General features: G+C 39.1%; 2 protein-coding genes, 1 long non-coding RNA gene, 1 other non-coding gene and 2 pseudogenes across 4 annotated transcripts; 2 read left to right on the forward strand and 4 right to left on the reverse strand.

Moving 5' to 3' along the window:
- Positions 1-33,429: 33,429 nt before the first annotated feature.
- On the reverse strand, positions 33,430-33,566 carry LOC148347355 (U2 spliceosomal RNA; annotated as a pseudogene).
- Positions 33,567-43,185: 9,619 nt separating this feature from the next.
- Positions 43,186-65,129, reverse strand: hs3st3b1b (heparan sulfate (glucosamine) 3-O-sulfotransferase 3B1b). Its single transcript, XM_088323136.1, has 2 exons — positions 64,468-65,129; positions 43,186-46,027 (listed from the first exon to the last, which is right to left on the reverse strand). Exons 1-2 carry the CDS (start codon positions 64,878-64,880, stop codon positions 45,409-45,411), a joined length of 1,032 nt encoding a protein of 343 aa, XP_088179262.1. The 5' UTR covers positions 64,881-65,129; the 3' UTR covers positions 43,186-45,408.
- A 2,709-nt stretch (positions 65,130-67,838) lies between these two features.
- cox10 (cytochrome c oxidase assembly factor heme A:farnesyltransferase COX10) lies at positions 67,839-89,700 on the reverse strand. The gene is made up of 7 exons (XM_088323135.1): positions 89,589-89,700; positions 88,901-89,043; positions 87,860-88,184; positions 87,670-87,794; positions 71,824-71,894; positions 70,263-70,495; positions 67,839-68,412 (listed from the first exon to the last, which is right to left on the reverse strand). Exons 1-7 carry the CDS (start codon positions 89,617-89,619, stop codon positions 68,018-68,020), a joined length of 1,323 nt encoding a protein of 440 aa, XP_088179261.1. The 5' UTR covers positions 89,620-89,700; the 3' UTR covers positions 67,839-68,017.
- A 2,968-nt stretch (positions 89,701-92,668) lies between these two features.
- Positions 92,669-92,741, reverse strand: trnar-ccu (transfer RNA arginine (anticodon CCU)). The gene has a single exon. It is a non-coding gene; the product is annotated as a tRNA-Arg (tRNA).
- A 12,247-nt stretch (positions 92,742-104,988) lies between these two features.
- LOC148347359 (uncharacterized) lies at positions 104,989-113,669 on the forward strand. Its single transcript, XR_015848150.1, has 6 exons — positions 104,989-105,070; positions 109,404-109,519; positions 110,323-110,409; positions 110,848-110,938; positions 111,033-111,165; positions 113,506-113,669. It is a non-coding gene; the product is annotated as an uncharacterized LOC148347359 (long non-coding RNA).
- A 21,030-nt stretch (positions 113,670-134,699) lies between these two features.
- Positions 134,700-134,835, forward strand: LOC148347360 (U2 spliceosomal RNA; annotated as a pseudogene).
- The last annotated feature ends 9,344 nt before the right edge of the window (positions 134,836-144,179 follow it).

Here is a 144,179-nt window from a genome sequence, read left to right on the forward strand (position 1 = left end):
CTTGGCGTTCGGGGGAAAATTTAGTTGGCGGCAGCAAGTTAGTTGCAAGACTTTGCGAATTAATATTGATCCATAAATAGGGCGCACTGTATTATAAGGCGCATGGTCAGCTTTTGAAAAAAATAAAGGCTTTTAGGTGCGCCTTATAGTGCGGAAAATACGGTAATACTTTTTCCTAAAAAACAAAAGATAAAACATTTTGTATCAATGTAATAATAATTTGAATGATTAGAATGAGTCACTTTACACACTCCCTGCCAATTGTCAGAGAGGAAAACACTTGAAGTTTTTGAATGCTGCACCCGGCAACAAAGTCAATTTACGATTGTGTGTGTGTATGCACAAGAAGCCAATTAAAAGATAAGTGCACAATTAAGGCAGGGTGCTAAAGCTTCTAGAAGTTGTCCTTTATCGCTGTTTGTGTTAATTGTGAGGCTCACTTGTGGATTAAAAGGTCAGGAGATATGCTGGGGGACGATGGAAGGAGGGGTCGGGATACAGTCGAGTGCAAGCCAGTGTCCTCCAGAGATCTCCCATGATGCTTGGTTGGAAGGGAAGCGATAACAATCTCAACCTGATCCAGATTATTATTCGGTGTTTACTTTATCTTTTAGTGATGCATCAAAGAGAAAAAAAGAGTTGTGAGGGTTGAAAGAGAGGCTAAACAACCAAGTTGTGCTGCATCTTTTATAGAAAAAACAATCACAATAGCCTGTACACACTTTGAGACATGGAACTGATTATGGCAGAGCTTTGTGGTGCCTCGTGCTCATTATGAAGAGGTAGAGAGAACACACAACCAAGTTATCGGGAAAAAAAAATCACAACAGCCTGAACGTATCTCGAGCTATGCGGCTGGTGACGGGCGAGTTCTCTAGTACTTCACGCACACTATCAAGAAGTAGAGCCGAGACACGACCAAGTTTTGCTACTTCTGTCGGAAAAAAAAATCACAACAGCCTGTACACCCCCTGAGCATGCTACATTATGAAGAGGTAGAGAGGAGACATGACCAAGTTGTGCTACTAATTGTATATATTAAAACAATAATCCCAAAAGTTTGTATACCTCCTGAGCCATGCTGCTGATTACGGCCAAGCTCTCTGGTGCCTTGTGCACATTATGAAGAGGTAGCAAGGAGACACAACCAAGTTGTGTTCCTTATTCTGTAAAAAAAATCACAACGGCCCATACACCTCCTGAGCCATGCTACCGACTATGGCCAAGTATTTTAGTGCCTCGCGCACATTATCAAGAGGAAGCGAGGAGACACGACCAAGTTGTACTACTAGTTGATTTGAAAAAAAAAGCCCAACAATTGGAAACATCCTGAGCCATGCTACTGATTATGGCCAAGCTCTCCGGTGCCTCACGTACATTATTAAGAGGGAGCGAGGAGAAACGACCAAGTTGTGCTACTAGTTGTATTGAAAAAAAAATCCCAAGTTTGAATACATCCTGAGCCATGATACTGATTGGGCAGAGCTTTCTGGTGCCTCATATACATTATCAAGAGGAAGTGAGGATACACGACCAAGTTGTTGTATTGAACAAAAAATCCCAACAATTGGAAACATTATGGCCAAGTTCTTTGGTGCCTTTCGCACATTGCGAAAAGGTAGCGAGGAGACACGACCAAGTTGTGCTACATTTTCTGTAGAAAAAAAATAATAGCAACAGCCTTAGATGCTCAGATGTTGCGGTAAATTTTACACCCTCATGGTCCTTAAAGGACACCCTAGAATGGCTAAAACTAGCCCAAAATTACATACTCCCTGATTTATATTAAGTGTTTTTGCAAAATTGATGTTACTTAGTAGATTTACCTTGCTCAGATGTTTTGATAAATTTTACACCCTTGTGGTCCTCATAAAAACCTGAAATGGACCAAAAATACCACATTTCCAGATGTTTTTTCCAGGTGATTTTGTCAAATTAATGTTACTATGTAAACTTAACTTGCTCAAAAGTTGTTTTTCTAATTTTTTACACAAAAGACTCATTTAATGGCTGAAGTGAGTCAAAAATATCACAAAATCCTGATATCTTTAGATGTTTTTTTTGCTATGTTCATTAACCAAATCGTTTAATCTCACCATTAGGCAGATGAATGGTTTCAATAATGGTTCAAATTTCAACTAAACGGGCCCGAATCAAACACAGAATCCGCAGTTAAGTATTCAGTATTTAAACATTTGTGGTATCTTGCAATCGACATGGGACCCCACCCCCACCAGACCTCCACCAGCGCCGAGGGGATTCGTCATGTGACTCGTCAGAAAATTATACAATTTAATCAGCGTAACTGTTTAGTAATTGGCTCCTGATTGGTTAGTGCGCTCACTTTGAATAATCCCCTCACTAAATTAAACAACACATGGTAATTCACACGCCCCTTTCACGCCCACCCACACCATCACATGGTGTCCTATTAATACCACACAAAAGAAGAAGAAAAACATGCCATATTTATAGATTATTTTATTATTTTCTTATTTTCTTATTTTATTTAATGAATACACTTTTTGGAATTATGTTCATTTTTACAATATTTAATAAATTGTTTTTTATCATGGTTTTCTCTCTTTTAAAATACTTTTCTAGTAACAGTAAGAGGAAAATAGTAAATATTTTTCCTAATTTACTATATATTATGTATATTTCTCTAATAGAAGAAAATAGACAAAAAATATCATCTTATTTTTTTCTTAAAATATTTTCATGGTATTAAAAAATGTAAACATGAATTTTACTTATTTTACTATATTTTCAAAGTATGTTCAATTAAAACAAATACTTAAAATCTTTATTTTTTAAAGAAAATAATAATGGAAACACATTTCTTTTTTATTATTATTTACTAATTTTATTTATTCATTTTTTTAAATTACAGTATTTTTTTTAAACATAGTTTCCTTTTAGTAGTATTATTTAAAAATATATTTCAAGTAATAAAATCAAAAATATCTTGCTTATTTCATAACATCACTCTATTTCTTTAGGAAAAATACTAAAAAAAAGTATATTGAAATATATACTTTTAAAATGTAAATAAAATGAAAAAATAAATATAGGATAGAAACAAGTAATCAACTTTGATTAACATATTTTAAAAATATTTGTCCCATAAAAAATACTACATTCTCAATATTCTTAAAATGTTTCTCTAATTAGAAAAAAAAAATTACCGAATATATTTTAAAAATATTTCTCTGGTAAATAAATTCTCGAAAATAAATGTATTTTCTTTATTTAACGATACGTTTAAAATGTTTCTCTAGTAAAATAAAACTATTATAAAAATGGATAAAGTGGTCTAATATTTTCTTATTTTACTAAATAAAAATGAATACATTAGAAAATAATCATAATGAAAAAAATCTTACATCAGGAACTTAAATCCAATTTTCGATTCATTAATTGATAAGTAAATAATTAAGGTAGTTAAATTAGTTCACATCCAAAGTCCAACCTTAACCCCGAATCCCTTTTTTGTGAGCTTCGTCCCAAGATTGACCGAGCGACCCGGTCTCGATGACCCCTTAAGCAAACGCAGCTCGGAGGTCAACACGAGGTGAGGCAGGGGGGCGACCCGCCTCACTTCAAACCCGACACCTTTTAAGCAAGTCCCGAGTATCGGGCTTCAAAGGGCATCGGACACGGAACTCCATACTTTAATTGATGGTCATCTTTGAGAGTCGAGCGGGAAGAACGATCGCGTTCGATGTTGACACGGAATCGGGCTGGGGGGAGGGTCCCGGATGCGGCCCCCAAATACCGTCCAAATATGTGACAGTGATGAGTAATAGCGCTTGCTGGCTGACCTGAAACCTTCACCCTTTGGAAATGGCAACCCCGCCTTACGGCGTTTTCACTTTACGGCACGTGTGTCAAACGTGCACCCCCCCCAACACATCATTTTAGAGCTTAAAATGTCCTAACGTCTGAAAATAAACAGGTCAAAGGAGTCCCTGGACCAAAAACTACCTTTCCCACAATGCTCATCGGCTACGATATCAGCAAAGTGACAGCTTAGTGGTACTACACCCCAGTATTTTTGTATCAATGAATAAGATTTTGTGATACTTCCAGATAAGAGAAAGATTTGTTCCCAAATTGTCTAAAATTGCTCGTATCCCGAGCAAATTTTCTTCATAGGAAGTAACTGAAAACCATTTAATTCGTTCCAGGCCTCCCAAAAACCAAGTAACCCCCAAATACAGTATCTATATAAAACAGCTTACTGATAATTAAAAACACAATCAAATAGTAATTGAATTCAGTCATAAAAAATAAGATAATAAAATGAGTTTAAAGCCCTGGTTACTAGTGGTAACGTCTGGAAATCACATAGGTTGGATTTTCTGTCACATGTCGTGCAAGAGTTTAGCTCAAAAGACCTCTTGAAACTCAAAGTTCTCGTAGTTCGAGTAGCTCGTATGTGGAGGTATCTGTCACGACCAGAACGGAGTCAGGACCCAGGTGTGTAACGTTAACCACAAGTTTATTGAGATAAAGAGGAAGGGCAGCGCTGCGATCCGGTGCTCGCTGGACGCAAGAAGTAAGCCGCTCACAGAATTGGATCGTGATCCGAATGCGGAAGTGGATCTTCCGGAGTATGAGATCGTGGTATCGAAGACGAAAAAACAGGTCGATAGCCGGGACAGGAGAGCAAAACGTGGTCGAGGTCAAAAAACATGTCGTAGCTGTAGACAAACAGGGAAATCAGGAACGGACGGGTGAAAAAGGGGTGCAAAAAGCGGGGCCGACGCAAGTCAGAGTCAAAGTGCTTGCCTTGTAGAAACAGAGGTTCGTTGACGGACTGACAACAGGCGAGTGAAAGGAATGGGCTTCAGTAGGACGGGGAACCAATCAGAAAGCCCGCAGCAGCTGGCGTCAAACGAGCAAGCACAGGTGAAACTAATCAGTCATCATGACAGGTATCACTGTATTTAAGTTATAACACAATATACTTTTGTATTGACATTTTTTTCAATTAAACTGTTAAGTTTATGACTGTAAACATTAATAAATTCATTCAGTGTTACATGAAAGAGAGGTTACATTTATTTACATTTATAGGTTAAATCTGGCTCTTTGAGCTGAAGTGGCTCTCGTTGAAGACGAGGTTGACACCCCTGCTTTATGGTGTAGAATAAGAAGTTTTCGGACCCCTCTTTGAGGCAATTTCCCCACTACATGACATCAGCAAATGATTTCACATTGACCAAAACGAATACTAATCATACTTCGCGGTTTTCATGCGTATGACAAGTTATGTCTCTAAGATGCCAGTCTGCTTTTGATCAACATCATCTCTGCTATTGTTTAGCATTGTCATGAAAATGGCGTTATGCTATTCGGTGAACTACCTCCCACAATGCCTTACTCTTGGTTCAGTTCAGATTTACTGTGTTTATTAGCTATGATTCCCCTTCAGTTATTTTTCATCCGTTCTTTTTCATGTAATATTACAAATTTCTATACTAATATTCCTGACTTATTATCTAAAAAGTGGTATTTTATTTTGTAAATGTTCTTGAACCATGGGGATGGAAATGTCTGATATTGTTGTAAATTTCACTTCTTACAATCAGAATAAATTCTATTCTACTCTATTCTACTCTATTCTACTGAAGGCTTGCAGTGATGCTAAAGGGAGAAGGAAAAAGATGATAACTATGGAAACGAAGCTTAGGATTATCAAGAAACAGAAAGAGGGCTTATAGATCGCTACCCTTGTTAAGTCATAAGAAATGACACAATTAAAAAACGTCAATTTTGTGGCACAGTGCCAGTGAATGCTAAATTCTTTCATAATATTGCTCTTTTTTGCTTTATGATATCAGTATGTGGTATTAATAATGTTCTGGAAAAACGGTGGCATTGACAACTAAATATTTTGTGATTTGCGGTCATTTATTTACTATATTCATGAAGAAAAAGGTCTATTTTGCGGCACAGTTCCTCTTTATTCTATACAATATTTAGCCGATGACATCATCATTCTTTTAAAAAAGAAACGAGACAGCCGTCCAAGGCTCAGAGGAGACACCGTGGCCAAAATTCCTGAGATGCTCCGGTTGCACTCACATAATTTTGTGGCGGGGAGCCGGTGCTGACGACAGCTTTATAGGCAATCTTTGGCACTTTCCTGACTCTCCGAGAAGATTCTGGACAGGAATTGGACTGTGAAGGAGAATAGAACAACATAAAACCGCCTGGTTTGTTTTTTTCCCCTGTTAATTTAAAGTCATGAAGCAGTCGGCCTCCAATTTATTACTACTAATAGGGATACTGATAGCCTGCTTCAGGAGACTTCTTTGTGTGATATATATATATATATATATATATATATATGAATATACAGTACATGAGTTCCTTAAGGGACAGTGTTTTATATTTGTCCACTAGATGTCGCTGTAAAGTGTAGTGCAACCAAAAATGAAAATCAACAAACTACCAAGACCGAATCTGATCAAAAAGTACCCTTGAGAGGATGAAATTAAAAAATATGTAGCAAAAAAAGGAAAATGGAATAAAAAGGGAAAGAAGAAAAGAAAGGAGGAGGAAAATACAATTTTCTCTTTCTCATTTGAATTTTCTCTTTTTTTTTCTTTACCTTTTTTTCTTAACTTTTACTTTTTGTCTTTTTTGCCCTTCCTGTCTTTTCTTTTTAATTTCTTATATCTCTTCGTTTTGGTCACCTTGAATCTCCGTATTTGTATTCTTCCATTGTGTTTTTTCAGTGGCATGACAGAATACAGCGACATCTTATGGGAAAATAATAAACGCCTTCCCCAGTGTTCCCTCTAAGCAGCGCGCGTGCGCAATTGCGCACTGCTGGCACATTTTCAGCGCGCAAGAAAATCTAGCCAGCGCACAAAAACGAGGGCTCAAAATTGCTAATTAAGAACCGACTTGAGTCAAAGTTACAGTGCGTGAAGGAAAAATACACGGGTTCCCCTGACGTTGTGTTCTAAATGCGGTATTTTGAAGTCGAGTCGAAGTAGAACGAAGTTGACTAAACCGGCTTCTTTAGCTCGGCTCACCAAAAGGAACCGGCTCTTTTGGGTCCTAAACGGCTCTTCGGGTTGTTTTTGTTTATTTCATCCCAACACGACCAAATATTATGTAAAATTATGCACAAAATGACTTAAAGGAAGGGGGGAGTAGAACAAAAAAGAAAAAAAATACCAAAATGAAAAAGTAGTGAAAAGCTGAGAAAAAAAGAAACAAAGGGAAGAGAAAAAAAAGAAGGAAACATTTAGAAAAAGGCCAGAAAAAAAGAAAAGAAATAAATGTAGGAAAAAAAGTAAATAGAGAACAAAAAGAAAAAAGTAACAGCTTGGAAAAAAATTAACACAATGAGATTTTGTTTGAAGGAATTTAAAAAGAAGTAGAAAAAAAAAACACGGAAAAAAGAAGAAAATGTTTGTGTTGCATTCAAATAATTTCCAATTCTATCAAGTGAATCTTGTTGCCAACATTGTGCTTCCACTAAAAAATGTGATTAAGTACAGTTCTGTATCTTACAACCGACTAAATAAGCCCCCAAAAACGTTAATATTGTGCGACGTTTGTAGGCCGTACAACCTTTGCAATAGTCCATGAGTCAATTCATTCAAAAGAGAAAAATCATTTTGCATTGCCGGAAACTCAGCAAAATGTAACTTGATGTCACGTTTTGGACATGTTTGGTCATTAATTATCTTGCCACACTTGGGATTGCTGTTGCTCACTGTTGTTTCAAGCGCTGCTCACCGACTTTGTGTGAACGCTCTGACCCGTGGAAAATTACAGGGAACATTGGCCTTCCCTTTAACTTCCTCCAGTGCCTTGTGTGCATTATGAAGAGGGGAAAACAAGACACGACCAATATAGCTTTCATTTTATCCAATTTTTTGACTCCCTCCATTCAAAAAGGCATTTTTACCATGTATAAAAATCCAACTTCTAAATAACAGGACTCCGCATTATTTCCCGTTAAGTTGTCAATAAAAGTTTGATGAAGGCGGCGCTGCGGAGAGCATCTTTTATTCATCCGTCCTACTTTGAGAGCTACGTCTCGACGCTCATATTTTTTAACTGGCTGCAGTAATCTCTTAATACGTGCAGGTCGGATGGTCGTGATGTCGAGGTCACCTTGCAATTTATATTTGTAATTTAAAAACCTATATTGGCCCGGTGAGGAATGGGCACCACCAGGCTGTACTTGCCCAAGACACACCACAGGAAATAGTCAAGTCATGCTTGTTTATTTGTATAGCTCTTAATCACAAAGAGTCTCAAAGGGCTGCACAGACTACTTCAAACTACAGACCATTATGACACCATCCCCTGATCTAAAACCTACATGAAGGCAAGGAAAAGCTCAAAACCTCAACTTGAGGAAAATGAAGAAACCTTGAGAAGGGACCAGGCTGCAATGGATGTCGCGTTCAAAAGCAATTGAATTAAAAATAAAATGTGAAATAAAGGGCCCTACAAACCTAGTGGTTAAGGGATCCAACCAACCAACCATAGAATTATATATAGTAGACTTTATGACGTGGAATAAGATGCTCTTTAAGGCATTTTACCCACAACAACTTATTCCGAATGACCAAAAAGCTTTTCCGCTGTGCATATGACAAATTACATCTCCAAGATGCTTGGTTGCTAATGGTCAATGTCATATAAAATGCTGGTCTGCTATTAGTTTACGTCACGGTATCAAGGTGCAGAAAGGTTATCGGCTGAACTACCTCCCACGATGCCCTTTTTTTCATTCAGTTAAGAATCTGGTGTGGTTGAAAAGACTTTGCAAGTCTGCAATACAATGCTGTGTTTTTGGTACTATTATTATTTGCCATGGGTCCCAAGGTTTGCAGTGATGCTAAGGGGCGGAGCAAAAATATGATAACTATGGAAATAAAACGTCTTTAAGAATACGAAGAAGGAACATGAATTACTTCCTTCGATAAGTTATATCAACAATGGGGACTATTATAAAAAATAAGGAGATGATTAACGTAAGTAAATCCATGACAATTCTCGCAAGTAGAAGTTTCAAAACCACTTTCATTTTTAAATCCGCTGTCGCTGTTCCCTCCCTTTCATCCACCCGCTTACACCATTGTACCAGTTCAAGTCACATCACACCAAAATTAACTAAAAATAATTTTTTCCTTTCTAATTTATGTCATTGTTATAAGTAGTACTTGCTATATGAAATTGTTTTAGCTTATCACCATTAATTTCTATCCCCCTCTATACGTCGATTTCACCTTGTGATCCCCTCCTCATAATGGATTAATGTTGTATCCCAGAGAGGGGAGGGGTTGCCGTCTATTAGTGAATTACTCATAAAGTAAATTAAGTTAATGGAATTATTATTATAAAGAATAAATTGAACATTTTTGACTGCATCTGCTAAAGGGGAGATTATGTACCAAGGCCCTTTTGATGTTCACTTGGAGGTCCCATTTACCTTATCGGAGATAATCCTCTGTTGAGATCCAACGTGGAAAAGAAAATTACTTATACAGTGCTTTGCATTTAGTCCAAAATGTAGAGGGTACAAGAAATACTCTCACACACAGATTGTCCCACCTCAGTTGTGTGTACCTGCAGGTTATCCAATGTGATCATGGGTCTCTTGGTCGCTTATCTGATTAGTTTTCTCTTTGTTTGGGTTGAAGGTTTAGAGGGATGACCGGGTCTAGGTAGAGTTGCAGTGGTTTTATGCTCTCTCCGTTTGGATATTATTGATCCGAGAGATTTGTAATTGCTGTGAAATCTACTTATATCGCAGTTCATCTTTGAATTGAACTTTTGCAGAACTTTATCTCGGACCAGCTCGGTGTGTTCTTCGGTACTTTGACCGGGTATTCCGCTCTGAGCCCAACACAAAGCAGGTGCATTTAAACTGAGACGCAATGACACACAGGTCCATTCTTTGTTGTTGTTAGTTATTTAGATTGACATTGGATCATTCAGAAGTCATCGGGAAACTTATGGAGTCAGTTGGATGAGCTGAGGTAAGAGGGGAGGGGGGCAATGTTTTTGCAACATCTACTTTTCAGTTTTTCCATGGTAAATATAACATAAATATTGAAGTAATTTGGTTCCACTTCACAATTCCGTCTTTGAAAATATTTTCAAAGTTTGAAACCTGAAATATAAGTTCTCGGGGGACCAAAACATTTTGCTAGGTACTGAAATCCAGATGAGTTCAGGTGTCTTGGAGTCCTGCTATAAGCAGAATTGCCGTTTTTAAAAGTAGAAACGCTTCCCATCCATTAGCACGGGTGGCGTTGAGATGCTCGTGAACGGGATGGCAGGAACGGAGTACGTTTTGCTGTTTCCACGTCGGAAATATCATGAAAACTTTTGGACTTTAGACCAGATTTTAAAATCGAGCGAAACAGATGCAAGAAGCAGAATAATTGCTTCTAAAAAGAAATTCACTTCTATTTTTTAATATTGGAAGAAGTACGTCTAATATTTAGAATTTTGATCACATTACCCCATTTTAGCTAACCTGCCTGGCTCCCCAGCTTAAATTGTGATTTTAAGGTATTATACAAAATCATGCATGGACTTGCTCCCTCATGTCTTTCAGATTAAATTTCCCCCTATGTTCCAGTCCTGTTAATAAAATAATCTATCTATCTACATTGAAGAATTCCATCTCTACCTTTTTAACCCCACACTATGCAACGTGGTGCTTGGTGGACCTCAGCCACATGTAGGCAGTGTTCCCTCTAAGCTGCGCGCATGCGCAATTGCGCACTGCTCGCATATTCTCGGCGCACAAGAAAATCTAGCCAGCGCACAAAAATGAGGGCTCAAAATTACTAATTAAGAAGCGACTTCAGTCAAAGTTACAGTGCATGACGGTAAAAATACAGGGGTTCCCCTGACATTGTGTCCTGAATGCAGTATTTTGAAGTCGAACGAAGTTGAGTAAAGTTAGTAGAGTATGTCGAGAACCGGCTTCTTCGGCTCGGCTCACTAAAAAGGCTCCTAAACGGCTCTTCAGGTTATTTTTGCTTCTTTAATCCCAACATGACCAAATATTAAGTAAAATTATGCACAAAATGACTTAAAGGAAGGGGGAATAGAAGAAAAACGAAAAAAATACCAAAATAAAAAAGTGATGAAAAGCTGAGAAAAAAAGAAACAAAAGGAAGAGAAAAAAAGAAGGAAATATTTAAAAAAAAAAAAGAAAAGAAAGAAATGTAGGAAAAAAGTAAATAGAGAACAAAAAGAAAAAAGTAACAGCTCGGAGAAAAATAAACACAATGAGATTTTTTTTAAAGGAATTTAAGAAAAAAGTAGAAAAAAAAACACAGAAAAAAGAAGAAAAAGTATGTGTTACATTTCCAATTCTATCAAGTGAATCTTGTTGCCAACATTGTACTTCCACTAAAAAATGTGATTAAGTACAGTTCTGTATCTTGCAAACGACTAAATAAGCCCCCAAAAATGTTAATATTATGCGACAAAATATATCAGGAAATAAAAAGAAATGGATATCTTGTGAAAGAATTGTAAGAACAAACGACGTTTGTAGGCCGTACAACCTTTGCAATCGTACATGAGTCAATTCATTCGAAAGAGAAAAATCATTTTGCATTGCCGGAAACTCAGCAAAATGTAACTTGATGTCACGTTTTGGACTTGTTTGATCATGAATTATCTTGCCACACTTGGGATTACGGTGGCTCACTGTTGTTTCAAGCGTTGCTCACCGACTTTGTGTGAACGCTCAGACTCGTGGAAAATTAGAGGGAACATTGCAGGTAGGTAGAACGTTTAGACTAGGCCATTTGAGCACCCCTTCCCCAGACTCGGTGTAATCTCGGAATAATCAGAAATTTTCCCCCGCATGCGGAACCTCAGGCGAACCAAAACGCTATCGGTTCATCTTCTCCGTGTTTGGGTTTGTCTGCAGGAGCATTTGTAACTTTCGAGTCTCCCGCCGCACTTAGCGCTATCTTGCTAACCGCCCCCCCAAATCGCCCCCCCTCTGCCAGAACCCCCATCCAAGCCTCACGTCTCGATGAAATCCTTCTAGGTATTATTGGAGCGCGGTATCGGTTCATCTCCTGGAAAGAATATTTGTCCGGAGTTTCGCCGTTGGACGCGTTTGCTTGTTTCTGGAGGCCATGCTTATTGTTGAAAGAAGCCCTTCGGGATGTTGTGTTTTGGTTTTATCACGTAAGAATGGAGGCGGCTTTCACGGATGGAGAGAGACAAACTGTCCTCTGCGATCAAAATGTCTCATTGAGGAAAAAAAATTGGCCCAAGAAAAACTGATGAGACCGGATCACTTCCGTTCTGACGTTTAACAAAGCCGATAGATACCGTATTTTCCGCACTATAAGGCGCACCTAAAAGTCTTAATTTTTTTCAAAAGCTGACCATGCGCCTTATAATACAGTGCGCCTTATATATGGATCAATATTAAGTCGCAGAGTCTTGCAACTAAGGCAAGCAGTCGCCGACTAGATTTTCCCCGAAGGCGAAGTAGTCTGAGGTGTATGCTGGAATTTATATACCGGCGTTTCATTGGCTAACCAATGTGTCAATCATCATTTGAATCGATCACTGTTGGCTAAAGTTATTCGAAGGTAAAGGGGGCGGATCCTTTTTATCATTTACAGGCTCGCATAGGCTAAAGGGGCGAAACAAAGCCTGCAATTGGCCGAAAAACATGAATGTGAATAGCATGTTAGGTCGAAATACGGCATAGAGGAAACAGTATTTTCCCATTCTGTATTGTATTTGTAAATATTTTACTCTCCTGGATTTACTACCCTCACGGATATAAGAGGACCATGGTTGCACATTATTATTGAACACAACGACTTCGGTGAAATACTCCGGCTATATATTTTCCCAGTATCTTGTTTCAGACTGAACTCGATGTTTCTGTGATAAGCGGTGCAGATAATGGATGGAATGGAGTGTCTATTTTTAAATTAAACTCAATTCCAAGTGTTTATTGTCATATGCACAGTAAAGTTGCGAGCGAAAAAGAAAATAGAAACTAAGGAATGGTTGGCATTTCTTGAATCCCAAGACTTTAACCTTCCGAATGATATTCTGAACGATGCATTTGAGTGACATCGTACGGACACCTCATCCGCACGTGTCTACGACACGTATTTGCTTCTTTGCAAGCTTTGGGAATGTTAAGGGGGTAATCAGTTTGGCTGAACTATCTGACTGTTTTGTCGACGTTCCCATTGTAGCGTCTTATAATCCTGTGCGCCTTATGTATGGAAGATATAGGACCAAAAACTATTTTTTGGGGGTGCGCCCTATAACCCGGTGCGCCCTATAGTGCGGAAAATATGGTAATAGTTTTTTTCTCTTCATTTCTCTTTCTCACTCTTTCCTTCTTTCTCTGTTTTTCCTTCTCTTTTTTAGCCACTGTTTCTTTCCTCTGGTCGCTTTCGTTCCTTTTATCCCTTTCTCCTTTTGCTTCTCTTTTATAGCCACTATTACTTTCCTCAGGTCACTGTCCTTCTATTTCTCCCCCTATTACGTTACCTTATCTTTGTTTTCCCCATTTCCTTTTCTTTCTTTCTCTTTCACTAGCTTTCTTGCCTTCTTCTTTTTACTCTTTTTTTCCCTTGTCTCTTTCCTCCCGTTTTGCTCCTTTTTTCCCAGTTTACTACTTCCTTTTCTTCGCTTTTTTTCTGACCTTCTCTTTCTCTCTCATTTACTCTATTTCACTTTCCTTCTCTTTTCTTCCTTCACAATTTATTTACCTTCATTTTTCTTTGTCGTTCTTTCCTTTTTCTCCCCTTCTCTCCCTTCCTTCATTACTACATACTTTTTCTTTCTTCCCTCCTCATTTTCCAATTTCTTTCACTTTTTAAAATCATTCATTTCATTCTATTTCTCTCTTTTCTTCCTGCTGTTTCTTTTTCCCATTTATTTTTTTCTCTATCTTGATTTTCATCTCATCTCATCTCATCAGCCGTAACGCTTATCCTCATTAGGGTCGCGGGGGGGCTGGAGCCCATCCCAGCCATCTCCGGGCAGTGGGCAGGGGACACCCCGAACTGGTTGCCAGCCAATCGCAGGGCACACAGGGACAGACAACTCATTCGCTCATTCACACCTAGGGACAATTTTGACCGGCCAATTCACCTGAAATGCATGTTTTTGGAACGTGGGAGGAAAACGGAGAGCCCAGAGGAAACCCACGCAAGCACGGGGAGAACATACAAACTCCGCACAGGAAGTCTGGAGCTGGATTTGAACCCACACAGGAGGTTCCCATGACATGAACTGTGCCGCACAAGCGCTAACCACTGCGCCGCCGTGCTGCCCTATCTTGATTTTACTTTCCTCTTTTCTTCCATTTGTTTTTCTCTATTTTTTCTTGTTCTTTCCTTCTTTCTGTCTCTCCCTTTCTTTCTTCCACATCATCTTTTTTATCTATTTTTCTTGTTTTTCTCTTTTTCTTGCTTTATTTCCTCCTATTATTTTATTTTTCTCTGGCTTTTCTCCTCATCTAGTTCTTTCCTTCTTTCTTCCCTCCTTTCCGTCTTTCTTACCTTCTCTCTCTGTTCCATCATCTCTTCTTTTTTGTTTTGCTTCTCTCTCTTTTTTCTTTCCCTTCCCACCTTTTTTTTTCTTGTCACTTTATTTCCACCTCTCTCTCATGATCTCTCTCCTTTTTCCCCCTTCCTTTTCCCTCTCTGCCTTTGACTGGATGAATAAATGGTCTTTATTGACAATATACAATTACTTCTCTTTTTTCTTCGCTTTCACTCTTTTCTTCTCTTTTTCTTATCTTTTGTTTTCACTCTCCTCTCATTTTTCGTCTAAGTTTTCTCCTATCGTTTTCTTTGTCTCTCTTTCCTTCTCTCTTTCTCTCTGTGCTTCGCTTTAGTTTTTTTTCTTTCAGTTTCTCTATCTCTCCCTCCCCTTCCTTTCTTTCTGATGTGACTTTCTTTGGTCTATAAAATCTTCCTGCTTCGATATAAAAGAGGATGACTTGTTCTCGGAAATCAACATTCTCTTGGGGTTTTACATCAACCCGGGAAAAAACTGACTGGGGTTAAAAAAAACAAACGGGAGAAAACCCAAAATCTCCACTTGAGGCTGACTATGCAAGGTTGCCATCACAAAGTCGAATGGAAGCTTCTAGATCAGGGGTGTCAAACTCAATTCAACTCGGGGGCCACACGATAGAACAAACATTTTCTCGGGGGCCGGACTAGTAGATTAGAGAGAAAGGTAAAAAGAGAAAGAAATTGGAGAAAGAGAGGGAGAGAAAAAGAGACAGGGTGGGGCAAAGAAAGAGAGAAAGGGAGAAAGAGAGAGAGAAAGAAAAAGGGGAAATAGAAAGAAAAGAGAGGGAGAGAAAGGGAAAAAGAGAAAGAGAGAGAACGAGAAAAGAGAGAGAAAGAGAGAGAGTGAATGTGAGAAGCAAAAGAGATAAAAAGAGAAATAGTGAGAAAGAGGGGGAAAGAAAGAGAGAGAAAGAAAAAAATCCAATGAAAAACACAAGGAGAGAAAAGAGAAGAAGATAAAAGAGAAGAAGATAAAGAGAGAAGGAGAGAAAGAGAGAAGGGGAAAGCCATAGAGAGAGAGCTAAAGAGAGAAAAGGAAAAAATAAAGAGAGAAAGCAAAAGAAGGTCAAAAGACACAAAGAGAGAACGAGACAAAGAGGAATAAAGAACGAGAAAAAGAGACATAGAGCGTGAAAGAGAGAAAGACAGAGACTGAGAGGAAAATGGAAGAAAAGAGAGAGAGAGAGAGCGAGAGAGAGAAAGAGAGAAAGAGAGAAGGAGAGAGAGAAATACAACTACAGCGTCTTTGTGAGAAGCACCTGGCTTTGGCAGCATCAAGTGGACATATTTCAACCTGCAGCTCGTTTTTCTCTTGGGCTTCTCTGAGCCTTGTCTCGCGGGCCACGTTCAATCCCTCAACGTGCCTGATCCGGCCCCCGGGCCGCCTGTTTGACACCCCTGTTCTAGATACAAAGTCAAATAAAACTCATCCGGCGTTTGCGTCTGCTCACAATGGGGTCCAAGATTCTGACCCTGGTCCGGTCGCCCGGGAGCCGTTCTCCCCGAGCGCCCGGACCAAATGTCAGTTCTCCGCAATGTTGAGACTGGCTTCCATTAAAGGGGATCTTCCACGCAGTAGACTGGACTCCATCAAAGACTTTTCGAGCCTCGTCATCCCAAAAAGCCTTCTACTGGGTGGCCGTCGGTTAACATGGCGGTTAAAACAGGCGAGAAAAGTGTGACGCTTGATTTATGACGCGGTGCACTCCAGCTGACCCGCCGAGATTTAGAGCGTCTTTCAGATGCCGAGAACTTTGACAAAGCCACCAAAGTTCACTTCTGTTTGAAGAAACGGCTCTGAAAGATCTGCTGCCAGAAATCTTAGTCGATATTTCTTAAAGATAATAACTAACAAATGTTTAAAACGTGGGAAAAAAAAAATATCATATTGTATTGTATATTTATATATTTAGATGGGGGCAGCACGGCGGCGCAGTGGTTGACGCGTGTGCGGCACAGTTCTGAGGTCATGGGTTCAAATCCCCGTGCTTGCTTAAGATGTCAGGTTAATTGGCGGGTCCGAGTTGTCCCTAGGTGTGAATGAGCGGGCGAATTGTCTGTCCCTGTGTGCCCTGCCACTGGCTGGCAACCAGTTCAGGGTGTCCCCTGCCCACCGCCCGAGATAGCTGGGATGGGCTCCAGCACCCCCGCGACCCTACTGTGGATAAGTGGTACAGATAATGGATGGATGGATATATAGATGGTATAATAACAATACCACAGTAGTCAATTGCCTATTTAATTTTTAATCTCTTGTACATTTACTTAAATATTTTTTCTTGTATTTGTTTTCATGTTTTTAATTTATTCAAAAAATATTTTTAAAATCGATTTTTAATTCATTTTTGTTATTTTTTTACGATAGATTTGTATTTTTTATGTCATTTATGTCTATTTATTTGTTTCCATTTGTTCTTGGTGTTTATTTTCAATTTTCTATTCTATTGAAAAATGTTTGTATGTATATATTTATTACCATATATTTGTTATTCCACTTAGTTATTTTTGAATACTTTTTTCTCATGATATGTTAATTAATTAAAAACAATAGGCAAATATTTACGTTTTTTTTATTAATACTTATTTATTTCAGTTTTTGAAATTTATGTGTATTCAATTTAACTACTTTGTGATTCAATTATTTATCATTGTATTGATTTTTTACTATTATTTGTTGTTAATTTTGATTTCATTTCATTTTTTTATTATTTCGGTTTATTTTATTTTATTTATTTCTAATCATATATTTACCCCTTTTCGTTTTATTTTTCTGATTTCTGTTTGTTTTTAAAATATTTTCTTGATTTTTTTTCCTGTATTTAGATATTCGTGATTCAAGTTTTGTTCCTATTATTTTTAGGATAATTTAGTTATTTAACTTGTATTTATTTTTATAATTTTAGTGGTTATTTATTTTGGAAGTTTTTTAAAAAGTATGTATTTTATCGGCATAGGACAAGAGTCAACCCTCGTCTTTCATTTTTCATTTTCTAGCTTTTATCATTGTCAACAAAAGTTGAACATTGTGACGTGATCACACGATTTTGATCACTCGGGGGCCACTACACACTCTCAATCACTTGATAGAGAAAGCAACACAAAGAAGTGGGGGCTCCTCGATGTTTGGACAGAGATCTGATCAAAGACGTTCCTGCCCCTCCAGTGGTGATTTATCATATTGAAATCATTCTCAGAGGCTTGATACTGATTAGCAGCGCCAAAGCCTTTAAAACAACTTTGTATTTTTTGTATTTACATGTTATGGCACTGATTGAGTTCATTATAACCAGGGTTGGGTAGGGTTACTTTAACTTGATTACTTTCAATTACTTTTGGATTACTCCAATACCAAATATGCTCATAAAAGACAAAAGAAACTAAATATGAATAAAATGACTACATTTTGTGCAGGCTTGGGATTAACGGAATACATGGAACGGCAAAAAGCTGTTTGGATTTATTTTCATTTTGTTTCTTTCTCATCTTATGTTAGTGATCAAAGAGATCAAAGCCAGGAGAGAAAGCTTACCACGTGTTGTGAGTCATCATTTTATTCATATTTAGTTTCTTTTGTCTTTTATTAGCATATTTGGTATTGGAGTAATCCAAAAGTAATTGAAAGTAATCAAGTTAAAGTAACCCTATCCAACCCTGATTATAACTATGAATTTCCAATTTCATTCACTGGTGTGTATATATAGAGCACAATTTCTGGCCGATTTGGGGTTTTTAGGTGCACCTTATAGTCCGGAAAATACGGTACTTCATAATGTGGTGTTAAGACAAGTGACGATGCGAAAAAATGGGATTCAGCAGAGAAAGTTTTGCAAACGGGCCCCGGTCACGCTAATAATTGTCAAGGAGTGAAAAAATAACTCGGTGCCTGGTCAAAGCTCCCGATCCTTCTCCGGGACTTACGAGAAGAATGGAGTTCGGACACTTAAAGTAACAAATTCATGCTAATTGCATCCAGAGTCTCTGGGATTCCCGGAGGGGGTCGGTCAAGCCCGCATCAATCATGAGGGCGGCTTTTGGGGCGAGCACACAAATCTCTCTCACAATGGGGAAGGGGGGGTTTGAAGAGTCCTGAATGGGATCGAGAGGTCGTGCTTGTGGGAACCGATTCCGATGACCGTCACGATACGTACGCCATGAGCGATATGGTAGCGTGCTAGCATGTTGGAAAAATACCAGGAAAAAATGAGATGGAACACAGCAAAATAAAAAGACTAAAGAAGTTTTTCATTTGGCAGATAATTTGGTTGATTTCAATATCGTTTTGACTCTTTTTGAACATATTTCTGCACGAGTGTATACAAATCTGGAAACATATTCTAAAAATAAACAAACAAACAAAGTACAGTACACATAGTTAAAAATAAAAATAAAATGGAAAAACGAAATTTATAGTAAAAATATATATAGAGAATAAAAATTAAAACAAACAAAAATAATCTTACAAAATTTAAAACATGAAAACATTGAAAAAAATAAAAATGAAATACAATAAAAGATATAAAAATAATAGGTCAAAAAAAACAAAATTCATAATTAAATACAGAAAAATCAGAAAAACGTGTTAAAAAAAACTAAGAAAAATAAAATTGAAATTTTAAAAAACAATAAAAGTGTAAACAAATACATCTCTAATGTGTTAGAATAAATAAATAAATAATAAAAAAGAAAAAGAGAAAAAAAAAACAGTATTGGAGGAATCTCCCACACTAAACTGTGGAAATTTGGAGGCCTGCCTCATTGAGATAAAAGAGTGGATGTCACTCAATTTCTTGCGTCTTAACTCTGAAAAGACCGAAATGTTAGTCATTGGTCCATCTAAATGCCATGATATATTCTCAAAAACTGCTGTGAACATTGACAAATGTCACATCACACAGAGTGACTCAGTTAAAAATTTAGGTGTCATATTTGACCCTGATCTATCCTATGAAATGCATGTAAAGAAAACTACTAGAACCGCTTTCTTCCATCTTCGTAACATTGCTAAAATCCGTTCAATACTGTCTCAGTCTGATGCGGAAATTATAATTCATGCTGTCATGGTCGCCTTGGCGACCGGTCTGCCCCGCCCCCTGGGCACCAGCTGAAGCAGTTCAACTAATCGCGTGTCTGCTATTTAAGACTGGATTGTGGGCTTTGCGGGTGATGGCTCATCATATACACATTGTGCGTTCTGTTATGCCTTGTCCTGTTTTGTTGAGTTGGAAGAAGCCTGTGTTTGCACGTTTTGTTAAAACCTGTTTGTTCTGTCTTGTCCCTGAGTTATGGACAACTTTTATTTTGGTAAATAAAAGTTTTGGATCGTCACGCAATTGAGTTCTCCCTTCCTGCCTCCTGCCTCCGTTCTGGTCCGGTCACCCCTTCCACTCCACCTCGTGACACATGCGTTTGTTACCTCCCGTCTCGATTACTGTATTGCACTACTCTCTGGTCTCCCGAAGTCTAGAATCAAGTCTCTTCAGCTGGTACAAAATGCCGCAGCGAGGCTTTTAACTAGGACAAAAAAGTCCGATCACATAACACCGATTTTGGCTAACTTGCACTGGCTTCCAGTGAGCCAAAGATGTGACTTCAAGGTTCTCTTAGTATTGTACAAAATCATACATGGACTTGCTCCCTCTTATCTTTCAGATCTGATCTGCCCCTATGTCCCGGTCCGAAGCCTACGATCTGAGAGTGCCGGTCTTCTGGTGATCCCAAGAGCAAAGAAGTGTTCTGCTGGTTCGAGAGCGTTCTCCATCCGGGCACCGGTGCTGTGGAATGCTCTTCCCCCTGAGATTCGATCTGCAACCTCAGTGGAAATGTTTCAATCTAAACTTAAAACTCACTTCTACTCCATTGCATACGAATAACCTACTCTTCTCGTCGGCTGAAAAATAGTCCGTGTAATATAGTGTAATAATCTGTGAAGCCCTTTGAGACTCTTCGTGATTTAGGGCGTCACAAATAAAAATGACTTGACTTGACTATTGAAAAATAAAAATAAATTAAAAAAATAGCATTAAAATACATAAATACCTTTTAAAAACTTCCAAAATAAATAACCACGAAATTTATAAAAATAAATAAATTAAAATACAAGTTAAATAACCAAATGATCCTAAAAATAAAAAAATAATGGATAATAAATTAACTCAAATATCTAAATACAGGAAAAATCAAGAAACTATTTTAAAAATATACACAAAGAAAAAGAATAAAATGAAAGAGTAAATATATGATTAGAAATAAATTGGATAAAATAAAAATAAGTAACAACCAAAAAAAAAAAAAACAATTAAATCAAAATTAACAAAAAACAAAAGTAAAACTCAATAGAATAATAAATAAATCATCGAATAACAAAGTAGTAAAAATGAAAAAGAATGAATTTCAAAAAGTGAAATAAATAGATAAGTATAATATAAAATAAATGAATAAAATCAATAAATTAAATTAATAAGTAAATAATTAAAACAGCACAAAAAGGAGGATTTTAGATTAGAAAATAACCAAGTGGAATAACAAATATATAGTATTAAATGAATATACAAACATTTTTTAATAGAATAGAAAATTGAAAATAAACACCAATAATAAATGGAAATAAATACATAGAAATAATTGAAATAAAAAATAAAAATCTATAGTAAATAATAGCAAAAATCAATTCAAAATCTCTTTAAAAATATTTTTGGAATACATTAGAAATATGAAAATAAAAAAATCTAAAAGAGATTAAAAAAAAATCATGATAAAATAAAAACTAAATATATGTGAAAATAAGAAACTTCATTCAAAGTAAACGTTCTTGTTCTATTAAGAGTTGAAAATGGGGGGGGGGGGGGTGCAGTCCAAATATGCAGGCAAAAAAGAGTTGTTAGCCTAGCCGTAGCAGTCGGCCGGACCTAAAGCCTCTCTATTGCCTTTTCTCCCGACACTGCTTCCCGAACCTGATAACAATCCACGGAGCACTTCTGACTTTCCTCAGAATCCGATTGAATTGTTGAATTTATTTTCAATGTAACAAGTCACGAAAGCTACAAGCTGCCGCCGTGCTTCCAAGTTTGTTTTAAATGAATACATCGACTTTTGCGCCCAACCGCTGTTTCACTTATAACATCAGCCGCCTATCATTTGCTGTGTGCTGTCTGCTCGACACAACGCACGATACGTTGATATCAAAGGCAATTCCATTCAATTCAAAATCCTCAAAGCAGTGAACCAGCGATAACCAAAGCGCGAAGTACCAAGGGGTCTTTGAATTTCTCTGTAATTTTGGCTGAGTTTGACATAACGGCATCTCTGTGGACGACCCCATCCCAGAAGTTGACCGCTTTTGGGGGCGCCTTTGATTGGGACTAATGTAAAACACAGGCCGACGGCACCCGGGGGGGCGGGGGCTCTTGCAAATGAGATTAGAGAGCCCCGCATATGGCTCCTAATCCGCTTGATTTCAAGAGGGGCCCCCACTTCAAGTCTTTCCCATGTTACAGCTTCCTGTCAACACGGGACCGCCGTCATACGGGGACGGATCCTCGGGAATCCACTCGGTGATCTTTCTTCATCTTGGAATTCAAATCAAATCACTCTCCCCTGGTTTAACTTGACGATTTCTCCGTTTTTTTCCTTTCTATTTCTCTTTGCCTCTTTTTCTTACTCCCTCCCTCTCTCTTTCGCCCAATTTCTCTTGTCTAGTCCTCCCTTTTTCCTTTTTCTCTCTCTCACATACTCTCTTTCTCCATTTCCCTGTTTCTCTTGTCTATTTCTGCCTTCTTCCTTTCTATTTCCCTTTTTCTATTTCTCTCTCCTCTCTTTCTCTCACTCTGCTTCCCCGTTTCTCTTGTCTATTTTTCCCTTTTTTCTTTCTCTCTCTCTCTTTCCTTCTTTCACATGTTTTCCTGTTTCATTTTCTTTATTTTTTAAGTATCTTTTTTCTTTGTCATTCTTTACTTTTCTCTCTATCCCATTCCTTCATTCTTACCTTTTTGTTTCTCTTTCTTCCCTCCTCCTTTTTCCATCTCTGTCTAATTATTTAATTATGTATTTCATTCTATTTCTCTTTTCTTCTTTCGCTTTTTTCTTTATTCTCTCTTGATTTTACTTCCTACATTCCTTCCATTTATGTTTTTCTCTCTCGTTGTCTACAATTATTTCTGATCTTGCTTTTTCCTTCTTTCCTTCTTTTCCACCCTCTTTTCTATGCTCTTTATTTTTTTATGTCTCTATTTCTTGCTTTCTTTCCTTCCAATTAATTTTCTCTGGCTTTGCTCATCTCGTTCTTTCCTTCTCCCTTCATCCCTTTCCTTCTTTCTTACATTCCTGTCTCTCTCTTACTCTGCTTCCTTTATTCTCCCTTCCTCTCTCTCTCTCACTCTCTTTTCTTTCTCTGTCTGTCTCTCTTTCACTCGCTTTCTATTTCACTCCCTTTATGTCCCCTTTGTTGCTCTCTCTTTGTCATGCTCACTCTTTTTCTCTCCCTTTCTCTTTCTGACTTTCTCTTCTATTTCTTTTCTTCTTTCGCGTTTTTCTTCTATTTCTTTATTCTCTCTTGATTTTCCTTCCTACATTCCTTCCATTTAATTTTTTCTCATCTCGTTCTTTCCTTCTCCCTTTTCTCCCTTTCCTTCTTTCTTACCTTCCTCTCTCTCTTTCTCTTACTCTGCTTCCTTTATTCTCCCTTCCTCTCTCTCTCACTCTCTTTTCTTTCTCTGTCTGTCTCTCTTTTACTCTCTTTTTTTCCCTTTGTTGCTCTCTCTTTGTCATGCTCACTCTTTTTCTCTCCCTTTCTGTCTTTCTCTTCTCTCACTCTTCTGATTGTTCACTGTCTTTCTTTCTCTCTTTGCCGTCCTTTTTTCTTTCTCTCTCCCTTTTCTCTATTTTTTCTAATGGTCTCTCTCTCTATTCCTCTCAGTTTTTCTCCTTTTTGTCACTCTTACTGTTTACCTTGTTCTCTCTCTCTCTCAATGAACCATTCTTTTTTTGCACAATTACTATAACTACTACTACTTTGTAAATATTCTTTTTTCTTTTTATCTTATTCTTCTCTTTAAAGACCTTATTACACGTTTATCCTGGAGTCCCATGTTTAAGCTTGCTGAATGCAATGTTTTACAATGTTGATGTAAATGACAATAAACACAATTCACTTAAATACAAACCATTTTGGTCTTCGCAGGTATATTTTTTTATACTTGAAAAGGATTTTTTTAATTTCACATAAAAAGTTGTTTTTGGAAATATCGACCGAAAAACAAGCCGATTCTAGACAGGTTGAGACAGAAAATCAGCGAGCATCAAAGGCGGGCTTGGCATAAATGATTGAGCCTTCTCCTCGGGGCATGTGTCGGAATTTCCGAAAGGATGACGCCGGCTTGTCGCCATTAAACGCTCCGGCGCACTTGTCGTCCGATTCCCTGCGACTAGGTAAGAGAAAAGGAAAATGGGAAAAAAAGAAGAAAATGAAAAGAAAGGAAAAAATAAGAGACAAAAGAGAGGCCCAACGTGGGAAGCTCAGGCGGCGTTCCTAATTCCAAGGGAATTCGGCCTTCTTCATTCATTCCACCTGTCAGGCCCCTCTTTTAACTTCTTCTGCTGTTTCTTTTCCTTTCTTTTCATTTTTCTTTCTCTTTCTCTTTCACTCTCCTCCCTTTTTTTCTTCTAGCTCATCTTTTTTATGCTCCCTTTTGTTCTCTTTTTAGTCCTATTTGTTTTCTCTTCCTATTACCTTTTTAATTTTTTTCTCTACCTTTCTCTATTTTTCCTTATAGTTCTTTTATTTCTTTTCTTCTGATCCTGTTCCTTTTCGTTTTGTAGGATTTTTTTCACTGTCTCCTTCTATCTTCTCAATCCTTTTTCTTTTTCCCTCTTCCTTTCTAACTTTTCTTCTCTCTCCCTTCCTATTGCTTTTCCATTTTTTCTCCTCATTTTCTTTCACTTTTCTTCCCTCCCTTTCTCTCTTACTTTCTCGTCCTTCTTTGATTCATTTTCTTCTGATCCTGTTCCTTTTTGTTTTGTAGGATTTTTTTCACTGTCTCTTTCTATCTTCTCAATCCCTTTTCTTTTCCACTCTTTCTTTCTAACTTTTCTTCTCTCTCCCTTCCTATTGCTTTTCCATTTTTTCTCCTCATTTTCTCTCCCTTTCTCTCTTTCTTCCTCGTCCTTCTTTGATTCATTTTCTTCTGATCCCATTCCTTTTCTTTTTGTAAGTTTCTTTTTCTTTCTCTCTCTCTTTACTCCCCTATCCTTTTTTTGTTTTTTGGCTCTCCCTTTCTCATTTTCCTTATCCCTTTCTCTTTTTTTCTTTTCTTCCTTTATCTCTTTTCCATTTTTTGCACTCATTTTTAATCCTTCTCTTTCCTTCTCTCTGACACTTTTTCCCCTCTTTTTTATTATTTCTTTGCTTTTCTCTCGCTGTCTTTTTTCTCTCCCTTTAACTTTTTCCCTTCTTTCATTTCTCTTCTCTTTCTCTGTTTTGTCTTTCCTTCACTCTTTCTCCATCTTTTTCTTTTTCTTCTCATATAACCCTTCTACGCATTCCTTCTTTTTTGTAATGGCCCCTCTCTCCCTGTCTTCTTCTTTTTATTTCTATTCTTCTCTCTCATTTACTCAATCACCCACAAACTCACACTATTTCTTTCAGTTCTTTTCTTTCTGACTTTGCGTCCTTTTGATCTTTCCTCCTTTTTCCCATTTTGCCGTCCGGTTCATCACAGAGTTAATTGGAAGCTTCATGATACGGGAAAAAAAAAACTGCGGAAACATCGCCTTCTTCATTCATCCCACCTGTCGGCCTCAGGACTCTCTTCCCAGTCCGGGATTCCCCGCATTCCAACACTTCCCTTCCCGTCGCTCGTCCCTAGAGTAAAAAAAAACCCTCAAGTGGGCTCTTCCTCCCAGCACACGGATTTCCTTGGGAAATTCTGAACCGGAACATCCAGAACCGGACAAGCCCCCCTTCCCCTGGCCTATAAATCCATAAAACCCCACCATAGAGGTCTAATCACAAACACCAGGAAGGTTGAGGTCAGAGTCCGCGGGACCCCCGGGGGCCAACGGAGACGAGGCCCGACTGGAAAAACGCCGGCCGGCCAGTCGGTCGGACTGGGGACAGCTGGAATGAAGACAGGAAGGGAAACCCGACCCGAGAGGTGGGAATGTTTGGAAAAGGTGAAACGGGAGCGCCAAAATAAGATAGCGTAAGAAAAATAATCCAGATAAACCCACAAAATCAAATGTAGACTCGAGTAGGGATAGGCGGATCCATCAAAATATCAATGATATCGATTCTAAGCAAGTACTTGGACCCAATCGATACTACTGTCCTGGGATTGATACTTCACTCCTCCACCATCGTCCTCAAAGTGCCACTTCTCTACCTAGATAACGCAACCCTTTTGTCTCCCACTTAGCACCCTCGGCGACTCTCTATGTGTGACAGACAGGCATCATTATAGCACCGGTCCCTACCTGGCCTGCTGCTACATATTGCCTGTCAGGCATCCAGACGCTAAAAATGACAGAGGCAAACCGGAAGTGTAACGTGGTGTGGACTTCCTAATCAACTACAGTGGTACCTCTACTTACGAATGTCTACATATAAAAGTTTCAGGTTATGCAGGGCTGTAGTAAATTCAAAATCCCAAAGGGGAGAACAACCAGGAAAAGTATGTGTGTGTCTGTGTGTGGAGTCAAAAAATAGTTCACAGAATAAGATCAAACAATGTCCAGCTATTCATGTGTTCAAATGTAAATACAAAATGTCACGAGGAGACCGGACCAGAACGGCGCCCCCTGGGCAACAGCGGCTGGCTCATTCTGTCAAGAGGAGAGCGGACCAGAACGGAGGCAGGAGGCAGGAAGGGAGAACTCAATTGCGTTGACGATCAAATTTTTATTTACCAAAATAAAAGTCGTCCAAAACTCAGGGACAAGACAGAACAAACAGGCTTTAACTATAAACGTGCAAACACAGGTTTCTTCCGACTCAAACAAAACAGGACAGAGCAAAACAGAACGGGAGATGCAGACAGAAAATGCAATGAGCCAGCACCCGCAAAACCCAAACCCTTAAGAAGCTAACGCGCAAATTAGGCGATCTGCTTCAGCTGTTGCCCAGGGGGGCGGGGCCAGCCGGTTGCCACGGCGACCATGCTGGACATGACACAAAAAAACATTACTGGCGAAATACAGGGATGAAGAAAATGGGATATGAGTGAGATTGGAAATACTGCGTTTAAAACTATGGGTAACTTTGTTGTTATTGTTGCTATTATTATATCATAACTATTATTATAAATATTATTTTTATTGTTGTTATTATCATTGGTGCCGCAGTGGTAATTAGTGGCATTATGACGTTGAGGGATGGGTATTACGAAGATTAGTGTATAATATATGTGATTATTGTAATTATTATAATTATCATTATCATAAGGTTTGTAAAATGTATTTAATAGGGAAGATAAAGGGGTAGGGAAAATAAGCATCTGCTTCTGACTACCCCTTTTCGAACATGTTATGTAACATTATTTTGTTGTTGACTCATTGTTTTTGTCCTGTTTTTATTTTAATGTTCGAAAAAATAAAGTTTTCATTCGTTTATAATAAACACAGTACATGAACGAAAAAATATTGCCTTCAATGACAAAGGCGTTTCAGGACACCAGGTCAAAATACAGTACAGGACGCGCTGCTATTAAATCGCAGAATTTCCCAAACATAAACAAACTGGCTGCATGTGTTCCAGCATACTCTTCGTGTCACCATCAGAGTTCAGGGAAGAGGAGGAGGGGTTAAGGCAAGATGGCGGGGAGGAGCACACAGCTATTATTCAATCAGCCCAAATTAAAGACATAGGTAAAATTCCATGAAGTCTCGCAAATTGTAGAAAGTAATTACTGAATTACTCAAATCAATAATAAGTAACATGTAGAAAATGTACAAAAGGAACTACCACAGAAGAAATAAAGTTATGTTTCATTGGCATCATCCCCATTTACTGCAAATTCTGCAACGGGCGTTTTCTTCCGTTCCATGTCCTCGAAACCAAAAAAGGTCCAAACAAGTGATGTACCGCCCCTTCTTTGGTGCAAGCTTCATTTCCTTCTCGTTTGTTGACTCTGGGACTATGTTTACGGAGCCCGCCATGACATTCAATGAGCTCACCTGGTGGGTGTGGCATAGTGTGGTGCTTGCAAACTTTGAATCGCTTTTATTGGCTTGTGCTATTATGAAAACTTTCCTCTGATTGGTCGGCGCTTTTAGATTTCGAACATTAACAATTCTGGTAGGCCAAAACTCCATCACTCACTACAAAGCCTCGATGAGCGGGTAGTTGCCTTGCATGGCTGACGCAGCTATCGGTTAGTTATTGTGTGTAAAAAGGAAAGTGTGAAGCACATTGTAAAGTGCTTTGGGAGGTCTTTGAAAAGCGCTATATAAATGCAGAACATTATAAAGTACATTAATTACCCGAAACAAGTGTTGACAAGTCAGGCTATCGCTCATTATGATGTCTGTATCGCACATTTCCTACGGATTGTCAAAAGACATGTTTATGGTGCAGTAATCCAAATTTTAACATGGATTTGTTTCATGTTCTAAAGCTCTTTTATGATATATTTAAAAAAATATCATACTGTACTTTTGCAGGGCTTGGTACGGATTAGCGCATTTACATTCCAAATGCGTCTCTACTTATGAAGTTTTCAGGTTGCGAAGCTACTCACAGAACTAATTGAATTTGTACGCAAGGTACCACTGTACAGAAAGAGAGAATGCTAGGTGGAATATGTGTAGAAAGTATTCTGCTACTGTGGCAACACCACAAATTTACAGAACATCCTGAGAAAAGCTCTTCTCATGGAGACTAACGACCTGCAAACAAAAATGCAAACATTTTCCTATACCTTAACTAAAACCTGTAAATCATTTATTACGATGGCAACTAAACCGGCGAGGGACAGTTGACACTTTACTTGCATTTTTGACTTTGTTTTGAAAATATTGTGCAATGGAAGGTATTCTAGTTTTTTAGTTGACATCGTTATACAGAATGTGCATTTTCGTGACATTGCTGCTGTTTTGGTTGGTCTCTCTTGGCTTTGGTTCTGAAACAGTTGGAATAAAAAATGTCCAATATACTTTTATACTGTTAATGTTTGCAATGTAGATATTTAATAAAAATAAAACATTTGTATTACATTGTGTTGTGTTTAAAAACATGTTGCACCATAAATTGTAGAAAAATAATCCAAAAAGGAAGACCCCATTGCCACAATAAGAATCACAAAAATCAAGAATAATAACATTTACTGCAACAAACTGGATATCCACTAGACATCAGTTTGTTATTTTTTTATTTTACTGCAAGAATAGTGCAAACCAAAAGGTGAAATACTAATAAAAAAAATTGCTAAGGTGAGTCTATTTACATTTGTTCTTCTAGAACAGAGGTCCCAAATGCGGTGCACGTAGGGAAAACACCTGAACCACACAACCGTGCACCACTCAAGAACATAGTCACCTCTGAGCCTATGGAGTTGGTCTGTATAGACTTTTGGACCGCCGAGCAAGAGAACAAGTCTGTAGATCTCCTGGTCGTAACTGATCACTTCTCCAAGATGGCGCACGCCTTCCCTTGCAAGAATCAAACTGCCAAACAAGTTGCTCGCCTTTCATTTTCCTCATGTTGAGGTTTTCTGAGTTTTTCCTTGCCCTCATGTTGGTTCCAGATCAGGGGATGGTGTAATAATAGTCTGAAAAAATAGTCTGCGTAATCCTGTGAAGCCCTTTGAGACTCTTTGTGATTAAGGGCTATACAAATAAAAATGACTTGACTTGACTTGGTATGAATATGAACTAATCTAGACTCAGAGACAGTTTCTTCCCCACAGCCATTACCACCCTAAACAGACACCGCACAAAAAAACTGAAAACTGTGGCAAAAAAACTACCTCACACGAATGTAAAATGGTACTCACGTACATGCTGTCTGCACTATGTTTGTTCACTGCTCAAAACAGACACCGCACAAAAAAACTGAAAACTTGTGCCAACACTACCTCATAGGAATATAATGGTACTCATGTCTGTGTTCTTGCACATGTTGACTGCACTACGTTTACTGCTCACCTTGCACAATGTCTGACCATTTCCTTTTCTGCACTATGATGTCTATGTTTGCACCAATGCATATGCTGACTATTTTTTGCACTATGATGACTTTGCACCAAATGCAATATTGCACAACCCTTACGATACCAACGGTATCACGACAAAACTGTATGTAACATCCCACATGCCGACATTTCTTGTGTAAATACCATGTAAATTATAACTATAGCCTTATCCCCCTTGTTTTATAACCTTATCTTCCTTTGTTCCTTTATCTTCTTGGCTCATACCTCACTGTGAATGTGTAAAACTGGAGTGTCATGCCCAATTTCGTTGTCACAATATGTTAACCCATTTTGTAACAATGACAATAAAGGTATATTCTATTCTATTCTATTCTAAAGGGGGGGGGGTGTTCAATTATTCAATGATCATGCCATTTCCAAGCAAAAAGCATTGGATCAGTATTGAATACGATTGTGTATCTAATCGGATCATAGCGATACAAAAACTCCCGGTATCGCAACGCTTGGACTCTTCTGTATCACGACTGGCACCTCTGGCCTCGAGCGTTCCGTAAAAATAATCTTCATTTCCATTTTAAATTCAACTCGAGATCGTAACCAATCAATCACCGCAACATTTGACAACACTTAAAGCAACGCTAACTGCCGTTTTGCTAACGAGCCCCGTAAAGCTGTCATTAGCGAAACTTCAATGCGCCGTTCGTCCTTGCTGATCGCCATTAGGCCCCGCCCAATCCTCGCCAACTTGGCCAGTCGCTCTGTGACGTTGCTTTAAGACCGCCCGAGGGACGAGGGACACCAAGTTACTCGATGACGTTGCTCTAGGACTGGCATGTCTAAGGCCGCCCTCGTGTCATAGAATTTATATTGTGGCCGGTGAAGGATTTCATACATTTGACTATAAAGGATTTTATACGATTAACTCATGATATAATGAAGACTTTCCCTGAGTAGGCTTTAGGTCAATGACAGGTCAGGCTGTTTCAAATGCGAAATATTTTGTCTAGTTCTGTTGATAACAGGACTCTGACGGAGGACGGCAGGCGTTGTTTTGAGAAACGCTCAGCGTTGTTTTGAGTATTCCAGACATCGCGACGCTCTTCGGCAAGATGGTGAAGCCCAGGGGGTCTTCCTTGGCACGCCCAAGGGAGGAGTCGGCACGCCATTGTGCGGAGAGAAGATGGCCAATAGGAGAGAGCTAAAGGACTTCAGAAGAGGGCTTCCCAGAGACTCCAACGACACTAATTCGGCCGTTTTTGATGGAGTATACTTAGTTAAATTGTTAATTAAATTAAATCCTGCCCCGTGTTAAAATGTCGGCTTTCTTGTTCATCTTTTCCCTCAAGAAACGAAAGCGCATATAATGTTGGGTGAATGTAGGTTGTGTTTGGTTAATGGAGTCGGATAACTATTTCGAACAATTTGGTAAACGGTAATAATTTTGTACCAAAAGAAAAAAAAAATCACCATTTCACCCGATGATGGCAGTAGACCTTTTGCCACCTTGCCTTGGCTCCCTGTGAGAAATTTAGCCCATCCCATTTCCAACATGACGACTGTGAATAAAAAAAGGAAAGTTGACTGTGAGGGCAGCCGCTTCCAGGACAAGAGAAATTTTAGTATTTTTTCACCAAAATCCAAAACATCTGCTTCTGCCAAGAGACTGTGGCTGTTTTTAAAGAATATAATATAAAAAAGCACTGTCAGATGAAACATGCCAACGACAAAAAGTTAACAGGTTACGAACGCTGTGAAAAGGTGAAGCACTTTTTCACAAGACCCTTCAAGTCAAATAAAAATGCTACAAAGGCGAGCTAAGAGGTCAAAGCTTGGATCACCAAGCACTGCAAACCATTTACAAAAGGCGAATGTATTAAAAACTGTTTTAATAATTCCGGGCTGAAGAGTTGGCCCTAACACATTTTCAGCTTGTCGTGCTCTAAGACCACCCTGGAGGACGATGGACACCGATTGCCCCGTTACTAGATGCCAAGTTACCCGATGACTTGCTCTAGACCACAGGTGTCTGACAGGCGGCCCGCAGGCCAGATCAGGCCCACTAAGGGATTGAATCCGGCTCGCGAGACAACACTCAAAGAAGAGCAAGAGAAAAACAAGCTGCAGGTTGAAATATGTCAACTTGATGTTGCCAAAGCCAGGTGCCTGTCACAAAGACACTGTACTTGTATTTATTTCTCCGTCTCTCTCTGTCTTTCTCTGTCTCTCTCTCCCTCTCTCTCTCTCTCTCTCTCTCTCTCTCTCTCTCACTTTTTTTCTTCCTTTGCTGCTCTTTGTCTCTTTCTCTCTCTCTCTGTGTTTTAAACCTCTTTTGCTCTAATTTCCTTTTTTCCTTTTCTCTCTTTTCTCCTTCTCTCTTCATACCCTTCGCGCTTTCTTTTCTCTTTTCTCTCCTTCTGTCTTTGTATTTCTCTTTGGATTTCTCTCTTCCTCTCCCTTTCTTTTCCCCCTCTTTCACAACTTTTTATCTTTTGTTTCTCACGCTCTCTCCCTCTCTCTCTTTTTCTTTCTTTGTCCCGCCCTCTCTCTTTTTCCTCCCTCCTTCTCTTATTTCGTTATCTCTTTTTCTTTCTCTTTAATCTACCAGTCCGGCCCCCAACAGAATGTTTGTTCTATCGTGTGGCCCCCGAATTAAAATGAGTTTGACACCGACACCCCTTCTCTAGACCATTCAGGGGGACGAAGAAACCCAATTAGACCATTACCCGATGACTCGCTCTAAGACCGCCCGAGGGGCAAGGGACACCAATTACGCGTTGCGCAATCCCCCAAGTCAGTGGCCAGGAAAGGAAACTGATTGCTAGCGTGCGGAATCGACACAAAACAATCTCGGCCTGATGTGGAATCAAACGGGAACATGTTTGCCATTTCACACAGCGTGGGATTTATTACGTACTCGCCCAGGGCGATGTTGAGGTGTGGCGTCGCGCAGGGCGGCCATTTTGGATCCCAGCTAAAACCGAGGATTCAAACGAGAAAAACAAGGAAAATATCGTCTATTGCAGGGGTGGGTAAACTTGGTTGGTAGAGGGGACGCTCCAAGAAGAAATGTCCTTTAATATTTGTTTATAAATGAATTATTTTCTTCAAATTGTTTTGCAAATACAAAAAAATTAAAGCAACATTATATATGAAGTCTCAACTGGTGAGTCACGACCCCTTTTTCAGTGAGTCCCAAGCTGTTCCCATGGCAAAATAATCCTTAAATTGAGGGTAAAAGACAGAGGGTCAATCCCACTCCTTAGCAGTAGATGGCGCTAATGGCCTGCTCAGTTTATTTTACCATCGTGTGTTTTCAGCGGGACCGCATCTCATTTTATTGTGATTTTGTAGTTTTTTTTTCCTTTTTTTAATAATGGCTCCCAAGAAATTAAGTGGTAATGGGAAGGAAAATTTGATACGAGTGACGACAAAAATTAAGTTAAAAAAGAAATGACTGTGAAATACAAAAATGGTGTACAAGTGTCTTCTTTTTAAGCACTGCTAAAATAAAATAAAACATTTTAAAGAATGAATCATATACAAATAATTCTTGGTTTTTAAGGGTTATTGATCTATCTTCGTTATTCATTATCCATTATCCGTTATCGGTCAGTTCATAATACGCTACAAAGCCTAGGAGCCGGGACACTTACTCTCAGCCAAAAGGCCATGCTTAGGTCCTAGCCCTAAAGCCTTGCTGCGATCATTGCGAATGCACCGTTCCCGGAGGTACTGCAATACCGGGCCGATGCGTGGAGTGGACAGAGCAAGCTCATATTCCATCTCCGAAATGCAAAAATCAAAGATAGTGACTTCATAGAAAGTACACAAAAGGCCAAGCTAAGGACCTAGCATCAAAGCCTTGCTAGTACTCAATTCTAGAACCACAGTTGGTGCACCAAACAGATAAAATAGATTATTAATAATAAAATTATAATAGAAGAAAAAAATATATATATATACACTGTGTATATAACAATACAAAAAAAAAATTAAACCGAAGCAACCAAACAAAAAAAATAATGTCAGCTTCTTATTGCTTGTGCTGCTTCCAGATGTGCGCTTTCATATTCAAGCGTTTAACCAATCACATTTCAACCATTACATGTTGCCAGGCTCAAAAATCTGCCCAAAGGCCTTCAAAAGCAGATCTGAAGGCCTACCTGAGGCATAACAAGTGACAAGGAAACTGTTGGTTAGCCAATCAGATTTCCAGTTGACGATATCAGGGCCTACTGGCAACAAATAAATGACATATGAATATACTTTACATTTTTTATGTAAAACACATTATGCCCAAAAACACAGTAAACATACATTCAAATATTTGTGGGTAAAATACAAAAAAAAATAACTTTTTTTATGGTCAACAAATTTAAAGTCAACAACCTAGAATCCCTGAAAAAACATGCATTAACCAATCACAAGAGGGAAAAAAGGGTTTTAAAGGAAACCAGCTATTGATCTGTGAGTGGCTGACTCTTTTCGTTCACTTCCAAGAGCCGGGCCATAGAGCCGGTTCGTTTGCGAACATTACCGAAGGCCTAGGTGTGAAATGCTAATACAATTCTAATATTTAATATCAGTTAATTAAAAAAAATAGAGTATTTTATCGAGCAGGTATTCTTTTGCGTCCATTAGGCATTGGCGGGATTCGAACCTTCTCCCCTGAATGATTGATGAGCTTTCAGGCCGCCGGCGTAATCCCGACCGACACTAAAAGTCTGTCTAGATTTAGCGGCATCAAATTTTTATCGGTGAGAGTGCGGCAGTGGAGCCCGGACTTCTCCTTTCCCAAAATGCACTCAGGTTTTTTATTTAACGAAAAAAAGTTGTTTTTTACTTGAAAAGCAGAAAAAAATCGACATCACAGGTCCATTGTGTTATATTTAACCACTAGATGGCACTGTAATGTCTAATGCAGATGAAAAGCAGTGTCAAATGAGCACAGCGTAGCAGCAAGATGCCAAACAAACATGGCGGCCTCTACTAGGTATCGAGTCCGCTGTGTAAAATAAATCAAATTTCTCGGCTTATAAATATTTTGATTTTGCATGCGTGCTTGCGGTTCTTTTATTCTACGGTGAAAATGGTGAAAGTAAGAAAAGGACCGTTTCAAATACAGTCCAAATGCTAACCAAAACCCCCAAAATGATAACAAACAGAAGTGTTTATTCGAGCGCATCTAAGAATTTCACAAACTTGCACGCGCAACCAAAAGGAGCTTGAAAGAGGATGCAATGATGATTACAGACAGAAGATGGCGTTGCCAAGTAGAATATCTTAAAAACTATTTACAGCACCTTTAATGAGATTCTTAAATTGTAAAACGTAAAACGTACAAGATTTTTGCAAACTATCTAAATTTATGTCATTATTATGGTCCAATTGTTTTTTGAGATAATGTATTTTGAAGACTGTGTCTCGTCTTTGACTTCCTGGGCTCTGACGTCATGTTATGCACACCAGCACCCTACCAAGCCTATTGGTTGACATGTTAACTAGTAGAAAAGGTTTTGAGTGTTTTAAGCAAAGTTTTGGTAGTTTTTGTGGAAACTGTCCAGGCGTTGTGTCGCTGGTGGGTAAAGCAATGGTACAACAAATGGAGAGCAGCCAAAACGGGGCGTACTGACAAAAAGAACACACAGAGCTAACAGGGACTAAACCAATCAGGACACGGCAGGCTAGCAGACTGCTATAGATGAAGAACCGGGACCGATTGGCGTAAAAAAAACGTGAGGCTGGCTGACCGAGAACATTCTGTAAGCAGCCAAGATAACCGCGAGCCACTGCAGCAACTAAGGAGAAAAAACAATGAGCACTGCAGGTTGGCCAGCTAGCCGACAGCTAACGGGGCTAACCTAGACCAAACAAAACTGGAAGCCTTCAGGATCCCGCAAGCTAATTGGGGAGCTATCTGCACAATATGATATTTATTGCAAGACAAACGACGAAAAATACTAAAGGAGAGGTCAAAATCACATACCTAAAATGAGACAAAGTCAAAAATGGAACGCTCAAGAGCGTTTTGCATCCACTAATCACTACAATCGCTGTCTGTTTTTCAATTTTAATTACTATAAATCTGCACTAGCTCATTCTCTATCCTCCATATGTTAAAAGTTAGCTACTAGCATTTCACTTTGTAAATCTATTCATTTAGCTATTTACCAAATGTTAGCATGATAACATTTCCCCAGTTAATAGATTAGAGAATGGGCTGGAATTTTTTTCAATGGTTTTAGGATTTGGTTTGATAGTGTTAGCTTAGTCACATTTTTCTCAAATTTTCTTAGCATTAGTACGCAGGTTAGCATAGTACCTTTTGGCATATTAGCTGAGTTTATCACCTCCAATTCTAATGTTAGCGCTACTCTCCATACTTATGCTGAGTCATTCTTTACCATTTTTATGTCAACGAAAGTGATTAGCAGCTAGCATCTCAGACATTCATATACAATATGTTAGCATGATAGCATTATCTTGTTAGTAGTTTAGAGTATGATGACATTTTTTTTCTCAATGTGACGTTAAATTCAACTGATTCTACGATTTGGTTTAGGATGCTAACATTTTGATCAATCCTCTTTAGCGATAGAACCTAGCTGAATGTTAGCGTTCTAGTTTTGGCCCTTTAGCTCTGTTTATGGTCTGTAATTTGAACATCTATACGAGTAAAATACTAATGCTAGCGCTACTCTCCATATTTATGCAGGTTCATTCTTTATCCTCTGCATGTCTTGATGTTAACATGTAATGGCTATCCGCTAGCATCTTAGCCATACACATTGTAAATAAACTCCAGTAGCTATATGCTAATGATAAAGGTTAGCATTATAGAATTTCCCCACCTAGTAGATTATAGGGTACAATCGGACATTTTTTAACATGAACTAAAATTTGAATTATTCTTCGATTTTGATTAAATAAGTTAGCATACTAACATTTTTATCCATTTTCCTTGGCGATTGTACACCTAATTAAATGTTAGCATGCCAGCTTTGAACACATTTGCTGCTTTTAGAGCCTCTAATGTGAACATTTATACAAGTAAAATTCTAATGCTAGCACCAAGTTTCAAGCTTATGCTAGCCAAGTAAGTAATTTTTACTCTTTTTCTACATTTGCCAACAATATATGAAAACGTTAGCATGATAGGATTTTCTCAATAGTTTACAGGTTTGTATTCCAATGTGACCTTAATTTGAACCACAATTTGTTCTAGCATATTTAGCATTCTAAAATTAGCATGAATTCTCCTTGGTGTTCGTAAACCTAGCTAAATGTTAGCATAGCAGCTTTTAACACATTTGCTACGAGGAAAACTTCCGTTTCTTATACAAATAGAAACGCTAGCGCCACATTCCATATTTGTGCAACGTTAGCGCCCTGCTAGCCCAGTAAGAGATTTCGACACTTTCCTCGGAGTTTTTTTATGCTAGCCGTTGGCAAACTGGTTGATTTCCCCCCCGATGCTAACGTGCATTATTGATGATCGCATGTCACCAGCGTTTTAGCGCCTCAGCGGGGGAGCGGCGTTCCCGATAGCGAGCGCCGCGTATCGAGCCCGGCGAGGAACATTTGGAGTGGTGCTAGCTTGAAAAGGAACGTCTCTTATGTAAGCGATATTTACAACCGTATTCCGCTTTTCGTCGACAACATGGCGGCAGCTGCGACGCGACCCAACATATGTCGCCATTTTCTAATTTATTCTCTTTGATCCGGCGCACCTGGCGGCCATCTTGGGGCTTGGAGTTTAGCACCTGAGCGAATAATAAGTGGAAATCTCTGCAATAAATGGTTCGTACAAGCAAATGTTTTTTACTATTATTTTTCTTTGAAGAAGGGAAAAAGGGGCAAAAGGAGAAAATAGACAAAAGGTAGGAAGAACAAGGGAAAGGAAAATGGGGTTAAAAAAGGAAAAAAGGGAAAAAAAGGGAAAATGGGAAAAATAAACAAGGAATTACGCAGGTAAAAAGAATGAGAAATGGGAAGAAAAATGAAAATAGAATGAAGGGGTTTAAAGAATGATAAGACAATTAAAAAAAATACATAAAGGGATAAGCAAAATAACCTAAAAAGGAGGAAGAAAAATGAAAAGAGGAAAAAAAGAAAACATTAAAAAGTGAGAAGAAAAAAAATGAAGGAAGAAAAGGGGAATAAAGAAATAAAGTTAAAAAGGGGGGAAAGGCGAAGAATCAAGAAAAAAAAGAAAGAAAAGGAGGAAAAATGCAAAAATTGGAAAAATAAAAAAACAGAAAAAAGGAAGACAAAAAAGGGAAAAATTGAAAAATGACAAGGGAAAAAAATTAAAAATAGGAAAAAAGGGGTAAAAGAAGAAAGAAAAAAAAAGAAAATGAAGAGGGCGAAGCAAAACGAAAAAGGTGAAAAACGCAAGAGAATGTAGAAAAGGAAAAAAGAGAAGATAAAGGACAGAAAAAAGGAAAAAAGGAAAAAAGAAAAAGCACAAAAAAGATGTAAAAAAAGGAAGATAAAAAAGAAGGTAATTATAAGGAAAAAAAAGGGGGAAAGGAAAAAAAAACAATGGTAGCGATTTGTGCATCCTCTTTGTATTGGTAGCTCACTGCACGCGTCGTTTCTACGGTTATCATGTTTTTGCTTCTCCCTTTAGCATCACACTGCCTTCTACCATAGCAAATAAACCTAGTTTAAAAAATACAGTATCACTGACTTGGAAAAGCTTTATGAAACACACGAGATTCCGAGCTTAATGAAGAGACATAGTAGGCAATAGTTCAGCCAACAGCATTACCGTAAATTCCGGACTATAGAGCGCACCTGATTTAAAGCCGCACCCACCACATTTTAAAGGATAACCGCTTTTGTACTTACACAAGCCGCACCTGTATATAAGCCGCATGCGCCCACATTACAACATGTAACACAATCACAAAAGTAACCCAAACCCGACTTTAAGTTCCGCGATTGTAACTGAATATAGAGTACACAGTTCAAAAACCACAGCCGGCAAAATGAACAGAAAATGATACCAGTACTTAACGTTTGATGCAGACCTGCAGAATCCGGGTGCCCGTTGAAAGTAATCCAAGGAAAAAAGTGTATATTTCCAAAGGTAAGGGTGGGAAAAATATATATCCACTATTGTCGGCCGCGTCCACAAACACGTCTCACCTTTACTCCACTTCCCGTCAGCCCGCGTTTGCCCCTCCCCTTCTTTCTCATTTGCCCGTGGAAAACATATCAGAATAAGTTTCTAAAATAAATACATTACAAAAATATACAGTTGCAAATACATATTATACATGGTTACACATATTCACGAAGAAAGACGGTACACTGAGAGAGTTTTCAAAGCTTTAATAATAATATAACCTTCATCCCAAACCGTGACTGTGACAGGTAGCAACACCCTACTAGCAACACGCTCGCAAAGTAGCAAATGGGTCTGTTAAAAAAATATACCGTACTTGTAAAAATCCCAGGAAACCATCTTTATCTTCCTCTTTATAACTGACGCCATCAAAGTCATCTTCCTCAGTATCGGAAAGAAACTTTTTCATATAGACGTCGTCCCACGCTCCCTTATTCCCAAACACGCTAGCGGCCGTTAGAAAAATTACATAAATTGGCCGCATCACTGAATAAGCCGCAGGGTTGAACGTTTGGGGAAAAAAGTAGCGGCTTATAGTCCGGAATTTACGGTATCGGTATTTTCTAAATGCAATGAAGCAAACCAATAGCATTTCATAAGATATTGACCAATAGCAGGCTGAGATTTGAAACATACTCGACATACAATGGAACACAAATTTGATGTTTTTGGGCAAAGGAAATCATGGGTTGCTGATGTCGTACAGTGTGGAAAATGCTGTAAAAAGAGGCTGAAAAAAACATCTTATTCCACAGAATAGAGTGAAAATGTCATCAGGCGGGGGCGCTGTATCCCGGGGGTCTACTAAAGGGTTAATCTTTTTACATTTATGTTCCGTCGACTGTTTTGAGGCTCGCGTGTCTAGCATCCGCTAACTCTGCTATTCGCGAAGAAACGCTAGCGGGGATGACTAAATAATTAAAGGGGCCCCGCCTCACCCCGACATCTACCCCCTGCTACCCCAGCCGTGCCCCCCTTGTTGGTGCAGTCTATGGCAGCAGCATCTTGAAGCGAACTGGATCAAACACACCGCACGGTTAGCTGTTCCCGAGCTAGCGTCGGGGGCGGGGTTTTAGCTAGCGTGCCAAGCGCCACCAGGTGCTTGTTTGTGTTCCTTTTGGTATAAAGCGCAAGCATCCATAACACGCCGTCACCTGCAGCCGCCGCTCTTTGTGATGGTGCTGGGCCGCCATGTTTTGTTGTGGAAATGGTTTCCCGCCACACTTTGGCGACGTGCCCGGACCCCCGCGGCACCCAGTTCAAGGCAGGTGTGATGTGGAGCGCTTCCTGTTTGTTTTCCTGGGGTCTTTCAGCGCTCCAGCTGAGCAATTTTCTCCACTCCTATTTGATGACAGGACACCGCCGGCCCTTCATCAGATCGTTATCAGCATCCGGCCCGTCGGATGATTTAATCCGACCGTCCGTAAATTTCAGAGTACAGTAATCCCTAGGTTATCGCGGTTAATGGAGACCAAAACCCACCGTGGAAAGTAAACTCGCTCCTTCATAAAAGCCCCCAAGGGGTCAAACTTACCTCGATTTGAGAGTATACGACTGTTACAAAATTACTATACAGTGGAACCTCGGTTTTCGAACGCCTCTCAGTTCGACCAAAAATTTCGAGAAATTCTTGCTTCGCTGTTCGGTCAAAAATTCGGAGTTCGAACGCCGGTAATGCGTGAGTGCGTACGCTAGGGTGCGATGCTGAGCGGCGTACGGGGGTAGATCGCCCCCACCCCTCGTGACCAAATGTTATCACGTGCGCACTTCTTTTTGCTTTCGCTTTTAATATCGGTGAACGGAGTGTTTTAGCCCCTAACTATGCCTCCGAAGAAGGTCGGTGCAAGCAGCACAGGTGAAAAAAGAAAAGTTGTTGGTACAACTATTACCTTTAAGAAAGACATAATAGCTAAATATGAAAGAGGTGTGCGAGTTTCCAATCTTGCTAGGGAATACAGCATGCGCCTTCTGCTGACCACCACATAATTCTTTTCTTTATCTTTTTTTTTTTACACGTTCATGTTAGCGTAATCTTTCGTACGGAAGATTACGATAACGGGAACGTACGATTAGCCTGGGTTAGCTTTATGATTAGGTTGAACATTCAGGTAAACATTCAGGGTGTTGGAACTGAGCCCAAAATTCGGGATGTTGGCACGGAGCCCCCTTTCCAATGAAGCGCTAGCCACTTGTGGTGCTAAATGACTTGTAAACGACCTGATTTTTTTCATTTTTACACGTTCATGTTAGCGTAATCTTTCGTACGGAAGATTACACTAACGCGAACGTACGATTAGCCTGGGTTAGCTTCATGTTTACGTTAAACATTCATGGTAAACATTCAGCGTGTTGGAACGGATTAAAATGATTTACATTATTTTTAATGGGAAAAATGATTTCGGTGATTGAACAAATCGGTTCTCGAACAGGGTTCTGAAACGGATTATGGTCGAGAACCGAGGTTTCACTGTATATCGACAAATTAAAAAAACACAGAATTGCAGTTTTTTTAGTTTCTTTTGTCTTTCATTAGCATATTTGGTATTGGAGTAATCCAAAAGTAATTGAAAGTAATCAAGTTAAAGTAACCCTACCCAACCCTGACTATACCTTTGAAGTTTGATGGCAGACACTCGTACTCCATTCTCCCATCGGACAAAAATTTCTTTCTTCAACTCGATGGTTATTCTCACTTCATTCCTTTTTTTTACCCTTATCGCTAACTTTCTTGAGACCCATTTTTATCTGGGAATAATCAATAAAATTCTCTGAATGACAATCAATTCTCAACAGGTGTATGACCGAGGATCACAAAATGGCCACTCATGTCACTTAGCCGCGCTGTTGCGTTGTGTTCGTGGGTGTTCGAATTTTGAGTTTTCAATACTGAAGTACAAATTACTAAAACATTTTTGATCCAATACCAATTTGTTTATATATACGTATGTAACGGGTGTAATAATAACTTTTGTTTTGTTGAAACTCATTGTCATTATATATATATATATATATATATATATATATATATATATATATATATATATATATATATAATATAATATAATATATATAATTTTATAATAACAGTTATTATTACACCCATTACAAGTACTGTATATATGATTTATATTTATATATACAGTATGTGTGTGTATCTACCACAATTGCATAAAAATGGCACAATCAAAACAGCTGCTTTTTGTTAAGGACTGAACTTAACTATTTACATGAAAAATCTAGATTTTTCACAACAATTAACCTCCGGGATATCAAATAAATTGTGGACTGAAACAAAACCCAAGTTTAAATCCAGTGTGCTGCTTGCATATGTGTTATATGGTCCAGAATCAAGAGTCTTCAGCTGGTACAAAATGCTGCAGCGAGGCGTTTAACTAGGACAAAAGAGTCCGATCACATCACGCCGATTTTGGCTAACCTGCATTGGCTCCCTGTTAGCCTAAGATGGGATTTCAAGGTTCTCTTAGTATTATACAAAATCATACATGGACTTGCTCCCTCATATCTTTCAGATCTGATTTCCCCCTATGTTCCGGTCCGAAGCCTTCGTTCTTAGAGCGCCGGTCTTCTGGTGATCCCAAGAGCCAAGAAGTGTTCCGCTGGTTCGAGAGCGTTCTCCATCCGGGCACCGGTGGTGTGGAATGCTCGTCCCACTGAGATCCGTTCTGCAACCTCAGTGGAAATGTTTAAATCTAAACTTAAAACACACTTCTACTCTATAGCATATGAATAACCTATACTTTTCTTGGACAATATCTTTGTATTATTTGTAATTGCAATATCCTTTGCTCTCTGGTCATCCTGAAAGGGGGATGCCACATGTGTGGTCCCTTCTCAAGGTTTCTTCATTTTCCTCATGTTGAGGTTTTTGAGTTTTTCCTTGCCCTCATGTTGGTTCCAGATCAGGGGATGGTGTAATAATAGTCTGAAAAAATAGTCGGTGTAATAACCTGTGAAGCACTTTGAGACTCTTTGTGATTAAGGGCTATACAAATAAAAATGACTTAACCTGACTATATAGTTGTTGGAGTAAGTCAAGTTTATTTGTTTGGCCCTTAATCACAAGGAGCCTCAAAGGGCTGAACAGACCACAGATTGCAGCTAACTACAGACTATTATGACACAGTCTCCCGATCTAAAACCCACATGAGGGCAAGGAAAAACTCAAAAACTTATACAAGAGGAAAATGAAGAAACCTTGAGAAGGGACCGCACATGACGTAATCTCCCTTCCAGGATGACTAGGCTGCAATGGATGATGCGATAACAAATAATAAACACATTATAGAGTAAAAGAAACACAAGACAAGAATTTTTGGTAAAATATATATTTATTTATTTCTTCATACAAAGAAATATCACGAATGTTTAGTATTTAGTCGTCTACAAACCACTGTTGCAAATGTTGTCTTATTTGATGTGTAAAAATCTCCCACACACCCTTTCGATAGAATCGTCTTTCTGCGTTGTAAGACGAATAAACAGGTTGAATAAAACTCAACCACGTAGAAAAAACACGGCGACCTCCAGTCGGGTGTCGCTTTTAATCTCGTTTCGCGTGATTGCGGCGGTCACTTTTGGACCATACCCCTTACTAAATCAAATTTTAAAAAGAAACTACACTGGAAATAATACGTAAAGACTGTAAATGCTAGCTAACATTGCACCCAGAAAACCAGAAAAATGTGATGTGGAAACCAAAAAACAGAACTATTGTAACAAAACAAAAACGAGAGTGGAATTGAATTTATTAAGAGGCACAACATTAGAGAGTTCTTTTTTTTTCAGTTTTAGTTTTTTTTTAACCGACTGAGTGACACCTGCAAATGTACAGCCCCCCCAAAAAATTTTTTACGAAATGTCCCTTCTTGCATATCGACAATTCAAGTAGAAAAAAAACGAGGTTAGAATCGTGTAAATGCGGTTTTTGTCATTTATTTTGAAGTGGGTCGTGAATTTTTCTTAGTTCGCTGATAAGGCAATAAACATGGATGCTAAAACACTAGCCTATGTTAGCCTCCGTCGTGCTACATACGAGTCAATTTTAACTCATTCAGCAATTGGTAGAGGGATTTAAAAAGAAAAAGTTGGACATTAATTAGCTTATTAGCGACAGGCTAACCGATAAAATTAATCAGATACTAAAAGCTACGAAACTTAAGGATTACTAGCGATAGCAGTGCATTTATTACCAATGATTCCGATTCTATTACTTGCAAAAATAGCGGTACTAGTAATAGTATCAGGATACAAGAAATTGTAAGAATAGTACCAAAGGCTCAAACCTTTATAGCAAATAAGTCATACTCTGAATTACAATACTCGCCATTTCAATGATGCTAGCACCATTAGTAGCCGAATTTGCATAAATAATAGTGGTATTGTTGGTAACGTTTTTAGCATTGCTATTATTAGTCACAGTACTACAGACTGTAACAATTGAGTACCAGTGGGACTCAGCGTAGACAGTGCTAATGATCAATACTTTTATAGCAAATTGTACTAGCTTGAGGTAAAACACTTAGCAATGATAGTAGCAGCATTAGTAGCCAAGCTAGCATCAGATATAGCAGTGGTATCGCTGGGGATATTTATAGCAATTCTAATATGTCACATTTTTCCGGACGGTAATAGTTGTTTTGGTATCAGAGGGACCTAACATAACCAATGTTGTTATATTTAGGTACAATACAACAATGGTAGTAGGAGTAGTAGCCAAACTAGCATAGAAAATAGCAGAGGTATTGTTGGTTTATGTTTTTGTTAGTCACACTTCCATACACAGTAGAAGTTGCTGAAGTACCAGTGGGACCCAATGTAACCAGTGCTAGTGATGAATACTTTTTGCTTATAGCCAATTCTAGTGATGGTAGCAGGATTACAGACCAAACTAGAATAAAGTATACCAGTAACATTGTGGTAATGTTTCTACCGATGCTAATGTTACAGTTTTACAGACTGTTTAAGTACCAGTGGGACCTAGCTTAACCAGTGCTAATGATCATTACTATTTGTTTACAGTGAATTATAGTAGTACCATATTTTGTTAGAATACTTGTGATTGTAATGATGGTAGCTACCGACATTAGTACCCAATCTAGCATCCAAAATGGCACTTGTACGGACTGTAACAGCTGTTTGAGTGTCAGCGGGACTGCACAACAAGCTAATGGCCAGACAAAAACGCTAATCCTAGAAGCGCGAGTAGCACTTCGTCAATGATTCTGGTTTTCAACTGGAAACCAGTACAGGACCTCGAGGGCCGGAATCACTCGCCCAAAAACCACAGGAATGTTGACTAGAAAGGGAAATCAAAAAACTAACCCAAAAGATTGTGAAAACCGGATGCTATGAGAAAATATGGTTAGGCAGCTTAGTGAATTAATTTGCTTGGAAATAAAAATAAATTATTATAAAATAGATTTCTGTACATTTTACATATATATAGACATTTCTCCATTCAATTCCCAGGGATCGGACAATAATAATAATAATAATAATAATAAACGTAAAAAATACAGTCTTTTTTCTTTTGTCAATCCCAGCCAAAGTTGTGCGCCGTCATCTGGTAGAACTTCATGTTGAAGGGCCGGTAGAAGTCTCGGAGGCGGCGCACCACCTCGGGTCGGATGTCGGGGTGGGTGCGCCCTTTGGTTTTGCCCAGGCAGTGGGGCTTGCTGCTGCCCTCCGCCTTTTTCAGGCACGGGAAGCCCTTGGTCTGGTTGAAGTAGAAGTGTTTGTCCGTGATGATGCGTTTGAGTCCCAGGAAGTCCTGGACCCGGCCCAGTTCTCCGGCCGGGTCGCTGATGAGCCGCTCGCCGCTCACGAACAGGATCTGCTCCATGGGGAAGTACTGGAGCCAGTTGTCCAGGTGCTTGGCGTAGATCCCGATCTGGATAGCGCTCCAGGATGTGTCGATCAGGCCCGTAGTCCTGTTCTTGAAGGTCAGGCTCTCGAAGGACGGGATGTCCGGCTTTTTAGACAAAGTCTGAGTGTAGTCCGAGATGGCCCGGGTGACCGGATCCCGAACCACCACGATCAGTTTGGTGTTCCGCGACATGGCCGAGATCCGGGCCGGAGCCTCTTTGGTCACGAAGTAGCTGGGAGTCTTCTCCATGGTGATCTGGCCTTCCAGAGTCTTGGGCATCAGATCCCTGTCAAGGAAAAGCATAAGAGTTACGACATGCTTTCAGGGTCCCATTGTCCGGTGATTAAAAAAGCAATTACAGTTGACCCCCAGAATAAAGCGTCCCTTCCTTACGATATTTTCCCTTGATGGCATGGGATAAGATGATTTTTAGCCCTTATTACAGCATTTTCGCCACTATACAACATCGAATTACATCTCTAAGATGCCCTTTTGCGATTGGTCGACGTTTGTGTTATGGCATCATCAAAATGCCAATATACTATTGGCTGAATTCCCTCCCACGATGCCTTTCTCTTCATTCAGTTAAGAATGTTTTGTGAGTCACTACAATAAAATACTGTAGATTTTGTCATGTATTTATTGGCTATGGGTCTCAAGACTTGCAGGGATGCTAAAGGGAGAAGCAAAAACAATCACAAAACCAAGGCTTTCAACTATAAAGTAATACAAAGAAGGAACATGCAATGTTTCCCCCATTAAGGAATATGCTTTATGTTTTTTTACTTTATTTATAAGATATGCCGCCCAAGGCTTGCAGTGACGCTAAAGAGAAAAGCAAAAACATGATAACCATTGAAACGAAGTTTGGGATTCTCAAGAAATATGAAGGAGGCACACCCTTGCTAAGTAATATGGACATTACCAATTGATGATTGGGGATTATTAACAATAAGGACAAGATTAAAGCAATAAAATATTTCAAAGGCCTGACAAATCCTGCAAATGGAAGTTTCAAACTCAGTTGGAATTTCAATCTGCCGTTAGCCAATACACTCATTTTACAATTGACAGTGCGTAATAATTCACCAGAAGAGGTTTTTGTACTTTCAAATTGAGCTCAAGTGTGTGTATTTGAAGAAGACACGCAATGGAAGCTACTATGAGTGGCTAGAGAAGGAAACAGTGGAAAAGAGATTTCTAAACCTATGCGTCGTTAATGAAAAAATCATGTTTATGCTTGTGTTCTGAATCAGTACTGCCCTACACCGCCATGGTTGCTATATAATGTAAAATGAGGCTCGATAAATTGTGTAGATTTTCAATCAATGAAATTGAGTTAAATTAACCAATTATATGATTTGAAATCGATCAGGATCTAAATGATGGATTAAGAATAAGGTGGCAGGTTGTGGAATTTGAGTAGTTTTATGTATTTTAAATACTTTTTGAAAATTTGATATAACAATTGAAAATAAATTATTCCAACTCCATTGCGCGGACATTCGAGGGTTAGCAATTATGCTAATCCGAGCAGCACCAATCAGTCAAAGCTTTCGCGATTCCAGGAGCGTTTAACAAGAAACAGTTTTAAAAAAGTGCTAAATTCCTCAAGTAGAGGCCCTCCGCTAATAAAAAAGAAAAAATCTTCACCTTTGACTTTTCGGTGTTGCCAGAAAAGTGCCGAAAAGAGAGCGGGCGGAGTTCGGCTCTCAGGCCAAACAATAGCCATTCTCCTCCCTTGTGATTTATGAGCTGATGCTCTAAAAAGACCTTGTCAGCTAGCGCTTGTGTTTCTTTTCAAAACCGGCCCTTTGTGAAAAAAAAGCCCACAAGAGCCGCTTATCTAGGGCCCGAAAACCATTGAATGGGCTCGCATCAAGCGGAACGTGCGGAAAACTGAAAAAAAAAAAAAAACCTTTGCAGACGTATAAGCGGAGATAAGACTCCAAACTGAGGTCCTTGTCACATGACGCCATCAAAACAAGTAGCCCCGCCTCTGTTACCACCCACCGGGTCCCAGCTGAGATGAACACAGAGGAAGTGGGTTATTTTTGTATTATGTGTCCGTCTTCCTCCCCGTGAGGTTTGATTGGACGATAAAAGCCTGGACGGGTTTTCTGTTTGATACAAAAGCTCTGCGCTCGGCTTTGGTTGCATTTGAATGTCAAATGTTGGATTTGAATGCGGGCAAATTTTCGGGCAGCTTTGCCTAGCCTGGAAAAGAGGGGTGATACTTTGTTGTTTTATTTGATGATACCACAATCAAATTTAAACATACACTTTAGATGTTCAGTAGCATCAAATAACTGAAATCATAATGGCAGCCTATGTCAAGCTCCTTTTGTTGTGAAATACTTGAATGTACTCAGAAAAACTCTTACTTTTTCATTTTTTGGGGGGGTTTGGGTTTGGACTATATTTGAAACTGTCCTTTTCTTACTTTCACCATTTTCATCCTAGAATTAAAAAAAAGCATGAAAACACGCCCCCACTCCTTCAGTTTATTGCCCTCCGTGGCTGAAGATAAAGCACATAGGTGCAGTAGGAGAACACATATGAAGGCTCTTTGAACTCATTTGGCCATCATTAACACCAACTTAATAAATATATTATTTAATATCTAACTTTTTAAAGCACACCTCCAACTACACAACTCACCTTTTGGAAGGCTTGCAGTGGATATCTAGCAATAGCAATCTTTCGACATAAAGTATTGACTATTTTGTCCAGAAAATTTGCAAACAAAGAATCAGTAAGAGATAAAGGTACAGAAACAAAACATTAAAGTTTCCTAGGATCCTCAGAATTCAACAAGGCGACTAACAGACTGGAACACCAAGGAGCTCTAACTGGAAGAAATACGAATAAAAGACCATGAATGACACCTTAGAACACTCACCAGCTCTAACTGGACAGAACATTAAAGGAAGAATACACTTGATATGTTGTTATATCAATTAACTCAAAATGAAAAGGTGAAAGGGAGACAACACAAAAAACATTCACACATGTGAACAGAACAACAACAAGGTGCCCTGATAACGAGACTATGGTATTTCGTGTTGGATCATTTAACAGTTCTAAATGAACAAAACATGGATGGAAAACCACAAAGGATATGTTGGAACACAAACTAGTTCTGACGGGACCAAACATGAAAGGAACATGCACGTGGACAAAACAGTGCCATGGCAATGAGACCATTTAACTGAAGAGCGGGATGGCGCGTTGCACAGAAAATCAACAGCAACCAGATGATGAAGGTGCTGTATCGGAGTCAGATCAGGAGCGTTCTCCTGCTACCGGTAACCATGGAAATCAGTATTGTCCATTTCATGTAGAGAAGCAAACCCGTACTCCAGACATGTCCAAATCCCGCCCCGGGGGCCAGTTACTGCCCATGATCGAAGGCCTCTGTCGTCAAATGAATAGTATATGGCTCCCCAGTTATTTTGATTGTAGTATAAAAAATAATTGTACAAATACATTCACCATTTCACCAGATGATGGCAGTAGCCCTTGGCCACGTTTTCCTTGGCTTTCTGTGAGAATTTTACCCCACCACATTTCAGACATCACAATCGTGAATGTAAAAAAAAAAAGGAAAGTTGATTATGAGGGCCACCGCTTCCAGGACAAGTGGAAATTCGAGTGTTTTCACTCAAATCCCAAACAACTGCATCTGCCTAATTTCCCAAGACTCTGTGGCTGAGTTCAAAGAATATAACATCAGGAAGCACTGCCAGACGAAACATGCAGATTACAAAAAGCTATCTGGAAACGAACGCTGAGAAAAGGTAAAGCAACTGGAAGCTGTTTTCACGGCACAGCCGCGTTTTTTCACGTCAAGTGAAAATGCTACAACGGCGAGCTACGAGATCACAACACTGATCGTACAGCACTGCAAACCTTTTTACGGAGGTTGAATTTATTAAAGACTGGTCAAAAAGCGCCAGGCTGAAGAGTCGGCCCTTATACATTTTGAAGTTGACCATATCTTGCCCTTTAAAAAAAAAACGGCTGAAAGGAGTGTGCCCAAGACACACCACAGGAAGTGGTTCCCCCGACAACCCTGGTGGTTAAGGGAACAGTGAACTGTAAACATATATAGCACCTGTTGCCGACATTAAAGCCCCGCTAATGCTATTACAGCTAGCCTGGCTGACGCAACCGTTTTAGTCGCTTTTGTTAGCGGCTGGTAGCTAGCTTTCAAAGTTTTGTGTCCTGTGTAATTTCTAATAGATATTATTAGCAACAACGTGACTCTCTTGTTTACACTTTCAAATTTCCTTACAGTTACCTCAAAATTTTGGACTCAATGTGGTGACCCCCGATTCCAAATCGTTGCCCATCCCTGTATTAGAATATGGAATGAGTTCTAGTCGGTATGTAAATTATCAAGTGAAGGATTTCATACATTTGACTATAAAGGATTTTATACGATTGACTCATAATGCAATGAAGATTTTCACTGAGTAAGCTTTAATTCAATGACAGGTCAGGCTGTTCCAAATGCAGAGTATTTTGTCTCGTTCTGTTGATAACAGGACTCTGACAGAGGACGGCAGGCGTTGTTTTGAGAACAAGGCGCTGTGTTGTGAGAACGGTGGGCGCAAAACAATTCCTTGGCACGCCCATGGGAGGAGCCTAGACGCCATCTTGCGGGGAGACGTGGGCCAAGAAGAGAAAGCTAAAGGACTTGAGGAAAAGGCTTCCCAGAGACTCCAACGTCACTAAGTTTTCGATGGAGTACACTTAGTTACATTTTTAGGGAAAATAAATCTGCCCCCGTGTGGAAATGTCAGCTTCCTGTTCATCTTTTCCCTCAAGAAACGAGCGCGCATACATTTTTGGGTGAATGTAGGTTGTGTTTGGTTAATGGAGTCAGATAACTACAGTGGAACCTCGGTTTTCGAACGCCTCTCAGTTCGAACAAATCGGAGTCCGACCAAAAATTTCGAGAAATTCTTGCTTCGCTGTTCGGTCAAAAAATCGGAGTTCGAACGCCGGTAATGCGTGAGTGGGTACGCTAGGGTGCGATGCTGAGCGGCGTACGGGTGTAGATTGCTCTTTTCTTGACTTATTGTTATCGCGTGGGCGCGCGCTTCTTTTCGCTTTCGCTTTTAATATCGGTGAACGGAGAGTTTTAGCCCCTAATTATGCCTCCGAAGAAAGTCAGTGCAAGCAGCAAAGTTGCTACAGGTGAAAAAAGAAAAGTAGTACGTACAACTATTGCATTTAAGAAAGAAATAATAGCAAAATATGACGGAAGTGTGCGAGTGTCTGATCTTGCCTGCGCCTTCTGCTGACCACCACAAAGGTAAGAAATCCTATTCATAATTATTTTATTTATCCTTTTTTTTTTTAACACGTTCATGTTAGCGTAATATTTTGTACGGAAGATTACGATAACGCGAACGTACGATTAGCCTGGGTTAGCTTTATGTTTACGTCAAGCATTCAAGGTAAACATTCAGGGTGTTGGAACGGATTAAAACGATTTACATTATTTTTAATGGGAAAAATGATTTCGGTGATCGGACAAATCGGTTTTCGAACAGGGTTCTGGAACGGATTATGGTCGAGAACCGAGGTTCCACTGTAATTCGAACAGTTTGGTAATCGGTATATTTTGATATTTCAATTCCAACACGAGTAATAAGGGACCCCAAATCTAATTTAGCTGAGGGCCCCACGAAGGTTCTAAATGAACAGACCCTCCAGGAGAACCCGTCCTCGGGTCCACTCGAGCGGGATCCTAAAGCCACTCGAGCGCCGCCCGCCATTCACCCCGCTCGCTCCGACGGAAAAGTGACATCTCGCAGAGGGGGAAGGAGGAAACGAGCGCTTGAAAGGACGCCTTTCTTCTGGAGAGCCTCTCATCCTTATCCAGATACTTCACATGGACGTCAAGTGGGAGTCACAAAGACGGGTTTTTTCCTCGCTTGAAAGATCACAAAGGCCACTCGGTGGCTCACTTTCAACACGCTGAGGTTTATACCGAGAAATTATCGTCGAATCGGTGGAAGCTTCTGCCGTATATTTTCATAAGTGGCACTTGAGTGCAAACACAAGCCAGAACCTCGTGAAATAAACGTCTGCGCCGACAGGGAGTTTAATCGCCGGCGATCGTAAATTCCACGCAGGGAGACGCCACGCGGGTGACGATTACTTCATGAACTGCGTTGGAATCGGAATCAGGACTACCGAAGTTCACAAAAACCGCGATATAAGAACGGGTCACTGCCAGGGTTAGGTAGGGTTAATTTAACTGGATTACTTTCAATTACTTTTGGATTACTCCAATACCAAATATGCTAATAAAAGACAAACGAAACTATGAATAAAATGACTAAGTTTTGTGCAGGCTTGGGGAGTAATGGAACACCTGGAACGGCAAAAATGATGTCAGCAAGCTGTTTGGATTTATTTTCATTTTGTTTCTGTCGCATTTTATGTTAGTTTTGCCGGAGAGCAAAGAGATCAAAACCAGGAGAGAAAGGTTACCACGTGTTGTGAGTCATCATTTTATTCCTATTTAGTTTTTTTTGTCTTTTATTAGCATTTTGGTATTGGAGTAATCCAAAAGTAATTGAAAGTAATCAAGTTAAAGTAACCCTACCCAACCCTGGTCACTGGTAGTTTTTGAAAAAGCTAAAGTGACAGTGTGTTAAATAAAACCGCAACTAGTGGTTGTTTCCCTCGAGCCAGAATGCGATCAAACGAAAAACCGGAACAAGTTTTATACAGGAATGGGTAACTATCAGTGTTTCAAAAACTTAAACGGACAGTGTGTAAAACTTCACCACTAAAGGTTGATTCCTTGTGAACTACATGTGATGAGGAACAAAGGAAAAACAGGATTTCTAATGCTATCAAATGAAAAAACACGTATTGATATACAGGAATTTAAGTCACTTAAAGAGACGGTGTGTAAAACTTCATCACTAGTGGTCGATTCCCCTCGAACCAGAATGCTATCCAACGAAAAAACAGAACTATTTCTCTACAGGAATGGGTAACTATCAGTTTTTCAAGAACATAAAGGGACAGTGTGTAAAACTTCACCACTAAAGGTTATTCCTTGTGAACTGCATGTGAAACGGAACAAAGGAAAAACAGGACTTCTAATGCTATCAAATTAAAAAACACATATTTATATACAGGAATTTAAAGAACTTAAAGAGACATTGTGTAAAACTTCATGACTAGTGGTCGATTCCCCTTGATTCCCCTCGAACCGGAACGCTATCAAACAAAAAAAAAAAAACAGAACTATTTCTCTACAGGAATGGGTAACTCAGTTTTTCAAAAACTTAAAGGGACAGTGTGTAAATCTTCACCACTAAAGGTCGATTCCTTGTGAACTACATTAGAATTGGAACACTAGAAAAACAGGAAATCTAAAGCTACCAATTGAAAAAAACACATTTATATACAGGAATTTAAAGAACTTAAAGAGACAGTGTGTTAAACTTCACCACTAGTGGTTGATTCCCCTAGATTCCCCTCGAACTGAACGCTATCAAACGAAAAACCAAAACTAGTTATAAACAAGAATGAGTAACTATAAATTTCTCAAGAACTTAAAGGGACAATGTGTAGGAATTCACCACTAGAGGTTGATTCCCACAAACTGTTTTTGAACTGTAGCGCTATCAAATGAAAAAACAGAGTTATATACAGGAACGGGTGACATTTACTTTCTCAAAAACTTAAAGGGACAGTGTGTAAAACTTCACCACTAGAAGTTGATTCCTTATGAAATACATTTGAATCGAAACACCAAAAAAACAGGACTTCTAATGCTATCAAATTAAAAAACACATATTTATACACAGGAATTTAAAGAACTTAAAGAGACAGTGTGTGAAACTTCACCACTATTCTTTGTGAACTGTGTTTGAACCGGAACGTATAAAAACCAAAAACCAGAAGTTATATATAGGAATGGGTAACTATTTTTAAAGAGTTATAAAGGACAGGGTGCAAAGATTCACCACTAGGGGCCGACTTTTTGTGAACTAAATTCGATTCATGGCACCGGAAAAAAAACTTGACATCAAGTTATGCATGACGGTACCACTGTACTCGACTTGCAAAAGTTTTAGATTACAAAGTACCTGAAAGGGGAAATATTGCCTCTAGTTACTAAGGATACGAAGTCCAAAATACAGTACAGTACACGTTGCTATTCTAAACTCCCAGACTTCTCCAGGCAACCTGCTGCCTATGCATGAATCCCAGCATGCTCTTCACATCCCCTTCCCGCTCTGTAAAAAGTCTACTATATGGTACCGATACAAAGAGCTATCATTCACGATGGACGAGCAGAAAAGTGGACAAGGAGAAAAGAAGATGAAGAGACTTTTTCTGGCCATCGAAACAAAGTAAAGGATAATGGAAAGGTATGATAATACACACCCCGCCGTGCAGCAGGAGTTCAGAAACGACAAGGAGCAATACGCAGCCATCGTTCGATCAGTCCAAATTAATGACATTTTGGCAAAATTCAATGAAGTCTCAAAAAATGGTTGACAGGTCAGGCTAGCTGATTATGACGTGTCCCTCTCGCATTACAGACGGATTATCAAAAGTTGGCAAAAGCAGACGTCATTGGATCAGTTTTTCAAGAAACGCCAGGTAAAAAACACTGCTGAGGAACAGTAAACAAATAGGCCAGTTAAAATGTATACTAATATTTTTTTATTTCCTTTATTCTTTGTTTTGTTTTTTCATTAAGTTCCTCTCGTTTTATATTTTTAGTGCGGTAATCTAATTTTTTTATGTATTTGATTCATGTTCTGATGCTCTTTCATGATATATATTAAAAAAATGATAATACTTTTGCAAGTGTTGGAACAGATTAGCGCATTTACATTTAAAACGTGTCTCTACTTACACATGTTTCAGGTTACAAAGATACTCCCACAACGAATTAGTTTCATAAATAGAGGTATTAGATTTGAAAGAACTTAACTACAGTTCGATTTCTCGTGAATTTCATTTAAATCCGAAGGCTATCGAGCAAAAAATTCATTATTAGGTTCTTAAGTTCTTAAAGTGACAGTGTATAAACAATTCACCACTCGAGGTCGATTACTCGTGAACAGCGTTTGTATCAATACACTGAAAAAACAGGACTTCAAACGCTCTCAAACAAAAAAAAAAACGGAACAAGTTGTATACAGGAATAGGTCACTATTAGTTTCTCAAGAACTTAAAGAGACAGTGTGTAAAACTTCACCACAAGAGGTTGTTGTAGAATGGTGCTGAAGTGTGTACATTATCAGAAGACACAGATTGGAATCTCAGGGAGCGACAATTAAAAAAAACATCAAACTGAATACACTCGAAGCAGCTGAAAATGGCAAATAGCTGGAGTTGGTCAGAACTAAAGGAAACGGCTAACACGATTGGCTAGCAGGAGAAGCCAATTAAATGCAAAACCAGTTGAGGAAGTAATCTTAATACGGAGCAGCTAACAATAACAACACCGGAAAGTAGCAAGCCATAGCCTGCATTTGATTGGCTAACAAGGGTGGCTAGAGAAGGAAACCTCTTGGTAAAATTTTAAAACCTACTTCTAGATTTACTGACAAGAATGGATTTCAGCTGGCGACAAAACATTAAAACTTGTTGATCTCTGCGAACCACAACAACGAAAAATGAGCAGACTGGATACACCCGGAGTGGCTGAACAGAGCTAATAGCTGGAGTTGGTCAGAGCTAAAGGAAACGGCTTACACTAATGGCTAGCTCGAGATGCTACTAAAATGCGAGACCGGTTGAGGAATGTTAAGGACACTCAAGGACAGAGCATCTAACAATATCAATACCGGCAAGTGGCAAGCCACTGCCTGCATCCGAGTGGCTAACATGGGTGACTAGAGAAGGAAACCTCTTAGCAAAATTTAAAAACCTACTTCTAGATTGACTTGCGCTGACAAGGAGGAATTTCAGCTAGCGACAAAACATTTAAACTTTTGCTAATCCCTGCGAATCACAACCACAAAAAACGGGCAGACTGGATACACCCGTAGTGGCTGAACAGAGCCAATAGCTGGAGTTGGTCAGAACTGGTGCAAGCGGCTAGCTTTAGCAGCTAGCAGAAGATGTTACAAAAAAAATGTTGGTAAAGGATTGCAAGCCTGAATTACAGAATTCAGCAACGTTTAATTAATGTTTTTTTTCCTTCTTTTATAAGAACAAGCATTAATTCCATTATGCTAACAAATTCAACAATAACAAGCTAGCTAGCTTGCACTTGAACTCAATTTTATTCCAAGCCTCTAACAAATTCTTATTTTTTTTCTTGAAAGTTTTTTGGTGGTAAAGGGTGAAACAAAAATACATAAAAAAATACAGTAATAAATGAAAAATAATAATCATAATGGGAAGGTAATTGGTTTATTTTGAGTATTACTTGTATTTTTTTAAATTACTTTATTTGATTAAAAAAAATAAAAAATAGCTAGACATAGCTAGCATTAGCCCATTTGACTTGTGTTCTGTATTTTTCTCATTTTTATTCCCAAAATGGCAACAATATAGTTCAATAGTTCAATAAAAATACATTTAAAATGAGTCAAGTGTAAAATTCCAATATCTAATAGCACAAAAGGAGGTAAAGGGGCAGTAAAACTGCGTGAAAAAATAGGTTCTTATGAAAACTTTCAACAAATGTTAAAGTTAGGAAATCAATCTGAAGGCCAATTTTAGTATATCTCATTGTCGTGTTCATAACAACCTTGGCTACTCTGTTAGCCGATACGCTAACACGTTTGTAGCACGTTATTAGTATTAGCGCCCCCTCGGGGAAAAGTGTCAATTCAGCTTATTAACGTTTGTTTATTTAGTGGTAGTGAATGCTTCAACCACCGGGGGCACACCGGCGTCTGAATTAGCACCCCGTTAAAAACGAGACTAATTCGTTAGCGACACACAGCCCGCGTTTGTGCATTCTGTTCTACTGCTTAAGAGGCGGCCATATTGTTACGATCGGTGTGGACTTGGGGTGCAGGGTGGGGGTTCCTTTGCTTTTACAATTAACCACTTGTAATGTCAGTTTAGGCATCAGGAGGGGGGTACATTCTGACATAGGGGGGAAGGGGGTGCAGTCGTGGTCATCGGGGCCCTGCACCCCAACCTCGGAAAGGTCAAGCGTGACACACACACTGGAGGACTGTCAATGACTGGGGACGCACTGTTGACTCACTTGGGGGCGGGGCAAACTCAAGATAAAAGAAATCTCTCCAAACTGTGGCCTGGGTGACATTTGTGGCCCCGCTGTCAGCCATTTTGTGGTCCAGCCCATGCACAACATCTAAAATATACATTAAACTTGTTTTACATACAGTAAATCCGGTACATTGGGGCCATCTGCTGCCGAGACGGTATTTTTTTGCCCAGTAAGTGGCAGTTTTCTGTACTGGCTGGCTAACGAAATTGCCGAGTGTGTTGCCGGGCTGGTACGTGCGCTGGTGCCAGACCATAATTTGAGAAAAATAACCATCTGATGGAAAAAACAAGTATGCTTGAAAGAATGAAAATTTGTGGGGTGAAAGAGAACCTGCTGGACATAATGAGAATTAGTCAGAATGAAATCAGTTTGTAAAAAATGAGAATCTGCTGGAAAAAATGGGAATCCACTTAAAAAAATGAAAAAGAGGGGGGAAGAGGAGAGAATTAATTTGGAAAAAAATGGAATCCATTGAAAATGATGATAATTCGCTGGTAAAAATATGATAATTTGCCTTAAGAAATTGAAAGTCAGTGGGGGAAGAGAGATTCAGCTGAAAAAAAATAAACTGCTCTGAAAAAACATGAATCAAAATTATAAAAGAAAAAACTCGAAAAAAAAAATGAGCATACGCTTTGAAAAAAATAAAATTATATATATATATATATATATATATATATATATATATATATCCAGCTTGGGAAAAAATGATTCAGCTGGGGAGAAAAAAAAATGAGATTCTCTTAGAAAAAGAAAGAAAACAAGCTTGATACAATAAGAATTATTTGGAAAAAGATTAAAATCAGCTGGAATTTAATGAGCATCTGCTGGAAAAAGTGAGCACCCGCTTCAAAAATATTAAAATTCCGCTGGGAAAGAATCAACTGAAAAAACTTGAATCACAATAAAAAAAAAGAGGGGAAAGAGATGGGCATCCGCTTTAAAAAATTGAAATTAAGCTGGGAGGAAAAGAAATGGAGAATCTGTTTGAGAGAAAATAGAGAACGAACTGGATATAATGAGAATTAGATGGGAAAAAAAACAGCTGGAATTTAGTGAGCATCTGCTGGAAAAAGTGAGCGTCCGCTTTAAAAAATTAAAAGTCAACCTGAAAAAAAGCAAATGAACTGTAAAAAAAATCTTGAACAAAATTTAAAAAAAGAATCAGCCGGGAAAAAAAAATGAGCATCTGCTTTAAAAAAAAGTGATATTAAGCTGGGGGAAAAAATGAAGAATCTGTTAGAAAAAAAAGAGATCCTGATAGATATAATGAGAATTAATTGAAATGAGCATCTGCTGGAAAAAAATGAGCATCCATTTAAAAAAAATTGAAAATCAACTTAGGGGAAAAAAAGTGATTCAACTGGAAAAAATGTTATTGGTTAAGAAAAAAAAAGAAAATTAGGTGGGGAAAAAATGACAAACAGCAGGGGGGAAAAAAAGGACAATAAGCCAAACAAATATGAGCATCTGCTTTAAAAATGAGCCTCAGTTGGAAAAATGCATTTTTTACTCCAAGTCTGCCTTTTAAAATCAGCCAGGAACATTTTCAATGAATAAACTAATATTTCCAACAATTTTTATACAAATAAGATGGGCATGAAATCGAACCTTCTGTGTGGAGTTTGCATGTTCTCTCCATGCTTGCGTGGGTGTCCTCCCACATTCTAAAAACATGCATGTTAGGTTAATTGGCCGGTCCAAATTGTCCCTAGGTATGAGTGAGTGAGTTGTCTGTCTCTGTGTGCCCTGCAACCTGCTGGCAACCAGTTAGGGGTGTCCCCTGCCCACTGCTCCAGCACCTTCGCGACCCTTCTGAGGATAATTGGTGCAGATAATGGATGGCTGGATATCCAAATTTATTAAAATCTATGTTTAAAGCCAATATGTTGGAAAAGTTCAAATGAAAACTGAAGTTTTAATTTTGTATTCTTATTTAGCTATCGATCGAGTGAGGTATGACATTTTTCCTTTTTTTAAATTTACATATATTAGATATTAGATTTAAATTTAGAATTAGAATTTGGCCTGGAGAAGGATGGGCGTCACCAGGCTGTACTTGCCCAAGACACACCACAGGAAATGGTGCCCCTACGTTCATAGTGGTTAAGGGATTCAAGCCATTCCATAAATATTTCACTTTGCAGAAAATGTTAACATTATATTTAATTTCTAAAAATTGAAACAGTTATAAGAATTATCGTGTGTTTCGTTTTTATATTTTGTTACCAATTAACTGAAATTAATTGTTATTCATCTATTCATTCACTCAAAAGATTTTTAAGTAATCAAATAGGTTTGCTGGTCATCCTGACCTTATGTGCGGTCCCTTCAAGGTTTCTTCATTTTCCTCATATAGAGTTTTTGAGTTTTCCCTTGCCATCATGTAGGTTTCAGATCAGGGGATGGTGCAATAATAGTCTGTGGTCTGTGCAGCCCTTTGAGACTCCTTGTGATTAAGGGCGTCACAAATAAACCTGACTTAACTTGCTAGCAACATTTTTCAATCTAGAAAGACTTTTTGAAATTTTATGGATTGTTTCGATGTTTTTAAATGTATTTATATTTAATTTTTAGGCTTTTGTCTATTTCGGTAAGCAGTGGTCAAGAGACGTCAGCGTGACCCCCCAAATAAGAAATCCATAGAGTGTCCTGAAGGTTCCGCACCGACGATGATGAAGAACTGGATGTGGGCCCAAGGGCGCCACAGGAGGATGCGTTTAGGGGAAAAGTTCACAAAAGGAGCAGGTGGCCCCAACTTTTAAGGAGGGGGGGCTAATAAAGGAAGGAAGGTCACGGGAGACAGACACGGGACGGGGGTCACCTGCCAGGAAAGTCCATCGCGCCCCGCCGAGGACGAATAAAAGAGCAAGCAGCCATCCAGGACTGTCCCGGATATGGCATGGAAGGGGGAGACTTCAAGGAGGGGGGGATTTTGGGGGATCCCAGGACAAAGACTTGACAGCATGTCTTCACAAACCAGCCACTAACAATAAATAAGAACAGAGTGCTTTGAGAAGACAACGCAAACACTAGCATGCTAATGCTAGCAATGAGAAAATGGAGATCAGGATCTTATTGTGCTTGACCCTTTGGTGGGGGTTGTGGAGCGCCACCTACAGATCGCTGTAAGGATGTACTCCGATACTTGGAATTGTATGGCGGGCTGTTTGTTATCCATATAATTTTTTTTTTAACATGAGACTCCATTCTTTTGAAAACAGGGGCCTTCAACGCAGTGCCCCCTAAGGACAGTTGATGTGCCCACAGACCTGAAAAGATTTCAACAGTGCTGGGTCATTGTGTTTTTCTTGTAAAATTATTTTATTTTCATTAACCGAGTCTATTTAACCTTATTTTTAGTCAGTAACCCAGTAATAACATAACTATTTTAGAAATTCAAATAAATAAACTCCAATTCATGGGCTTCATAGACAAGAAAACCTGTTAGAGTATATTTTTTCTAAGCAATCCAAAGAATAAAATGAGAATTATTCATGAATTAAACACAATTTTTATTAGTCTTTTTATTGATTTATTTTACAGGAAATACAACATATTCCAATTCATGTGTTTTATAAAGCAAATGAGCTAAACATGTGCAGGATTTATTTTGGCTAGCTATCTGACTACCTTTTTAGCTAGCCGTCTTCCTACGTTTTAGCTATTTAGCAAACTAGCTAGCTGGTTTTTAACATTTTTTTGTATGCCATCTAGCTAACGTTTTATCTTTTTTGCTAGTTATCAAGCAAAAGTTTCCCTTCCTTTCTAGCTAGCTTTCCAGCTTTTTTTAAGCTTTCTATTTAGCTATTAAGTTGTCTCTTTACGCTTTTCGGTTTACTTTCCTAGCTAACTATCAAGCTACCTTTGAGCCGTTTTCCAAGCCACCTAGCTAAGTAGCGCTTTTAAAGATTCATATCAAACTGTGTGCCCTTTGCGCTAATTAGTCACAAAAAGCAGCTCGACGCTTGAAAAAGGTTGGAGACCCCTGCTCTAATAAAACAACCTTGAAAGGGAGAAGACACGAGATACGTTGGAATACAAAGCATTTCTAACTAAACAAAACATGAAATGAAGAGAATGCCGGATATGGTATCAAGATTTTCCTCGGGTATCCTATGCCAAACGAATGACTAGCAATATAAGTTTGAAATTTTTTACAAAAGTTTTTTAAAAATATTTTACTTTGGGTATGTACTTCAGCCTACTCCCTTTTGGGGACATGTTTATATAAAATATTATTGTATTGATCAGCGGTTTCTTTGCTCTGTGCGAATATTTTGTTGTTGCCTTTTGTTAAGTTCATTCATTTCTACATAAATCAGCTCTAACCGAATAAAACATGAAAGTAGGACAGCGCAGGATATGTCGAAAGATCAACTCGATCTAACTGGGGGGGAAACATGAAAGTAGGACAACACAGCAAATGTCGGAATATCAAGTAGTACTCACTGAACTAAACATGAAAGGAAGACCAACTAGCGATGAGTGAACAAAACAAGAAGATAGAACGTCACAGGACATGTTGGAATACCAACTAGTTTTAACTGACCGGAACATGAAAGTAGGTGAACGCAGGATACAGTGGAACAAAAATTAGCTTTAGATTAACAAAACATGAAAGTAGGACAGCGCAGGATATGTCGGAATATCAACTCGATCGAATTGGGGGGAAAAACATGAAAGTAGGACAACGCAGGAAATGTCGGAATATCAAGTAGTACTTACAGAACTAAACATGAAAGGCAGACCAACTAGCGACGAGTGAACAAAACATGAAGATAGGACGTCACAGGACATGTTGGAATACCAACTAGTTTTAACTGAACGGAACATGAAAGTAAGTGAACGCAGGATACAGTGGAACATAAATTAAATTAACAAAACATGAAAGTATGCCAACGTAGGATAGGTTGGAATAACAATTCGTTTGAACTGAACAAAACCCGAATGCCAGACCTTTATGAAATCAAAAATTAAAAAAAATTAAAAGAAAATTAACTGAAATAAGTTTAACTGATAAACCGCGATTAAATTGGACCGTTTCAGGATTTTAAAACCAAATAGTATATTTATATGTTCTAATAAACACATTAAAATAAACTTAATCAAATATCTAACTCATAAAATGAAAGAGGTTGATAAAGGAGAATTCTTCGAATACAGTTATTAAAAAAAGAGAATTATTTTGAATAAAATAAACATTTAAGTTATTTCATAGAGTAAGCTGATACGGTCAAATTGAAAGTGATTATTTGTGCTGAAAGTGATTAATTATGACAAATATTTATCTACAATAACATACATACACACATACATATAAACATATAAAACTACCATTTAAGGATTATTTGAACATGTAGGACGATATAATATGAATATTTTGGGGTTTATTTTGAAAATAAAAGACATCAAATTTAAAAAAATAAAAATTGTTTAGACTTTAGTCAATATTTGAGAAGGATTATGGGTAAAAAATAAGACTTCACTCAGTATCCAGTAAACAGTAAATCCGAAAAATTCCAAGAAATCGTTTATTAAAGTTAGCATTTCAGCACGTGCTTTAGAAAGTGTGGTTTCTAATAAAAAAATGTCTTAAATGGTTGATTTATCACCCACATGATTTATTATTTTTATTTTTTTTCGCTATTTTCAGCCCCACTCAGACAAAAAAAAAATCAGAATTTGGTATTTTACATATATTTTTAGGGATTATTGTCCCAAACCAGAAAAAGCATATACATTAAACTTTGCATATATCAAACTACTTAAACGCACTTATACAAATTTTGAAAATAAAATCAATGTTGTTCAGACTTAAGTCAATATTTGAGATGAATTTTGTGTAAGGAAAACAAAATAAAGAGGCAATTATTACTTATATCGGATAATATTCAGAAAAATCGCATAATTATTGCATAAAAAAACTGTTCGGATTCTAACAAAAAAAAAACATGAAAAACAATTTGAATACTCCCTGTATGACTCACATCATTGATTTCTTTATTTTTCCCTTTTTTCAACCCCACTTGCCTCAAAACGTGTGTTTCTTTTTGTTCTTTTACATATGTTTTAGGAAATATTGTGACCAACCCTAGCCGCTTGTTAAATTCCCATCATACATTATGAAAATAAATACATAAATAAAATAAATCAATCTGTTTTTTTTCTGTTTGTAGTTTCAAACTAAACGACAATAAACCACACATATATATCAAACTACCTTTTAAGATTAAACACATAAAATATGAGTATTTCTTGTCTTGATTCGAGATCAAACTCACAAAAAAATGAGAACTTTCAACTTAAGTCCTTATTTTAGAGGAATTAAGTTGAAAGAAATATAAATAAAACTACATTTTATACTGTAGAAATACATGTAAAGCCAATCAGAGAAAATGATCGAATCTTAATTACATTTTCAGTTCATTTTTTTGAAATAGTTTCGGGACACAGTATGAGCAGGTAAAGATAACCAACCTTTTTTTTTTTTTTTTTTTAATCTTTCTTTCCCCTTTTCAGCCTCGCGGAGATATTTGTGGCCTCAGACCCAAGTATTACTTTTGGGTATTTTACATATGTATTTTTAGGGAATATTGTGACAAGCCCTAGCTGCCAGTTAAATTCCCACTATGCATCGTTAAAATGAGAAAATAAAATAAAATAAATTGTTTTTATGCTATTAGTAGTTGCAAGCTAAACTACAACAGCACACACATATATATAAAACGACCAAGATCACTTAAACACATGAAATATGAGTATTTATTTTTGACTTATTTTGAAATGAACTTTACACAAAAATGAGAAAACAATTTAGCTCAAAATTAAGTCCATATTTTAAAAGAAATTCAGGTAAAGTAAATAAAATAAAACTACAATTATTAAGGGAAGGGGAGGAAAAAAAAGACAGAACACTTTCATAAAATCTTAATTATATTTTCCGGATGCATGTTTTAGAAATTGCCTCAAACTATATATATACCCAATTAATTACTAACCTGTTTTACTTCTATCATTTGTTTTATTTTACTTTGTCAGTCACACAAACTTTTATAATACTCGATTTAAGACTCACATTATTTTTTTCATATATTTAATATTTTTCATCCCCACTGAAACGTTTGTGGCCTCAAACCAGAGAATGACTTTTCGGTATTTTACATATAGATTTAAGGGAATATTGTGCCAAACCTGAGTATTCACACGAAACACTTTTAAAAAACAACAATTAAAAAAAAAACTAACAGAATAAACCACAAGAACTGCAGTGTTACGAAGCGTCCGATAGAGACCAGTACTCGCTGCACGTTTATTTTTTAATGTATTTGTGTACTTTTTGTATTAATTATTCATACAATGAGACGAATTAAATGGCCTAAATAATCAAATATTAATGATACCGTATAAAGTGATTACTATAACTGGCGCAATTGGATGATTTGGGAGTTAAAATGGAAGAAAACTGGGCGTCGTTTTACCTGTACCACTCGAGCCCGTTGTGGTAGTTTCGGTCAAAAAAGTGCGGTTCGGCCCCCACGGCCCTGATGTCGGGGTGCACCCTCAAAAACTCGAGCAGTGCCCGGGTGCCCCCCTTCTTCACCCCGATGATGATCGCCTGCGGCAGCTTCTTGCTCCCGGCCCCGTTGGAGAAACTGGACAGGGACGGCCGGTTCTCCGGTTCCGGTTCGTCCCGGGACGGTTCCTCCGAGTAATAGTCCACGTCCTCCCAGCGGAGCCTGGAGAGGAGATCGGCGCGTTCCGGAGCTCCTCCATCCCGGTCCCGGTCCAGGAGGACTCCCGTGGAGCAGGGACCCACGCAGGAGTAAAGCGCGAAGATCCAGATGATGAGCATGATGCCGAGGAGGAGCGCCTTTTTCGGGCTATTTTCCATAAGCCTCCCCGGTCCCGGGTGAGTCCACGCGGGGCATGGTCGCCTCCGTCACTCCGGTAATCCTCGTCCGTCACTTGCTTTCATGGCCCCCCTTCTAAAACGTCTTAAACTCAATAAAACAAATGTAAGACCTCTAAACTTAAAATAATGATTCAGAACAACATCTCGACCATTTGGTATTCTGTAAAAATCATTTTTGTTTTCATTTTTTTTCTACGCGGGTAAAAGTTAAAGACGCCAGGTTCACCTCGCGTGGGAGTCCGCGAACTCAGCGCGCAGAGCTTTATAAAGGATCGCGAATGTGATTGACAACAACGCCAACCAATCAGAGCTCTCGCTTTCAGAGGAACGGCACTAGATTTTTAATGAAAGACAGCCAATCAGAAAAAGGGGGAGGCGGTTAAAATCCCATGTCAGTTTCGCAGATTTCATTATCGAATTTAAATAGGTTTTTTTAATATATCAATATAGTCAAATAAGGTTAACAATCTTAGAAGGTAAATTAGAATAAATATGATACAAAACCAAAGCAAGACGTCATAAATTGTTCAAATGGCAACGTATCGTATTTTAACAATTCTTAAAGGGACAATGTGTTCGTTTAAAAAAATCTTTAATTTGAATAATAAGCAAAATTACGTGGACTATGATATAAATCATTTTTAAAATTCTCGTTGGCGGAGAAAATTGGAAAATTTTCATTCCACATAAATGAGGCTCGCCCACAAGAAGCTGACATGTTTGCCTGTCATCTTGCTGCTACTGAAACTCAAAAAAAACAAAACATATATATTTTTTCTCAGATTCTTTTTCTTTCTTTTTACCTTAATTCCTTTGCCCCTCTTTCTTTTTCACTTTATTTCATTTCCTTTTCCCCATTTTGTCTTTGTTTTTTTTTTGCAAAAGGATGGGCAAAAAGTATCGTTTTTGCTTACACTACAAAATACAGTGACATCTAGTGGTCAGATATTACACACTGTCCCTTTAAAATGTTGTATCTTATTAAACTAAATAACAATTTAAAAACAAACAACATCAATGATCAAATAAGGTTAACAATCGTAAAAGGCAAAGAATAAAAAAGATGATTATAAAAAGGTGAAGACGCAAGATTTCACATATTTTCTAGAATTGGTTTGATTATAATTTCAAAATAATGTTTAAGGATTAATTTAAGAACAAAATAATAGAAAACATATGTATATTTATTTTAAAATAAAGTTTATTTCTTTAATGACTAAACAATCAAATCCAATGGGGGAAAAAAACGCAATCGAGCAACCAGAAAGGGAAAAAAAGTCATAAAGTCCAACTAAATTTATAATGAATAAATGATAGTGAATACATTACATAAATACAATAGGAGCCAGTGTAAAATCAATTTGTATTCATCACTTTTTCACAATTAACTTATTTGGTTAAAACAAAGACTGAACAAAATAATATATGAAAACATTTTCAGTGTTATTTTAAAAGAAAATAAAGAAAATCTATTTTTATTGTGAGTTTTAAATTAAGTGAACTAAATTTAAATTTCAAAAAAGCATATGAAAAGAATGGCCAATTTTCTAATACAAATAAATTAGTTCCGATAAAATCATACTTGCCTTGACTTACTTTACATTATAGGTCACCAGCCTTTTGAAATCTGAGAACTACTTTTTAGTTACCGATCAGCGCAAAGGGGCTACCAGTTTGAAATGGATTAATAAATAAAACAAACTTGTTATGACTTTTATAACTACGTTAATATTGGGTTGTAATTAGTAAAACTAAATATAGACTCATTCAATAGTGAATACATCTGACTTGTATAAGGGCTCTGAGTGATTAACATGTATACATTATATTAAATAATGATTCATCATGCCAGTAAGAAATTGAATTACCTAGAAAATCACAATGACCCATCACTGTTTAGATATTTTTAAAACCGGCCTGCGGGTTGCTCAAGTGTTCTTAGGTCCTACCTGTGCCGGCGTGCACCACGTAGGTGGCTCATTCCCCCCAAAAAAACCCAAGCCACCACGAGGGGCTAGAGAGGGAAACAGTGGAAAAAGAGTGGAAAATACCCAAATAATGACTCATCCATCCATCCATTTTCTGCACCGCTTATCCTCACCTCAGGGTTGCGTGCTGTGCTGAAACCCATTCCACCCATTTTCGGGCAGTGGAAAGGGGACACCCCCAACTGGTTGCCAGTCACACACAGAGACATACAACTCACTCGCTCATTCACACTTACGGAAAATTTGAACCGGTCAATTAACCTGACATGCATGTTCTTTGGAATGTGAAAGGAAAACCACACAAGCACAGGGAGAACATGCAAACTCCACACAGGGAAGCTGCGGTCGCTGGAATCGAACCCAGGACCTCAGCACTGTAGGGCTGCCTGCGCGCTAACCACCCAAGTCAAGTAACCGATTATAGAACATCCCACACAGAACGCCGACATTCGTATTATTTACCTTCCAGTTAGCGTGATGCTAATAAAAGCTTCGGTGTCGTGTTCCACATGGATAACAAAAAATAATAATAAAAGTGTTTATCCGTTTTCTTGTTTTTGGGGTAAAACAGCTGGCCCGCTTGATCCCCTTTGGCCCTCTCGGATAAAAGTCCAAATCCGCTAAGGGGGGGGGGGGAGCTTTACGAGGAGGACCTTGGACCAAAACATTCTTTGGACCACCCCTTGCATGCCCCCCGTCTCCAGCTTTTATAGTGGCGGGATAGGGAGCGATGGCGACGAAACCCAACACCGAAAAAGCCTCCCGGGGGGCGCCGGCGTCAACCGACAGGTGCTATCGTTAAATGAGGGTTATTTAAATTTGAGACAATTTGATGAATGTAAATACCACAGAATTTGAATTTTTCAATTTGTGATGCGCCAGGGATCATTAGCTTTTTGTGTCAGCTTCCAGCTAACGAGATATTGCCACCTCCAATAGAAACTAAGCATTTCCTGTTGAACATTGGGGTGGTTTTATTTTTTAGGACACTTCGGATATCGAAACATTTCATGTACAAAGACGTCCTAGCTTTGATGTTGGTTTCCTCGATTTGACCGATGTCGTCTCTTCGAAATAAATACATATTTACAATGAGGTTTTTAAAATATTTTCTGGTACTGATCTGTGTTAGCTGGCGCTAACTTGTTCGTGGCGTGGTTTCTTACAGGTGAGCGCTAGCAGCAGCAGCATGGGCAGGTGCCACAAGCTGCAGAAGAAGAGCTTCCTAGCGTTGTTGCGATCGCCCTTGCGGTGGAACTTGAAGGCCAGCAAAGTGATGTAAGCGTTGATGGGCAGCGCCACCAACGGGAAGGTCCACGTGGTGACGCCCAGAGCGGGCGCGAAGGCGGTCAGACCCCCGAGCGCCAGGCTGTGCCGCAGGGCCACGCGGCGACACATGGCCGGGTGGGTGACCGACATCATGCGGTAGCCGCCGCGCGAGTAGTCCTCTCGGAGGTTCCAGCTCAGAGCGTTGAAATGTGGGAACTGCCAGCTGTACAGGAAGCCGCCCAGCAGCAGCGCGCCTGTGGGGAGGAAGGGGCGGGGCTTAGGTACAAAAACAGAAAAGAACCCTATTTTGGGCTCAAATGGATTTGGTATTTTGGAAAACAACATCCTCCAAAAGCTGCACCTTTTGTTGTGTAATTACAGTATTATTATTTTCAAAAACAGATTCATTTTGTTTAAAATAAACGACAAAAGTTGACTAATTCTTTTTAAAATACTGCCAACAAACTCAGGTATTTGGTTCGTCCAAAAATTGTCACGTTTAATAGAAATATTTATTTATTACCAAAAATAACCATTTTGGAACATTTTCTTCAACACCCTCAGCCCAAATTAGCATTTTTAAAACCTTAAAAAAAAATTGCAATTTGTATTAGGAAAACAATCGTATTGGTTTACATAACTAATGTTTTTTTTTTTTCCTATTTCTTCTTAGAAAATACTATTTTTGGTTTTAAAAGACTGTCATAAGGTTTATTTGAAAGAACCCTGCAAAAACCAGGAAGGTCAATGCAGTGTCTGAAACTCATGACAAAAAGTTAGAGGACACCAGGGCAGACAACTCTAAAAAGTTGCCTGCCCCATTTTTCACAACTTGAAACACAATAAGACGACTAATCGCAAAAAAAAACCAAAACATTGTTGCAAAGTATTGAAGATTGCTTATCAGAATATATAACATTATATATCTACTTATAACATTCATTGCATGTTTTCCGTCTTCCATCAGTATGTACCTGCATTTACTAATCTTCGTTCATGCAATGTTTGCGTTGCGTCGTCTGCTACAAGCCGCATGAACTCCTCTTTCCACGATTCTTTTTAATGCACGTTTACGTTTTGTAGCGTCATAAATTTGTTCGCTTCTTTTGATTTTTTTCTTCTGGGGCTGAGGTTTTGGCTTGATTCCTAACCACTTATCCATTTTTCTTGTGTTCTCTGTGCGTCTACTTTGAAAAATTATATGCAGTTGCACGACCTTATAACGCTCGGGAAAGTCAGGAAGCACTAAGTTACTCGATGCAAGCTTCTGATCGGCTGCAGAGTATGCAAATTGCAAAACGAACCAAAATTCCGATATTTCCAAACCGAACAAAGATTTCGAAATCGGAATAAAGCAAATGTTTGATTTTAGAAAAAAAAAAAAAGATTTTTTTTTTTTCTTGAAAAAACTTGTCGGCCACCCGGGCGGAGATGTTGAGTAAGTTGTACGCCCGACGTAAAAGATGCAAGCCCCGGGCGTCCGGGCAGACGTTATTTCAGACACTAGTCAATGTTTTATTTCTAAAAAATGAATCCTACAACAAAAAAAACACGATTTTTATGTAAATACCCATCAAAAATTGTTGGGTGTCAAATAGAACAACCCTTCTTTGTTTTTGTTTTGTTTTTCTAAATCTGTTAATTTGATTCAAAATGCAGGAAACCCAAAGGGACGACTTTCTTTAATAAAGTTTTCAATTTCTAAAAAGTTTTTTTAAATCATTACGTTCAAATAGAATTTTACAAAAAGTACACAAATAAAAAAAAATATTATATTAAAATAACATTTAGAATGATTTTAAACGCCAATATTTTGTGCGACAAAGGAATTCTGTCAAAATAAATAAATCAGATTATTAAAATTAAAAGGTAAGAGCTGTTTTAATAAAAACACTCCATAACTTTAGTTGTTTTTCTTAAAGTGCACATTATTTTGAAATATATTTTAAAAGTAATGTACCTTTTTTTTTTTTTTTTTTTCAAACCAACCCAGACAGTTACCTCAAAAGGATTCAAGGAATAGATACTCCACACTTGACCCAAATTGAGTCATTTGTCTCCCGAGTATATGCAGTTTCCCCCCCTGGAATATTTCCATTGGTACCTGGATCCAAGCTGCCGGTGGCGGCCGTCCAGCCCATAATGGGCGGTATGGCGCCCACCACGGCGCCCACCCACGTGTTGGCGATGGTGAGCCTCTTGAGTGGCGTGTAGCAGCAAGTGTAGAGAAATATGTTGAGGGCGCCCAGGACACCGGTCAGAGGGTTGACCGCGAATGTCAGCAGAGCCACGCCGGGCGCGCCGCAGGCCAGGGCAAAGGCCACTGCATGGAGGGGACTGGAGAAGACAACAATGACAGGGTAAAAACAGAGAAAAGTCTCATATTTTGTAGCCAAAACCCACTTTTTCTATTGTTAAAGGGACAGTCTGTAATATTTGAACACTAGATATCACTGTATTCCGTAGTGCAACTGTAAACAAGTGCTACAGACAAAAGGAACAAGGTTTGTACACCTTTTTCATGTACAAATTCAAGCACTTTTAAAGGACTTTCAAAGCCAATTTCTCCAGTACCATTATAAGAATAACTCTAGACTTTGTTTCAAATTTTAGCCATTACTTTTCTAGCAATACCGGCATCTCTGCCTTTTCACCTGTCCTCTGAGGCACGACGCGAGGAAACAATGATGGTTCAGATGACGGCGCTGTATAAACTAATGCCAGCTGCCGTTAATCACAGGGAAGAAGAATTGCAGGGGCAAAGTGAAGCCACCAGAGAGCAACGTCGGCCCAATTTTTAAACAGACTTATTCATCTTATTATTTATTTTTCTTCATTTAATGTGATGTCTATCGAGTCAGGCTGCCAAGAAATATGGCAACTATTGAAGCATTTACGAGCACTTCACCCAAAATTCAAGTACTTTTCAAACCTTAAAAATGCTTGGATTTCAATGTTGCGTTTTCAAGGATTTCAAGCACCCTTATAAACCCCAAATAAAGAATACAAACTATGGACACTCAAAGTGACCAAAACACAACATTTTCCTTTTATTTTCTTTCTGCCCACTCTTTCCAGAAGAAAAATAAAAGAAAAAGGAAAAAATAAAAATAAAAACAAAGAATGAAAAGATAAAACGACATCAAAAAGGGGTTAAAAAAAGAAAAAAATGGAAATAGATAAAAAAGGAAAAAAAACAAAAAACAAGAGGATGGTAAGAAAAAAAATGAAATCATAAATAAAATCAAGAAGAAAATGAGCACCGGGAAAATAAAATCAACAAAAGGGAAAAAAAAAAGGAAAGATAAGAAAGGAAAAAAAGACAAGAAAAAAGACACAAAAAAGAAAAAGAAAAAAAGAAAGGGCAAAAAAGGAAAGAGTTGTGTTTTTTGGGTATCCTTAGCGGCAAAATGGTGGACAAAATATGTCAGCTCCCTGTAAGTAAGCCTTCTGTTATGTCAAATAAATAAAAATGTCTTCACCCCCGATTTTTTTAAGAAAATGCACATTTATATGAAGTGCTCATGCATTTTTGCTCATCATGCAAATAAATATCGTTTTATTTTTTTAATAATGCAAGTATTTTTAGCTACTAAAATATGCTAAAAAATACACACTGCCCCTTTAAAGTATCTGGACTAAAATATAAAAACAGAGGACGGCACCTGATCTGTCCTCGAACGAGTGGACGGTTCTTGGTCCGGTTCATGTTGGAGTCAAACGGCACCTCGAAGTACTGTGGGGACATGACACCAATTGGATCATTGCATGCATCTCGGGCTGCAACAACTAATCGACGTTTTTGACAAAAATCCATGTTGGAAATATTGTCGCCAGACACGTTTTTCCAACAGAGTGAGACATTTTTAGATAAATAAATCTCAGGCGCTCAGGCACGATGGGGTCTGTCTTGAGCAGTAACATTGAGAAATGACGGCGTCAACATGAAGCATGCCAAAACTCTTTAAGTTTAGGAGCGTTTTAGCCTGGATAGTAGATCAAGTGGCACACGAACATTTAAAAACCACGTTGGACAGTTGAATGAAAGAGAGTCTGACTCGCCTCCATAAGATTCAACTAGTGTTCAAGCCAATACAGTTTTGATGACATGAATTATACATATCACACGTACATTTTGCTATAAAAGAGAGATTGAACAATATTCTAGACTGCCTGACAAACATATTTTAAATTAAGTGCATGCAGTATGAAGAACAAATGTCTGTTGTTATAAACGTTATATTTCAAGCTGTTAAGAATAGTTAGATTCTTTTGTTGCAGAATTTGCAGTTGACCTCCAAACATATTTCACTAAACGCACATACATGGCGGCGCATGGATACATGCTTGCGGCTCGTTGTCCAGCTAATCTTCTATTTATTGCCGTTCTCTTGTCTTTTTTGCTTTCACTTTTGGACACATGTGTGGCCAAAAACACTTACAGTAGGGACGAACTTATTCGGTTGGGTGGGCGTCTAAATTTCGACTTTTCGGGCACTTTTTATAACGCCTATGATATACCGAGCGAACTTCAAAGAGACCCGGCATCCTTGTGGACAGCTATTTCTCTTAATAAACGACGGCGGCGGCCCCGTAAAGAAAGGAAACAGAAACGTGGTTGCCGTGCAGGTAGATGTGTGAAGCGTGTGAAGTCCAAGCAGCAAGATGGACGCGAGGATGGACGCGAGGATGTAACTAATTCCACCATTCATTCCTCGCCGGACAACCGACGCTTTAAACTCAGCGCTCACGAACGGCCACAACGCCGGGAGCTTTTGAAGATCTCGACAAAGACTACAAAGAGTTCAGCTAAGTCAAATGATTCAGCAAAGCTGAAATTTGGTCTGTTAAATATTAGATCGCTTGCTCCAAAAGCTTTACTTGTTGATAACATTATTCGTGATTATAAACTTAACTGTATGGGTCTTTGTGAAACGTGGTTACGCCCGGATGAGCACTTAGCGCTAAATTATGCCTCTCCCCCAGACTACGAGAGTAGTCATATAGCACGCACGCTGAAAAGGGGTGGTGGTGTTGCGCTAATCTCTGAAAAATCGCTCAAATTTAATACACGTACCTCTAATAATTACAAAACGTTTGAGGCTCTTGTGATGCGGTCCCCTCAATTGTCAATTGATGTAATAACTATCTATCGTGCACCTGGGCCATACACAACTTTCTTAGACGAATTTGCTGAACTTTTGTCTGAACTAGTAACCTATGCAGACAACATTATAATTATGGGAGACTTTAACATTCATATGAACTCCCCACACAGTTCACTTACTATTGCGTTTAGTTCTCTAATTGATGCATTTGGTTTTACTCAACTGGTTGACTTGCCAACCCATAAAAATGGGAACACGCTAGACTTGATTCTGACTCGAGGAGTTTTAACCTCAAACATTATGGTGCTACCGTGTACTACTGTTATCTCTGATCATTATTTAGTGACATTTGAGGTGCTAACTAAATGTAGAGTTAATAAAGCTGAGGGATTTAGCGGACGCAATATAAGCACTGGCACAGTTTCTGAGCTCTTTGAACTCCTTCCTGGAGCAGTTGCGTCCTTTCCTAAATACAATGGCTCGATTGACTCACTCATAAATGAGTTCAATACCACCCTGACTGGTGTGCTGGATTCAATAGCGCCCATAAAACTAAAATCACGTCCTAAAAGACGCACACCTTGGTTTACTGATGAAACTAGAACCCTTAAAAAAGAATGCAGGAAATGGGAGAGAAAATGGCGTGCTACCAAGCTTGAGGTTTTCCATCAAACCTGGTGTGACAGCTTGTTAAAGTATAAAGCGGCCCTTGCCTCTGCAAAATCGGCCTACCTTTCGAAGGTGATTGCGTCTCAAAAGAACAACCCCAAAGCCCTTTTTGACACTGTAGCATCGCTTACAAGGCAACAGCCTATCGCAGACAGTTCGACACACTCTGCTCAGGACTTAATGGTCTTCTTCACTAAGAAGATTCAATGCATACAGAAAGAAATTGCAAAAGATATTGTTAGTACCACACGTATTAAAGGACTGAAATTTACAGATGCACGACAGGGTGGCTGCCCTGGGAAAATGGCCGGTTTTAGTGAACTGTCACTTGATGATCTCAAACAAGTGGTGAATGCGGCCAAACCGACAACTTGCCAGTTCGACCCGCTCCCAGGTTCACTTATTAAAAGTCTTTTTAGCGTCCTTGGGCCTTCAGTTCTAAATATTATAAATACATCACTCTCCTCAGGTGTAGTTCCAGCAGCTTTTAAGTCCGCCGTTATTAAACCCACACTGAAACGACCCAACCTTGATCCAGAAATATTAAGTAATTACAGACCTGTGTCAAACCTACCTTTCCTCTCTAAAGTACTCGAAAGAGTAGTGGCACAGCAGCTGAATGCTTTCATATCGGAGAATAACCTTTTTGAATCCATGCAATCAGGATTCAGGGCTAACCACTCTACTGAGACAGCTCTGATCAAGGTAACAAATGATCTCCTAATGTCAATGGATTCTGGCGCTTCATCACTTTTGCTGCTGCTGGATCTTAGTGCTGCTTTTGACACAGTGCGCCACAATATCCTACTAGAACGGTTGGAAAAATGGATTGGTCTCTCAGGAGCTGTCCTCTCGTGGTTCAAATCCTACCTCTCAGATAGGACACACTGTGTTAAATATGGTGAAACGACATCTGAGCCCTTTAATGTTACCTGCGGTGTTCCGCAGGGTTCAGTGCTCGGCCCCCTACTTTTCAACATTTACATGCTTCCATTAGGTGATATTATTCGCAAGTACAATATCAGCTTCCATTGCTATGCAGACGACACTCAACTATATCTTCCGTTGGAGGAATCTTCCACACTAAACTGTGGAAATTTGGAGGCCTGTCTCACTGAGATAAAAGAGTGGATGTCACTCAATTTCTTGCGTCTTAACTCTGAAAAGACTGAAATGTTAGTCATTGGTCCTTCTAAATGCCGGGACTTATTCTCAAAAACTGCTGTGAACATTGACAAATGTCACATCACACAGAGTACCTCAGTTAAAAATTTAGGTGTCATATTTGACCCTGATCTATCCTTTGAGATGCATGTAAAGCAAATTACTAGAACTGCCTTCTTCCATCTTCGCAACATTGCTAAAATCCGTTCAATACTGTCTCAGTCTGATGCGGAAACAATAATTCATGCATTTGTTACCTCCCGTCTCGATTACTGCAATGCACTACTCTCCGGTCTCCCGAAGTCCAGAATCAAGTCTCTTCAGCTAGTACAAAATGCCGCAGCGAGGCTCTTAACCAGGACAAAAAAGTACGATCACATAACACCGATTTTGGCTAATCTGCATTGGCTCCCAGTTAGCCAAAGATGTGACTTCAAAGTTCTCTTAGTATTGTACAAAATCATACATGGACTTGCTCCCTCTTATCTTTCAGATCTGATCTGCCACTATGTCCCGGTCCGAAGCCTACGATCTGAGAGTGCCGGTCTTCTGATGATCCCGAGAGCAAAGAAGTCTTCTGCTGGTTCGAGAGCGTTCTCCATCCGGGCACCGGTGCTGTGGAATGCTCTTCCCCCTGAGATTCGATCTGCAACCTCAGTGGAAATGTTTAAATCTAAACTTAAAACTCACTTCTACTCCATTGCATACGAATAACCTACTCCTCTTGTCGGTTGAAAATAGTTTGTGTAATATAGTGTAACAATCTGTGAAGCCCTTTGAGACTCTTCGTGATTTAGGGCTATACAAATAAAAATGACTTGACTTGACTAAAATTTGTTGGATTGACTGTCGCTAACGAGCCTGTTCTTGGCCTAAAGGGATAAGAAATGTTTACTAAAATTGTATTTATTCTGTATTTTCCTGTCCCAGAAAGGGGTTTATATATGGACTGTGCCTAATTTTGTTCATTTTATTTTTGTTCAGTAAAAGATGTAGATGCTCCCCTGCTTACGACCATTTGAGTTACAAAAAACAGTAGATACGAACATTTTTTGGGGATATCAAAAAATACTTTCCTGTGAGTTAATCTTTGCATTGTGTCCAACTTTTTTTCCGAGTACAAGACATTACTGTAGTGCTTCTTTACGCCGCTACTGGCGCGTGGCGCTGTGAGGGGTCACCTAGCATCCACCCCGAAGAAGAAATCCGCTTCCCCTTCCTAGTTTGTGTGAACATACTGTATCTCCAGCGCGCTAAAAACTTGGACATTTTCATTGTTTAATATCTTGTGCATCCATATAATATGGTTGGTGTAAAGAAGAGGCGAGCCGTTTCTTTTGAAATGAAAGTGGAATGAGAAAGCTTTATGCGGTTGAGAAAAGGATTGGATCGCTTTTTTTCCTGACACTTTTTACTACAGAGGAGGAAGCCGCCTAACTGTTGAAGCCCATCTTCCAAAAGTAAGATAAACTCTACTTTATTTATCTTTATAGATCATATTATTTCATGAAATGTTTTTTTAGTACAAAACAATACAGGTTGTGTATACGAGCCTTATACTTATACAAACCTCAAACATACCAAATATAGCACTGAAGCAACTTAAAAACAAATTCAACTTACTATTTTCTAGAAGCTCGTTCGTAAGTAGAGCAGCGTCTGTATTACTCATTGTATGCATTTTTATTCTGTTCATCATCATTTTTCACAATATAAAATCAACTTCATGCTAAGTCTAAGAAAGAAAAAAACAATACTTATCCGATTATTGGAATAATAGTTTCAATAGTCTGTTCCCAGTCGGCTAGTAAATTACTCATTGGTCGCAGCCCAACATGGAACACTAGGGGTGTTCATAGCCTGCCTTCCTCACAAACATCGCAACGAGTAACAGTCATTTACGTTGACGCAGCACAGCCGTACTGGAACGGCATTTATTTACATTGGAGCGACGTGTCTTTGAGTGTGTTTTTTAGGACTGATAACCCAAGAGAAGGCAGGACGTGAAAGGTCAAGTTGAGAATTTCCACAGCCGACTGCTTAAGTTTCCTGTTTAACGTTACGTCGCAATGAAAAATAAAATTGGAGTAGGACTAGGGATGTACGACTAAATACGTCACTTGACACCACTCTTTAAAATTTCGACATTACCTGTTGGAAAGACTAAGCATTTGTGTTCCTTGTTAGAATATATTTCGACTTTAAGGAGGAGTAGGAACAAAACGTGTCTTCTCTTCATCTCTTCATAATGTACGTGATGCAACAGCTAAAATGTCGCGTGGCTCAGGATGTGTACTATCGGTCATCAGTACTTGTCTCAAAAAAAAAATTCATTTTAAATAGGAAGAAAAACTGTCATTATGCATGCCTAAGTAGGACATAATTGATGGTACTTGTTTGCACTTGAAACACAAAGCTCAACTCAAAATACAGTAGAAGCCCAGGATACAGGGAACCCCACATTACAGTATTTTCAAAGTGTAGATTAAGAGGTTTTTCGGCATCTTTTTACAGGATTTTTTTCCCACTATACAACATGAACAACAAATTATTTGGAGAGCCCAAAAATTAATTGAATTCAAACTATATGGTGTCAGTGCCTATAAACAATTTTGCATCTCTAAATGACTTAAAAAACTCTTGTGCTTCATAAAGACTTAGTGAGTCAGTGATACAATACTGTATTTGCTATGGCTCCTGGTGATGCTAAAGGAAGAAAAACACTGATAATGGAAACAAAGTTTGCGATTATCAAGAAAGCATGAAGAAGGCACACAAATCGTTACACTCAGGAATATGGTCGGAACAATTGATGATCGACACACTTATTAAACATAAAAAGGCAATTAAAACAAGTTTTAAAATCTGTTTCATTTCAACTCCACAGACATTGTCTCTTTACCCCCTCTGCATCCCCCCTGCTACTTCACTGGACCAGCTCAAGTCACGTCACACCAAAAGTAAGTAATTTTTTTATTTTTTACATGTACATTTTTTGTTAGTTATTATTCCATCACATTACATCCAAGTAGTACTTACTACCGTAAATTACGGACTATAAACCACAACTTTTGTCACAAGCTTTCAACCCTGCGGCTTATGCGATATGCAGCTAATTTATGCAAGGTCGTGAGACACGTGGAAAATATGTGTCGAGGAAGCCGCGAATTTAATGTAACTTTGCACTTTGTGCATGAATAAAAACTAGGGTAAAAACCCCGTCATGGAAAAGGATATGGCTATCTACCATATTGGGAATAATTTTATGTTTCTGTTTATTTGTAAACGGAAATAATGGGGCAAAATGAACGTCCAACGACGCAGAAAATGTTTTGGGCAGATTTCTATTTATCTGTTGGCAATATTGTGTCTTTTGGAGCTAATATTTTACGAGGTTGGATTCTCTGGATTGTCCTTGATGTAACAAGCCATTTTGCGGACATTCAAAGAAGTTGAAGACTGCCAGGGGACGTAATGGTAAGTTACTTCATAGTTTTCGCAGATCTTGTTTCAGACTAAAATGTCTCTTGTTTCAAATTGGGCACATGCGGCTTATAATCGGGTGCGGCTAATGCATGCACAATCGTTTTTCCTTCAAAAATGTACGGGGTGCGACTTACAATCAGGTGCGTTCTATAGTCTGGAGGTATACACTATTTCACTTTTCTTACGTTTTTATCTGGGGTATATGGGTTACGGAAGCATTAGCAATGCATTACCTTGAGTTTATATCCCCTGCTATAGCGCAAACCCCACTTCCCAGAACGGATTCATTTCATATCCTGCAGCCTACTGTAACCAAATAAAAGATCCAAAATTTCCAACCCACTCCGAACTCCTGTTCTTTTTTGCCTGCCTACGTCGACACAGATTTCAAACTGTCCCAAGATCCGGAAACATAATGTGGCATCGGGCACCCCATGGTGGTAGGTGGGAGGTGATACTGCCGATGTGTGGGTGAGTTTTGCGGAAGGAGAAAAAAAAATCCCCAACTCAACTCATTTTATGGTCCACTCTGGAGAAGGCTTCAAAGTGCTCTCGTGGGATCGGCAATGTGTGACTAAAATGCAAACACGTGCGGTGCTTAAATACAGGAACTAGCTGGGCAACTGCGACATTCGGAACACGCCAGGGCTTTTAATGTTCGGTTCAGATCTCGCACAGCTGCGAACGTAGGGCGTAGTGATCGAAAGTATTCATTATTTTTCCTGGTTCCGGAATTAAAAAAAAAAAAAAAAAAAATCTGTATCATATTAAAATAAACCTAGAAAATTCAGATCGAATGGATCAATCGATTGATCAGGGTTCATACATATTTTAATGGGCAAATTTAAGCGCTCTTTTAGGACTTTTAAAGCCAATTTTCCTTTTCTACCAGTACCATTAAAATAAGAAATCCAGCGCCATTCAAAATAACAGGAGCCAAAACCTTAATTTAAAACCCTAACTCTATCCCCAACCTTATTTGGAAACCTTAAAATTGGTTTAAAACCCTAACTTACAGCCCAAGCCGTAGCTGTAACCCTCTCTCTAACCCAGTTTCAAACCGTAACCCTAGCTCTAACCGTATGATGGAACCCTACAATCAGTTTAGAAGCCTAACATGGAGCTCAAACGCTAGATCCTAACCCTACACCTACCTTAAGCTGTAAACCTATCTTCAACCATATTTCAGAACCTTAAATTCAGTTTAATGCTATAATAAGGAGCCTAAACTTTAGTTTCTAACCCTAACTCTACCCCCAACCATATTTCGGAACCCTCAAATCGGTTTAAAAGCCTAACTTACAGCGCAAACCCAAGCTCCTAACCCTGGCCCTAAACCTAGCTGTAAACCTATTCCCAACGTTATATCAGAACCCTAAATTCAGTTTCATTCTATAGTAAGGAGCCTAAACCTTTGTTTCTAGCTCAACCCCAATCCAATTATTTGAAACCATAAAATAAGTTTAAAACTCATTTGAACATTCACCCTAAGAACCATGGCAACAATTTCAAGCACTTACAAGAACCTAATGTAGCTTCAAGCACTTTTAAAATCTTAAAAACACAACATTAAAATTCAAGCACCTGTAAGAAAACAGATCAATGCATAACCCTAAGAAAAAAAGGTAGGCTTGAACTTGAACTCATGTGTTTTTTGAATCGGTATTTTGTTTTCATAGCCATAGTTCTTTCTATCCACCGACAAAGTCAATGAAAAGCTGGGCAGCTGGATAGCGTTTGAAGCTAGCGCAGGTGTTCGGGCCCACAGTAAACAAGAAAAAAACGGTGTTGATGCTTGTCAGGACATCACCTGTTTGATGAGCCAAATCTCAAGAAAAAACCAACAACGCTCTGGAAGGGTTCGGGACTCTCTGATCGTCCGCTCCGCAAACAAACGCCAGAGAAAGATTGACTCAGATTAAACTCTCGTCACGAGTCGCTTGGAGAACACGACGAAACTAAACAGACGTAAATGTTGGAGGACAAGGTTGAGTGGAGGTGACGGTGAAAGGGCGCTGCTGTTCCGATGAAAATGTTCTGGAAAGTAAATGGAATAGCACGTAAATCCGAAACGAGATTTAGGATCAAATTTCAAAAACTAGCATTCAATGATGATATATTTTAATGTCTTCAAGTGGCAGTGTGTAAAATGTCACCAATAGAGTTCCCTGGAGCTTAGAATGGAGCCGAAGCATGTGCATTTGTGGTAGACACACTACAGAAGCCTGAAGAATACCACTTTGGAAGTCTGTTTCCACGTTTTCTTGTATTTCAGCCAGCGACATGACATGGACGCTGGTGTTAATTCTGGTGTGTAACAACAAAAGACTGAACTGCTGTAAAGAGCCAATAGCTAGAGTTGGTGTAACGGCTAACTGTAGCAGCTAGACGGAGAAACTACTAAAATACAAAACAATCTGTGGAAAAGGGAGTGACACTGAAAAAAGAAGCAAATTTTATCTACAAGGAGAAGCTAACAAGAACATTCACAGTTAGCGACCAGCCACAACCTGTCGCTGAGTGGTTAACAAGAGCGGCTAAAGAAGAAAAGAGAAGAAAAAGAATGGAAGGTGCCTTAATTACGGAAGTCAGTTGAGGAAGGCAAGTGACACTAAAGTACAAAGCAGAAAACAATAGTGACTAGCCCAGTGGCTAACATGAGTGGCTAGAGAAGAAAACAGTAAAAAATGGATAAACACAAAGCGATAGAATTTGCTTAAATACCCGGTGAAAATATTAGCCTATCCCAGGCCAGGGACTGCACCAACAAAATAAGGTATTTTTTTTAGATCAGAATCTTCATTCTATTCAAAAGCGGCGATAAGGAAACAGAAGAAAAAAGTGGATAAAAGTGAAGCTATCCAATAAAAGCAATTTAATTGTCAATGTGGTAAGAGAAAATAGGAAATAACCCTAAACCAGTGACAGATAAGCCCAAGGCTCTCTAAAGAGGTGTCCGCGAGCACCAGGTAGCCCCCTAAGAACACCCGGGTAGCCCACTGACAGGTTCTAAAAGTAGCTCTCAGTTTCAAAAAAGTTTGGTCTTTATTAGATCACGATCTTTAAAAATAAATAAATCCAATATCGTCTATTCGCCAACCTAGATATTCAAACTCCCTGTAAATAAACCAATCGTCAATATTTCGAAAGGAAAAAATAAAATCAACGGCTATTCATAGTGCTGCAAAACTGACAAAAGAAATGAGAAGACCTGCTCGGTATGCCTAACAATCTTGGACATAATTTATTCCCGGCGGTCGTCAATGTAAGACAAAAATAGAACTTTTATTATTTTAAGCCTGGCTCCAAAAATCTTTCCTTTATGTGATTGACTGCATATAAAACAAAGCTTCCCTTGATCAGATAGGGGAGGGAATGGTTTAATTTTAGCTACTTTTTTTCCAGAAAATCTTCACCCCCTAAAAAATGCTTAGCGTGCTTTGCGTTAATTGTCCGACATGAGAAGCGCTTGAACCTCCGCCAGCGTCGATCGGAGGGTCGGAGGAGCTGTCCGGGCCCTTAGCAACGGTGTCGTCTTCCGAGGGGTTTGATTGGCTTGAGGAAATGGCGCCGGTCCTAACGCGGTCGAGGTCGAGGGCAAAATCTCTCTCGATAACCAAAGCACTACCGCAGCAGGCGACTAAAGAGCTACTATTACACTTGAAGGGGCTTCCTCTGCCCACTCCATCGCTAATTACAGGGCTGTGTTTCAAAGCTTGTGGAAAACCACAACTTAAGATCTTAGCACTGACACAACGTGAAATAATTTCATCCTCAGAATCTATGCACGCCACACAAAGAGAATATTCCACATCCTGCTCGTTGCACACGTGCTGGCTAAGTGATTAAAGCTGAGTGGGAGGAAAATAAATGGCAGCTATTACAATAACCAACTAGAATGTGTTAAAAGCACTGACAGAGCACGTAGGCAGGAAGGTAAAAGACCTTTGAATTGTATCAGAATGGCTTAACAAAAAAGAGTGGGGGTTAGGTTTTTAACGCGTACATAAACAAAGAAAAGAGGCTAATTGTATAAATAGAGCATGACCAATAAACAGACAAGATGTTGGCGCTGGAACGAGAACACTCATGGCGTCGTTACTCGATTTTTTACACACTTTAGGGACGCCACTTCCCTTAAGTCGACCTGTAGTTTCTTTTGTCTTTTATTAGCGTATTTGGTATGGGAGTAATCCAAAAGTAATTGAAAGTAATCCAGTTAAAGTAACCCTACCCAACCCTGTGTATATATATATATATATATATATATATATACACATACATACACACACAAGTCGCTGGTTCGCGCCTCGGCCGAGTCATACCTAAGACTTATAACATTGGTAAATGGCGGCGCCCTCTGTTGGCTGCGGCTGCATCGGCTCGCTAGAACGGGTCAGGTGTATCGACATTTACAAAGAATGACAATACAAAGGAAATTATTATTATTATTATTATTATTATGTATCTCAGTGCATGGCGGGCTGGAAAAAAATTCCACGATTCATTATCCTCAATCGCATATTGCTTAGAGGGCGTGCCAGCAGAGCACACCGGCTGCTTTTCTTTTGCTGTTCTGTCCGCCAAAAAGTTAACTACTCATGTGGCCATTATCCATTATCCCCTATTGTATCTGCAGCCAGTGGGGCCCGACAGCTCTTTTTTTGCCGTTATTTCCGCCTAAATTAAACTGCAGTCATGCAGTCGAGATCCATTATCCAGAATTTCAAATTGCGCCAAATGGGGACCAGCAGAAGGTACTTTTGTCGGGAGGGGTGCAATTCTGGAACGCAACAAAATGAAATTCAAGGTTGTGCCCACGACCCATTATCTCTGTTCATCTATTGATGAGCGCAGGTCGGCCACTGAAGTGCAGCATTGTGGCCCACCTAAAATGAACTACATTATTTTGGCCGCAGCCCATTATCCCCTGTCAGCTACTGCTGTGAGCAGGGGCCAAAAGATATAATTTATGTCATGGCTCTTTTTCTGTTCTTTTTGACCAAAATAAACAACACCCATGCAGCTGTGTTCCATTATCCCCAGCTAAGAGCATGGAATGAGAGAGAAATTTGTGTGATGCGCGGAAGCTCTTTTTTTTCAGTTCTTTCCGCCTAAAAAGGAACATCACTTGTGCGGCCACCATCTATTTTTCATGGTCGACTATTGCTACGAGCAGGGACTGGCAGAACGCATGTTGAAAATACAAAAATGTGGCAACGATAAGATGAAGAAAAAAAATACAAGAAACTTGAGGAACATTATGACAATTACCGTATTTTCCGCACTATAGGGCGCACCGGGTTATAGGGCGCACCCCCAAAAAATTGTTTTTGGTCCTATATCTTCCATAGATAAGGCGCGCCGGATTATAAGGCGCTACAATGGGAACGTCGACAAAACAGTCAGATGATCCAGTCAAACTGATTACCCCCTTAACACTCTCAAAGCTTGCAAAGAAGCAAATACGTGTCGTAGACACGTGCGGATGCGGTGTCCGTACGATGTCACTCAAATGCATCATTTCAAATACCATTCGGAAGGTTAAAGTCTTGGGATTCAAGAAATGCCAACCATTCCTTAGTTTCTATTTTCTTTTTCGCTCGCAACTTTACTGTGCATATGACAATAAACACTTGGAATTGAGTTTAATTCACTCAACTCATCACAGCAACATCAAGATCATTCTAAAACAAGATACCGGGAAAATATAAAGCCGCATAACTCACCTAAGTTCTCACGTTCAATAATGATACGCAATCATGGTCGTCTTACAATCGTGAGTGTAGTAAATCCAGGAGAGTAAAATTTTTTACAAATACAGACTAATGAAACATGTTTCTTTATGGCGTAGTTTAGCAAGCTTGCTATTCAGTCATCTTCTTCGGCCAATTGCAGGGTTTGTTTTGGCCCTCTAGCCTATCCGAGGCTTCGAATAACTTCAGCCAATAGCGATCGATTTAACAGATGACTGACACATCTTTTTCGGCCAATTGCAGGGTTCGTTTTGGCCCTCTAGCCAATCCGAGGCTCCGAATAACTTCAGCCAATAGCAATCGATTTGACTGATGATTGACACATCTTTTTCGGCTAATTGCAGGGTTTGTTTCGGCCCTCTAGCCTATCAGAGGCTCCGAATAACTTTAGCCAATAGCGATCGATTCAAATGATGATTGACACATTGGTTAGCCAATGAAACGCCGGTAAATAAATCCCAGCATACACCGCGTACTACTTGGCGTTCGGGGGAAAATCGAGTCGGCGGCTGTTGCGTAAGTTGCGAGACCTTGCGATTTAATATTGAGCCATAAATAAGGCGCACTGTATTAAAAGGCGCATGGTCAGCTTTTGAAAAAAAAAAAAAAAGACTTTTAGGTGCGCCTTATAGTGCGGAAAATACGGTATGTATTTTTCAAGAGATAATTCTAAAAGTAAAGCAAGAAGCACAACAGCAGCAAAAGATTAAAAAAAAAAAAAAAAAAAAAAAAAGATTCTTCAATTCAATACCATTTTAAGAATCCAGAACAACCATCAAGACAGGGGGGCTTCCATAATGCTAATACAGAACTGCAAGAAGGTAAATAATGCCTGCCTGTCCAGGACAGTTTAAAACGGTGTATGAGGGGGGCTTATGAGGAGGCTCACTCGAGCGTGCCAGCATCTCGCCAGGGGACGACGCCCGGACACAAAAGAAAACAGAAATGACACAAGACGAGCCCGCTTTGACGTGCACCAAAGCAAACATGGACCGGGCAGACTCGGTCTGGAATTACGCAGCAGGGGTGCCCTTACACGTCCCCCCCGTAGGGGTCTATTAGAAAAGCGGCTGGAAACACCGGCCTGACGCGATTATCCAATTAGCTCATGTCGTGGCCAGACAGCAAGGTGACGACGGCCGGAACACCTGCAGAGCCCGAGCAGCCCCCCACTCGAGTACCAGAAACGCCAGATTCTTTCCACCCGGGAAACAGAGAAGCTCTGTGGCCACGACAAAACATTACAGATGAATTCTTCATTGGGAAGGTACAAAGAAAGCCTATTAGAACTAATTCAATAAAGTATTACATGCCATAGTTACTTACAGAGAGTCATCAACACAGCCCATTGAGTCATAGGCAGCTCCCTCCCTGCCCAGTCTACAGTGCTGCCACTACATTCTTTCATCAATGACAAAAAAGGCAATTCTGTTCTAAAAACTATGATACATTTTTCATAGAATTCTTCAATAAGAAGTAGTAATTTCAATTCCCAAAAACAACTACACAAGCGATGTACAAAAGTTTTTGTCTGATGTGTCAAAGCGATAATTACAAGCCTAAAGCTCTGACTCAGAGACAAGGCGGCTGAGGTCATTGAAATCACATTCCAAAGTATGCTGTCAACATTCTACTAGAAAGGTTGCAAACCTTTTTAAAGCTGAAACATCTTTTTTTGTTGCCAATTAGTGGGAAGAGCTACCAGATTTATACAAACTTACAAATAACAACCAGGCTATTATTATATTATTCGTCTTTCACTATCATATTATTCTCAGGTTGTAATTGTTAAAAGTTGTGTTAAAAAGGCTCAGCCAATCGGTAACAAAACATGCCAGTTAAAAGCATTTCCTAGAAAATCACAATGAATGGTCACTGGTGAACTGTTTTCAGAACCAGTCTGCGAGCTACGCAAATGCTGCTATGGGGCCCACGGGCACCATTTTGGTGACCGCTGTTCTGCTAACTTAGATATTTGTAATCAGCTCAGTGAAACAAGAATAAAGCCAAAAACTATTTTCGAAATGAAAAATCTTCCAAAATCACGAATGATTTTACAGCTCGGATCTGCAACGTTTTGCGCAAAAATACCGCCTGTGAAAATACAATGGTGCCTCAACTATTGAACTTAAAATTTGTCAAATTCTGAATTTAATTTTCCCATAACCAATGGGGGTAATCTAAATTATCCGCTCTGGCCATGAGAAAAGTCAACTTTTGTCAACAAAACGTGAAATTAACTAGAAATTCGGTAAGTCTTTGTAATAACATATACAGATATTAAAAAATATATTAGTGTTAACACTTTTTTCCCAGGGCAGCACGGCGACGCAGTGGTTAGCGCGTGTGCGGCACAGTTCCAAGGTCTTGGGAACCTCCTGTGTGGGTTCAAATCCAGCTACCAGACTTCCTGTGCGGAGTTTGTATGTTCTCCCCGTGCTTGCGTGGGTTTCCTCCGGGCACTCAGGTTTCCTCCCACATTCCAAAGACATGCATTTCAGGTGGATTGGCCAGTCCAAATTGTCCCTAGGTGTGAATGAGCGAGCGAGTTGTCTGTCCCTGTGTGCCCTGCGATTGGCTGGCAACCAGTTCAAAGTGTCCCCTGCCCACTGCCCGATGAATGCTGGGATGGGCTCCATCACCCCCGAGACCCTACTGAGGATAAGCAGTGCAGCTAATGAGATGAGACTTTTTTCCCATCACAACATGGGACTTTGATGCCCTCGTTTTTTATGAAAGTCAAAGTCATTTTTAACCATTGATAACAAAATGATCCATGACAGCAGACTTATGTCACTAATTTTACTATTTAATCTAAAAAAAAAAATGTTTTAATATGATAATAATGTTATTGCACTTTCACAATTTTTGCAAACCATGTGTAAACATGACAATACATAACATTTCTAGTCCACACTGAAAATAATCAATTTAATCTGTTTATTTTACATTAATTTGTTCATAAACAGGGGGAATTTATAAAGAGTCATCAGCACAGCACATAAAATAATGGGCTATTCTCCACCCAGTATGTGGGACATTGCCAGCTGGCACTACTGCGGCAGAGCAGACAACATTATTAAGGACTTTTCTCACAGACATCTTAGGCCAGTTGAAAAGCACTTCTTTGAAAATAGTACCCATTTTCTTTTTTATCGTAAGTATTTTAGTAATTGTTTGTCCAGGAGTGTCATGTCTTATCTTGTTGTAAACAATTTCCACGACGTTGTAATCAATGACAATAAAGTAAATTGTAATTATAATTAGTGGTAATTCCAAAAAGGGTACACATATTTTTTGTTATCTTTACCCGTTTGGACAAGCTCACCTGGTTAATAGTATTAGCAGCACTGGAGGCGAGTCCTGTACCCAAACACGTAGCAAAGAAGATGACAGGATCGAAAGGCACCGGCGCCATGGCATAACCAGCTGCCGCCGTAGTGACCACAAGGGCTGAAACGGACAGCAGGCGGACTTGCAGTTGCTGAACATTTAAATCCAGATGTATTTATTCCAACCTGTGAGTTTGATTTTAGCCAGCCGGGCATAGATGTCTGGTAGGTCGCCCACTTCCACTTTCAGCTGCTTCCACTGCCGGTCCAGACGAGCCTCTCGAGCTTCGGGTGACTCCACAAGGACGTGCGGCTTCTCGTCCGGTGCCCTTACGGGGTCAGGACTTTCCTCAGCCGCCTCCGGGGGAGACGCCTCTTCTTCAGGAGGCTCAATGGTAGAGATTCTCTGGACGCGCCTCTCATCGCTGTCGTTCTTATCCACCTCAGCAAGGACCGCGGCTTGCTTGGGGATGGCACGTTGTTGAAGCTCACCCAGATTCTTTGATACATACTGAAAACAATTAGGGCAAAAAAATACTGTAGACTTCCACAATAAGGCGTTCCCTCCTTACGACGCTTTCACTTTAAAGTGTGGGATGCTTTTTCAGCCTCTCTTTATAATTTTCCCCACTATATGACATCAACAAATTATTTTGCGTGCCGAAAAATGTACAGGATTCAAACTTTGCGGTATTCCTGCCTATGATGAGTTATGTCTCTAAGATGGCTGTTTGCTATCGGTCGATGTCATATAAAATGTTGATCTGTTATCGATTTGTGTCACGGCATCATGAAAATGTCAATATGCTATTGGCTGAACACCCTCCCACAATGACTATATGTACTATATTTATTCGCCATGGGTAACAAGGCTTGCAATGAAGCTGAAGGGAGACACAAAAAATGATAACCATGAAAACCAAGATTGCGATCATCCAAGATATGAAGAAATACGATTAATACAATTAAATCTTTTAAAGATTTTAAAATCCTCGCAAGTGGAGGTTTCAAAATAATTTTAACAGAAAATCACAATGACCCAGCACTGGTGAGCTAGTTTCAGAACAGGTCCGCAAGCATCACATTGGAGACCGCGATTTAACTTTGCTATCACCACCTCAAAACAGATTCATATCGTTTCCCAGGCATCTACTATGTTCTGTAGCGAAACACGTGATAACAATGAAATGTAAATGAAATATCAATTGAGCCTACTGAAATAGTTACCTGGCGTTTAAGAAAGTTAAGTTGCTGGTAGGTCATCCATTCTGAAGGATCTCTCCTATGCAGTAGAACTAAACTGTGGGATGTCTGCTTGCATTTGGGACCACATCCGAACAATTTCTGCTTGGTGCTTATACTTAACAAACCTTTAAAGGGGAAAAAAGACCAGTAATTAAACTCAGGATAGGCAAGTTCTAAAACAAAATTAATTTCAGTTTATTTGCGCTTGCATTAATGTTAACTTTTGTTTCTTTTTATCCATGCATATGCAAGTTTTTCCGACAGCTTTTGGGATAAAATGACAACACATGAGAAATTATTGAACAATTATACCCCAGCTATTTTTTGCTATTTGTCTTGCACTTAAAGATCCAAACTTGTGTCAATATTTTGTGGTACTGAACCTAAAACGACTACTGGTAGTTGATGCAAGAGACAATCGTAAGCTATCTGACACAAATCCAAACTTTAGGCATAGATTTAGTATGCATTTTAAAAATATTGCTCCGTGCATAAGAGTACGACTTCATAAAGATCAATTCTCACACAAGCAAAACATTCTAGACTTGTGTAAGCAAGAACGCCTAGCGTAGCCACCTAGCTAGCGGTCTTCACACTCGTTACGCATGCACATAACAACACTGACAAGGTACAACATGCAGACGCACTGTTCGCGTTTGAAAACCTTTACCTTTGAGCCAACTACATCGCGTTTTATACATGTTCCTAGGTTAAAAACAGCTTTAGTCTCCTTCACATGGAGAGAGCCGCCATTTTGACCTCGGGAGGAGGACGGAGACAACTACTTCCGGAGTGAATGACGTCAACTGGGGGAATATAAATAAAAATCTAATGTAAGAAAGAGCGAAATACACGTGATAAACCGAATGATTATGTTTAATTTGGGATTATTATTATTATTATATAAATAAAACATTTAGAATCCTAAATGTATGTATATTATTCTTCGATGGGAATAGGAAGTCTTTTACAGTAAACCCTCCACATCACACGGTTCACTAATTAATGGTCTCGCTAATACATGATTTGCATTTTGTCTTGTATTGTGATTGGATAAACAGTCTCATTCCACGTTGATGATGATTAATATTATATTTGACACTACGGTATTTAATTGTAAAATATTTTTAAACGGTACTTTTATTTGTTAAACAAACGCTTGAGCCTTTAAAATGTGTTTATTATTTGGTTTTAATCAACAATAGAGAATTTAATTTTATAAAATGCAAAATACAGATAAATAAACAAAGGATTCTACTTCACGGATTTTGCCTATCACTGTTCTTTTCGGAGCGTAACACCTTTTGTCCATGTGGTAGACCTCAACAACAGATGGACCACAATACTAAACAATCAAATGTTTATGAGCACCAACTATCCAACCACCGCATTCTCATTGAAGCACCTTAAATTATTTGAATTTAAAAAATGGCCATAAAAATCCAAACAAAAGAACCACAGTATGTCTGACGAATGGACATCTGGTTTGACAAAAACAATAAGGTTTTCTGATGAAGCCCCAACCCTGCTAGGAAAACCAGACTTCAACCAAAGACCATGTCTCCCTTGTTGAAAAAGCATTGAACTGGAATTTAAAACCTTCATATCCCACATTCAAATATTTCCCTCTTTACACTTGACTTAATCTCAGCAACATGTCCAATGGTCAAAACCCCGGTGGCCACCACTCCAATAAAACAGCTTCTTTGAATAACAGGGACTCCCCCTGTCCGTCATCGCCCAGTTTCACCCGCCTTGATTTACGAGCGCTCCCACAAGTGGCATCTCTAATCCCGGAGGAACGAGCGTCGGGATGGCGGACCAAGTGGGAAGCAGACAGTGCCGCATAACTCCAGAGCAAAAACAGATGCGCCGGCCGGCACTGTCCTCTTTGTAATTGATTTTCAAGGGCGACGCTCTTGTCGTCTGAGAAGCCTCCGGCTTGCTGGTCAGCGTAGACGGAACGTGTCCTTCCTGTCTTCTTTGGTACATGTTTCCACCATATGCCGCTGTCTCTGTCTACTTACTTCCTGCAGGATTCTTAAGGCTGATTTACAACACAGGTTTGGGACCTCATTTACAAACCTTGGCCTGCTTTAAGAGATAATCTTGAACAACTTTGAAGACTTGAATTTGACTTGAATTTTTTATTTAGAATCTGTTACATAACGGTTGTCGGTGATAGGAATGAGTGGAGAGGTGTTGTGAAAGGATAGTAGGATGTTTGGACGCGTTCTAAGGGATGGGCAGGGCATCCGTATGATGCGGCAGAGGTCAACCAGTGAAAGATGTCGGGCCATGCTGTTGAACAGAAGAGTGTGTTGTGTCACCCTGACCCAAATGACATGGCCACTTTCTTGTGTCCCGTTTCATCTGGAGGGACAAAAGCATGACCGACTTGGGTGCCGAGGTGCTTATCTTGTATGGGTGTTTGGGCATTTGGGTTGGCCATGGTCCCACAAAAATTATGTGTGATTTTTTTGCTACTTTTTCCCTTCTTCTTTTCTTTATTTTTTTTGTATGTGTTTGTCTTGCTGTCTGTCACCTCTCTCGAGGGATATGACCTGGGTAGATAGATGGATACATAACGGTACATGAACCCATCATCTTGATGAACTTTAAATCCAATAAGGAAAGCTAAAATATGTTGAATACCAAAGAAACTGTATTGAAATTGTAATGTGTTGTAATCCCTCTTTTATCACGGTCAATGGGGACCAGAGCCCCTGGTGATATGTTAAAATCCTTGGTGATTGTACATCTTGAGGTTATGCACGATTCAGCTTGTCCTCCTTGCAAGCTCAAAATTCATTCTTTACGTCTTCTCTTTTTATTTGGTGTGTCTACTGTCCACATTTGAACTATTAATATATCAAGTGGTCCTTCAAGTAAAGTCTGGAACAAGTCTTTTCTGGAGATTGTGGCTGACCTCCAGGTAAGTCTTTTGCCAAGGCTACAAATGTTCCCTTTTCTAAGATTGGGCCTTTGCTTCATGTCTGCAATCCAAGGGTTGACACAGTGCCAGTAGGGGGAAAGAGTTCACCTGTAAGTACCATCGCAGACGCATATTGGTAGGGTGAGGTGTACAAAAAGACAGAGTTAGTCACTAAAACTAAAATAGACCAAGTTTTTCTCTAAAACAAATAAAAGTGTGTGGCACTTTAAAACAGAAGGGTCCCTGTAACTGGTTTAAAACACTGAGAATACTAGTCCCTATAAGAAGAATGAACATAATTGGTTTTGCAATGGTATCAAGGTACGGCGGTGTCCTGTACGCACACAAACTCTGCAAAATGTTGTGTGTTTGAAAAGTGTGATGAGATACGCGGGATTGGACATTAGCAAATTGGAATTCCAAGCTACAAGACGTACCTTGAAGATCGACCCACTTGAAAAAAACAAATTTGTAACTCCCGTACAAACATAAAACTTACTTCTCATCCTAAAGCATCGACTTCCTAACACGTTAGGGTTAGGGTTATCCAAAATTAATACCCAAAATAATATCCATGAATCCAACAGTATAAAACACCTCAGTTGATAAAACCATTCAAACTCAAGAAAGGGTTAAAATCCTAAAACTCAACTTTGATTGGCATCCGGAGATAAAAACCATCAAACGATAAGTGCAAAGCGTAAAAAAACCCTAGACCAGCCTGACATACGAAAAACGTGTTAAAAAACAAACTTAGTTGACGTCTTAACATAAAGGATTTCTAAAGAAAACTATCCAAATTAAAGCATTAACAGCACCCCAGATGGGACTTGAACCCACAATCCCTGGCTTAGGAGGCCAGTGCCTTATCCATTAGGCCACTGGGGCAGACAATTTGTGTAGGGTTGGCAAACTATGGGTCTCTGGCAATACATGGGTCCGTGAGTACACATGGTACGGAGATAAAATTAAACTCTAGCAATACCCTTCCATACCATTCCAAACGTGATAAAAAAAAAGGACCAAGTCAGGTGCGCCCATAGCCAACGTAGCATTAAAGGTGACCTAGTTTGGTCCAATACAGAAAGGGTACAGTTTCTACTACATTTACAGTAAAGGTGTTACATCAACAGACACCGTTTTGGCTGTATGTTGCTAAGAAATGCTTCATATGAAAGCTCATTAAACAATATTTACTGTTGAGACGCTTTATGATGAAAACCTACATAACAAACTGTAAACTCTTAAAAACACCAACCAAGAACAAAGAGCCATTTGATTGGGTGAACAGTCGGAGAGCTATGATTTGAATGGATGAATGGTAGGGGTGGGCGGATCTCTGCACACAGAGCTCGCTTCCTTCTCTCCGTTTGCAGTATTTTGTGACATTCTCGCACAGAACTGCTTGCATCTTGTTCTGAAACCATTATTTACAGGGAAAAAATATGGTCACAATCAGCCTAAACAATTTCATGTAACTGCATGAGGGAGACACTTTTAAAGTGGTATATTTGTTAATATGAGACACAAGCTCTGGCATTAAAATGTCATAAATTTGATTAAATCATCTAACATCGCAGTGAAGAAAAATGTGTGGGGAATAATAGCTTTTTTCTGGAGAGTGGGTTTGGCGGTTTTGTTAAAATGTTGTCATCAAATATATGGTTTGGAGCTCTCTCCCCCCTAAAAAAATCCAAATATTTATCCAAGAGTGTAGTTATATTATGGCTCTTTCGGTCAAGAAGGTTCCCGACACCTGCAATAGAGTATCCAAATCCCTTGAAGATAGTCCACTTAAATATATTAATGCAAAAGACCCCTAAGATGCCGGGTTGACGCCAAGCACCTCCTGACGGACATCAGGCATTTCCGGGGCCCTGACGTCGGCCATTGTTTATGTGCTATCTCGAGGGCTAAGCTTCAAATCGGTCACAGCTCATCCATCACCCTCCCTTTCACCGAGGCCTCAACCATTCACCGGTGACGAGTAGGCCTGGTGGAGCTTACTACTGAAAGCATGTTTGGAGACAGGAGGTGAGTTTGTGGTATTTAGGTCCTGCTCAAAACAGGACCATGTTCAAATCCCAGCAGCAACTGGGAATAATAAGTAGCGTTCCCCTTTTTGTCGTAAATCTCTAGACCGCGGCAGTGGTAGCTTTCTGCCTAGGTGAGAGTAAATAGGCCTCGCTCAGTCGCACTTGCCTCCCCGTCGTAAATTTCTGTGCTGTCTTTGTAGGATCGCTTTACTCCCAGCGGACGACTAGAAAACTATAACCCTGGGATGGAAACCCTATTTTTAAACATAAACCTGCCTTGCCTTGAAAGCATTGTTTTTGGCAAAAGAAACTCAGGTGTTGGTTTGTTAACATGACTTGAAATGGAATTTCAAAAAACCTGACCTGGTCTTGAAAAAAATCATCGAAGAACTACAACCTTTGTTTTAAGCATTCACGAACCCACAATTAATACATGTAATTGATTTTGCTAGCTTCGATAAATAGACACACTAAGGAAGCCTCCAGGATACCAATTGGAGTGGTGTTCACCCTACCGAGCGACAAAAAAAGACTGAGTGAGCTGGATACAGCTGTAGCGGCTAAAAAGAGTGAATAACTGAAGTTGGTTAAAGCTAGTTAGAGGTAAGATTCAGCCAGACACGACCCGAGTCGCGGGTATATATTTTTGCCTAATTTCTGATGTTAAGTTGAACCCTTTTTTAAAAACCCAGCAGTTGAAATAACAAAATATTGGATGGAGCAGTTTAAAATAAGTTTTTTAATAGCTTGAAATCAAATTTCGGTGTTCAGAATTAAATCTTCTATAACCTCATTCTTGTCAACCTCAGCCTTATTGATGATAACAATTCGCCTTAATAAGCGTTAATAAACATTACAAACACAACCCAGCACCTATTTACCCGCACCAAGACAGAGTTTGGAGAACAAAAGCAAAGAATTTGCGTAAACAATACGGCAAAAATTAAATGCTTAACCAAGGATAAGAATTGCTAGTGTACCGTGAATATTAGCAATCTACAATTTCATCGTCTGCTACAAGAGACAAAGACGATCCGCTACTTCGCTCTTGGTTATCGCTGGTTCACTTCTTTGAGGATATTGAATTGAATTCAATTTCCTTTATTGTCTTTGATATCATTGTATTGGCATTGTGTTCTGAGACAGCACACAGCAAATGCTATTATAGGGGCAGGTAGGGGAGGGCTTTGTGTGTTGGCTGGGCTTGACTGTCTGTGTTTGCTGTCAGTCAAACAGCTTAGGAGGGTGGGTAAACAAGTCAATTTTTCCACTCCCCATCTCCCCCAAAACAAAGTAAGGATCACGGCTACAGCAGACTATGACTATGAGGAAAGTCGGAAGAGCCAAAGAAATGCTGATCATCAGCGGGTGTATTGTTATTAGGTCCAGGAAGCGCCTGAGGCGGCTTTGGGAGACAAGGCCATATAGAGGGAGCAGGTAAGGCCTATTGCTATGGCTAGGCTAATAACTCCAGCCTATATCTCAACAATGCCAGGTCCACTACTAGTGAAAAGGATGCCCCGGAGCTACAAGTCGTGGGGAACCGCTACATTCGGAAAGTTTGTTCTTTAATCATCGTGGGGACCTGGCCCAATCCAAGGTTTCTGGATGATAGCGTGCAGCTAGCCAGCCGCTCTCTAAATCGCGTTCTTGCACAGAATGTCGTTGTACTTTTGTTTAATGTCAATAAAGACCATTCATTGAACTGTAATTTCGTGTTTTGTGATGTTATGAGTAGATCTATAGTTGGTATTTTGTTACAGACATATACTCTCAGTCGGTAAGGACGTCATCTCGGGATTCATGTCGGTACGAAGCGACTTTGTGGATTTTCTCTTTTCGCAGCACATTCTGGTCCTCATTAACCGAGATAAGCGAGGGGTCTTTGTATGGCGTACACAACTTAAAATGATCAAAACAAAACATATAAAACAGGGAGAGCATATGCTGAAAGATATGGAACCTTTATCACACGGTCTGATATTTAATTTTGTGTATTTACACCACAAGGGTTCGCTACATATTAAACACTGTTCCTTTAACCCTGGTTTAAACAGAATAGACTTTCAAAATGGTATCTGACTCGACTCAACGTCCATTGTGGGAACCATTTTTTTTCCGAACAGTCTTCGTAACCCCATCGATGAATTTTCCGGTCATCTGAAATATCTATCCAGAGGCTCTTGGAAAAATCTTAAGTTCAGCAAGTGGTGGCAAAAGGGCAAAAGAAATTCCAGTCCGGCGGATCATTGATCGCGAAAGCAGACATTAAGAGACAATTGATAGCGAAGGGTTCCCTCCGCTTGGTCGGACGTTTATGGCTCGGCGGGACGAATAACGTCCCATTGACCTAATCATAACCCATAACCTAATCCGGCTGTGGACTTCTCAACCTGACATAAATCCACTTTACATGGCCGGGAATGTGCGGCTGCCTCTAAATTGAACCCGATTGACTTTTAAACTTTAGGAAGAAGCAGAAAACCACAATCATAAAAGCTTTTGAAATATCTTTACGCTTGGATATATATACATAAAATGTTTTTTGCACGACTGCCCTGGCATCCTTTTATCATGATCACTCTGCCATGCAAAGCGTCTGGAAGGCAGCTCAACTATATTTGGATTTTTTGTTTCTTTTTGTGTGTCCCCCCGTCCATCGACAGATTCCACGGTTGTGCCTAACCCACACCCGTGGACAAGAGTGTATGTTTTTTTTCTTCAGGATGTAGCGTCTGTTGAGTGCATTCTCAAGTTCTCGTGAGCCAAGGCACATATTTGAAATAATTTCAAATATTTTGCGATTTGACTGACTGCTGCTTTTCGCTAAATATTTACGGTATCGGTTTAACAGCGTCGACTATCACCCATTTACTTTTTTCAGCTATAGGAGAACAATACAAAAAATGATTTGTAATGTTTAGGGAAAATACATTTTGGTCAAAAAAATAAAGGTGAATACATCTAACTCAAATAAATAAATATATAAATGAAGTATTTGTCACGAACCTAAATGGAATCTCGTACCCAATTGCGTTCATTTTAAAGGAATCTTTATTGGATTGAGCTGACAGAGCTTGCTTTGGAAGCCGATGGTTGTCGGTCGCTAGCAGCGTTGGACAGAATGGCAGTTCCGTGACAGGTAGGCAGAATTGATACAGCTTAGCGGGCAGGTCGGTGGCAAGGGCAGGAGAGTAGATCGTAAACGTGGGACAGAAACAGGTCGAAACAGGAGGCAGGCAGGAATCAAGCAGGAGAAGTCTTTGGTACTGGTAATCTGGCGAAACACACAGAGAGACACAAGTACGGTCTGACACTCCCCTCTGGGTACTGACCGCTTAAGAGGGGAGTGCCAGCTAATCAGAGAGTGCGCTCCTTAGCGCCAAACGATTGCCCCAGGTGTCTTGAGTTTGGCAATCATGACAGTATTATGAATGAACATAAAATATAATTGAAAAAATAAATGATAAATTTCATTTTTGTCATCTATAGGAGTAAAAGTGGTTAGCATGCACACCTACCATGCCAAAAGTCCATGGTTTGAAACTGAGTGGAAACATATTGGCTTGGAGAGAGATGGGTGTCACCAGGCTGTACTTGCCCAAGACACACCACAGGGAATGGTGCCCCTATGACTGTAGTCCATATGGGATCCGGCCAACCAAACAACTGGAGGGATTAACTGAATTGTTGTATTTTATTTATTATATATTTTCAGTCATACTGCATTGGGAAATATTTCAGAATATAAAAAACACCATTACATGGGAGAGGTGGCTTTAATCAGATCTAAGTCCACACATCGAGAAAGCCCTCACTTTCTAGTATTGCTTCCTGAATCCAGATATTGTTGAGCGGTTGCAAGAACTGATTAATAAGCCCAATTTTAGGATAATTAACTCACTTCAATGATCGGGAATGACTTAAATGTGTGTCAGAATTAAATTATTCAGGCCTAGCACCAAATGGTTTGTTGCGTTATCTTTTCTTGCGTTACCTTTGGGTCAACTAAAGCAGCACGTGGGGGCAGGGTCTTTCATGGCAAAAAACAAGATATTGCTCTCCCCAGCAGACTCCATTGGCTGCAGCATTCAGCAGATCAAGAGAGGGACAACGATCCACGGACCATCCAAGCCCTGTGGTTGGATTGAGCCAGGCTTCCTCACCGAGGGGCCTAGGGCCTTGGCTTTGGTCTTCTTTGCCCCCATTGTCCAAGGGGGCAAAGGCCATACATTGCCCCCCTTTGGGCCGCTGTCCTGGAAGCAAGAGCGAAGAAAGAGAGAGGGCGTTCCCGCCTGCTCCTTTTAAAATGATAAGGTCTTTGGTCACGGGAGTCGTGTCCTGTGACCAGATGGAATTTCCTGTTGATGGTTTTCAGAATAAAGTTTTCCAATTGAGTGATTAGTAGGAGAAATCTCTATCGGACACTTAACAAAACAAATCTCTGGCATGAATCATGACGACATATGTAGGCACAAAACATTTGATAACAAATGAACACTTTGAGTTCAAATCAGTATTATACAGCTGGAGAGAAAGGCCACTTCCTGTAGATGAAGAGGCCCTGGTGTGCCCTGATCTTATGTGACGGATTGTGAGTCCTTCCTTGTGTTGGCACAGTCGTGGTTGGAAAAGGTTAGGAGAAATGTTTCTGGCAGTGTGGTCCCCTACACAGTTAACGCTTCAACAATGAAATGAAATGAAATGATCTGCATTTATATAGCGCTTTTCAAGTCAATGACTTCCCAAAGCGCTTTACATTGTGCTTCACATTTCCCTATAGCGGCCGTGATCTGTGCAGCCATGTAAGGCGCTAACCCGCTTATTGGGGGTATTGGGGGTTCAGTGTCTTACCCAAGGACACTTCGGCATGTAACACAGACAAGCCGGGATTCGAACTGGGATCCCTTAATCCTAAAACGATCGCTCTACCTCCTGAGCTACTGCCGCCCCAACAGCTTTACAGTGGGACCTCGCTACTTCGCGGTTCGACGTTCGCGGGTTCAGAGCTTCGCGGGTCTAAAAAATAATAATAATAAACTAAAATTTAAAAAAAAAACAAAAAAAAAATATATATATTTTTTTTTTCAAGCATTTTTGAAGGGGCGCCGCTACTTCGTGGTTCCACGTTCGCGGGTTCAGAGCTTTGCAGGTCTAAAAAAATAATAATAATTAAATAAAATAATTAAAAAAAATGTTTTTTTTTTTTTTTTTTTAAGCACTTCGGAAGGGGCGTCGCTACTTCGCGGATTTTCACTTTTCGCGGGTGGTTTTGGTTCCCATTAACTGTGATAACCGAGGAATTACTGTATTTCTTTCTAAAAAAAGATGACAAAGTCCTTTCTTATTGTCGGGGACGAGAGCGATGACGTTTCGTGCACATCCGTGAGAATGCGATGGGCCATAGTGACTGAAATTGTCTTATCATGCCACCGGAATCATCGGGCGCTGAAAAGTTCTTGCAAAGTTCATTCATCGTTAATGCGGGGTTCAGTTTTTGTGCAATAAAATGTTATTTTGCAAGCGAAGTTCCCTTGTGTTTATGAAAAGCAATGCTTAGAAATTGGAAGTATCACAAATGAAAAAAAACATCGATTTTTTTGAATGAAAGATGAGGGTTGAAGCTTCCTTTGAATGTCCTATGCCTATATTGTCATGAACCAGAAATGGATTAGGACCCAAACGCGTTATGTTCTCACACAAGCCTTTTATTTTACAGGAAATGGGGAGTCACGCACGTTAGGCAGCGGTCTGGCGTCGAAAGACAGTAAGCCAGAGACCGACGAGATCATTTCCAATTGCCAGATATGATATCGGACAGATGGGGTCGATACCGGACAGGACAGAACAGGACAGGATAGATAATGAATCATGCTATCGAAAATAAACAGGAGAAACTAGACGGGAACGAAAACTGGAGAAAATATTAAACAGGACAAAAATAAACAGAAACAAAAATGTAAACCGAAATTAAACAGGACAAAATAAACGGGAACAGTACCGGACAGGAAATACCAACAGGACAGGACCAAGTCGAAACCCACGTCTTGCGGGGCAGAAGTTTGTTGATGGGCTGACAACGGAAGTGTGACAGCGCTGAGCTTAAAATGGACAGAAAGCCAATCTGTTAACGAGCCGCAGCTGGCGCTACACGGGCGGGGCCAATTGGGCAACATGGCAACCGTGACATATATAGCAACAAAACAAAAAGAATTAGTCAAAATGGCATAAATTTGCTGGCACAAACTTTTTCTATTTGAAAGAATCGTCTGTCTTTTATTGAGTTAAACACGGCACGAATACAGTTAAACATACAAAGCACGATTGTTTATCACTCTTTGTCATTCAAAAGACCATTGGTTTCCGTACCAAGGCCTGCAAATTTTCATTGGCCGGAATTCCCTGGCTGTTTACGACGCTGTGCCAATCCTTAACCAACCTCTGGTTATAGTCGTGGGCACATGTTTTTTTCTCTGTTGTGGCTTTGTGCGCAGCGTGTTTGTGTGACCGAACGGTCGGAAACTCGAGCCAGTCGCATTCATGAAGGGTTTCTTTCATGTCCTTCTTCCGTCGCCTGAGTCCAATCGGGCATTTTTTGGCCAAACATTGGCTGGGAATGTGTGACGGAGCTTTCGACGGGGTGCCTTTGTCATGTCAAGCGTCTCTATCATTATTCCATAAAACCTTCTAAACTTTTTTTTTCCTTTGGTTCATAAGTTTGGAGGATATTGCTGCCACATGGAAAAGTCATCATTTGGCACTTGCGGAGTCACAGAGTCGGAAGAAAGATGAACATTCCGCACTCTCTGGAATGCCGGGATAGTTTACGGTGCTCTTGTGCTGCCGTCAAAACAAAAAAATCGGGCTCCGTCTGCTTCCCTGAGGAGATACAGTGCGTGACTGTGCTGACGTTTCCCAAATTTGTGTGTGTCAATAAATAACAGGAAGGCCAGGGCACGCATCGTGTTCGCGTGCATCAATGAGGACCTTGTGAGCAACATGCAAATGAAAGAAATATGAGAATGTGCTTTTTTTCCCCCAAAGGATGGAAAGGGTGATTTAGCTGCAAAACAAGATATGTAGGTTTTATTTCTCCAAGTCAAATATCACTATTGTTTAAAATGAGGGTTTTCCCATTGATACTGAAGTTATAAGCATTAGCTCACAAGACTCAATAACCACAGCATAAAAAGTCAAACTCTTGAATGGAATTCTCTTTATTGTCACTGATAACAACGTAGTAAAAAGTGTATGGCAATGAGATTAGACATGGTACTCAAGGGGAAACATGTAATAAAGACTTCAAAAGAAAAAAGGATAAAAGACTTTCAGGATAAAGGGCAGAACCACAAGATTTTTTACAACTTTGTGCTTAGAGACTGGCTTATGTTATAATAATAGTGTCATTTTTGTGAATGGAAAAGAATCGTACATCGTTTTGAAACTGCTATGACTGAACTGCAATAATGTTAACCAGCAACTTAATACCCAAAATAAGACACAAGGTATTTATTTTTACAGTTTTGTGCAATGACATTTAGCATCAACAAATATAAGAAAAGTCTTTTTTGAATAATCCTACAAATTTACTACAACAGAAATACTACAGCAATCCTACCAAAAGCGCTCGTCTTGGGATCAAGAGGTCGCAGGTCCGATTCCCGGCTTACATTTACATTTAAAAGAAAAAAAAGTCGTTTTCACAGTTTTTTTTTTTTTAAAAAGTAAGCACCGTTTTCGTTTTCTACTAATAGATATTTTTTCATTATTATTGATTTCTTCAAAAGGTTATTTCATAATGTATATGAAAATCTCACATAAAAACCACAACATAAAATGTCAAGCTATTCTGAAAAAGGTATAAAAGCAACATAAAGTACAATTTTCTAGTTTCACCTTTTTTATTATTATCATTATTAATATGATAATGATGATGGTGATGGGTGATGGTGATGATGATAAGGATGATGATGATGATGATTATTTTTATAGTTATTATTATTATTAGTATTATTATTATTATTATTATTATTAGTAGTAGTAGTAGTAGTAGTAGTAGCAGTAGTAGTAGTAGTAGTAGTAGCAGTAGTAGTAGTAGTCGGAGTAGTGCCAGTGGTAGTGCTAGTAGTAGCAGTAGTAGCTGTGTCACAGACTAGAATGGACACAGGACTCAATTGCATGCGTTTCTCAGATTTTATTGAAAGAGAGTGAGAGTAAGGCTTGCTTGATTGCTTGATCCGAGGACTGGCGGAGAGCGGGGGCGAGCAAGGTGGGAGTGACACCTCCGCGTCGGAAGAAGACAGGCGGGAATGGCAAGTCGTTTGACCAGGGCTGGAGATCAGAGGCGATGTCAAGTTCGTAATAGAGGTCGTAGGCAGGCGTCAGGCAGAACAGGCGTAGTCAGGTTTAGAAACGGGTCGAAAACGGGAATCAGGCAGGAAACAGGTTTTAACAGGGACGGAGTCGGACGGGAACACTCACTGAGTGAAACACAACCGCTCGCAACGATCTGACAAAGTTTGAACTAAAGTTGGGGGTTTAAGAAGGGTGTGGCCACCAATCAGCTTGTCCGGGGTGTTGGTGCCGCCACAGGTGTTCCAAATAGGGCAATTATGACAAGCTGTGATTTTATAATGATTCATTTTATAATAATTCTTTTAATCGGGTGCAGTGGTTAGAGCGTGTGTGGCACAATTCTGAGGTCATGAGATCGAACCTTCCTGTTTGGAGTTTTCATGTTCTCCCTGTGCTTGCATGGGTTTCCTCCGGGCACTCCGGTTTGCTCCCACATTCCAAAAACATGCATATCAGGTGATATTGTCCCTAGGTGTGAATGAGCGAGTGGGTTGTCCTGTCATTGGCAGTTCAGGGTGTTCCCTGCCCACTGCCCGAAGATATCTGGGATGGGCTCCAGCACCCCCGCGACCCTACTGAGGATAAGTGGTGCAGATAATGAATGAATGAATTAATTAATTCTTGAAATCACTTTATATCAGTCATTTCAGATAATTCTACAAATTTTAATTTTTGTCATTTTACAAGAGGAATACACCAAAAATAATTATTCATTAATAATTATATTTTTTGAAAACTTTCTTGAATCAATTTTAATACATAAATATTGTTTATTCTTAAATATTTGGTTTAATTTTAATTAGTTCCTCTAATAAAAAACAAAATATTTTTTATGAAACATAATTCCTAAAAATGAATAATAAAAGTAGTTTAAAAAAGGTAAGAAATGTTGAAAACCTTTCCAAAGGATTCAAATTAATTAAACATACTTATTAGAAATCTGTGTCTATGTTTTAAACAGTTTTTATAATAAATGACAATTTATTTGTTAATAAATTTAATTAATATATATACCATATATTCTTACCGTGAAAAGAAAGATTATGCTACAATTAAAATAGAATAACAATTTTTTCCCCAAAAATGTGAAATAAAAAAAAATGGAAAAGTAATTAAGTTAATAAGTAATTCCCCAATCAAAGACTAAAAGGTTTTAATTTATTTTAACTCTTTTAATTAGTGAAAAAAAGTACTCAAATTACTTCTTCTAGTGTAGATCCCAATAATTCATCACTGTGTTTTATTCCTCTAAATTCTCCACCATGCTTCACCCTTGCACGATGAAAAAGTAAAATGCTTCATTTAATATTGTGCATCTCCTTGAAAAATAAAAACAAAAAGGAAAGCTGTTTTTAGAAGAAAGCCTTGCAAATCAATCAAATGTAGTTCGGTGAGAGTGTGTATATTTTCCTCCAAAAAACGAAAACACAGAGTAACATTGGGATTGCTGTGAAAAATGACAAGTAATAAGTGGCTTTGGTGGAAGAAGAATAAGCCCAATGTGTGCAGTAATGGTTGCAGGAAATGGATGGTTAGAGCTGAAATTAGAGCACAGCTCACCTATATTTGTAGGGATTAGCTTTCTGAACGCCTGACACTCGCTTTCATGCTTTGGAGACGTTGAGGAAATGAGGTAAATAGAAGTCAGGAGAGGACATGTGTGCAGAAGGAGACATGGCACACACGAAAAAAAACCACATTTATTCATGTTTTTAAAAATGTTCTGAGATGGTTCTGACATAATGAAAGAATGGATAAAGGCTTTTTGACTGAAAGAGTATAAGTGGTGGGAAATAGAATGAGATGAAAGCCTAAATATAGTTGGGAGGAAATATGTTTTGGATGTAAGGTTAATTACTTTAATGGATGCAAGGGTGTGTGATAGAAATACATGTGATTGGCAAAGGATGGTTAAGAATGACTGACATTGACGCATATGATGCAGAGGGGTTGAACCGGTGTATGCTGACGGGCCTCTCTGCCGATGCAGGGTTGCATGTCACAGCAACTCACCCCTTCTTGTGCTGTGGGCTTATTGTTCTATGCCAGGTTGGGAAGAGCGAAGGGAATGAATGTTTGGTCAATGTGAGTGAGACTCTGGGCACCTCCCACTAGGGCTTCGGTGTATTATTTGATTAATTGATTCTTATTTTTACACAATGTTGCTGCTAAAGCCATTGCACTATTATTCACGATTTTTCTGATGCACTTACAACACGGGCCATTTTACAAGCACTACCTTATGCTAATATTATTATTTTTTATTTCTTATGACTAATCTTGTAAAAAATGTACTCTACGTTGTTATGAATTGCAATAAAGACTATTCTATTCCATTCTGTTCTATTCTATTCTTATTTTTACACAATGTTACTGCTAATGCCATTGCACTATTATTCATTACACAATTTTTCTGATGCACTTACAACATGGGCCATTTTACAAGCACTACTATTATTATTTTTTATTTCTTATGACTAATCTTGTTGTAAAAAATGTACTCTATGTTGTTATGAATTGCAATAAAGACTATTCTATTCTATTCTATTCTATTCTATTCTATTCTATTCTATTCTATTCTATTCTATTCTTTTCTATTCTATTCTATTCTATTCTATTCTATTCTATTAAATGTTTACATCATAGTTCGAAATTCTCTCTGCATAATTTCCCCCGGTTTGGATAATCCCGGAAATTGTAGTCCAATCAACCAGCTGTTGTAGTTCGTAACGAGCGCGCGTATACGTGAGCTCGTCGAGAAAGGAGTACAGAGAGACACTTGGTGAGGATGGAGAAAAAGTTGAGAGAAAACAATTTCTTCTAATGGTAAATTTTCACTCAGTAAATTTGTTCAAATTTAAAGAGTGTTACATTGAACGTTTTTTGGTAAAAAAAACATTTATTTAATAAACAAAGCTAAAACGTTTTCAAGGAGTGCTAAGCTAGCTAGCTAGCTAGCTCTTGTGAGCAATATTGCAGGTGCTCTATTGGTTCTCAATGATCAAACTATCACTAGAAATAATATTTAAAGTTGATTATTTAGTTAAAGGTGATATTATGCATTTTATAATAGCAATTTATACACATGACAGTTTTATTTGTGTATTTAAAAATAGATAAAACTAATATCCTCACTAATAGTGATTGCAAGGGATCGTGAGAGGGGGTCACGTGACATTTTAGGCCACCATATTGGATGACAACCAAAAATGGAAGCAGATGGAACTTTAGGGGTTTTCAGGACTACATACAAGGAAAAGTAGAGGGCAATTAACAGCATAGACCTATATTTTATGAGGAACAACAAGTTGTTTGTTGACCACGGGGTTTTACCTGTAATTTCATACCCATGACATCGTGAATTTCTTGATATAGCAATGAGCTTCAATCCTATAAAAGCACCAAAGCATAGAACCAATTTGTTAGTGGCTTGGAGAGAGAGAAAAATCAACTGACATTAATGGTTATCATTGACTTTTTGAACGGATTAGTAGTTTATAATATCCGGTTATGAAATTTCAAGCAAAAAGCTAGGATCCGTTGACGTCTTTAAAATAAAATAAATACGGATCTATGTTGTTAATCAGTTTTAGCTTAAAAATTCAAAGAAAAAACTCTTGATGTCGGAATGTTTGTTGATTTTTTTCTGGTTATTTTTTGGTTGTTTGACGTCTAAGTACCTCTTGATTTATTTAATCATCCTCAGAAGGGGTATTACCTCGTGTGCGGTCCCTTCTCAAGGTTTCTTCATTTTCCTCATGTTGAGGTTTTTGAGTTTTTCCTTATGTCGGTTTTAGATCAGGGGATGGTGTAATAATTGTCTGTTGTTTGCAATAATCTGAAGTTTGTGCAGCCCTTTGAGATTAAGGGCTATACAAATAAACATGACTTGACTTAACCCTTATTTTTATGTAGTCTCCAAAACACTGTCCAAACTTGTAAAGTATGTGGATAAAATTCGCTTTAACTTCTTCCACTGTTGCTTGTAAACCAATATGGCGGCCTCTTAAAAAGTCAGGTGACCCTCGGAACCCTCCTTATTTCATTTCATTTGAGTTTTCATGCTATGACTTAATTTTTTTTATGATGTTGTTCCTACTTAGAAAAATAAAACACTTGAATGTCATTACGTGGGCGAACTAGGACAGGGCGATTCATAATTCACCGCTGATTCATCAATTTTATTATTGTCGTTATCAAAACGAGAGCTGATCAATATTTTTATGGACACTTAACGACAGAGAACATTTGGTTGATTAAAATGGAGTGGTTTTCCTTGACAGGTAGGAAATTCTTCCATGTCAGAAGCAAATTAAAGAAGCAAACACGTGAGTTAGCCGGCTAGCTAAAAGCCACAATGTAAATTACTATAATAGTCATATAAACAAAATCGCTTCATTATCTGCAGATATCGATCATGCTGACCTGCATCTCCTGTGTAACTCCACCATTTTTTCTCATGTTTAATTCATCAACAGAGAAACTGTCCACATGGCGCTAACTGCCCGGCGCTCGTCACGTTTATAGGACTTTTATCGCTGTTCGGAGATAAAAGCGTGCTGGTGTGTGTTCCCGACGCGATCATTAAAATAAAACAAGTGTGTCAGCAGTGCCCGGGTCGCAATTTCTCCATCGCGATTGTCTTCGATTAGAGTTAATTGGATTATGTTGACACGCTAGCATGTCGTTTCTAGGGCGTCTTGATGCATTTTCCGAAACGACCATATTTTTCTCAATAATTTTCAAGAATCAAAAAATACGATGTTGAGACTGTCAGGCCAGTATAAAAGCTTGTTGTCACCAATTGGAAAGAAAAAACAGATTTCTAATTTTATCCTAATGTGTGAATCCATGTTTATTATAGTCTAATATTTTTTATGTTAAAAAAAAACATACAAATAAGTTTTCATTATTGATTCTTTGCCTTTCTTGCTCTTTTCGAATAGTATTTTGGAGGAAAAATATTTTTCATCTATTTATTTTATATTCTTTCAGAGAATGCTCTTCTGGCAAAAGAAATACTCTCTTTGTACTTTCATTCCTGGCGAAAATGTTGTTTCTGACGATATAAGAATGGGAAAAAAAATCATCCCCCATTATTTTTTAAGCTTATTGTGTTTATTTCTTTTTAGGTTTATTGTCAGGGACAGGCTTCCATTGGTCAGAGCGTGGCAATGTCTCAAAAAAAACAACTGTATTTAGTGCTTATGTGCCGATAGTAATGTTTTTAACGACAATCACATTTTACTTCTGGTGTTGCTTTGTTACTCTGGACTCATTGTTATAATCAAAGGAAAATAAAGGCAGCACCTAGAATAGGCTTCTATTTGCCAATGGGTGGTGATGTCTAAAAATACTAACTGTATTCAGTGCTCATATGTTTACAGTGATATTTTAAGACAATATTAATTTACTCGGGAGTTGCTTTGATACTCAAGAGCCTGGACTTATTGACATGATCAACAGAAAAGGAATGCAGCTGTTTTCTGCCAGATGTGGCTTATTGTATTCTAAATTTGATGAATAACATTTCGTAGTAAATACAGGTTTGTGTTGAATTATAACATTGTTCTCATGCCTGTACTGCAAAATTATCATGTGAAAATGGGCTGGTAGTTTACTGTCACATTGGAAACATTTTTCCCTTATCTCGCCATGAAACCATCCCGACTTCTACCCATTCTTTTCTGGGATATCTGCCACTCCTTCGCATTTCTCAATCACTCTCAAGGCCTTAATTGGACACATGCTGCGGTGGGAAAGGAAAGAAAAGGGAGGAAAGTGTGCTGACTGGCTCGCTAAACAGACTGCAGTGGAGGGTGATAAAGTACGCGTCCTTTTGGAGGGTGTCAAGGAAAGAGTAGTACTAATGAATTCAGACATGAGGCGAGCTAAGGGATTTTCCAACCATATAAACCCATTTTGTGTAATATTTAGAAATGTAAATATATCCAAAGACGGTAAATTCCAGAGACAATTTTGAACCCAGAGCCAGGACACGTTAACAACTAGTTCTGTACACATAAACAAACCAGCGCAGTAAGCAACACTCGTTCAGTCTAAAGCGAACTGACAAACATTGTCGCTGATAAACATTCACTTGGAGCAGCTGCAAGACGCCGAGCAGCTGCGTCGACGTTTGACGACCTCATTACGCCGTTTCCACTCCATCTTCTTCGAACTGGCGCCGCCGTCAGTCGAATGAGAATCCGGCACTTACCTTTATTAATGGCGCCCTTCCCCGCGCTAATAAAAGTTAACACGGTCGAGACGAGCCTGACTACGTTAGGCTACGACATATGAATGTCGGTCATATTCCTACTAAGTCCGAACAAGATGAGTGAGTTGTCCTTGTCCAGACGCAGCCGCATATTAACATGTCAGAATTTATGATTTATGGCTTGTCCGTCCCAAGCTACAGCTAAATGACGGGCCGAGTTTTAACTCACGTCCTTCTTGGTGGCACAACGAAAAGGACGCTCGTAATCGAAGCGATTGGCATTACATGGCAGTAAAGGTCTGTAATGAGTGAATTGGTAAGATTAGGTTGTAACTTATCCACGCAAATACAAACGAAAACCACAACGGCAGATCATTGGCGTTAGCAGCCGTTCAATAGCCGCTAAATCAAAAGTAAACTTTGTAATCCAAAAGAGATTTACACTGCTGCTAATCCCACATTTTGACTTACAAAGAACCTAAAGCGCTGCTTGCTAACCAAACAAGGATTAGCGCACACGAGAAAAGACGCTTTCAAACTAGCACCGGCTTAGAAAGTTGTGTGAACGTATCGAAGTGGGTGCTTGCCGGGTGGACGTTTTCGCAAGGTGCTGCCGAAAACGACTCCCTGGAACGCCCTTGATGCTCTCGAGGAGAACGAATTTGCGTGATAACATCTGCTACTTTGGAAAGTAACTCCTAGGAGGCAATGAGGTGCCAAAGGGAGGACTGCCAAGGAGAAGTTGCATCCACAGTTAATTCACTAACCGTAATATTGATAGCACAGAGTAGCTTGGGTGTCATTAAAGAAACATCTTTGCACATTACTCCATATATCAGTAAGTGACAAAGCCCAAAAACTGGTCTTTGAAGTTTTTTACTAAAACATTTTGATTCGTCATTAGAACGTTCACGCAATTAATCAATTTTGTTGTCTTAGCCCAGACAACGCAACACGCCTTGATTGATAAGCGGATAAAATTACTGTCCGGAGCGAAGAGCCTTGTGAAGAACAGCCGCTGCTGCCTGACATTTTAATCTCGCCATAGACTAATGGTATGCCTCCACACAGCAGAATATTTCCACTATTGATTTTTTTTTTCTTCCCTGATGAATCAAACACTTCCGTTTAACTGACAGCTTTAGCATACATCTACTAGAAGCTGGAGATTTATGAATTCACTGTTCATTTAGTCCGCTTTACTGCGGTGTGCTGACAGATGTTTCTAATTTATGGACAATTTATCTACGCTGGAGAATCCAAATAGCACATAGAAAGCTAAATGATTGAACTGACAGTATGTTAGTTTGTACCCTGACTGGGCTATGTTGGTGATTTATTCTATTTCCTTCTGCTTACTACCTTTGTTGATACGATCAGGGCTAGACACTTTGACCAATTTACTCCCTACTGTGACTTAAGTTAAATTTAGTTTTGAACACATTAAAGAAAAGCAGACTCATGAACTCATTTTATCTTAGAATAAATTACAGCTGACCCCCGAGATACAGTGACCCCACCTTATGAAATTTTCACTTTACGTGTGGGGAAAAAATCTTTTGCCACCTCTCACAGATTTTTCTCTACTGTACGACATCAAGAACACATTATTTTGCGTACCCAAAAACTTGAAAAGGACGGGTTTTGTCTTAAAGCTGCTTATCGCTGATGTCATTTAAATGTTGGTTTGCGTCACAGTATCATAAATATGCCGATATTTTATTGGCTAAAATCCCTCCCACAATGCCTTTTTGTCTCTTTATTCAGTCCATAAACACATGTGCTTCGTAAAGACCTTGCTAGTCGGTGATGCAACAGTGTATTTTTTTAACTATATTTATTTGCTATGGATTTTCAGGCTTGCTGTGATGCTAAAGAGAGAACTAATAACAACTATGGGAAGAACCTCGCAATTGTCAAGAAATTAGAAGAAGGCACTCAAAAGGTAACTAAAATTTTTACATTTCCTTTGCATGTATTATATCCATTTTTTTATTTGATGAAATGGACATGTTTTACAGATTAGTAGTACTAACCAAATACAATTTGTCATTTGTTTTTATTTGGGGTACAGGGGTTCGTAACCCATTAGCTACAGTAATTACGATAGATTCCTATCCCCCCCTATTTGGAAATTTCGATCCCCACCTCTAAACGGATTAATGTCATACTCAGGGGGTCTTTAAGGATACGACCAATTACTTTGCGGTACAACCCTAAAAATCCTAGAGGACAAAAGTTGGTGTGCATCCCGGAGTCTACTTCAATTACTCCATAGTTGAATTTTGAAAAATTCAAGTTTATTTAATTAGCCAAACATGACATAATAAGCTTGTTGTATGAATATTTTTTACTTTGGCTTTACTGGTTTATCGCCCCCTAGACAGGACTGAAACGAAACACCTCAAGCAATCTGCTTTGTGTCATGAACACATTGAGGCCGCTGTTTACCACAGAAGAAGAAGCAAAATCCTGTAAGATTTACAACACACTTTTAATTGTCTTGTAAAAGTCAAACCTGAGTTGTTTGAGGAATTCCAAAGTGCAACTCCCCGGACTTGTTTACAGCAGGAGGGAACCTCAGTCAAGGACGGCCAGCAGATAGCAAGCCGGAGAAAGCCGAGGAAATGGAGGAGGGGAAGGAGAGGCCAACGCGATAGCCAGGAAGTCAGGCAGATAAAGAAGCGGTTACGACCACTATGTAAGATCCTTTCGTTTCTCTTCACACCAGGATGTCATTTGATGGAATATTACATAAAAACATGCATGTTAGCTAGCATTATATTGTCCAAACAATCAACAATTGAGTTATATAGGAAACTAATCCAAACATTGAAAAAAATGAAAATTAACTCGGTCGCTTGCATTAGCATGATTACGCAAAGTAGCTACACACAAAAAAACACTTGAGTTTTTACATTTTTAACTCTTTCAATGCCAGACGTTTCTCTCAAAAGGGAAGTGCGGGTGCCAGCCAAATTTTGCTATTATTTTAAGGCCTACAGAACATTTAGTTCTTTATCTATAAGGCCATAGGACATATCAAAAGAAAGCTTGAACCCTCATCATCTTTCATCAGGAAAAAAAGTATGTTTTTAGCTCTTACCATTGTTTAGTCAACAACAGTTGAACATTTCTTCAATACTTGTTTCCAAGAAAACTTCTGAGGAAAATGTTTTTTTGTGAAAGGAAGCATTTCAAGCACAACTTTCATTTCGGTGCTTTTATTTGCATTTATTCACATTTCCATAAACACGAGGGCTCTTTGCTTGCAAAATAACATTTTATTCCAAAAATACTGAACTTATGCATGAACGATGCATGAACTTTGTAGGACCTTTTCAGCGCCTGATGTGTCTGTGATTCCGGTCACTCGGCAGCCGCCCTTACACTCAATTGCTTGATAGAGAAAGCAACGCAACACACAGTGGGGGCTCCTTGATGTGTGATCAAAGATCTGATCAAAGCTATTCCTGCCCTCTAGTGGTGATTTAGCCGACTGAACTCATTCACAAAGGCTTGATACTTACTGATCAGCAGCACCAAAGGCAGGACAAGGAACGCAACCTCCACGTGGTGTCCTGTGGACGGCCACATGGCCAACGAATGCGTCTCCCACTCGCTACACGAACGCTTCGGTACAAGTTACCCAAAGCTGACCTCATCCGCTTTCGGAGCGGCCAATTCGCGGAACTCGTAACACAACCGAAGCGTTCCATGTCGTTCCTAAAGATCATCTTTAGACGACTTGAAGCGATCTAACAACAACAACAACAACAGCAGCACCAAAGCCTTTAGAATAGTTTTTTATAATAAAACTAAAACAAAAAAAGAAACATTTTTACATTTTGGGACTCAGGGACAGGGCACCTGAAAATGTATTTATACGTCATGGTACTGATTGAGTTCAAATTAAAGCATAGCTGGGTATCTAGCATAAGCATCATTATGTGAAGTAGTCTGCACAAATACGCCAAGAATTATGGTGATACTTTGTCAAAAATGGGCATGATTATGCAAAGAAGCTAGCATAATTAAACAAAAAGCGCTAAAGTTTTATTATTTTAACAATCTGTTTTGCGAAACATCTCAAGTTATATTTAAAACAATTCAATACATTTAGAAAACAAAGCCTTGCATGGTTTTAGCATTAACATGATTATACGAAGTAGTTGACGAATACCCCAAAACTGTGGTGACACTTTGTTAAAAACAGGCTACTTGTGTACTGCGGGAAACCTGAGTTAGCTCCGGAGCTAAAGATTTAAAATACATAAACAGCTCATCCTTGGAAGAAAAAAAACAACAGTAAAAGAAGGGCTAGCATACTGAGAGAGGAGGTAGGACAAGCTGTCTCTAGAACAGGATGATAGGCGACAAAGTGGTTTACTGGGATTTAAATAAAAAACATGTTTCGTTTAGCACCCGTAAGCTTCGGTTCAGAGGTGCCAACGGAGGAGGGGCCCGGCCGCCCTTTAGTGTCTGGACAAAGCCTAGCTAAGGCTAAGACGACCTCGAAATTAGCCATGCAAATCCCGCACTGCACGGCGGGATTACGTTCCAAATGAAACTTTCGGGACGGCAAAGACGCTTATTAGGATTTTTATTCCCTCTTAAGGCCCAAGAGAGCAGTTTAGAGCTGGAGGGGGCTGGGCTTCATCTGCGTTACGGCCATTACGGCTCCCGCTAGGACGCTCGGCAGACAGTGAAGATACCCACTTGGCATCCGGGGTGTCATTTGGTAATGTCTCTCTCAGGAATCCTTAATTGCACAACAATATGCTCCATATTACTTTGACAAACATCGGGAAGAACAAAGACTTTTCTGGACTAGGTTTTAGTAAATTTATTCTGTGCAACAAAATGTTAGCATTTAGACTTATTCTACTATGCTGCTCTCTAAACAATATTTTTTAGGTGTGTGGGCTTAATTGTGATTCTGCGTCAAACCGAATGATGCAAACAGAAAAGTAAAAATAAGGTCTGCTTCAAAACAAGGTGTGAATAATGACAAAAATTCCCGCCACATGCTCGAAATTAGGACGTCAGCTATGTGCTTGTGAGGACGTGTCATTAAAAGCTGTGGACAAGACGCTCGATCGGTGTCGTCTGTCTGCGGCTTATCATCAGACTGGCTGTCACTTGGAGAGATATAAGCTCAGCTAGCTTGTGGTTAAACCCCTGTGGCGGGATGATGGGCTAGTGCCTTGCGAGTGAGTCTCACTCATGTTTGGGTGAGGCATATAACGTTATTTATTTATTTAAAGGGATACGTTTTGGGACCTGCTAACATTCTCTATCTTTGTGTTAGTAGGCTAATACTGCTTGCTCAGAATTGAACATTCAACTTCAACTTTGGAAAGGAAGAAGCCGATCCTGCTATGTAGGTCTTTCAATTATGGCCAGGTTTATGCAGGGGCTAAATGCTAGTAAGCTAACATACTAGAATGACGCTATGCATTCTTGTAGCTTACATTTGCCCTAGGTGCTAAAAAACTGATATTTACAATTTAATGTTAGTCTAGGGCAGCACGGCGCGCGTGTTTGGCACAGTTCTGAGGTCATGAGATCGAACCTCCTGTGTGGAGTTTGCATGTTCTCCCTGTGCTTGCGTGGGTTTTCTCCCACATTCCAAAAACATGCATGTCAGGTTAATTGGCCAGTCCAAATGGTCCCTAGGTGTGGATGAGCGAGTGAGTTGTCTGTCTCTGTGTGCCCTGTGACTGACTGGCAACCAGTTCAGGGTGTCCCCTGCCCCTTGCCCGAAGATAGCTGGGATTGGCTCCATCACCCCCGCGACTCTACTCAGAATAAGCGGTGCAGATAATGGATGGATGGATGGACCTTAGTCTGATATATCAGAGTCAAGTCAAGTCAAATTTATTTATATAGCCCTTAATCACAAAAATGTCTCAAAGGACTGCACAGGATTACAGTTACAAAATTACACAATTACCTGATCTTAAACTAGCAAACCAGCATGCGGGCAAGGAAAAACTCAAAAACCTCAGTGTGAGGAGAAAAGAGAAACCTTGAGAAAGGACCTCACATGTGGTAATCCCCCTTCCAGGATTGAACAGGGTGAATTACAATTAGCATTACTGTACACAGAATAGTAAACACTAGGTAAGATGTTGAAAATGTCCGGAAAGAGCATGAGATCAACGACGACGCCAGCTGGTAAATGCAGGGGTTGACATGCTGCAGGTCAGACCCCGGTCCGCTGACCCATCCCAAATCATCCTTCTCCTTCGTATCAGCCAGGCAGGCCTCAGAAAAAGACAGGACAAAACAGAATACGAGGTGGGCATCAATCATATGCTTTGGAATAGAAGTGTGTCTTAAGCCTCAATTTAAAAACTTCCGTTGAGGTTGCAGATCTTATCTCCAGAGGCAGGGCATTCCACAACATCGGGGCCCGGATGGAGAACGCTCTCGAGCCCGCAGACTTCTTGGCTCTCGGAATCACAAGTAGACCGGCATTTTCCGAGCGCAGACTCCGTGCAGGAACATAGGGGGAAATCAAATCAGAGAGATAAGAGGGTGCAAGCCCATGCAAACATTTATATGTTAATAAGAGAACCTTAAAGTCACATCTTAAGTGGACTGGGAGCCAGTGCAAGTTGGCCAATACAGGTGTAATATGCTCAAACTTTTTAGTCTTAGTCAAAAGTCTAGCTGCCGCATTCTGAACCAGCTGCAAACTTTTAATGCTAGACATCGGGAGACCAAGAGAGTGCAAACAACAAGTAAGCTAACAAAGCTAATTTCATAATGTTCAAAGGTTGACACCAGAATGTGTAAATATTCATTTTAATGCTACGCGACTAGTGGTAACTAATTGTTGTTGTGTTTTCTTAAAAGACAGAATTCATGTTGTTTTTCACCTAGTTCCACTTTAATGCATATTCCCTGTTTTCTAACTTTATGGCATCATATCCTGGATGTGAATTCCTGCTTTAGTCTATTTTGAAAGGTAAGACTCTGAAGTTTTGTCCCATACTGAAATAATACCTGCAAATTCTACTAACATTGAGTAGTCTGAGTTAGAACACACATAAATATAAGGTTTTTATTCTCGCCTGGATTTCTTTTTTGCAATTAAATGACTGCAGATGAGCGTAGCATGGGCATCCTAGCTGGAAAACAGGTGGGACAATAGCTAAAAGCCTTACTTGGTACTTTGTTGAATTTGATAATCTGAAAAACTAAATATGGTATTTTTTCACATTTTTCTAAGGTTAAATTTAGGCGTTTCCAAAAATGACCATTTGGAGACTACTTTACTACACTAAAACGTTTGCAACTGTGTATTTTAATATGGTAATTTTTTAGCTATTGTGAAAGATTTGTAAATGTTTGACTTCAAATCAATGATTATTCACAGTTGCGTGTAATAATGGTGCGTATAAATGAATCACGGACTGCCTTGCGCACGTTTTTTATGTCTCTGATATGAATACACCCCCGGAAATTGGCTAACCAACGTGTCAATCATTCAAGTTGTTCGGACCTGTTGGAGCTGATATCTGTTTTATCAAATGTGGGCTGTGGACTGTAAAGAAAAGCCTGCTATTGGCCGACAAAGGTGTCAATCAAAAGAGAAGGGCTAACTAGATAGATAGATAGATAGATACTTTATTCATCCCCTAAGGGAAATTCACATTTCCAGCAGCATCCCTGAGCTGAGAACAATACAATAATAAAGCCAAAAGAATACAATATACAAATACCCAGTGTGACGTGCAAATGCCCACTTTAGCATGTTATATAGAGTAACTAAATAGTGCTACACAGAACACATAATGCAGTAAGATTCGGTAATATCCAATGTAGGTGGTGTGGTTTAATGTGGGCCTTTACTCTGCCGGGTGGAGTTAAAGAGCCTCATGGCATGAGGAAGAAAAGATCTCTTCAGTCTACCGCATTGGGAATAGTTTTACGAGTCTGTTTATTTTCAAATGGAGCTTTTGAGCGAAAATATTTAATTTTACTAAGCAACGTTCAACAAAGCAGAAATGTTTTTATCGGATCTCCATTTATATGTCGGCACTATTCTGTGTTTTGGAGTTAATATTTTCCAAGGTTAGATTCTATGAATTGTCCTTGATGTAGCAAAGCCATTTTCGCGAACATCCAAAGAATTTGAAGGCAGCCAGAGGACGTAATGGCGACTTCCAAGATATGTTTCTGTGATGAGTAGATTTTGAAATGGTATCTTGAATCCCAAGAGTTTAAGCTTTCCAATGATATATGGCATGACGTGTTTCAGACGGGTGATATCACACAGACACCTATTTATATATCAAAAGTCCAGCGGCCGGCGGAAAGTTAAGGGGGTAAATCAAAAGGGGACGTGCGTTGTACACGAACAAACACGGCTAATCAATATTGTTCTTTTTTGCAATGAATGCTTTAAGGTATATTATGTACAGGAGACCCCCAGGTTGCTGTGTCCCTAGCTTACGATATTGTCGCGTTAAGATGTGGAATACAAAGGTTTCGCGGTAGGGTTTCAAGCCACAGATAGGGTTTGAAATTTGGGAGTGAACCTTAGGTAAGAAATTTTAGTCAATCATCTGATCCCCCCCCCTTTAATAATAAACTCCCTGAAGACCGTATGAGTAGAGATGCCTCAGGAGACAAGGCTGCGGCGGATATTGCCTTCTCTCTGTGGACAGACGAGCCACTAATGACAAACGGACGGTTAAAGTGGCTGGAAAAAGATCCATTTAGCACCGCAGACGTTCCCGCTTTTCCTGGACACGCTACAAGTACGGCCTCGCGCCAGCCCGACCCAAGACTTCGAGGAATGTCGGAATCCACAGCAGAAAGCTGAGCCGGGCAAAACCTAGCGGCTAATGAGATGTGGGATGATTGGCGGCCCGAGCAACTCGGTCACAATGTTCTGGCCGACACCCGATATATCTAAACTGCACTTAGAACTGTAAAGGAACTCGCTCAGCTAGTTGCTAGCGACATCATCCTCTCATGCGGAATATAAGATTCAAACCACTAAGCTGTCATGTGCGTTTGACTTTTAGGTAAGGATTGGACTCAGCAATTGGTATCAAAGTAGGGCTTCAAATACAAACCAAGATTTCAAATTATGCTTTCAAGTCAACATAAGAATTTTTAAGCATGGATAGGGAATCAAAACGAGGGATAAATTAAATATTGATAATAAGATTTTTAAGATCTGGGTGGGGTTTGATACGGTGCTTTGAGCTTCCAACTAGGGTTGCGGTTTCAAAGTTTAGGTTTAAGTTTTAAATTTCGGGTTTAAAGCAGTGGTAATTATTTTTGAGATTCTAATGAGTTTTTAATTTTGACAGTGACATGTAATTATATAATCCCGTTTTGGGGTATCTAACTAGAATTTTTTTCTCAGCTCAGGTTGGGATGGGGTTTCAAGTGTGGTTACATTTCAGTTTGTGGATTTTGAAATAGTGTTCCAAGCCAGGGGTCATGTTTTTTGCAAAATTTTGAATTTATTGAAATCATCTCATCTCATTAGCTACACCGCTTATCCTCAGTAGGGTCGCGGGGTGCTGGAGCCTATCCCAGCAATCATCGGGCAGTGGGCGGGGGACACCCTGAATTGGTTGCCAGCCAATCGCAGGGCACACAGGGACAGACAACTCACTCGCTCATTCACACCTAGGGACAATTCGGACCGGCCAATTCACCTGAAATACATGTTTTTGGAATGTGGGTGGAAACCGGAGTGCCCGGAGGAAACCCACGCAAGCACGGGGAGAACATACAAACTCCGCACAGTTCTGGAGCTGGATTTGAACCCACGCAGGAGGTTCCCAAGACATGAACTGTGCCGCACATGCGCTAACCACTGCGCCGCCGTGCTGCCCTATTGAAAACATATTGTTTACAAATAGTTTTTGATTACTTTGGCGGGGTGCTATTTTTTCAATTAAAATGTCATTACTGTAGTGTTGGTTCATATGACGAATTTACGTGTATTTTCTTTTTTTTTTTAAGATTTTTTTTTTTTTATCTTATAATGTTATCAAAAATTGTGTATGTAGTAATCCCTCGTTTTTGCGGGGGTTGCATTTTAATAAGGACCTGCAAATTTCAAAATCCGCAAAGTAGAAAACTCTTCATCCATTTATTTGTTTATTAAATACTCTTATGCAGTACATTGGAACCTAAGAACAAACCCTATTCAAAAAGTAAGTGTGGTACAGCGAGGGATTACTGTATACCTTTTTAGGAATAGCATTTTTTCAATTTCAAAAAATGAATACATAATAAATCTAGCGTATTTTGTCAGCTTTTGGTACTGCATAAATACTATGCAATTACTTGGTATGCTAACCAGTCTATATGCTTAAATAGCTCTTTGAATTGACTTTTCTCCCAATATCCTAGTTAGCGAATAGCGATGGTATGTTTCAGATTCAGATATACTTTATTGTCATTCGTGTACACGTGTATACAGAACGAAATGTCGATACATCTGACCCGCCTGAGAAAAGCATTGTGCATCGGCTGACTTCTTGCTGGTTGGACTCTAGAGAAAGCAAGGGAGTGACGGTCTGGAACACTACTGACAGTGTTGGGGATAAACAACGGATTATCTCGGCGAGGATTCACTCTGTAGTGGGATAAAACATTGCTCTGCCAACATCAAGGCCTTTTTTGCTGATTTACACCTGTTAAAGTACGTCTAATAGACAGAAAGCGAAGACTTCAAGCTTTGGTGACGCTCCTGGAACATCTCGCACTAATTCATCCCAAACCAAAGGAGGAACAAAAAGCCCATAAATAACCGGAAAAATTCCCCTCCCGTCCCACACGATCTCATTTGGATCACAGATTGCGGAGATGGGGGCTACAGTTTGACACCACTCATTTACAACAGCCAGCCTGGAAGACATTACCTTGCCAGAACATCATCATAATGGAGGAGCATCTATCTCCTCTGCACACACCCACAAAGTAATAAAGCTTATCTGCGGGTGACAGTGCGTCCGTCTGGGCCGAGCCAAGTATCCAGCGGCGCCGCTTAACGGCACATAAATATGCCTTAGTGCCCTCGTGCACCGGACGACGTTTTAATAAGCGATTTCAGGCCACGCAAACACCTGCTTGGTGTGGAATGCGACTTTATTTGGAGGGGGGATATTGAACATCTGCAGCTGTCATTACGCAGCCCTCCAAATTGTCTGACCTGTGTGTTTGCGTATGTGCGTCCCCCTCGGACCCCAAGTGTGAAACGTTGCTCTAATTTTTTCCGGGATTTCTCATCTTCACAGTTAATCACAGTGGTCATTGATGAGCAAAAGGCATGTGACGTAAGAAAAACATTTTTTTTGGAACAAAGAAAACACTAGGAGAATTTTGAATTTAATGTAATCATTATAAAAAAAAAGATATTGTTCCAGTGGCATATATTTAGATTTTTCTAAAGAATTACTTTAGACTTTTTGTATTTTATTTTACCTTAGAAAGCGTTCATCTATTTTTCTTAGATTTTATTTTAGGAATTGTTCTCTGAATTTTACCTTAAATCATTGTTATATAAAAAAAATAATAAAAATAAAATTTAAAACAGATAAAATCCTTATGCATTTTTTTTCTTCTTTTTCTTCTTTTTTATTTATTTCAAGAAATATTTTAGAATATTCTTTTTTTACCCAACACTATTTTGAAAATAAATTAACACTAAATATATAATGATTTTTATTTTTCTTCTTTTTAAATGTTTAGAAGGTTATCTATATATCATTGTTTAATTTATTATTTATTTTAATTTTAAGAATTGTTTTAGGTAAAATAAAAAAATAATGATTTGTTTTAAATGTTGTTTTATAATTGTTTTATTTTTAACAGTTATTTTAGATAAAATAGGAAAATAATTATATCTGACATCTATCTCATAACATATTTTTGCTTAATTTTATATGTTTTCTTATTTAATGAAAAAAGGTAAAACATGTATTAAATTACCAAAAAATAATTATTATATTTCTCTTTTTTTCTTGATAAAAGTCCTAATATCACTTCATATAGATCATATATAAAATAGGTTTTTCACTGTATTAAAAAATGTTGAAACATAACAGGATAAAAGCTGCATTTTATATTAAGACTTGAAAATCTAATTTAGGGCTCCTTAATAGTTACAAAAGATGTTGGTGTGTTCCTGACGAATAATTTAGATTAATATCTCTTTTTCTACAATCTTTATCAGAGGTCGACTGATTAATGGGCACGCTGATTTTTGACACCGATATTTGGGAATTTGACGGATATTGGTGTCGGCATATTAATAGGGCGATTAAACCGTTTATTAAACACAAAACCGAGCAACAGCCGAGCCAAACTTCTCTCTTCCTCTACTGCGTTCCGTCTCGGATGCTACTCACCCGATCAGCGATAGGTGGTAGAGTCACTGCCGCAGGTAGCTTACTCCGCACTGTGCGAAAGCATTAGGTCACAAAAGTGAGTACACATCTCACATTTCTGCAGATATTTCATTTAAATGTTTAAAAGAACATCACTTAAGAAACATCGCTTTGACACATGAAAAGTAGTTTGTAAACAAGGGCCATCCATGGCTTACTGGAAAGATATCTTCTGGTCTGATGAGACAAATATTTTTATTTTTTTGCCTCAGATAGAGTTAACCATGCATGGCGGCAACCAGTTGAGGAGTACAAACATGTTTCTGTTGTGCCTAAAGTCAAGCATGGTGTTGGGAATGTCATGGTTTGGGGCTCCATAAGTGCAACTGGAATTAGGGAGTTGCATTTGATTAAAGGAAACACAAACTCAATGCTGTACTGTTAAAAACTGGAGCAGAGAATGATCCTTTTCCTCCAGAAACCGTCTCGCAGGGCAATGTTCGAGCCTGACAATGATCCCAAATACACTTCTATGATGACCAAGGCTTTTCTAAAGGACTTGAAGGGTAAAGGGGATGAACTGCCCAAGCATGTCTCCAGATATAAATCCAATAAAACATCTTTGGAGCATCCTGAAGTGGAAAGCGGAGAAGCGCAAGATCTTAAATATCCCCCAGTTCAGTCACGTTGTCATGGAGGAGTGGAAAAGCATTCCTGTGGCAATTTGTGCGGCACTGGTTGAATCAATGGCCAAGAGATTTAAAGTGGTTCTGCAAAATCATGGTGGCCACAGAATATTGTACTTCAGGAACTTTTACTTAAGGCTGTAGTCACCTATGTTACTAATGGCTTTATTTTAAGTTTTTTGAAGGGAAAAATATATTTTCACTGCTACAGTATATAAGCTTTACACAGACTACCTTTTTTGTGTCAAAGCGACGTTTCTTCAGTGTTGTTCAATTAAATATTATGATGAAATCTCTGCAGAAATGTGAGGGGTGTACTTCCCTTTGTGACATACTGTATTTTTCACATTCGCATATATGGTCTTTTTTTTCTCTCCACCCCCATTTGTGACTACCCTTGACTGAAATGTCGAAGAAATGTCAACGTACAGCGACGTACACAGGGAAGCAGACACTAACGGTATCATATTCCCCATAATGTGAACCCAAACTCCGATTTTATTATGTTTCTAAGCGCTTCGCTTCTAATGGAACAAATGTTGCGCCCGTGGTCTGTACAACGTGTTAGTTAAGAAATATTGACCGACGTGATCAAAACAAAAAATCAATCGTCTCTATAATGAGTGCGAACATAACAAACACTGAAGGCGACCCAATGTAGCTAAACGCTGTAATATTTATGACCACGACTAATTGTACATAAGTAGGCTCCAAATAGCGTGCTATAGTAGCCTTATTGTAAAGCATGCTTTTTGTACGTAGTTGTTTACTGAGCACTAACCAGAGGACCATAGTAAATGAGACCCTGATTTTATTGGATTTCCCCGTGTAAACAAATGTTTGAATTTAATTTAATATCTGATTATCTACTGTTGGCAAAGTAAGGTACACTACAAAAGTATTGTTTTTTGTGGCTATGGGAGACTACAGACTACATCTTATCCAGTGTAAAAGGTTTCAGAGCGCTATTAAGGTTTTATTTGAAATTATAACATATTCTTTGTCTTTTTGCATTATTAAGAAAATGCTAGGCCAATTTTTAAGCTTTTACAGCAAATTAATATTGGCTCCAAATATCAGTTATCGGCCTCTTCTTAGATCAATGATCGGTATCAGCCCTGAAAAACCTTTATCAGTAGATTCCTAATCTTTTTTCCATGAATAAACTATTTTAACTTGCATTACTTTTTTTTAACATAACTGATTGATACAACATAATTTCCTTCTCTGTTTTCAAATGCCGCCTCATCTTTTTGTTTATTTGAAATATTTAAACCCCTCCAAACTGTTATCCATGTGTTGTGCTCCCCCAAAAGCCAAACATTTCTCTAATTTTTTCCAGACCTTAACTCTCATGTCCACTTCTACGCATGGCTCAGACGTGTTGACGTTTGTGTCGTAAGCCTTTTTAACTTTTTCTTCCCTTGGGCTGTTTGCAAATTTTTTTTCCAGTTTTTTTTTTGTGTTGGGAAAGGTAGCAAGGTCTTTCAATTTATTACGGCATCGTTACATAAGCTTAAAAAAATGCAACTCCTCAGTGGGACTTTTTTTCCCCCCAACCTAATCATGCATTTTGACCTTGTGGGATTCATACTTTGGAACAATTTATACTCCAGAAAATATGGTGACACGCATTTATAAAAGCCATGCACTTAACGTGAAAAGGTTACCCCAAAAAAATGTGTTAGCAAGATTCCGAATGGGCGAGGAGACGTAATCAAGGTCTGTTTAGGGGGGACGGAAAAAGTGTGTTTTTGCAGCCTGACGCAATGACACTGAGCATTACGCCTGATTGACAAAGTGGACAAGAGTCTGTGGCTTGCGAAAACAAAGTGGCACAGTTTGGACTACTCGTTGCATGAGAAACGCTTCAAGTCGATGCCCCCCGACTTTGTGTTTTGATTTCCAAAGGCACGTGACGGGATTTCTGAGTGTGGTGACAGAGTCAGAAATTTTTTGTTTTCAAAATGCTAATTTCACAAGCTTGTAATTTGTCATTTGTTTGAGACCCTGTATTCGATATTTGAGTAAGCCATTTCTTCCTGACATGCTGTTGAAAATAGCAAGAAAATTCAAGAGAATGCATCATTAGATATAGTCAACCCTTGTTTTCCCAGGGATACATTGCAAAAAGAACCAGTGGTAGGCAAAATATAAGTTAGACGCCTTGACTTTTATTTTTATTTTTTAATAACTGAATTATCTTGGGGTTCGTATGAGTGGTTGAAATACTTAAAAATGCTTGGATTTTGAGGTGTTTTCAGCGATTGAAAAGTGCTTGATACTTGTGTAACACACTCAATGAGTCTGCCTAAAAAAATGACACCGACACTACTCTTTCGTGGCTTTGATTTGCTAATACATTTCATCACATTTAGTTTGGACAGCATTGTCCGCCCAAGTGTCATCGTCTCTTAGGGGATAGGTGCATGCAACACCTAAACAGGACACTATAAAATGTGTATTAGTGCAAGAATTACGTATCAATTATCGATATTTACTGTGGGTCATGTAAGAACATAAGGTAGCGTTCCCAGTGTCAAATTGTAATGAGAAGAATATTCTGCCACTGGAATTTTAAGATACATTTTTAACCTTATATTGGAGAGATTAAAAAAAATAATATAAAAAAAATTAACACATACATTGTTCCGTTCCACAAATATGTTCTTGATTTATTCAAGATCTAAAATCGCATGTCTTGATAAATGCACAAGACTAAAAATCACTCATGTAAGTTGAAGATATAATCTTAGCTCTGCAAAATACATGACTCCCACCAGGTTTCTTCTTTTGATAGTACTCGAGAAATTGGAAAATTGGCTTTGAAAGTCCTTATAAAAAGTCCTTGAATTTGGCCATGAACAAGGTGTACAAACGCTGTATCTAATGAAATACTTTTGTCTTAGCCATTGTTGACATTATTAGTTTTCAAGGAATCATTTACCGATTGACTCTTGAGCCAATCAAAATGCAGAACAAATTGCACAATGCAAACCACTGAAGTGACAAAACGGTCAAAAGTAACCCACAATTATAGGATTTACCATATACCAAGTCAAGTCAAGTCACATTTGTTTGTATAGCCCTTAATCACAAGATGTCTCAAAGGACTGCACAGGATTATAATTACACCATCCCCTGATCTTAAACCAACATGCGGGCAAAGAAAAACTCAAAACCTCAGCATAAGGAAAAAACAAATTTTCTTCGAAAGCCACATTAACATAATGGTAGTTTCTAAAGGGCCTGATGCAACTTACAAATTCAACTAATTTTTATTGGTATGTAGAATAAATGTAACTACTCCTACATGGGAAGTAACTCCAATTTATTCATGACTCAAATCAAAACATTACAGTTGCATTGAAAAAACTTTACTTCACATATATGTTATAAACTATAAATACAACAAAAACAAAACAAAATATTGGACATTTTTAGGATCATTTATTTGTCAAGTCCACTCATCTTCAATGATGTAGAAACATTGGAGTGTAGTGATGCTAAGCCATCACTATAGGTGAATGCATTGTGGGAAATGTAATTTTTGTCAAAGCGCTCTTATGACCTTTCTATTCCTAGACGCTCAGATATTTATTTTGAGATCTCACAGGCCACATAAAAAAACATGGTGGGACATATTTTGCCCCCAGACCATGAGTTTAAAACATGTACTCTGTAAGATAGACACGGGCTATGACATTAATACATTCTTAGGTGGGGATCATAAAGTTGTACTATATTTACTTGCTATGGGTCCCAAGGCTTGCAGTGATGCTAAAGGGATAAGCAAAAACATGATAAACCTGGAAACAAAACTTTCAATTTTCAATATGTACGAAAAAGTGAATGAATGGCTATTCTATTTTGCATGGCTGTGACTAATGAAATGAAATGATCTGCATTTATATAGGGCTTTTCAAGTCAATACTTCCCAAAGCGCTTTACAGTGTGCTTCACATTTCCCAGTAGCGGCCGTGCAGCCATGTAAGGCGCTAACCTGCATATTGGGGGTATTAGGGGTTCAGTGTCTTACCCAAGGACACTTCGACATGTAACACGGAGGAGCCGGGATTCGAACTGCGATCTTAAGACGAGCGCTCTACCTCTTGAGCCACTGCCGCCCCAATCAATGATCGTGAATATTAGTAAAATAAGGAGGTGATCAAAGCAAAGAAATCTTCTGAGGGCATGACAATCCTTGCAAGTGGAAAGTTTAAACTTTGTATTTTTAATCCACTGTTGCTGACTCCCCCCTGAGAATCCACCTGCTTCTCCACTAGACCAGCTCAAGTCATGTCACACCAATGGAAAATAAATTGAAATGTTTACTTTACATCTATATTTATTATTAATGTTATTTAGACATATGCACGTAAATTACACAAAAGTATTACTTACCAAATACTATTTGGTTTTATTTTTTTTAATCTTAAGTACTGAGTCTTCATTATACATTAGCAAATTACCATAGTTTTCCATCCCCTTTATACAGCAATATAACTTTGTGATTCCCACCTCAGAATGGATTAATGTTGTATCCCTGGATGAAAGGTGGGGGGTGGTTGGTTTAGTGTAGTCATCATTACTGTATGGAAGAAAAAAACCTGATTCACCAAACTATCATGAAATCCGTTTTGCCTGGGATCCAGTGTTTGTGTCTGCTTTGAGACGGAGCGCAGCAATCAAACCGGCTCGGCGTTTGTCGTTGTCTTTGGCCCCTCGGGGCTCGATGGGTATCTTCAGGAAATGGCGGACGGGACATCGACTGATTGCTTTTTAATGAACACGGGCTAATGTGACGCCTCTGCTGCTCATTTGCCGGTCACCGAGATCGTATCAGCAACGAGCGTCTCCCGTTTCTGCTTGATAACGTCAGGTATACTTTATACAAACTTTTATGTGTTATTACTTTGACGAGTCAGCGTGTGTTTTGTTAAACTATCGTGGGACTTGGAGGAACGGCCACATGAAGGGGGACAACCGCAATGCCATTGTCCCAACACGGCGGAACATCTGTCCCCCCGTGTCGAGGTCTCCGTCCGCTATTCCGGTGCCACGCCTCCTCACATTCTCATGCTAAATTGCGCCAGGCAGAGTGGCAGATGTGAAACATTTGGTTTGCTTCTTGTGCACTTGTAAAGGAATAATAGAGGCCGTTATCGATACTTTGTCCCTCTATGTGTCATAAAATAAAGAGTTCATGGAGGCGGGGGACACTTCTTTGGTGGTCTTTTGGAGGCAAAGAGGAAGTTATATATATATATAGATATATATCTATATATATCTATATATATATATATAGAGTCAACAATGGGTAGATTACTTCACGCATTTTCGCCTATTTTGGGTGGCTCTTCTCCCAGATCACTTTTATGACCCTCAAATTCATCTTAAGGCAAGTACACATCATAAATACATCGATAATATAGTGTCATGAAGTCATTGACCACCAGTGACTTCCATTGCTGTCAGTGGCATTAAATTTATCAATGCCTCTGACGTCCATAACTGTTAAAGGCAGTGAAAGTTTTGGTTCAAATAACTGTGAATCTGCATACAATGATTTTTTTTCTTCTTGTTAAATCACTGCACACATACTGTATAATTTAATGGAATATAGTGTCACACACACAAAAAAGAAAGTTGCTATAACCTTCCTAGGTTCTTCTAGGAACAATGTTCTCCCATACAAAAGTCTCTCAATGCGAAAATTCCGACCGTGATTAATCTCATCTGTCACGGCGAGAGTTGCAGGTTCACATTTCCGTGGCCCGACGGGGAAGCAATTGTATAATGACCCCCCCAACCCTCCTTCCTCCAAATTCCCATTAGGTCTACTGTGTGTCTAATGGTTCCTGCTGTAGATTAGGGGGGGCACAATAAAAGGTTACCTGAGTGTCTCAGGAGGAATAATTTAACATTGGCGCTGAGCTTACTAGCATTTAGCGGGCCATACCGCAAAAACTTTTACCCTTTACAGTCCCCCACCACGGATCGCACAACACCCTCCCCCTTAGCTCTTTGTGCCTCCATGAGAGTGAACATTCTCTTTTCGCCATCACTCTTTCTCACCCTTCTGTTTACCTATTCATCCTTTGTGGGATTGCAGAGAGGAGGAGGTGGGTTTGTGGGAGTGGGGAGGGCGCTTAATAACCATGATGGTCCCATCTATCCCGAGACTTTGCCAAGATTGCACGGAATTTTGGATCGTGCCCGCCAAGGACGGCTCACTTGGCATCACCTCTTCCTTTTTCATGAGCCCCCTTCAGCCCCATTCAAAGAGGAATAAATAAGTGTTAAAACAAGCGAGCATCGAGTTCATGTGCTGAAGCGCTCGCCTTTGATTGTGCCCCCCCTGCCCATCACCTCCCCCACTTCAAATGGGAAGTGGCTGCCTAGGGTCTCAAGGAGGCATGTTGAGGCTTGCGGTTTAAGGCGGAAATGTTTTGCCTTCTTCTTGGGTGGGTACAGTTTGATGTTTGAATCTAAAAAATCGACACTTGATTAAATCATTAGTTGCTTGAATTATTTTGGGTTTCAACGTTTAAAAGTGGAGTGCGTCCGTCCTTAAAAAGTTCAAAATGAAACATTTTCTCTCTTAGGTTGTGAGAGACCAGAAACCGAGACAGGACCCACTTACGTTTGGAGCCATATCCCCCTAGTGGGAGATGGCTAGCGTCTTTTCTGACTCTTTCTGGGAGATTGTTTCAGAGAAGGGGGTTCCCAGCCCCCTCGCTCAACCCAACTGATGTCTTGGGAGTCATTAGGTGACCAAACCCCCCAATTCCAACCCCTAATGCCAAGCAGGGAGGCAATTAGTAACAATGTTGTAAGTCCTAGGTATGACCCGGCCGAGGCTTGAACCAGCAACCTCCCAGACTCGGGGCGGGCGCCCTAATCCCAAGGCCACCGAGCTGGTCCGTTTTACTCAGCTTTATTTAAAAGGAGGAAAAGGCTTGCACCCACGATCCGGTGATCGTCGGTCACGGGTAGCAGATCGCTCGGAACGCGGAAGTTCCGTGGTGAGCGAAGGCAGTGTTGAGAGCGAGGGAAGAACAGGTCGATGGCTGGGACGGTGGAGCAGAAATGTAATCGAGTTCAGAAAAGGGGTCGGCGCCGGGAATCAAACGGGAATCTGGACAGGATAGAGTCAGGGTCGAAAGGACTTGCCTTGCGTGGGCTGAGGTTCGCAGACGGACTGGCAACGGGTTTAAAAAGAGATAAGCAGCCAATCAGCGTATAAGGCAGTTGGCGCCGATGGAGCTGACTCAGGTGCCTCGCATCAGTAATCATGACATAAGTATGTGTTAACAATGCCCAACTGAGTTCAAAGAGCCTTCATGTATTTTATTCCACCACGCCTATCTGCTTTTATCTTTTATCATCGCATTACGCTAAAGTGAAGAAGGCGGTGTCGTTTGAGGGGCGTGTTCTGGGGTTTGGGAGATGAGCTGAGTGATATCACGAACGTGGTTGTGTTTTTTTTTAATTGTTGGATGAAAATGATGCAAGTAGGAAAAGGACAGTTTCAAATGCAGTCCAAATGCCAACCCAAACCCCCAAAAAGATGAAAAAGGAAGAGTTTATTTGTGCGCATCTAAAAATTTCACACACTTGCATAAGCAACAAAAGTAGCTGCTACAATGATTTGAGCCAGAAGATAGCCTCAGCAAGCAGAATATTTTTGAAGTTACATACGCCACCTTTTAATGTGAACAAAAATTTTACATTACTATTTTAAAGTCTGTGACACTTTTTTTTTGAAAGGGACAATTAATGATTATTTATGAAATTTTCTCTCGTTGATTTTTTACGAAACTAAAGTGAATGATTTACTGGATCCGACATGGCGGCGCGCATGGATGCTGCGGCTAGTTGCTCTCCAGCTAATCTTCTATTTATTACCGTTCTCTTGTCTTTTTTGCTTTCTTTTCTGGACACATGCGTGGCCATTAATACTTATAGTCGGGAGGAACTTATTCAATTGGGTGGGCGTCTAAATTTCGACTTTTCAGGCACTTTTTATACCACCTTTGATATCCCGAACGAGCTACAAAGGGATCCGGGATCTCCGTGGTCGGCAACCCCACTTACGAAGCGACGGAGACGGCGTAGAGACCGAAAACAGAAACAGGGTGGTCGCGCTGGGAAGTGTGTGAAGCTAAAAGAGCTCCATTGGCGAAATGGCAGAGAAGGACACGAAGATGTGCCTAATTCCACCATTATTTCTTCATCAATCTTGCTGGTCAACTGACACCTGAGACTCAACACGCCCGAACGGCGACATCTTGTGACGATCTCTACAAAGACTTCAGCTAAGTTAAACGATTCAGCAAGTCTAAAATTTGGTCTTTTAAATATTAGATCGCTTGCTCCTAAAGCTTTACTTGTTGATAATATTATTCGTGATTACAGACTTAACTTGATTGATCTATGTGAAACTTGGCTGAGACCGGATGAGTTTTTACCGTTAAATGAGGCTTCTCCTCAAGACTATGTGAGCAGTCATGTAGCACGCTCTTTGAAGAAGGGTGGCGGTGTCGCACTAATTTCTGAAAAAATACTCAAACTTACTCCTCGTACCTCTAATAACTATCAAGGTTTCTTCATTTTCCTCATGTTGAGGTTTTTGAGTTTTTCCTTGCCCTCATGTTGGTTTCAGATCAGGGGATGGTGTAATAATAGTCTGAAATAATAGTCTGTGCAGCCCTTTGAGACTCTTTGTGATTAAGGGCTATACAAATAAAAATGACTTGACTTGCATTTACTAAACTCATGCCCATGTGGGTTTTGTCCGGGCACTCCGGTTTCCTCCCTTATTCCAAAAACAAACATGTCAGGCTAACTGCCCAGTCCAAATTGTCCCTAGGTGTGAATGATAGTGTGACTTTGATTCTGTCGCTGTTTGCCCTGTAAGTGGCTGGCAACCAGTTGAGGCTGCCCCTTGCCCAAATAAAGCTGGGATGGGCTCCAGCACACCTGCTGCCCTAGTGAGGATAAGCGGCACAGAAAATGGATGGATTAATCACCTCCTTATCTTCAATAATAGTCTCGATCGTCGATTGGTTGCAACCATAATACTTTGCTAGGGTAACTGTGCTTGTGTTTTTTTTATGTTTTAGTAATGTTTCCATGGTTATCATTTTTTGCTTTTCCCTTTAATAACGTTGCAGAATTTGTGACCCTTAGGTATACAAAATAAAGTTTGCTGCACAAGATTCTGAAATGGACCAAGAGAAAGAAAGGAACAATCTTAGGAGGGAGTTCAGCCAAATGGCATTGAAATTATGTGACACAAACCAATAGCAGACCAACAGCTTAACAGGTTGATGAAATGGATTAAAATCATTTTTTAAAAGGCAACTACTTCGATCATCTGCTACTTACTGAAAAAAGATTAATATATCAAGCGTTTCTTTGGATATTATATATTATATGAGTCACTCGCAATAATGTACTAAGAAAGGTAAATAAAAAGGCTTTCTTATTTTCTTTTGCAGGGTAAAGCTCTGTTCTGATTTTGAACATATCTTCCCCACAAGAAATAAAAATAGAAGGGTTTGGTATTTGTATTTTTGTTTATAATTAAGCTATTTGAAAAACACTTCCTTTTATTGTTTTATGTTATAAATCCTGTTGTTTTGTGTGCTAATGTTTTAAACTTGAATATTTGAATAAAAAGGAGTAAATTAAAAATCTGGTTTTGAAAATTAGATTCATCGATGAATCAAAAAAACAATCGATTGATTCATCAATTATTAAAATAATCGTTGCAGCCAGAGCCTTCAGTTTATTTTGCGATAGCTTCAAATCCCATGATATGTCTCTTTTAATTGGCAAGTTTTCATTGGAAACCTCACATCTTCAAGTTAAGTCAGTCCTCGTCTGCATGCGGCAGGCGCGCGTCCATCGCGAGATCTTTGTTTATCGCCGGGGCCAGGATGGGTCGCCGGCGCCAATCCCTCCCCGATGGGAACCCGTCGACCATATTTTAACGCCTCCTAAGCTCTTAATGGGACGTGGCAGCTCCAACAGGCCTCCTTCTTCGAGGTTCCAACCCCCCTCTACCCCCTCTTTGCGCTTGTCTCGCTTGTGGGAATTTCCACCCGGCGCCCCCAAACAGACGCTCACACGCCCAAAAGCAAATGATGCAAAACACTGTCATTTGTCATAAAAGCGGACTTTTTCCACTGCATGCCGCTCCGTTGCTAGTTTTGCTTTTGAGAAAATAAAGGACTGACAGAACATCAAATGAATGTGATATTCATGAGGCTATTCGTTTTAAAATGTAAACAGATCATTTGTTTCAGACGTCCACTCACTATAACCCTCAAGGTGGTCTTTTAATATTAATTTTTTTCTACACTACAAAAGAGAACCCAAAAAAACTTGTTCTGTTGCCAAAATTCCAGTATAACTTTTCTCCATCGATACATATTCCATTTGTAAAGTTGATACATTTTAAAAAACAAATAAAATAAATTTGCTAACTCAAATTAGGTTTTCTTCTTTTAAAAGAGAGGAAAAAAAGCAAAATGACCTGTCATAATATTTTTATATCTTCATAATAGCAATTTCACAGTAAGAAAAATAATTTTTAAAGTGTGTAATATTTAGTGCTTCCTACAGGTGCAAAAAAACAAAACAAACAAACAACATCTATATAATTAATTATACCAATGTTTATTTTTATAAACATTAATCGTTCGAGAAATTTGTATTTCTTTTACATAGCAGAATCCATACCTAGTAGTCGCCGCCATGTTTGTCTTTTGTCTTGTTGCTATTTGGCACTGGTTTTGGTTAGCTTTAGGCAATACGGTGCCATCTAGTGGTCAAATATTACACAATGTACCTTTAAGAAAAATGATCTGATAAATATCAGTTTTATTATTTTGCTAATATACATTGTATCGGTAGAAAAATCTTAAAAAAAGGACAATTATCTGCAAATTATTCTTATTTTTCCAATATAAGTTGTACAGTACAAAAGTATGGATAGCAATCATTAATAAAATATAGATCCAAATGTAGGACAGTGACTAAAATTTTCTGGCTAAAAGTGTTGCCTTGATCCCATGTGAACTAAAAACAAAACAAAACATAACAAAACTGCTTAATCTGCCTGCCAAAGTTCATCTATCATCTCCTCTGATTGTCGTCCACCACTGGAGGAAATGTGGCACTCTCATTAACATGCAAATCCTCATCTAAGGAGAAGGAGAATAAAAGGAAAAAATGGGGCAGAAAAAAAAGCCTGTGTAGCGAGATGTTGCTAGCATTAGCTCTCCGACTCACTTGAAAGGCAATTTCCCTCAGGTCTAACATGCACTCACTGTAACAATTACTAGCATGCAGGTTGAGATTAATCGAATTAGCGGGCGGTTTCCCTGCGCTCGGACACGGCCGCATCAATCACGAAACGCCGTTTGGACCCTCTATCAGCGTCTCTGTGAGACGCCGGGTCCGAACTGTCGCCCTCCATCCATCAATGAAGCGGTCCGGGGTGGCAAACTCATTTTCCAGCATGTTTGCTGGTTTTAATCAAAACGGCTGAAGCTGTCTCTCCTGCAAATAAGCAGTAGGAAGGACTAGTTTCAAAGAAATAAAGATTCTTTTTTTTAAATTTTTTTTTAGATTTTTTAAAAATAGATTATTTTTATTTTAATAAATTATGTCATTTTATTTCAAAATATGCATACACTGTGGTACCTCTTTTTACAATTCCGCCTTATTATGAATGTTTCGTTATTCGAAATTCGTGTCCGACTAAAATCATCCTCTTTATACAATGTACAATACAATTAACCAGTGTGCTTAGTCTTTTATCAGATACGTTAGACACTTGCAACCACTCTGCATTAAACTACCAAAGGATTTAGTCCATTAATTCATTGGCTGCAGCCACCAAAGGTCAGTTCACTTCCACCATTGGGCATTGTTTATGTTTCCGGCCATGGGTCTTGCAAAACGAGGAGAGAGAAAGAGAGTTTGGGCTCCACTTACAAAAGAAGCAAAATATTATCCCTAAAGCCTGCGACAGAGGTGGTTAGTATCCCTGTTCAATCAAGCCAAAGGACGGCAATAAATGAAGCTATGGAAAAGCTTCTTATGATTTGGGGATGAGAAAAAGCTCGCTAGGGACACGATCACCTTATCGACGGCAGGAATGTAGCAAGCGTTCGCCCGCTGGGAAAAACTGCAGCCTTTAATCACAAAAGACATCCCTAAAGCCAAAAGCGGACGGTCAATGTTTGATGAAAATGGTCTGAAACATTTTAAAAACATTCTGAGATCTAGACAGAAACAACAATTACTGGATTGCTATTTTATGCGTCCAATGACCGGACGGGCACAGTGAGTTGAAAAGCGTGCCATTCGTATGTTGTTGTTTTTTTTGTACTGTACAGTAACTTAATCGTTTGCATTTCTTTAGCCTTATTTCTTGTTACATTTATACTATGATTTATATTTATGAACATTGACTGATCAAAAGTGTATCTCAGGGCAGTTGCAGTTGATTAATTGGGTGTTTGATTGCCTTTGATGACTTTGGAATGGATCCATCTTGTTTTAATTAATTTCAATAGAAAAACGTGTTTCGGTTTACAACGATTTCATTTTACAATGTCACTGCTAGAACCAATTCCATTCGCAAGTAGAGGTACAATGAGGTGACAAATACCACTGTACATATATTTTGATATTTTTTAAATAATACATTTTAAAACAACTTTTCTGGAGACATCTTGAACAATAGGAATCAACATTTTTTGGAAATAATAACAAAATAGTTATGGTTAAATATTAATCATTTAATATTGAGAATGTCACCCATCATAGTTTTTTTGTCTGTATTTAAAGCAAAGGTATTGTATTCTGTTGAGCAGGGGTCTCCAAGGTGGTACCTGTTGGAACCAGGTAGGACAGCTAAGAACACATGAGTAGTCCACAGAAAGTTTCTGAAAGTAGCTCACCAGTGATGGGTCATTGCGACTTTCTAATAAGTTGGATTTGTAACTGACATGTTGTTTTAGTGGTTGACTCAACTTCTAAATTGTAGCTTTTTGCGCTAATCACTAACAAACAGTAGCTCTCTGCTTTAAAAAGGTTGGCGACACCTACTGTAGAGAAGCAAAACAACAAAGTATCTCTAACACAAAAAAGGAACACTAACTGTCACTGAACCTCTGAATTTGTATTTCATCTATATTGATTTTTGCAATCCGGAGATGGAATAAGAGCTTGCTCTGTCCACTCCACGCATCGGCCCGGTATTGCAGTACCTCCGGGAACAGTGCATTCGCAATGATCGCAGCAAGGCTTTAAGGCTAGGACCTTAGCTTGGCCTTTTGGCTGAGAGTAAGAGTCCCGGCTCCTAGGCTTTGTAGCGTATTATGAACAGACCGATAACGGATAATGGATAATGAATAAAGAAGATAGATCAATAACCCTTAAAAAATCCCCCCCCAATGAGGTCTCTTTTGGCTGAGAATAAGTGTCCCAGCTCCTAGGCTTTGTAGCGTATTATGAACTGACGATAACGGATAATGGATAATGAATAACGAAGATAGAACAATAACCTTTAAAAACCCCAAAACCCCATACATGAAAGGCTAACAATGGATATCAGAACCAGAACTACTTCTAACTGAACAGAACATGTAAGAAAAGCAATGCAGGATTGGTTTAAAGAACTATCTCTAATGGAATCAAAACACAAAAGAAAACACTACCTCTAGCAAAACTAAAACATGAAAATAAGAGAACACAAAATATGTTTGAACACTAACTCTTAACAAAGACATGAACGAAATACAACACAGTACAACTAGGAACACTAACTCTAACGAAACAAAAACAAAAAAAGAACACAGAAAATATGTTGGGACACTAGCTCTAACTGAACAAAACATGACACAATGCAGAGTATGTGGGTACACTGACGCCTAACTAATAAAAACACAAAAGAAAGACAACGGAGTATATGTTTGAACACTAACCAAACAAAAACATCAATGAAAGTCAATGTTGGAACGCTAACTCTGCCTAAAAAAAAAGGGCATCCAGAATATGTCAGGACACTAGTTCTAATTGAACAGAACATAAAAGTCAAGTCATTTTTATTTGTATAGCCCTAAATCACGAAGAGTCTCAAAGGGCTTCACAGATTGTTACACTATATTACACAAACTATTTTCAACCGACAAGAGGAGTAGGTTATTCGTATGCAATGGAGTAGAAGTGAGTTTTAAGTTTAGATTTAAACATTTCCACTGAGGTTGCAGATCGAATCTCAGGGGGAAGAGCATTCCACAGCACCGGTGCCCGGATGGAGAACGCTCTCGAACCAGCAGAAGACTTCTTTGCTCTCGGGATCATCAGAAGACCAGCACTCTCAGATCGTAGGCTTCGGACCGGGACATAGTGGCAGATCAGATCTGAAAGATAAGAGGGAGCAAGTCCATGTATGATTTTGTACAATACTAAGAGAACTTTGAAGTCACATCTTTGGCTAACTGGGAGCCAATGCAGGTTAGCCAAAATCGGTGTTATGTGATCGTACTTTTTTGTCCTGGTTAAGAGCCTCGCTGCGGCATTTTGTACTAGCTGAAGAACACAGAAGATGTAGGGACACCAACTCGCTCCAACTGAAGAAAACATGAAAGTAAGATGAAAAGGGACATAGACACACACAACAACAAGCGTGCCATGATGGCGTAACCATAACATTTAAAACATCAAAGAGCGAAGTTCCACTGAAAGCACCAAAACACAGAAAATGAGAGACTGTACAGGACATGACACATTCGTGACAGAAATAAACACCTCTCTTTTGACATGGTCAAATTTTTGTTGACTTGAACCCAATCGCGGGGTTCCAGTATTTTTGATTTTATAGTCAGACAGATGGAGGTTTTACAAAGTGGCTCGCGCCCGAGGAGTTTTCCTCCCGTTCGTGAGTTTGCCAGGGCCATTGGCGCCGGGCCGCGCCATCGCCGCGTATGCGACCACAGATAGCAAAAGAAAAACGTGGCCAGAGTGCCAGCGTCCGTGCCTTACAGCGCTGTGGCTGTGCATGCTCCAGGAAAAAAATAAAACACTTCAAAAATCTTTCTACTTGCCAGGAAAAAAAAAGGAAAAAAAAACTGAAATAACTTTTATGAAACAAATGTTTCATTTTTTTGGGAATACTTCAAGAAAACTGTCCACATTTTTAAAAGCGGTTCTTTTTTTTTCTTTTTTTTTAAACGAAAACCTACATACATCAACCCCCCCTCATCCCCTAAAGGGGTATTGTGCAAGCTTGATAAATAGGAAAAAATAAATATTCTCTTTTATCTGTATAGAAGACAAAGTGAAATAAAAGTAGTAAGAAAGACTTTGAAGATCATTACTTTATTCAAGAAAAAAAGTGGACATTACACAATTCAACAATATATTTTAGGATTTTTTTTTTTATCATACAACATTCATATTTAAAATTAAAAGTACAATTTATGTTTCTGGACTAACATAATTTATCAAACAAAATATTTGTTCAACTTTCAATACTACTTTTTCATCGTTCATTAAACTATAGTATAAAAGTATCAGACTATTTAAAATGTGAAAATAAATTAGAGATTAAATAAATAAATAAACCAATTTAAATAGGACATTTGTATCAAGAGATATTAAAAATTTAAAATACTTCTAAAAAATGTTAACTGACTGTTAGACTAAACTAAAATGAAATGATAAAATGCATTGATAAAACATTAATACTTTAAAACATTTAATTTAAAACATACTTTAAAATAACTAAAACAAAATAGCCAACAGAGGAGTTTTTACACCCACACACCCACACACACATATATATATATATATATATATATATATATATATATATAAATAATGCAATATAATAATAATAATAATAAATGAAAACATTAAGGAATCCAAAACAAACAATAAAAATCAATAAAAATGTGTCTTATTTGAAACTTTGATACTGATATAGAATGTATTCATGCTATTAGCACTATTATTTCTAAACTAAATTAATATTAAAAAATGTATACAAGATATGAGTTTTATGAAATTAATTCAAAAAGAAAACTTTGTGTGGAATAATGTGGAATACAGACGCTTCAAGCTGTAGAAAGCCTTAATTAGAAAAAAAGAAGATGAAGAAAGAAGGTGGGATCTTGGCTGGCACCATTAGAATAGAAATACAGGCGCTGCCCTACTTCAAATGAGATCGCTCGTAAGTGATTTGTTGCTTCAGTGCTATATTTTGGATGCTTAAGGTTAATATAAGTATGCTTAAGGCTTGTAAAAGTGACCTGTATTGTTTTGTCCTAAAAAACATTTTATAAAATAATATGCTCTATAAAGATGAATAAAGTTGAGTTTAACTTACTTTTGGAAGATGGGCTTCAAGAGTTAGGCGACTTCCTCCCCCGTGGTAGAAAGTGGCTGAAAAAAAAGGATCGAACCAACCATTTTGTCAACCGCATCAAGCTTTCTTATTCCACTTTAACTTCAAAACAAACGGCTCGAGATAGTTATGTTTTCACACGAACTAGGAAGTACAAGCCGCATTTCTTCTTCGGGTTGGATGGTGGGTGAGCTCTCTCAGCGCCACTCGTTGGTAGCGGCGGAAAAAAGCACTACTGTAATATCCTGTACACGGAAAAAGGTGCACACAATACAAAATCTAACTTACAGCAATGTCCGGATATTTTTGGAAATCCCGAAAAAAATGATTTTTGTAAGTCGAATGGTCCTAATCTGGGGAGTGTCTGTATTACAAAATCTGGGTTAAAAAAGACAACACAAACTAGATGATTTTTAACTGCAATTACAATCATAATGGAACTGCATCGTTCCACGTTCACCGATGATAAAAACAATCGAAGCGATTCCGGAAAATCCTCGCGTATTTTTGCACACTTGGGCCGCGATAAAATGTGACCCCCGTGCACTCCTTTGGAAATACGATTCCTAAAATAAAGGCTAGGTTAATATTCGGGCTAATACCTCATAAAAGGAGCGACAGCTGCTAAGCGGGCCGGAGATGTGGCGAGGGTGCAGGTTTCCTGGTGGGGGAGGCTCACCCAGGTTGCCGACTTGTGTACTCGCAAACTTAGAAAATGCACAAACAACGCAATCCTTGAAATAATAGAATCGTTCAGAGGTCCCGCCCCTGGAATCGATCGGATTGATCAAGTAGCCAATTAGCTTTAGGCTAGCTAGCCAAGAAGAATTTAGCGATTATTTGGTAACCGAGCAAAGAAACCATACGTCGTATACTAAAATTATGATAGTGACCTAAGTGATCATCAATACAATCAAAATATCTCAAGGATATATTTGTTTTAAAAATAGATGCTAATGCAGTGCAAAGTACAATACTGAACTCTATGTCGTTAAATAATTGAGAACAAATACGACGTAAAAAGAACTAATAACACATATAATACTATATTTTTCAAATAAAGTAAACACATCCGGCTTTTTTTTTTTTAAGGCCAAAAAAAAACATGCTAGGAGTGAGCAAACTACATCCCGGGGGCCGTATGCAGCCTGCCATGTTTTTCCAACATGCAATGTATGTCAAAATAATTAGATACAATTTCACTTATGTTCCTAGCAAATTATTTCTCGTTTTGAGAATATTCATCCCCAAAAAGATCATGATTATTTTCCTGCAGATGATGGATCATTTTACTCATTTAAGGTATTTTTTTTTAAATAATCTGGAAGCAAATATTAGATGAGACATTACCAAAAACATTGTAGCATTAAAACGGGAAAACCCAATTTAATAAGTTGAAATTGACAAGAATAAAGTACATTTCACAAAATACTATTTCGGGGAGTGGGTGTTACAGTTCGGTGCGCCTTATATTGCGGAAAATACAGTAAATACTTGTACAATGGCTTTTATTATTGCTGAGTGCGTCAGGTGCTCATGCTCCAGGTGGAGAAACCCTGCACCTGCTACCTGTGAAGATCCCCCTCCCCTCCAACCAAGCTCACCCGTAGGGCAGATTCCCCTCATGCCTGAGGGCAGCTGCTGACGGCAAAGTCTTGCATGAGGCCTTGGAGGGGGGGATGGGCCTTTTCTTTGGATGGCTACATAGTGTAAGACTACCCCAGATAGTATAAAGTGATTTATTAGTCCCCAAAAAGTCTTTGTAGTCCGCCTCACTTAATGCTTTGTGTCCTTTTGTCCAACACGCCAAGCTTTTTGGGCTGGTCAAGAAATCTTTGAACAGCGGCTGACTTATTGATCCAATTGTTTCCTGGTGTAAAGGTGTCGACCTTACACGCCTGGAAGACTTTTTCTCTTTTCTATTTTACGGGCTGCTTTTATGTGGGAAGCGGACACCTCAAGAACGGGGGTTAAATCCACTTTATGGTCAAATCCATTTTTTTTCCTCCCTAGTTTCATCCTCCTTGGCTACTCCCTCCCTTCGAGTGCTGGCATCCTTCTGGCCTCCCCCCAACGGTTCATCTTATCACTGACTTGTAGATAAACGATCCAGCTGTGTCTTTGTCTTGGATGAAGCAGCGCGTGGCTCTTGGCCCAAGATTGGACTTGAACTTGCAAATAATTCTAAGGTTCGTATGGGAGCTTGGAATCTTTGAAAATGCTTGAATTTTATTGTTGGATTTTGAGGTATTGGAAGGTGGTTAGAAATGCTTGAAATTGTTGGCATGTTTCTCAAGAAGCCTGCTTAAAAGTGACATCGACACGGTTCTCTGGTGGCTTGGCTTTGCCATTGCATTTCTTCTTCCCTCGTGATTAACGGCAGCTGGCATTAGTTTGTATGGCATTGTCCTATTAAGTGTCATCGCCCCCCTAAGATGCATGCTACACCTCAACAGGACAATATGAAATGTGTATTTGTGCAAGGACTACAAAACAATTGTGGGCCATGCAAAAAGTGAAGGTGGCATTTCCCAGTGGTGAATAGCAATGGGAAAAACTTCCTGCAAATGAAAATGTGAGTCACTAATAACCTTCATTTTTCATCGGGAGAGATTGTCCCAAAAACACATATAGTCTGATTTACTCAAAATATAAAAAAAAACATGTGTCTTGGCAAATGCACGAACAAGATTATATATTACATATGTAAATTGCAGATATATTTCGGGTCTGCAAAATACATGATTCAGACTGGATTTCTTCTTTTATGGGTATTGGGTTAATTGGAAAATTGGCTTTAAAAGTCCCTAAAAGTGCTTAAAATTCGGCTTGGAAAAAGTTTATAATACTGTATGTACATGATTCCCTTGTTGATCTCAGTAACTGCCAATAATTGTATGTTTTCTTACTCCATCGGCAGACATTTTCCCTCCTTTTCAATCCAATTTTTTGTCATGTTAGGACACTGTTTATTGTTTTCAGGGGACATCGTTTTGTGTCTGAAGCAGCATTGGGTCTTTGAGGGACTCAAAATTAAAGCAAATTAATATATATATATATATATATATATATATATATATATATATATATATATATACATATATGCGTTCTGGAGCCCATCCCAGCTATCCTCAGGCAGTGGGCAGGGGACACCCTGAACTGTTGCCAGCCAGTTGCAGGGCACACAGAGACAGACAACTCAATCACTCAAATCTAGGGACAATTTGTACCGGCCAATTAACGTGACATGCATGTTTTTGAAATGTGGGTGGAGACCAGAGTGTCAGGAAGAAACCCATGTAAGCACGGCGAGAACATGCAAACTCCTCTCAGGGAGGTTCGATCTCATGACCTCAGAACTGTGCCGCACACACGCTCACCACTGCACAGCCGTGCTGCCCCATATATATATATATATATATATATATATATATATATATATATATATATATATATATATATATATATATATATATATATAATGTATAATAACCAGATTTAGAAGATGATACATTTTAAAATTTATTTAATAAACCATCGAGGGATGATTTAGATCAGGGCTCTCCAACGGGGTTCCCTCGGACACCAGGGTGCCATCTAAAGGCAGCTGAGGTGCCCGCGGAACAATTCTGAAAATAGTTCACCAGTGGTGGGTTATCGAGATTTTCTAGTAATAAGTTCTTTTTTAGTGGTTAAGTTCATTTAACCCTACTTCCAGTAATTAACCTGGTAAACTTAATAACAACATATCAATAACATGATAAGTTATTATTTTAAAAATGCATAATAATTTTAACTAAGTGCCCTTTGCACTCATTAGTAAAAAAAAGTAGCTCTTAGCTTGAGATGCCCTATTTGGATAATCTCATCTCATCTCATTAGCTGCACCGCTTATCCTCAGTAGGATCGGGGGGGTGCTGGAGCCCATCCCAGAAATCATCGGGCAGTGGGCAGGGGACACCCTGAACTGGTTGCCAGCCAATCGCAGGGCACACAGGGACAGCCAACTCGCTCGCTCATTCACACCTAGGGACAATTTGGACCGGCCAATCCACCTGAAATGCATGTCTTTGGAATGTGGGAGGAAACCGGAGTGCCCGAAGGAAACCCTTGCAAGCACGGGGAGAACATACAAACTCCGCACAGGAAGTCCGGTAGCTGGATTTGAACCCACACAGGAGGTTCCCAAGACCTCAGGACTGTGCCGCACTGCGCCGCTGTATAAATCATTTCAACCTTCAAGGATGAAGTCAACTTTTTCATTCGCTGTCATCAATAAGAGGGCGGGGCAGCATGGGGCGTTCTCTGACTCGTAGCTCGCATGTTCTTTCTCCGACACGTATGGGCCCCTCAAACCACATCAATTATTAACTCAGCCAATTAGCAAGGCTGCATTATTCACTGGGACAGCATCCATTAACGTTCTTAGCCCGCAAGTGAGGCGCTTTATTTATTTTACATAGGTCTACGTGCTACGTCTATGCAAAGAAGAAGATGATTTCTGCTGCAGTTTTCAAACGTATGACATTTGGAAATTCGCTAGGCATGTGGATCCTCAGTCAATATACTTGTGTTTTATGTCCTACAGAGACAGCGTGTAGTAATTCACCACTCTATATAATTGCGGCGTAGAAAACTGCTAACAATAACAGCTAGCGGCAAGCCATAGCTTACTGCCAAGTGGCTAACATAAGTGACTAGAGAAGGAAACGGTTGAAAAAAGTGGACGGTTATTTTTTTTAACTGCTAGCCGGATTGGCAAATAGTTCCTTTTTTTCAAATATTTTAATTTTACAATTCTCTTTACTGGTGGTACAGACAATAAAGGGGGACAGAGGACGATGAACAGGTTTCAAACACAGGTGTCTCCATTGAAAAACAACATGTATATATGTCATTTCACACCCAAACAACACATTTGAACATAAGTTCGCGCCATCTAGAAAACGAAAATGATGAATAATTATGTAAAAGAATTAAATAAGAAAGGGGGAGATCGATGTACAAATTACAGTACTTATCAACTAAATAATTGAAATGAAGTCATAAATCACAAAGCTCTTAATCTGTCAATTCTGAATGATCAAAATATGTAAGAAATATAAACATACTTGCTTCTACTCCTCCTCATTATTCCAGAACTGTTTCTTAGGTCCTATATCAACATCTTGTGAGATTGATTTATGACCCCTCATATCATAAGGGAATCACTTTGCCATTTTTCAATTTTTCCCCGCATCTCACAAGATCAAAGTCCAGCCTGGGGGCCAGTTATGGTCCATGATCAAATTTTTACTGGCCCACTGCCATAAAGTGAATAATACATGGCCCACCAGTTTTGTTGATGGCAGTTTAAAAAAATTGTACCAAAATAATCACAATCTCACCAGATGGCAGTCGCCCTTTGGCCACATTGCCCTTGGCTTTCTGTGGGAATTTCAGCCGACCCGTTTTCCAACATTGCGACTGTCAATAAAACAAAAAGGAAAGTTGACTGTGAGGGCTGCGACTTCCAGTACAAGTGGAAATTGGGGTTTTGTGGCTGTTTTCAAAGAATATAATATCAAGAAACACTGCCTGACAAAACATGCTGATTACAAAAAGCTAACTGGAAACAAACACTGTGAAAAGGTGAAGCAAGTGAAAGCTGTTTTAACGGCACAGCAGCGCTTTTTTAAGAGACCCTGCGAAAAAAAGGAAAATGCTACAAAGGCAAGCTACAAAGCCACAACACTGATTGCCAAGCACGGTAAACCTTCACGGAAGGTGAACTTATTAAAGCCTGTTCAAAGAATGCCAGGCTGAATAGTCAGCCCTCACACACATTTTCAGCTTACCATGTCAGCCGGCTTCTGAAAAGTTTGGACAGCACTGTCCTAGACAGTATGTCTTTGTTCCAGCGGTCCCTGACATGGATTTAGCTCATATATTCTCTAAAATACCCGCTATCCGCATTAGAAAATAGAATCGATTAGCTAATGCGAGTGTCGTTGCATATCTTAACATTAGATTCTTTTCATAAAGCTTCATCTTTTTTTTTTATTTTAGTGAAACATTCTAAATAATAATAAACCTTTTTCTAATTATTATAAAATTGAGATCAGAAATATATTTTCATCCACTCCTAAGCCAAATTTCAAAAGTCATAAATCACTCCTGCCAATTCTGCACAATCAGATCTTTACTGAATATGTTACAAATATAAACACAATTGCTTCAACTCCTG

Source organism: Urocampus carinirostris, chromosome 19, assembly GCF_059441175.1.
Source record: "Urocampus carinirostris isolate Australia breed hairy pipefish chromosome 19, RoL_Ucar_1.0, whole genome shotgun sequence".
In the NCBI taxonomy this organism is placed as follows: domain Eukaryota; kingdom Metazoa; phylum Chordata; class Actinopteri; order Syngnathiformes; family Syngnathidae; genus Urocampus; species Urocampus carinirostris.

Bases quoted from the DNA above. Each gene is read 5' to 3' on its own strand.
- hs3st3b1b (XM_088323136.1), bottom strand. From the start codon at position 64,880: ATGGAAAATAGCCCGAAAAAGGCGCTCCTCCTCGGCATCATGCTCATC. The intron at 46,028-64,467 runs GTAAAACGACGC...TTTCCTTGACAG, and splicing joins AACGGGCTCGAGTGGTACAG to GGATCTGATGCCCAAGACTC.
- cox10 (XM_088323135.1), bottom strand. From the start codon at position 89,619: ATGTATAAAACGCGATGTAGTTGGCTCAAAG. The intron at 88,185-88,900 runs GTAACTATTTCA...AATTGTTTTCAG, and splicing joins TTAACTTTCTTAAACGCCAG to TATGTATCAAAGAATCTGGG. The intron at 68,413-70,262 runs GTACCAATGGAA...TCCTCCCCACAG, and splicing joins CACCGGCAGCTTGGATCCAG to GCGCGCTGCTGCTGGGCGGC.